The sequence below is a fragment of the Marmota flaviventris genome, chromosome 6 (assembly GCF_047511675.1).
Source record: "Marmota flaviventris isolate mMarFla1 chromosome 6, mMarFla1.hap1, whole genome shotgun sequence".
NCBI lineage: Eukaryota > Metazoa > Chordata > Mammalia > Rodentia > Sciuridae > Marmota > Marmota flaviventris.
In genome coordinates this window covers 116055201-116157896 of record NC_092503.1, presented here as the reverse complement: position 1 = coordinate 116157896, position 102696 = coordinate 116055201, and the positions used below count along the sequence as shown (strand labels likewise).

Here is a 102696-nt window from a genome sequence, read left to right as displayed (position 1 = left end):
GAGGAGGGGTCAGTTAGTAAGAGCACAGTGACATTTGTTGACCATTGCTAGCGCATGAGTGAACTCATGCCAACCCTGTTAGTAATCCATTTTACAGATGAGAAAATCGAGTGAGAGTTGGATTTTATCCAAAGTACAGATAGAGGTCACTGAAGGTCATAATAGGGAGCAGTGGCATTTTTCTGTGTTTTTTGGAAGATCACTCTGTGCCATGTGGAGGGTGGGTTAGAGGGAAGGACAAGAGGAACTAGGGACACATCAGGCAATTGCAGTAATCCGTTCAAGAGGTTAGGTGGCCTGAAATAAGGCAGTGGCAGTGGCGGTGGAGAGGGGTGGAAGATTTCAGATACTCAGCAGATTCTTTGAGGACAGTTTATGATTGGATTTGGGGGTAAGTGAGAGCCTGAAGTTAGGGGTGGCATGGGTTTCTGCCTTGGTCAACAGTCTCGGTGATAGTGTTCACTGACCTAACACAGGAAGAGGAAAAGGGGGTGAGATGCTGAGCAAATGAGTTTGGGGCTTGTTGAGTTTGAAGAGAGAAAAAAGAAAATTACTTGGACCACCTACAGAATCTCTCGGCACGTTAATTAGAATGTTCCCCTTTACTATCCACACAAATTTTGTTTTTTCCTCCTCCTCTTCTGGACATCATTTCCATACAATGGTTAGAAGTCGTTAAAGTTTGAGAAATGAGTCCCACAAAGCCCAAAGGTAAATTGTCACCCATTAAGTATGACCACATCCATTTTTTAATAGTTTTTTTTAGTTGTAGATGTACATGATACTTTTATTTTATTTACTTATCTTTTATGTAGTGCTGAGGATCAAACCCAGGGCCTCACACATGCTAGTCAAGTGCTCTACCACTGAGCTACACCCCAGCCCCAACCCTGCATCCATTTGCTGACTGGGAGAGCTTAAGTACTGTTGCTTCAAGTCCTTTGTCACCAGTGTAGACAAATTCACATGTGAAGAATACCCAAGTAAGTACCCCCATTAGGTCACCTTGTAATGTCCTGCCCGTATTAGAACATGAAGCAGTTCCTGCTCTGGGCTGGAGAACATGCTGTTGATCATCAAGATTTTGTGGCTTCCCAGCAGAACTAAGAGTTCAGTGGTGAGCTGGGCTGTGATCCAGAGGTGGGGCTGTGGATGCATTGAGGTCATGAGAGAGGGTCAAATCCCCAGGAGAACGAACCCAGGGAAAAATCACCCAAGACGTAATCCTGAGGATAACAACATTCAAGGGGAGTAACCTGCAGAGACCAAGAAAGGGTAGAAAGCAAGAGTCAGGAGAGTTAATGGTGCCAGATCTGAGAGGGCAAGTGTAGTGGTTAACTTTCTGTGTCAACTTGATTGGCCAATGAGGTATCCAGACATTTGGTCAAACTTTATTCTGGATCTGTAGGATGTTTATGGACGAGATTAACCCTTAAATTAGTAGATTGAATAAAGCAGATTTCCCTCCCCAGTGCGTGTGGGCTCCCTCCCATCAGTTGAAGGCCTGACTGGAGCAAATGACTGACCCTCTAGCACGTAAGAGGGGAGACCTTCCTGCCTGACTGCTTGAGCTGGGACCTTCGCCCTTTCCTGCCTTTGAACTCAAACAAAAACATCAGCTCTTCTTGGCTTCAAGGCTCAGGTTTTAGTACTGGAACTACACCGTCAGTTCCCCTGGGTCTCCAGCAGATCTTGTGACTTATCAGGCTGCATAACTCTATGAACTCGACTCCTTACAGTAATTCTTTCTCTGTATATCAATATCTTTCTGTGTGTGTATACTCATGTCAACACACACACACACACACACTGGTGTCTACCAATAGCTAATGCAGCACAGCAGTGTTTCAGAAGAAGGGAGTGACTCGCTGGGCCAGAGGTTGCTGTTTGGTCAAGTAAGATAGAATGTAAAAGTTGAGTGCACGGGTCTGGAGTTGTGGCTCAGCGGTAGAGCACTCGCCTAGCTAGTGTGAGGCCCTGGGTTCTATCCTCAGCACCACATAGAAATAAATAACTAAAGGTTTTTAGTTTATTTATTTATTAACTAAAAACTAAACTCCAACTAAAAAATAAATATTAAAAAAACAAAAAGTTGAATGCATACCTGCATCCCCAGCAACTCAAGAGGATGAGGCAGTAGGATCACAATTTTTGAGGGGCTAGGGATGTAAATCAGTAATAGATTGCCCCTGAATTCAATCCCCAGTGCAGCAACAAATAAATAAAAATATCATTGGATTTAGTGACCACAAAGCCATCGGAAGAGCAGTTTTAATGACATTGTAGAGGCAAAACAGCCATTCACTCTGCATTAGTGAGTGAGAAATAGAGAGATGGAGAAAAGAGTTGGAAAATATGGTAGAGGAAAGTAGGGGAATTTTTCCTTTACTGGCTCCTGTTTGTGCCTTTCACCCACCCAGGGACGCCACTTGTCATGTTGAGACTAAAACACTCAGGGTCACTCCAGGGGAACTGGGCTGCACAAAATAACCACACAAGAGACAGAAATACCTTTTTCTTTGGGGTCGCTCCTCTGTGACCTTAAGGGTCCGCAGAAAGAGAGAGCACGAGCTGACCCCTTTTATTGAGGGAAGCTATTCAAATGAGGCAAGGGGTCAGGTTTCAGGGGTCTGAGTATCTTCATGATGTCCACTGTCAGCAGGTTGATTGACACCTGGGTAGGCCACACCCAAGGGCACAGTAAGAGAAGGGGACACACACAAGGCACTTCCATGGAACATTCTATCCCAAACAGGGCAAGGGGTGATATCACAAAGGAAAAGGTGAGCGTAGCTCGACCCACGGGGCTGCAGGAAGGCACACCTGCGCGTGAAGACACATTCGCCTCAAGATCGGGGCTACAGTGTTCAGCAATTTAAGAGTAGCCGATCAGGAGAGGAAAATGGTGGTCACATGATGTGATGGCCTCCCACAAGTTTGTCCTGTGAAGTTGGAAAGGGATCTTCTGATGACTGAAGGGAAGGGGATGTGTTGGGCTGGGGGTTGGGACGAGGGGGAGAGGATGTGGGAGAGCTACTGCAGAGACAGGGGAGATCTCTCTAGGGAAACCAAAGGTTTGGGCTGCGTTGTGTGGGGACACAGCAGTGAGGGGACACCGGCTTCTCTGGCAACCGTAGGCACTGTTGTGGGGTTGCCCCTGCTAGCCCCTCAGTCTGGAGAAGACGAAGCTGGTTTGATCTAGGAACAGCATTTTGATAAAGAGATGCTGTGGTTTTAATGAGAGTTTGAAGGGGTAGAACTTGGATTCCAGACTTGTTATGGGAAATGAAGACAAGAGGAAGCTAAAAAGTAGAGAGGCTCAGGGATTAGAGGAGGAGATGGCTGCAGGGTCAAAATGCTGTGTGTGTGTGTGTGTGTGTGTGTGTGTGTGTGTGTGTGTGAATATACTTGCCCGTGTTAGCCTGCTTTCTGTTACTATAACAAATACCTGAGATAAATCAACTTACAAAGAGAAAAGTTTTGTTTTGGCTCACAGTCCTGGAGGTTGTCGTCTGTGACTGAGTGAACATACTGCTTGTAGGCCTCTGCTGGGGGAGCAGCGCATTATAGTGGGAGCACTTGGTGGAGCCAAGCCATTTACCTCGAAGTTAGGACATGTCCCCTTCAAGGACATGTTCCCAATGACCTAAAACCTTCTAGGCCTCACCTCCGAAAGGCTCCACTACCTCCCAATAGCACCCCACTAGGGACTAAGCACCACACACGGACCTTTAGGGGACATTCCAGATCCAAATTAGGACACTGCTGTTACAACTATATACATATATTTAATAAATATATTTATTAAAAGTATTATTAAGGAATATGTTCACAGGAAGGCTCCAACTACATTCTTATTATACCCCTTAATCTCCTGCCCTCCCCTTAATCTTCAGCTGCAACAGCAGGAACAAATTAATCATTCTTACAAAATACTGTTACAGAAATCTTTGGTTCCTGCTCTTTTCCTGCAACCGAATCACCCAGTCCTTCTGTTTGGCCCTCTAGCACCCATACTACTTTCTCACATTGAACTACTACCTTTCCACATGAAGCCTAGCCTCCCTCCCTCCCCCACAAAGAAGCCCGACACTTTCCCAGAATCCCTTGCAACTAGAGTTGTACACATGACAAGGATCCGTTAATTAGACACACTGAAGCTGCGAATTGGAAGCTTGTGGTGCAAAGAAACTGGGATCAGCAGAATTGTGGTTCTGTGGGGATGGTGGCTGATAAGCACAATTTCCAGAGGCTTTCATGGCTGTGGTCCCCACAGCATGGCCCAAGGTCAGGGCTCTTTGCCATGGAGCTTTGATGTGTGTGCTGAGGTGCCAGAGGCAGTGACTGCACCACACTGGTTTCTGTGAGTGATCTGAGACATTATTCCTGGTCACAGAGCTGCCAAGCCTCTTTCACTCTCTCAAAGATATCTCCTTTTAATCCTTTCAATAGATTCCTTTTCTAATTAATGTGCTCAGAATCCATTGCCGTTGCTGACATGGCTTGGCCTCAATCCTGCAAGCTAGGCTTCATCCTTCCAAATCATTTTCTTTTGCTTCGAAGGAGCAGCTTCCAGGCTGCCTTGCTTGTGTAGGTGGCAAGTGTAGTGGTTAAAAAGAATATGAGCTTCAGGTCTACATTTTACTCACTCTGTGACCTTCAGCCAGTTACCCAACCTCTCTGAACCTCAGTTACCCAACCTCTCTGAACCTCAGTTACCTCCCCTAACAGATAAGAGGTCACTATCCAGTCTGATCCATCCTGGTTATGGAATTTGGGTGGCCCCTCATGGGTCGGTGCTGAGTGATAAGGGCCAGTTGGCCCTGCTTACTGATGGTCCTATAACACTGGTCCACTTTATGCTTTGAACACAAACCTTGCTGCTCTGCCACTGCAACTGATTTTTAAAACTACACATTTCTTTCTCTTCCTCTCTCCCTGCTCCTTCCTAATCTCTCTCCCTTCCTAATCTCTTTGTTCCCTATCCTGGGCAGAATTATCTGTCCTTGAGTACATACCCACCATAGGAATGAAGTAATCCAGATTTTGGAGATGGCACCAGAAGATCTTAGAGATGACAATCCTTCAAATTACCAAGTGAATTACAACTCCAGAGAACCTGGAATGTAGGCTTTGAGTCACCTCCTTAAAAGCCCCCTGTGCCAGGAAGCAGTTACACAACGCCTGTAATCCCAGCAGCTCAGGAGGCTGAGACAGGAGGACTGTGGGTTCAAAGCCAGCCTCAAGAACAGCAAGGCGTTAAGCAACTCAGTGAGACCCTGTCTCTGAATACAATACAAAATAGGGCTGGGATGTGGCTCAGTGGCTGAGTGCCCCAGAGTTCAATCCACAATAACCCCCCCCCCCCCCCCCGCCCTGCCAAACAAAAAAGCCCCCTGTTCCTGCCGATGGGCAGAATCACAGCCTCTGGGACAGGAGTCCCCTGTGTTTTTCGTTTGCTATCAAAGGAATAAAACTTCTTTTTCCTTTTTCTTAAAACTATGTCCTCATTATTGTACAAGGACAAGGAGACAAGGACTGAGCTTCTGGTAACAGTGCCACCTCATTCCCCCGTCTACCTCTGCTGTCCCCTCCAACTCCATGGAACTTTCTTTTTTAAGTTTATGACATTTTAAAGCAAATGGTTTATCCGCTCTGCTCTTTCACCCATCTCCTCCCTTTACAAACTTTGGTGAGATCCCAGAGGCTAAAGATGCGAGAGAGGAGAGAAGGAGGGGAGTTTCTAAAAGCTCAGGGGGTGGGGAACAGGGGGTCAAACACGTCCTCTACCTCGGCCTCTGATGGAGGCCTGACTTGTGAGGAGCTTTTCAGAGCACACACATCGCATCCCAAAGTCAGCTCCTGGGTCAGAGTGTGCCAGGGCCTGGGCCTTCCTCCTCTGTTTGCAAGATCTTTCAACAGCCCCTGGTCTTTGCTCTTTCCCTCTCCATTCCATTTTCCACACCTTATTCAGAGGCCACTTTCTAAAGTATATGTGAGATCGTATCTCGGTCACCTACGTCTCTGCTTGAGTTTCCAAGCCTCAGTTCCCCCATCTGTAAAATGGGGATAATTACCTCAACCTCATGGGTTGTTGTAGAGATTAAATGAAATGGTGAACGTATAGTGCCCGGTACATCACAAGAGCTCACGGATAGCAATTGCTACTTACCATTTTTGCTATTGCCCATTCTGAAAAACAACCATGTAGTCTAGTGGGCATGAGCACAGCTGGGGGGCCAGACACACCTGGACTTGAACTCCTGATGCACCTTTACTATTCATAGAGTATTAACTAATCTATCTTTTGATTTCCTTTTCTATAAAATAAAGATAATCTTGTTCCTCCCAGGGATTTTGTGAGGGCCAGCCAATTTTAGTGTATGCATATTAGAATTAGGTCAGGCTTAAATACGGGGCCTTAAGAAAGCTGTCCCCCCAACACACCCACACACCAAGGAAGCTGGAGGGAAAGGCTACTTATTACTAGAGACTCAGGTTCTCTGTCTTTCTCCATCACCGCCCTTAGTGATTGCCTAACAGCCTAGGACAACAACTATCTGTCTTTTTCTTTTCTTTTGGCAGAGCTGGGAATTGAACCCAGGGCCTCACGCATGCAAGGCAAGCACTGTACCAACTGAGCTTTATCCCCAGCCCCCAAGTATCTGTCTTTTAAGAAGACTTCCCAGAAGTTCTACCCGACATCTTCTACATATAACTCCTTGGCTAAAACGTAGTAACGTGGTCACGCTTAGCAGCAAGGGAGGCTGGGATTGGAGCTCTCAGCTGGACAAGCCAGAATGAATAGATTCAGTGAGGAAGGGAGGCTTCTGCTAATAGATACGTGAATGAGCTTGGAAATGGGTCCCCCAGCCCAGCCAAAACTTTAGATGGTAATAGTCCTAACATATAGTTTGATTTCAATGTCATGAGAGCCCCTGAGCCAGTGCTACCTGCTCTGTATTCCTTACTCTAAGAAACCATGTGAGAAAATAAGTGTTGTTTTAAGCTGCTAAATTCTTGGGCAATTTGTTATGCATCAATAAATAGCTACTATAGTATGCAATAAATACCAGTAATAGTAATAGTACTTGTGACTTTGTGTGCAATAGAAATAATCGCTATTTTTGTATATTAAAGTTGTAAGTACTTCAAAATATTATTTCTATCATTACTCCAGGACTACAGTATTATAGCTCTACCACAAGAAAACACATGGTTATAATATGTAAAAAAAACTTTCATCTATTTACATTTGTGTGATAAAGCCATTAGGCTACTCTGAATCTAGTAATGATATCACCATCAATGGTGAAGGGGTATTTCTCAAGTTGGAAAATCCAGACATCTTTGTTGCTTTTCAGCAATTTCTATCAATAATTGTTTATTAATCAAACAAGGGAGATGTGTTTTCATTGCTGACTTAAGTTTTATAAACCAGACAGTTCAAATGAGAATGTTTTTGGGGGGGGTACCAGGGATTGAAACTCAGGGGCACTCGGCCACTGAGCCACATCCCCAGCCCTATTTTGTATTTTATTTAGAGACAGGGTCTCACTGAGTTGCTTAGTTCCTCACTTTTGCTGAGGCTGGCTTTGAACTCACAATCCTCCTACCTCAGCCTCCTGACCCACTGGGATTACAGGCATGGGCCACCATGCCTGGCTCAAATGAGAATTCTTAAAACTATATGGCTGCTTGGCCTTTTGAATCATGGACAAGCGTACAGTCCATAAATGTGGGCCAGGCAATGTTAAACATATCTTATGATTGAAGTCACTGTTACGAGGTGTTATTTAAGGTAACCATTGCTAGCACATGAAATAGAGCTACAAGTTCTGCAATAGTAGAGATTATTTCTTTAACTTTTCCCTTTAGATTTCTTTTTGTACATTCTCTATTGTGTTAGTCAGCTGTTACTGTAACAAATATCCAAGATAAATCCACTTAAGATGAGGCAAGGTTTACTGGGGTTCACAGGTTTGAGGTATCAGGCCATGATGATTGACCTTGCTTTGGGCCCAAGACAGCAGGATGATTTCTGGTAGGAGCACATGGCAGAGGAAGACTGCTCACCTGGTGACTAGGGATCAAAAGAGAAAAAATGGAACAGGCCATGGTCCCACAGTCCTCTTTGAGGGCGTGCCCCAGTGACCTGAAACCCCCCATTAGGCCCAACACTTAGATTTCTACCACTTTTTAATAGCACCAGGAGCTAGACAAAGCCTTTAACACATGTGCTTTGGGGAACATTCCAGATTCAAACTGTAGCACCTTTGTTTTGAAGTAAAGGCAGCAACAAATAGTATAGTCTGAGGAAGTATTTATATACTATTTTTCCTTGAAAAAATATTGAATATTAAAAAAAAAAAAACTGGTGTTGGATTTCTGGGTCTAGTCAAGTTGGACTTACTGTCTTGTGGGTTGTTAAGCATTCATCTAAACAGACATGGAGTAACCGAGAGAAAATCAGAAATAAAAATATGAATTAGGGGCTGGGATTGTGGCTCAGCGGTACAGCGTTCGCCTAGCACATGTGAGGCCCTGGGTCCCATCCTCAGCACCACATAAAAATAAATAAATAAAAGGTATTATGTCCAACTACAACTAAAAAATAAATATTAAAAAAATATATATGAATTAGAGGCTGGAGGCATAGCTCAGTGATAGAGCACTTGAACCTGTATATTAAAGTTGTATAAAGTTCAATCCTCTGCACACACACCCACTCGCACCTGCACATGTGCGCACGCACGCGCGCGCGCGCGCGCACACACACACACACACACACACACACACAGAGATGCACAAGGAATTAAACAGAACAGAATAGAGACATCAACAGCTACATACTACAGGAGAGAGAAATGGCTTTAGCCCGGACAAGTTACTAAGAAGAAGAACTACAAACAAACAAAAATAGGCAAACCCAACAATTTATAGGGGAAAAATTAGAATCCAGAGTTGCTATGAGGATCTAAAATGTTCAACTTTCAACAACAACAAAAATTAGAAGACAAATGGGGACTCAGGCGTGGTGGTACAGGCCTGTCATCCCAGTGGATTGGGAGGCTGAGGCAGGAGGATTGTGAGTTCAAAGCCAGCCTCAGCAATTTAGTGAGGCTCTAAGCAACTTAGTGAGGCCCTGTATCAAAATTAAAAAATTTTTTAAAAAAGCAGGCTGAGGATGAGGCTCAATGTTTGATTGCCCCTGGATTCATTCCCTGGTACCAAAATATAATAAACAAATGAACAAAAAAACATCAAAACCAGTCAACTAATTTAAAACTGAGCAAAGGGCTGGGGGAGTAGCTCAGCGGTAGAGCACGGTTTTGGCATGTGTGAGGCCATGTATTTAATAACCACTTACACACACACACACACACACACACAAAGGCAGAAAAATAAAAATGAAGAAAGGATTTGAATAGACATTTCTCCAAGGAAAATATTCTAATGGCTAATAAGCACATTTAAAAAAGTGCTCTAAATCACTAATCATTAAGGGAATGCAAATGGAAACCACACTGAGGGGCTGGGCACCTGGCTCTGTGGTAGGGCACTTGCCTAGCAAGCACAATGCCCCAGATGCTGACTCTAGCACCATAAAAAGAAAAAAAAAAATCCTACAGATGAGATGCCAGCTTCTCACCCATTAAAATGGCTATTGATAAAACAAAAGCAAGCTGAGTAGGGTGTGCACACCTGTAATCCTAGCTACCTGGGAAGTTGAGGCAGGAGGATCAGAAGTTTCAGGCCATCCTGGGAAATTTAGCAACATCCTGTTACACATACACAACACACACACACACACATACACAGTTATGGTTTGAATGTGAGGTGTCCCCCAAAGCTCACGTGTGAGACAATGCAAGAAGGTTTGGAAGAGAAATCATTATAAGGTTATAGCCTTAACCTAATCAGTGAGTTAATCCCTGATTAACTGAGTGGGGGTGGAGGCAGGTGGGTGTGGCTGGAGGAAGTGGTTCATGGGGGGCGTGGCTATGGGGTATATATTTTGTATCTGGAGAATGGAGTCTCTTTGGGTTTTCTAATCATCACGTGAGCTGATTGCTTACGCCCCACTCTGCCACCATGTTGTTCCACTTTAGCTAAGACCTGAGGAATGGAGCCAGCTGATAATGGACTGAGACCTCTGAAACTACAAGCCCTCAATTACAGTTTTCCTCTTCTAAAATTATTCTGGTCTAGTTCTTTTAGTCACAGCAGCAAAAACAAGATGACTAAAACACACACACACACACACACACACACACACACACAAAGGCTGTGCATATAGCTCAATGGTAGAATACTTGTGTAGTATGTGGGAGGCCCTGGGTTCAATCCCCAGTACTGAAAAATCAAACAAGAAAATTTAAAAAAAAAATGTTGGTGAGGACATGTAGAGAGATTGGGACTGTTGTGTGTAGAAGCAATGTAAAATGGTATAGTCACTGTGGAAAACATTATGGTAGTTTCTCAAAGAATTAACATAGCTGGTCCACGCCTGTAATCCCAGTGACTCAGGAGGCTGAGGCAGGAGGATCAAAAGTTCAAAGCCAGCCTCAGCAATTTAGTGAGGCCCTAAGCAACTCAGCGAGACCCTGTCTCTAAGTAAAATTATAAAAAGGACTGGAGATGTGGCTCAGTGGTTAAGTGCCCTGGATTCACTCTCTGGTGCAAAACAAAACAAACAAAAGGCATACATCCTCTGAATCTCTTTATATAAGTTTCCCAGAATATGCAAATTCACAGAGACAAAAAGGGCAATGGTGGTTGCCAGGGACTGAGGCTCCGCGGGGAGTTATTGTTTACTGCATACAGTTTCAGGATGGGAAGATAAAAAAATTCTGAAGATTGATGACAGCAACGATTGCACAGCTTCGGGCGTGCTTAACACCACTGAATTGTACAGTTAAAAATCATTAAAATGGTAAATTTTGGACTGGGAATATAGCTCAGTGGTAGAGTGCTTGCCTAGCATATGCAAGGCCCTGAGTTCAATCCCCAAACACACACACACACACACACACACACACGGTAAATTTTGTATGTTTTGTCACAAAAATTCCTATAACTTGCTGGGGGAGTAGTTCAGTGGTAGAGTGCGTGCTTATCATGTTCAAGAACCCTAGATCCCCAGTATGCACACACACACACACACACACACACACACACTACTATCGCTAAATGAGAAATTCATTAGAGGGACTTAGTAGCAGATTCTAGAATGCAGGAAAAACATTAGTGACCTTGAATATAGATCAATAGAAATTACTCAATACAAAGAACATAAAAGGAAAAAAATAAAATAAAACCTTGAAGAAAAACAATGCTCAGAGACCTGTAAGAAAGTATCAGGCTTACCAACTTATGTCCAATGGGAGTACCCAAAGGAGAGGAGAGAGAGAGAAAAGGGCAGTTTTGTTTTTTTAAAGGAAACAATGGTCAAAACCTTCCTAAGTGTGATGAAAACCTCAATCTATATATCCATAATGGTGAAAAACTTCAAGTAGGATTAATACAAAGAAATCCACACGTAGACACATCATAGTCTGTTAAAAGACAAAGATAAAAAAGAAAAAATTGTGGTGCTGGTGATCAAACCCAGGGCCTCGCACATGCTGGGCAAGTCCTCCCACCACTGAGCTACATCACCAGCCCTGCAGAGGGAAAGTCTTGAAAATAGCAGGAGTGAAATGACTCATCCCAAAGCACAGTACAAGCAGGATGTGCTGGACATCTCCCCAGAAACAACGGGGGCTGGAAAACAGTTGAACAACACACTTAATATGCTGAAGGAAAAATTCTATATCCGCCAAACTACTCTTCAAAAATAAAGGCAAAGACATTCCTAAATAAGGGTTGGCAGAATAGTTGCGAGATATGCTAAAGTAAGTCATTTAGACTGAAAGGAAATGACATCAGAAAATGACTCGAATCCACACACAAAAAATGAGGTGTGCTAGCAATGTTATCAGGGCAATATAAAAGACTTTGATTTTCTAATTTACCAACTACCTTAAGAACATAAATTGTAGCCAGGTGTGGTGGTGCACCTCTGTAATCCCAGGAACTCAGGAGGCTGAGGTAGGAGGATCACAAATTCAAGACCAGCCTCAGCAACTTAACAAGACCCTCAGAAATTCAGTGAGACCCTGTTTCAAAATGAACAAATAAGCTGGGTGCAGTGACTCACACCTGTAATCCCAGCAGAGGCAGGAGGATCATGAGTTCAAAGCCAGACTTAGCAATGGCGAGGCACTAAGCAACTCAGTGAAACCCTATCTCTAAATAACAAAATAGGGCTGGGGATATGGCTCAGTGGTCGGGTGTCCCTGAGTTCAATCCCTGGTACCCCCCCACCAAAAAAAAAGAAAGAAAAAGAAAAAAGGCTGGGGACGTAGCTCAGTGGTAAAGCACTCCTGGGTTCAATCTCTAGTACTGGCCCCAAAAGAGATTGAATAAATTAATAATTAGAGCACTGATATTGTGTGATATAATACATATGAAAATAAAACTCTCTGAATAATGTAACAAAACAAGAACTCTCATCTCTAGGAGGCAGCTTAACATCAGGGGCTACAATAGTCAGTTCTTGGACACAATTTTTTTTTGACACAGTTTTTGTTGTTGTCATCTCTTTTAAGATATACATACGTGAGAGGCCTGGATTGTGGCTCAGCGGTAGAGCGCTGCCTAGCACGGGCGGGACCCGAGTTCAATCCTCAGCACCATATAAAAATAAAGCCATCGGGCTGGGGATGTGGCTCAAGTGGTAGCGCGCTCGCCTGGCATGCGTGCGCCCCGGGTTCGATCCTCAGCACCACATACAAACAAAGATGTTGTGTCCGCCAAAAAACTAAAAAATAAATATTAAAATTCTCTCTCTCTAAAATAAATAAAGGCGTTGTGTCCATCTACACCTAATAAATAAATAAAGTTAAAAAAATAAAAACATATACATGAGAGTAGAGTGTATTTTGACATAAATATATGGAGTATAACTTATTCTAATTAGGAAGGGACACGATTTTTTTTTTCTTTTTTCTTTTGGTACCAGGGGATTGAACCCAGAGGTGCTTAACTACTGAGCCACATCCCCAACCCTTTTTTGTATTTTATTTAGAGACAGGGTCTCACTGAGTTGCTAAGTGCCTCACTAAGTTGTTGAGCTGACTTGGAACTCAAGATCCTCCTGCCTCAGCCTCCCAAATCGCTGGGATTACAGGTATGTGCCCTGCAACACCCGGCTAGGGACACAAGTCTTGAGCTTCTGCTGCTGTACAGTTCTCATAATCACATGTCATTAAAGGTAATAGTATCTCAGATAAAATATAAAACTTGCCTTGTTTTATAGCTCATTATACATGCTCCTTGTGTACCATTTTACCTCACATACGATGACAGTTGGCTCTGTGTCCACTGACTTGGTATCACAGATTCAACCATCCACAGATGGAAAATAGTATTTTAAAATATTGTGTCTGTATTGCATGTGTAAAGACTTTTTCTTGCCATTATTCCTTAAACAATACAGTTTAACAATTATTTACATAGTATTTGCGTTGTATTGTGTATCATAAGTAACATACAGATGACTTAAAGTATGTGCAGTAGGGGAGATGTGTGCAAATCATATGCAAATACGATGCCATTTTTTAAAATGAGGGATTTAAGCATTCTCAGATTTTGGTATCCTTGGGGTCTCTGGAGCCAATCCTCAATGGAACCAATGGACATCTATACTTATTTCTCATTAAGCCACGACAACAATTTACTTAAAAACCATATGAGGCATTGGGGTTGTAGCTCAGTGATAGAGACTTGCCTAGCATGTATGAGACAATGGGTTCAATTCTCAGTACCACATATAAATAAATAAAAAAAAAGTCTATCAACAACTAAAAAAGTATTTCAAAAATGTGAAAGTTGTATTTCAAAATATCACCTAAAGCATTAAAATAAATAATAGTAGTAATTGATAATAACCTAGGACTATGCTAAGTGCATGCATTCATTAGGTAGAAAAAAATATTCTATTTACAATAGAATGCCAACCAATAAAGGTAGAAGGAATGATGGGGGTAGAAAGCTACCCTTTAGCAGATAGCACAATAAAAATAGTTTTAGGCAAGAGGATGCTAAAACTAGGTGGTGAAGATTTGACAGAAAAACTGTATAGTTTCAAAATATATATTTTTATTTTTTTTAGTTGTTGATGGACCTTATTTTATGTATTTATTTATATGTGGTGCTGTGAATCAAACCCAGTGCCTCACATGCTAGGCAAGTAATCTACCACTGAGCTACAACCCCAGCCCTCAAAATATATTTTAATTGCAAAGAAGGAAATGGTAGCTTTAAGGTAGAGAAACTTGACAGACACCATCAGGTGTTTGACATTAACATTATATATATGTCATGCCCTTCCTGTTGGGGACACAGTGTCATTTCTAAGGTATTTTTTCCAAGAGCACAGGAGTACAATTTAATCATCAGGAAACATTAAACAAATTCAATTGAGTATTTGTTGTCAACAAAAACTTTTAAATAAAGTTTTTTTTTTCAGAGTCAAGTTTGTGAAACATTAAAAATAGAAACTGTTCAGGATTGACTGATACTAAAGACTTTGCATACAATTTGGTATATGTTTCTGGATTGGTCCCTGGATCAGAAAAAATTATTTTCTTTTTTTTTTTCATTTTTTAGTTCTCGGCGGACACAACATCTTTGTTTGTATGTGGTGCTGAGGATCGAACCCGGGCCGCACGCATGCTAGGTGAGCGCGCTACCGCTTGAGCCACATCCCCAGCCCCAGAAAAAATTATTTTCTACAAGGGAAATTATGAGACAAAACTGGTAAAATATAAATAAGATCTATAGGTTAGAGTATCAGATTAATGTTAACTTCCTCATTTTGATAACTATACTGTGGTTAAGTAAGAGAATATTATTGTTTTTATGACATAAACACTTTAGTATTTTGGGATAAAAGGCATTATGTCTGCAATTTACTTTCTTTTAAAAAAAATTTTTAGTCGTAGATGGACCTAATACATTTATTTTATTTATTTATTTTTATGCTGTGCTGAAGATCGAACCCAGTGCCTCACACATGCTAGGCAAGTGCTCTACCACTAAGCCACAACCCCAGCCCCTGAAATTTACTTTCAAATGGTTCATAAAATAATACAGAAATGAAAATATGTGTATATAAAAAGATAATAGAGAAAACTGTATATAAAGAGATGAATTTAACTTTATATATACACAAATGATAAAGTAAATGTGGCAAAATATTAGTGGTTGAGGAATCTAGGTCAAGGGTAAAATTCTTTGTATTAGTCTTGCAACTTTTCTCTAAATGTGAAATTATTTCAAAATAAAAAAGTTAATATAAGCCAGGCATGGTGCTGCACGACTGTAACCCTAGCACCTCAGGAGGCTGAGGCAGGAGGATGGCAAGTTCAAAGCCAGTCTCAGCAACTTAGTGAGACCCTGTCTCAAAATAAAAAATAGGAAGGGATGGGCTGGGGTTGTAGCTCAGAGGGAGAGCACTTGCCTTGCAAGCGTGAGGCCCTGGGTTCAATCCTCAGCACCACATTCAAAAATAAATAAGTAAACAAATAAAAATATGTGTCCATCTACAATGAAAAGAAAAGAGAAAGAAAAAAAGGGCTGAGAATTTGGCTGAGTGGTTAAGCATCTCTGAGTTCAAGTCCCAGTACAAAAAATAATAATAATAATAATAATTAAATTAATTTAATGTCTTATTTAGCTTCATTTTGTATGTTTTTTTTACAAACTCTATTTAAAATGAAATGTCAAAGAAAAGGACGAATAATATAAATCTTGTATTGTATTGTTTCACTTCTATTATTAAATGTTATAGGACATAAAAGCCCATGTGCTGTGTGCCTATAAAAATTCATGGGGAGATCGCGAAGATGGCCTTGAGACCCCTGGATCCTCCTGCCAGTGTTGGCAGCGGCTTCTCGGGGATGTTGGGCGGTGGTCACAATGGTCAGGGAGGCAGTTGAGAGTCGCCGGGGCCGCCACCCGCGTCGTCGCTGCTGTGCCGCAAACCCGCCTCTGGGCCCATGGTGTGTCCTGAGGGCTGTGGGAGAGGCAGTGCCCGGGCTGGGTCAGCTGCTGTGTGGGTCACTCCCGCCTCCTGGCTGGAGGCACCAAAGAGGAGGAGAAGGGGAGAAGGACGTCGTTGTCCTGGCCTTGGGGGAGGGGAAGGTGGGGTGCCTGAAGGGTGGCGGGGCAAAGTGCTCGTGCTAAATCGGGCGGCTCCTGACGACTGTTGCTCGCACCATACGCCGGCCAGGCCCCCAGTACCGAGTCTCTGGGAGAGGACAGGCGAGGGTGGAGGAGCCCGAGTTCCAGTCCTTGCGCCTGGCTGTTGCGCAGTTTCTTTGGCACCTTTTTGATGGACTGCTGTCTTGGAGCCTTACGTTCCCAAGTGTCCCCAGCAGGAGTGATGATCAGATATTTTTGCACGTGTCGTCTTTTAATAACGAGAATTGTTTCAAGTCGCTTATGAAGGCGGCTACCCAGTTTTAAAATTTAAATCACCTGTTGAGGGTGTACACAGTCTTATCTACAGTCATACTCATTGGACAGATTTGCATTTGCGAAATATACCAATAGCAAGCAGCCTTATTATTCCTGGTCTTTCACATAAAGGTTCTATTCTGCAGTGAGAATTGAATAGTGTGATTAAAGACTGCACTGTAATTTAAAAAAAAAAAAAAAAAAATTCATGGGAACTGAAGTATGATAACAAAACTGAATGGATATCTCACATCTGCCCAGCCTGAAAGAGCATCCTAATAAGTGTCTCCCAACAGGCATCTCTTCTTGTAGCCAATTGTGTTAGTCATCTTTTCATTGCTGTGACCAAAATACCCAATATAAATGACTTAGAGGGGGAAAAGTTTATTTTGGCTCATGGTTTCAGAGGTCTCAGTCCATGGTCAGCTGATTCCTTTGCTTTGGGTTTGAAGCGAGGAAGAACATCATGGTGGAAGGAAGCTGCTCAGCTCATGGCAGCTGGAAAATAGGGAAAAGAGAGAGAGAGAGAGAGAGAGAGAGAGAGAGAGAGAGAGAGAGAGAAGCCAAAGATAAGATATAGTCCAAGGCCATGCCCCCGGTGACCTATCTCTTCCAGTCATTCACCGCATGTCTACAGTTACCACCCAGTAGTTAATCCATCAAGTGGATTAATCCACTGATGAGGTTTCAGCTCTCATAATCCAGTGTTTTCCCCTCTGAACATTGCAGCATTGCCTAACACATATGAACTTTTTTTTGTGTGTGTGGGGGTGCATTTCTATGACTAAACCATAATACCAACTCCCTCTTTTTGTTTCCTAAATATATGCTGATGCCATCAAAGAAGAATTCTTATTTTGTGAGTTCTTTTTTAAATGAACAAGACTCTGAACATTTTGGAAATGGTAAAAGGATTTTTTGCCAAATAAAACTTTGGAAAGGAAACTTCCTACTCTGCCCAGATGGAGTTCCTGCAAGGCTTGGTGATGCATCTAGTTTTGCTACTTTAATGAGAAAGCAAACTTTTCACACAGGCTTCATTATTTGTTTTTAACACAGACATGTACTGACAACAAAGATTCTTCTAAGAAACCTGAAAAAGACATTTTGCCATAAATGTCATCAACAAGGCAGATCACTGAATCAGATATTTAAATTTTTTTCATCAAGGTACGAGAACGAAATATGAATTGTTTTTCTACCACACAGAAGTTTGCTGGCCTTCATGAAGATATAGGCCTTGAAGCACTTTTTCACACTAAGGGCAGAAATGTTACTTTAACTGAAATCAAACAAAAACAAAAGAAAAGAAAATTCACTCCTGGGACGTTATGAGAAAAGGAATTTTATTGATGTGTTGGCTTAGCTGTCAGATATTTTAACCATGTGAATGAGTCTAACCTTTCAATCCGATGTTATAAAGTCAATATTATGGATGCTACTGAAAAAGTTTTAAAAATATTCCTGGCTTACGTGGTCGATAAGGAAGAAGCTGGAGGATATGCTTTTATAACAGGGAGTTAGAATATAAAATTCTGTTTCTTTCTTTGAAAAGAGAATTCTATAAATTTCTGGAACATCTCAGAAATCTTCCAAAAGCTGTTGTCATCTTGATGGCTTCTAAGTTGAATCCCAGATATGCAATCATTTCTTTTTTTATAAACTGAATCAAAGTTGTTAAGATGTTCACCTAACTGAAGATGAGTTCTTGATCTTAGGACAACAGAAAATACAATAGAGCCACACATGGAGGTGCATGTTTGTAATCGCAGCTACTCAGGGGGATCACAAGTTCAAGGCCAATCTTGGTAACTTTCTGAGCTCCTGTCTCAGAATCAAAAATAAAAAGGGCTGGGATGTAGCTCAGAGGTAAAGTGCTACAGGTTCAATCTCCAGTACCACAAAAACAAACAAAAAATTAAGTTTAACTCCAAGACACTTGGGGAATTATTCCATGCCTTCATAAAGGATTATTCTTGTCTCCATTTAAAAAAAAATAGAGCTTTACCCATCACCACACATATAAATAATAAACCAATAAATTAAATAAAATAAAACTCTAGAGACTTTCTTTTGCAATAGTAGCTATTTCAAAATGTATAAGTGGAGATTTGCAACACTTATGACCATTGAAACAAAAAATTTAAATGAATAGAATATCAGCAACACATCCATGGCGAAGACTATCTTACAATTTAATTTCTTAAATATGATACCAAAAATCATGATCCATAAAAGAATACATTGGTCAGTTGAAGTGCAACAAAATTGAAAACTATTGCTCTGTGGAAGACAGATAAGAAACGAAGAGAAGCTACACACTGAGAGAAAAATATCTGCAAATCATTTATCCCAGAATATACAAAGAACTCTCAATATTTAACAGTGAGAAAAGAACCTGTAAAGACACACGACTAAACCAGTCAGGGTCACTTCAAGTGAATTTGGGGAATAAATAAAGGCACAGACACAGAATGTACCTTTTCTTTGGGTTTAGTGACTGCTCCTCAGCTGCAGCTCCCATAAGGGGGGCAAGGCAGGCAAGAATGAGAGTGAGGAACACGTGCTGAACCCTTTTATTGGGGAGAAGTCATTCAAATGAGGCAAGGGGTCAGGTTTGAGGGGGTTGAGTCTAGCTTCCTGATGTCTTGCTGTCAGCAGGTTGACTGACATCTAGGAAGGCCACACCCATCTCATGTGCTGTGTGGGGATCAAGGCAGAGCAAGTGAAAAGACACAACATATGTCGCCTGCCCAAACAGAGGGGCAACGTGGGTTCAGTGCACCCTGTGCGCTCAATGCTCATAGTTCACACACACAGCCCATGGCTGGCTTGCCACATCTCCACACTCTCATCGCTCAAAGCTATGGCACTGGATTCCCATGTGGCAGCTCTCGACAACAACCCAATCCAGTTTCCCCTCCTTTACTGAGGATTGAACCCAGAGGTGTGCTCTACCTCTGAGCTATATCCCCAGCCCCCTTTTTTGTTTGAGGAGGGAGTACTGAGGACTGAACTCAGGGGCACTCCAGCACTGAGTCACATCCCCAGCCCTATTTTGCATTTTATTTATAGACAGGGTCTCACTGAGTTGCTTAGCATCTCTTCATTGCTGAGGCTGGCTTTGAACTTGAGATTCTCCTGTCTCAGCCTCCAGAGCTGCTGGGATTACAGGAATCCCACGCCCAGAATCCCCAGGCCTTTTAATTTTTTATTTTGATACAGGGTTTTGCTAAGTTGATGAGGGTGGCTTCAATCTTTAAGATCCTCCTACCTCAGCCTCTGGAAGAAGCTGGGATTATAGGAGGGTGGCACCATGGTTGGCCTAAATTGTTTAAACAGACAAAGATTTGAACAGATCGTTCACCAAAGAAAATACATGGATGGCAAATAAACCCTTGAAAAGGTGTTCCACATCATTAGCCATTACAGGGTCATGAAGATTTTCTCTTGTTTTCTTCTAAAAGTTTATAGTTTTACAATTCAAGTTTATGTCTGTGTTCTGTTTTGGTTTAATTTTTGTGGAGTGTTTCAGTTTAGTTCAAGGTTTGTGTGTGTGTTCGCATTCATATGGATATTCAATTGGTGTTCCAACACCATTTGTTCAAAAGACAATTTCTCTTCACCAACATGCCTTTGAACTTTTGTCAAAAAGCAATTAGCAGTGTTTGTGTGGTCTATTTCTGGGTTTTATATTGTGTTGCACTGATTATGTCTATTATGTTACCAGTGCTACACTGCCTTGATTACTGTAGCTTTATAATAAGTTTTTTTGGTGTTGTTGTTATTTTGTTTTGGTACCAAGGAATGAACCCAGGGGCACTTAACCACTGAGCCACATCCCTAGCCTTTTTTCTTTTATATCTTGAGACAGGGTCTTGCAAAGTTGCTGAGGGTGGCTTTGAGTTTTCGATGCTCCTTCCTCAGCCTCCCAAGCCACTGGGATTACAGCTAAGTACCATCATGTCTGGCCCAGATCTTTTTAAAATTTATAGTAGAAATGTTTGTAGCCATGATTTACCCTTTTAGCACTGTGTCACATAAATTTGGGTGTGTTGTAGTTTTGTTTTCATTTGTCTCTAAGTATTTTCTAATTTCCTTTCTAATGTATTTTTTGATCCATTGAATATTTTTAAGTATGTTGTATAATTGTTCGCAAATTTGTGGAATTTCTGATTTTACTTCTGTTATTGAGTTTTGTTTTGTTTTGTGTGTGTATGTGTGTGTAGTGGTGGTTCTAGGGATTGAACCCAGGGCCTTGGGTATGTGAGGCAAGCACTGTATCAACTGAGCTATATCCCCAGCCCTGTTATTGAGTTTTTAAAATTTTTTTTAGTTGTAAATGGACACAATACCTTTATTTTATTCATTTATTTTTATGCGGTGCTGGGGATCAAACCCAGTGCTTCACATGTGCAGGTCGAGTGCTCTACCACAAACCCAGCCTCTTGTTATTGAGTTTTAACTGTATCCTATAGTGGTTAGAGAAGATAATTTTGATTCCCTGATCTCTACCTTTTTATAGCTATTGGGACATTATTTGTGGCCTAAAATATGGTTTATCCTGGAAGATATCCCATTTGCACTTCAGAAAAACATGTATGCTGCTGTTGTTTGTGTTCTTTGTCTGACTGTTAGATCTAGTTGGCTTATTTTGATGTTGAAGTTCTGTTGTATTCTGTTCTCTGTTCTATTCTCTCTCTCTCTGTGTGTGTGTATGTGTGTGTGTGTATGTGTGTGTGTGTGTGTGTGTGTGTTGCTGGGAATTGAACCTCTGGGCTCTACCACTGAACTATATCCCTAGTCCTTTTTTATTTTTATTTTTGAATTTGAGACAGGGTCTCTCTAAGTTGCTGAGGCTAGCCTTGAGTTGTGTCTCATCCTCTCCGGGAGCTGGGATTATAGGTGGATGACACCATGCCCAACTCGGTCTGTATTGAGGGTGGGGTACTGAGGTCTACATTACAGTCTATAGCTATTATTGTAGAACTGTCACCCCTATTCTCTTTGGGTTACTGTTTGATAGTATATCTTTTCTCATTCTTCCCCTTTCAATCTATTTGTGTTTTGGGGCCCAAAATGCATCTCTTATAGAAGCAGCTAGTTGGAACACATATTTTAATCCATTCTGCTAATCTTTATCTTTTGATTGGAGAGTTTAATTCATTTACATTTAAAATAATTACTGGGCTGAGGATGTGGCTCAAGCGGTAGCGCATGGCATGCGCAGGGGCTGGGTTCCATCATCAGCACCACATAAAAATAAAACAAAGATGTTGTGACCACCGAAAACTAAAAAATAAATATTAATGAATTCTCTCTCTCAAAAAAAAATTACTCATAAGGAGAGATTTTGTCATTTTTGTATATGATTTATATATTCCTCATGGCTATTTCATACTTCACTTGCTGTACTAATATATTCTTTTTTGTTTTATTATTATTATTATTATTATTTGTATTGAAACTCCTTTCTCATTTGCTTTTGTGTATATTCTTTAACTATTTTTTTGTGGTTACCATGTATATTATATTTAACATCCTAAAGTTAACACTCTAATTTGAATGTATACCAGCTTTACGTCAATAACATACAAAAGGCTTTGTTCCCACACCTTCTGGTTGTTCACGTCATAAAATTGCATTTTTGTACATTGTGTGCCCCAAAACATAAATTAATAATTCTTTCAATTGCATTAGTCTCTTAAATCATATTAAAAACAAAATGTAGAGCTTTAAATAAAAAAATAGCAGCTTGTAGGCTAATTGTTTTTTTTTAAAAGCATTCTTTTTTAAGAATCTTAATTTTATTTATTTATTTATTTTTATGTGGTGATGAGGATCAAACCCAGGGCCGCACACATGCTAGGCAAGCACTCTACCACTGAGTCACAACCCCAGCCCAATAATGATTTATCTAAGGTATTTGTCTCTTAGATCATGTAGAAAACAAAAAGTGAAGTTACAAACTATTGTTGGAATTATACTAGCTTTTATAATTGTCCGTGTATTTGTCTTTTTTGGACACTGGTGATTTAACCTAGGGACAGTCTACCACTAAGCTACATTCCCAGTCCTTTTTCTTTTGAGACAGTCTTGCTGTGTTGCCCAGGCTGGTCGTGAACTTGAAATCCTCTTGCATCAGCTCCCAGAGTAGCTGGGATTACAGGTGCGTGCCACCATGCCTGGCTTCATGTATTCATCTTTATCAAGATCTTTCTTCTTCACATGGCTTCAAGTCACTCTCTAGTGTCCTTTGATTTTACCTTGCAGGACTCCCTTGAGCATGTCTTGAAGGGCGGATTTCCTCAGCTTTTACTCCTCTGGAAAGGTCTTCATTTATCTCTTACTGTTGCCCGGCAGTTTTCCCAGCTGAAAGATTCTTGATTGACACTATTTTTTTTTTCTTTTAGCATTTTAAATGTATTGGCCCACTGCTTTCTGGCATTCAAAGGTTCTGATGAGAAATCGGTCTTACTTATTGAGGTTCCTTTGTATGAGATGTGTCACTTCTTTCTTGCTGCTTTCAAGATCCTTTTGGGGGGGAAGGGGTTGTAGCTCCGTGGTAGAGTGCTTTCTTCGAATGCAGAAGGTCCTGGATTCAGCGCTTGGCACTGAAAACAAAAAGAGACAAGCATGGGAATGTAACCTGTCTTCCTGGCTTCTGGGGAGAATGAGCAGAGGATTACTTGAGGTGTAAGTAGTGAGACCCACCCCACCTTGTCTCAAAGATATTCTCTTTTTGTCTTTTTAAAGTGTGATTGTAATGTGTCTCAGCATGCATCTTTTTGAGTTCGTGTTACTTGGGGTTTTCTTAAGTTTCTTGGATGTTTCTATTCATCAAATTAGGGAAGTTTCCAGCCACTGTTCCTTTTAATAGTCTCTCGCCCTCCTGGCACTCCTGCAGGTGCATAGCTCTGCTTAATGGTGTCCCATGGATCCCTTGGGCTCTATTCACTTTTCTTCAGTCTTTTTCTTTTTTGTTCCTAGGACTCAATAATTTCCATGGTCCTATCTTCAAGTTTATTGATTCTTCTTTCTGCTTGTTTAAATCTGTGCATGAACCCCTCTAGTAAATTTTTCATTTCAGTCACTATATTTTTAGCTCCAGAATTTCTTTCTTTCTTTTTTTTTTTTTTAAGATTTTCTATCTCATTATTGATATTTCCATTTCATTCATACATCATTTTCTTGATATTGTCAGCATCTTTCTTTAGTTCTTTTACTGTCTGTAAGGCAGTTGTTTAAAGTCTTTATCTAGAACATTGGTTATCAGATCTTTTTCAGGGACGATTTGTATTGATTTTTTTTTCCTTTGGATATTTTCCTGTTCCTTTGTTTGAATTTTTGTTGAAAATTTGACATTTGAACTCTGGAAAGCAGATCCTCCTTCTACCCCAGGGTCTGCTGTCATTTGGCAACTGTTCTTATTTGTTCTATTGTAGGCTCTCTCTGTGCTAATAATCATCCTGTGGTGTTATCAGTTTTTTTCTGAACCTTTCCCTGGGCATGCTTGGTTATGTTTAAATTTTTTCCATGTAAGCAATTGTTTGTTTTTAATTTCTTAGTCTTTATTTTTCTTATTTTTTGGTATGGGGAATCAAACTGAGGGACTCATACATGCCAGGCAAGAGTTCTACCACTGAGGTACATCCCCAACCTTTTTTATTTTATTTTGAGACAGGGTCTACAGTTGCTCAACTAGCCTTGAACTTGTGATCCTCCTGCCTCAGCCTCTGCAATAGCTGAGGATTATAGGCTTTTACTACCACTCCTATAGAATTCTGTAGTCTTTTTAAGTAGCTGGGGGTGCTTAACCACTGAGCTAAATCCCCAGTCCTTTTTTTATATTTTGTTAGAGACAGGGTCTTGCTGAGTTACTAAGTGCCTTGCTAAGTTGCTGAGGCTGACTTTGAACTCGTGATCCTCCTCCCTCAGCCTCTTGAGCTGCTGGTATTACAGGCATGTACCACCACACCCAGCTAGAATTCCCTAGCCTTTAACGTTTCGTTCCCACACTAGGCAAACTAGCCTTTTAAGTTCCCTGGAGGTCACTTCAGGCTGAGCGGAAGAGGCTTGGAACAAACAATAGCTGCTCCCCTCCTTGTCTGTCCCTTTGTTATCAGAAGTAGCAATCAGTGATGTTGGAAATATCAAGGTGCTTCAAGAAATCCTGTTCTCAAAAGCCATTTATCAAGGCAAACTGCTGCAGAAGGGTGCGTTACAAAAAAATCTGGCAAGCAAGCACACTGGGTGGGAAATCTGCCCACGTTTTTATCCCTAATACGGCACTGCCCCTTGCTTTGAAAGGAGGAGTTTGGGGTTACAATCTGCATAAGTAATTTAAAATAGGGGAGGGCATAAGGGAGAGCTGTAGTTACATTGATCAACTACCACTCTATAGGCATTATGATGGGAAGGCTGAGGACCAGGGGAGATAATGTTGGGGGGCTCAAAATGGCGACCACTTGGTTTTGTAAATTAAAAATAGCTCCACTTACTTACACACTATGAAATTTAGGTTCTAGATGACAGCAAACACATTTTTGTTACATATTAGGAAACTCAAAAAACTAAAGGTTTAACTTTTAAAAAAAATTTTACTTTATTTTACATTTTATTCTGTAAGAATACGAACCCGAGACCTACCCTCAACAGCTTTTAAGTGTTATACAGCAAATCTTAAGAGCGTATTCATCTTGCTCGACTGAAACTTCATCCCCATTGATTAGTGACTCCCTCTTGCCCTCTCTCCCCTGCCCTGTTCACCATTCCAGTCTTTGAGTCAGTGAACTTCACTTTTTTACATATCTCATGTAAGAGAAATTATACAATATTTTTCTTTCTGTGACTGACTTATTTCATTTAGCGTAATGTCCTGAAGATTCATTCGTGTTGTCACATACAGCATAGGTTTCTTATTTTTCAAAATTGTATAGTATTCCTTGAGTGTATTTACCATATTTTTTTTAAAAAAATTTATTCAAATATGACAGCAGAATGCATTATAATTCTTATTATACATATAGAGCACAATTTTTCATCTCTCTGGTTGTATACAAAGTATGTTCACACCAATTTGTGTCTTCATACCTGTACTTTGGATATTCATGTCCATCACTTTCCACCATCATTTCTAACCCCATGCCCCTCCCTTCCCCTCCAACCCCTCTGCCCTATCTAGAGTTCCTCTATTCCTCCCATGGTCCCTCTTCGTATCCCACTATGAATCAGCCTCCTTATATCAGAGAAAACATTTGGCATAAAAATATGGAATGCTTCATGAATTTGCATGTCATCGTTGTGCAGGGGCCATGATAATCTTCTCTGTATTGGTCCAATTTTAGTATATGTGCTGCCAAAGCGAGCACTAAAGGTTTAACTTTTGACAGAAAAGAGAACATTGATCTCACAATGATCAGAGTACAGATGCTCTATATGTGGAGGATGGGTCCTTTTGGGCTACCCTGGGTCCTGCAAGCTGTTTGCAAGCTGCGCAGGAACATGTGCACAGCCGTCTGCCACTTGGCTGAGTGGTGGGGGATGGGTGGTTGCTAAAGGGCCTACCCCTAGTTGTTGCAAGCCCTTGGTGGACTCCAGACTCCCATAATAGTTCCATCAGTAAGATCCTGGCAGTTCAATCGTTGTCCAGGTGGGGAGCTTCTACTGGGCTATCTTCCCAGAATCCTCTCCTCTGTTTTGATAGCTTTGCTAAGTATTTGCATTACTTTTATGGAGGATTATGTTTTCAGAGGTCCTAACTCTGCCATTCCCCAAATTGTTTTTGCTTTATTTGTTTCTTTTGCAATACTGAGGATGCAACCCAGGGCCAGTGCGCTAAGACTGAGGTGCATCCCCAGCCCCACCTCCCCACTTTTTAAACAATTTGAGGCAGGGCCTAGTTAAGTTGTCCAGGCTGGCCTTGAATTTGGATCGTCCTGCCTTAGCCTCTTTAGTAACCAGGATTACAGGCACGTGCCACAATGCCCGGCTCCTAGATAGTGTTTTTAGTTGTAGTTGAACACAATACCTCTATTTTATTAATTTGTATTTATGTGGTGCTGAGGATCGAACCCAGCGACTCCCACATGCTAGGCCATCGCTCTACCACTGAGCCACAATCTTATCCCCTCCTGAATAGTTTTTAAGAGATTGTTCGGGAAATAATAATGTACATACTTAACTTTCCATATTGCATTTGGAATTAATAATTTTCACTTTCAGTGGAATGTAGCAACCTGACCACTTGGTGCATTTGCCTTTCCCCATCTCAGTTATGAGTTATGGTTGTCTTGTATATTATATTTGTATATTACTGAAAACCCCCTCGGACAATGTTTTGTTTTGCTTTCAACTCTCATGTGTGTTTTTAAGAACTTAAAAGAAAAATTCATTATATCTATACTTAGGTATATATATATATATATTTACTGTTTGTTCACTTTTCTTTCATTTGTGACATTTCTAGTTTTCTCTGTTATTGTTGCTTTTCAGCCTGGATAACTTTCTTTAGTCTTTATTTCACAAAATGTGTGCAAATGATGAATTCTCCTAGTTTTCCTTCCTCGGAGGATGTCTTTAGTTTTTCTCTCATTTCTGAAGGATATTTCCCCTGGATATAGAATTCCAGATTCAGTGTTCTTTTCTTTCGTGACTTTAAATTTTTGTTCCACTATCTTTTTGGCCTCCATGGTTTCTGATGTGAAATCCACAGTTCCTCCAAATGTTCTTTCTATATGTGATGCAGAGCTTTTCACTGGCTATTTCTCAGAATTTTTTCCCTTTAATTTTCAGCAGTTTGATTTTCATGCATTGGGGGTAGGTTTCTTTGTGTTTGCCATTTGGGGATCGGTGAGCTTCTTGAGTCTATACATTTATGTCTTTTGTTATTTTGGGGGATGTTTTCAGCCATTATTTTATCAGGTTTTTTGTTGTTGTTGTTGTTTGTTTGTTTGGTTTACCTACACCAAATATTCATTTTTTCTTTCTCCCTGTCTTGTGGGACTCTGATGACACGAGTGTTAGATCTTTTGGTATTGTTCCCTGGGTTTCTGAGGTTCTATTTTTTTTTTCTCATATTTTTCTGTTTTTCAGGTGGTGTAATGTAAATTTGACAAGTTTCACCTAACCTTGTGTCTGTACTGGGTCATAAAGTTTGGTGTAAGGCTGTTCCATACATAGAAAAGGAGAGAACTGTAGCCCATCCTTCCTATCCTGAGGTGTAAAGCACCTAACCAAACCCAAGAGTATGTTGTGGTAACTAAGCAACAGAATTTCAGCCAATCACAGGATGAAGGCTACCAACATGCCTGTAAGAGAAATTTGAAACTTTACCAGTTGTGTAACTTTGTAATATCATTTTCTGTTTTTCATGTTGGTGGAAGCATTCTGAACCATCTTATGTCTGGAATACTCCCTCTTCGAGAAACTTTTATTGCTTACTTAAAACTTTGTTAAATGTAACTAATTTCAGTTTTTTTCAACAATACTTTTTTTAATTTTTAAAATGTTTTTTTTTTTAAATTTTTGATAGACCTTTATTTACTTATTTATATGTAGTGTTGAGAATCAAACCCAGTGCCTCACACATGCCAGACAAGTGCACTACCACTGAGCCACAACCCCAGCCCCAATTTTTTTGGGTTGTGCTGGGGATTGAACCCAGGGCCTTGTAGATGTGAGGTAAGCACTCTACCAACTAAGCCATGTCCCCAGCCCTCAACAATACTCTTCATTGATCTATCTTCAAGTTTTGTGACTCTCCCTCTATTATTTCTATCCTTCTATTGAGCCTATTTAGTGAAAATTTTGTTTCTTTTACACGGTCTTCTAATGATAGAATTCTCATTTGGTCTTTTTTTAATATCTTCTATTTATCTGCTGAGACTTACTATCTTTCTATTCATTTAAAAAATCTTCACTCCTACACTTTAGATTGGGGTTAAAGTAGCTGTTCTTTTTAAAAATGAACACATAGGAATGTAAATTAATACAGCTACTATGAAAAAATAGTATGAAGGTCCCTCAAAAAACTTAATAGAACTACCACATGATCCAGCTACATACTAACACATTAATTATACAAATTAATTAACTGACATTTCAATCTAGACATATATTGTGCATTTGACCACATCCACCCTTTTTAAAAATTTTCTACATAATAGAGAAGACATGTGATCATTATCTTTCTGTGGCTAATTTTGGGGGGAGGTTATCGGGTATTGAATTCAGAAGCACTTGACCACTGAGTGCATCCCCAACACTATTTTGTATTTTATTTAGAGACAGGGTCTCATTGAGTTGTTTAGAGCCTCACTAAGTTGCTAATGCTGGCTTTGAACTCACAATTCTCCTGCCTCAGCCTCCCAAGCTGCTGGGATTTCAGGTGTGCACTACCAGGCCCAGGTGTGGCTAATTTTACTTAACATACCCTCTAGTACTATCCATTTTTCTGCAAATGACACCATTTCTTTCTTTCTTTTCCTCCCTCACTCCCTTCTTCCCTTCAAAAAAAAAAGTCTCTTTTTAAAGTTGTCGATGGACCTTAATTTTATTTACTTATTTATATGCAGTGCTGAGAATTGAACCCAGTGCCTTACCATGCTAGGCAAGTGCTCTAACACTGAGCCACAACCTCATGTCTCCTCCTTTCTTTCTTGTACTGGGGATTGAACCTGGGGGCATTCTATTACTGAGCCACATTCTCAGCCCTCATTATTTTCTCTCTCTTTTTTTAAAAAAAATTTTATTTGTTCTATTTAATTGTACATGATATTCATTGTACACAAATTGAATGCAACATTTCAATTCTCTGGTTGTACATGGTGTAGAGACACACCATTTGTGCAATCATACATCTTTGGGGTAAGGATGTCCATCTCATTCCACCATTCTTTCCTATCCTCATGACCTCTCCCCACCCTCCCCTTTGTCCAATTCAAAGTTTCTCCATTTTTCTCATGGCCCCCTGCTCATCATAGATCAGCATCCATTAATCAGAGAAAAGATTTGGCCTTTAGTTTTTTGGGATTGGCTTACTTCACTTAGTATGATATTCTCCAGCTACAACCACTTACCTGCAAATGCCATAATTTTATTCTCTTTTAATGCTGAGTAATATTCCATTGTATATGTACTACAATTTCTTTATCCATTCATCTATTTTTAATAATATATTATGCTTACATCTTTTTAAATACCTTCATTTTATTTATTTTTTATGTGGTGCTGAGGATCGACCCAGGACCTCACACTTGCTAGGTGAGTGCTCTACTGCTGAGCCACAACTCCAACTTCCATTCATCTATTTTTTTTTTAAGAGAGAGAGAGAATTTTTTAATATTTATTTTTTAGTTTTCGGTGGACACAACATCTTTATTTTATTTTTATGTGGTGCTGAGGATCGAACCCAGCGCCCTGCACATGCCAGGTGAGCGCGCAACCGCTTGAGCCACATCCCCAGCCCTCCATTCATCTATTGATGGGCACCTAGATTGGTTCCACAGTTTAGCTATTGTGAATTCAGTTGCGATAAGCATTGGTGTGGCTATGTTACTATAGTATGCTGAATTATTTTTTATCTTGAGTAAGGAAGGGTCTTGCTAAGTTGCTGAAGCTGTGCTTGCACTTGTGATCCTCCTTCCTGGACTTCCCAAATCGCTGGGATTACAGGCCGTGTACACTTTGCCTGGAGGCTGCTGCTGCTGCTACTCCTCCTCCTCCTCCCCCTCTTTTTTTTTTTGTGTGTGTGGTGCTGAGGATTGAAGCCATGGCCTTGTGCATGTGAGGCAAGCACTCTACCCAACTGAGCTATGTCCCCAGCCCTGGGTCATCCTCCTTTTTGGCTGAATAATACTCCATTGTTTATATGTACCGTATTTCCTTTATCTATTATCTCTTGATGGGCACCTGGCTGATTCTAAATCTTAGTTATTGTGACTAGTGCTGCAACAATCATGAGCATGCAATTATCTCTTTTGTATGCTGACTTCATTTCCTTCAGATAAATACCCAGGTATTGGTGTAGCTGGATCACATGGTACTTCTATTTTTAATTTTTTTGAGGAAAACTTCATCCTATGTTATCATAGAAGCTGTATTAATTTACATTATTATGAATGTTGTATAAGGATTCTTTTTTCTCCACATCCTCACCAGTATTTATTTATTTTTTATTTTAATTTTTTTGATAATAGCCATCTGACTGAGGTGAGAAAGAATATCAATGTAACTTTGATTTACATTTCTCTGATGGCTGATGATATTGAGCATTTCTCATATATTTATTGACCATCTATGTTTCTTTCTTCCTTTCTTTTTCTTTTCTTTTCTTTTTTTTTTTTTTGAGAAATAATTGTCATATAATTTGCCCATTTTTTCTTTTCTTTTCTTTTTTGGTGGTGGTGGGGCTACCAAGGATTGAACCAAGGGATGCTTAACCACTGAGCCACAACCCTAGTCCTTTTAATTTTTTTATTTTGAGACAGAGCCTCACTAAGTTGCTGAATCTAGCTTTGAACATGTGATCCTCCTGCCTCAGCCTCCTGAGTTGCTGGGATTACAGGCGTGAGTCACCACAGCCAGATCATTTGCCCATTTTTGATTGAATGACTTATTCTTTTTTTTTTTTTTTGAGTTCTTTATGTATTCTGGATATCAATCCTCTGTCAGATGAATAGATTGCAAAGATTTTCTCCCATTCTGTGGGTTGTCTCTTCACCCTGTTGATTGTTTCCTTTGGTGTAGACAGACTTTTTAATTTCATGTAATCCATTTGCCAATTCTAGCTTTTGTTTCCTATTCAGGAAATTGTTGCCTGTGCCAACGTCTTGGAGTGTTTCCCCCCAACTAGTTTGAAAGTGTCAAGTCTTAAGTAGGTCTTTGATCCACTTTGAGTTGATGTTTGCACAGGACGTGAGGAATCTAGTTTCAGTCTTCTCCATGTAGATTTCCAGTTTGCCCAGCACCATTTGTGGAAGATGTGTCTTTTCTCCAGTGTACGTTTTTTGTACCTTTGTTGAGAATCAGTGGGCTGTAAACCCTGTGAATTTCTTTCTTTTTTTAAATTTTTATTTTTAGTTTATTTTTTATTATTTATTTTTATGTGGTGCTGAGAATTGAACCCAGTACCTCACACATGCTAGGCAAGCGCTCTACCATGGAGCTATGACCCCACCCAGCCCCCTGTGAATTTATTTCTATTCTTTTGGTCTATGTGTCTCTTTTTATGCCAATGCCATGCTACTTTTGTTGTGATGGCTCTGTAGTACGTTTTGAAATCTGGTATTGTGATGCCCCTAGCATTTTATTTTTTGCTCAGGATTGATTTGGCTATTCAGGGTCTTTTGTTTTTCATAAGAATTTATAATCCCTGTCCCCCAGTTCTGTGAAGAAAGTCATTGGTATTTTGATAGGGACTGCACCAAATCTGTGCATTTCTTTGGGTAGTAGGGCCATTTTAGCAATATTATACTCCCAATCCATGAACATGGGAGGTCTTTCCACCTTATTTTTCATTTTCTTTCTTCAGTGGTTTGTAATTTTCGTTGTAGAGGTCCTGATAACCCCACTAATTAGGTTATTCTTAGGGGTGGTTGTTGTTGTTGAGGCTATTGTGAATGGAATTGCTTCTCTGTTATTAGTTTATAGCAGATCTGATGCTCATATGTTGATTTTGCATGCTGATGCTTTATTGTTTTCTAGTTCTATGTTCAAAGGAACGACTTTTCATCTCTTCTGTAATTGTTTTTAGGGTTTTCTACATATAGAATCATATAAGTAAACAGGGATAATTTGACTTCCTCCTTTCCTATTTGAATTCCTTTTATTTGTTTCTTTTGCCTAATTGCTCTGGCTAAAATTCCTATTATTATTATTATTGGTACCAGGCTATGAATCCAATGATGCTTAACCACTGAGCCACATCATCAGCTCTTTTCATTTTTTATTTATTTTTTTGTTGTGCTGGGGATGGAACCCAGAGTCTTATGCATGCAAAGCAAGCACTTTACCAACTGAGCCATATCCCCAGCCCCTTAATTTTTGAGACAGGGTCTTGCTAAGTTGCTTAGGACCTTGATAAGTTACTGAGACTGGCTTTGAACTTGTGATCCTCCTGTCTCAGGCTCCCAAGCTGCTGGGATTACAGGCATGCACCACTGCACAAGGCTCTATTACTATATTTAATAAGAATAGTAGGTATGGTCACCCTTGTCTTGTTTCTGATCTTAGAGGAAATGCTTTCAGTTTTTTCCTATTCACTATGATGTTGGCTATGGGTTTGCCATATGTTCATATGTAGCCTTTATTATGTTGAGGTATGATCCTTCTATATTTAATTTATTCAGGTTTTTTTTTGAGGGCCTGACAAATTGAATTATATCCCAGCCCTTTTAATTTTATTTCGACGTGGGGTCTCACTAAGTTGCTCGAACTACCCTCAAACTTGAGATCCTACTGTGTCCGCCTCCTTCCTGAGTAGCTGGGATTATAGATGTGCACACCATCCCTGGTTTTATTCAGGGTTTTTATCTTGAAGGGATGTTGGATTTTATCAAAGGTTTTCTTTCTTTATCTTTCAAGATGATCATGTGATTTTTCCCTTGATTCTATTTATGTGCTATATTACATTTATTGATTTGTGTATGCTGAATCATCCTTGCCTCCCTTGAATTAAACCAACCTGATTATGGTGTGTTATTTTTTTTAATGTGCTGTTGAATTCAATTTGCAAGTACTTTATTGAGGATTTTTGCATCTATGTTCTTCTGGAATATTGGCCTATGGTATTCTTTTTTTGTTGAGTCCTTATCTGGTTTGGTAAGGACTAATATTGTCTTCCTAAAATGAGTTTGAAAGGGCTACTTCCCATTCTATTTTTTTTTTTTTGGAATAATTTGAGGGTTTTGTTTATTTGTTGTTTTGTTTTGGCACTGGGGATTCAACTCAGAGGCACTGAGCACTGAGTCATATCCTCAGCCCTATTTTGTATTTTATTTAGAGACAGGGTCTCACTGAGTTGCTTAACGCCTCTTTTTGCTGAGGCTGGCTTTGAACTCGTGATCCTCCTGCCTCAGCCTCCTGAGCTGCTGGGATGACAGGTGTGCACTATTGTGCCTGGCTTAGTTTGAGGTCTTTTGATGTTAGTTTTTTAAATATCTGGTAAAGTTCAGCATAAGTTCATCAACTCCTGTGCTTTTCTTTGTTGGGAGAGTTTTTATTTCTTCTTCAGTCTCATCACCTGTTATTGATCTATTTTGGTTTTTAAAAAATATCTTGTTGGCTCAATTTAGATTAGTCATATCCATCCAGAAATTCATCTATTACTTCTCTAGATTTTCTATAGTTGCTCTTTTAATTGTTATAAAATGTATAAAATTTACCATTTTAAACTTTTTCCCCACTGGGTACTGGGGATCAAACCCAGGACTTTGCACATAGTGGGCAAAAGCTACACTCCAGCATAGTTTTAAATATACAGTTTAATGGTATGAATTATATTCACTTTGTTGTACAAAATATACACATCTTCAGCTGCCTTTCAGTACAGGATGAGAGAGAAACAGAATGGGGAACATTGGGAAATTCATCCTTGATTTGGTGATTTTTCAACTTCTGATTTCCTTCCCCATATTCTTTCTGCCATTTACTTTTTAGAATCCTCAGATATTCCTTTCATTCTGTTTGAGGTTTTAAATTACATTCAGTGGGAGAAACAGGAGAGGATGTGCCTTCTTCATTTTGACAGGAATTGGAAACTTCTATAGAAGTTTCTTTTTATTTTTGGGTATTACATATATTTTTGGAAATAAGTTATTTGTCATATGTGACAAGTATTTGTTATATATGAATGCTTTTCTCTGTGGTTTGCTGTTTCAATTTCTTAACAATGCCTTTTGATGAGTAGAAGACTTTTATTTTATCAAAACCCATTTTATCATTTTTTTCCCTTCTGATTTACACTCTCTAAGACCCATGTAAAAACAAAAACATAAAACAAACAAACAAACAAACAAACTTTGTCCTAGGCCTGCAAAGATACTTTCCTATGTTTTCTTTTATAAACTTTATTATTTTGAGTTTTTTTTTTTTTTTTGTGTGTGTGTGTGTGTGTGATGCTAGGGATCAAACTCAGGGCTTTATGCATGCTTGGCAAGTTCTTTACCACTGAGATACATGCCCAGTCCCATTTTGGATTTTATGTTTTGGTCTATGATCCATCTTGATTTAATTTTGCATATGGAATAAGGTAAGAATAAAGGATCATGTTTCCCTATATGTTCATCTGGTTGTTCCAACACTATTTGGTTATAGTCATATATATTAAAAAATAAAGTGTCACTTACCTTGCCTATATTTTGATTGCATTCAATGCTATACAACCACATTCAAATAAATTACTAAATTTGTTAGGTATGTTAACTTTTTCAGTACAATTTTTCATTTCCTTTGTAATCCCTTTTACCTTATGCCCTTTGGATTAGTATTTTGAAGATGGGTCCATAGCAAGATTACCAGAGACATCCTTGCCATTAAATAGGTATTAAGAATTTTAGAGTGAGATGCAAAGACATTCAGCTTTAGAACCACGGAGACCTGTGTTAAACGATCGCTTGTTTCCTATTTCCTAGCTCTATGACCTTGGGTACATCATTCATTTTCCAAACTCAGATTCAATAAATGTCTATTACACAGGCCACTGTGTTAACCCTTGAGGATTTATTATAGAAGGACATAACCTTTCCCGTGCAGTTTACAACAGAGTGGGAAAGGCAGAGGAGTCAACACTCTACTATATAACACTGTGATAAGTGCTTTGATGATGGAAGACAGAGCGCTATGGAAGCTGAAAGGTGGTGCTCCTGAAGTAGACTTGGGTCAGGAAAAGTTTCCAGAAATTAGGACACTAAGCTGAAACCTGAGGGATAAGTGGACATTAGCCTGTATCTGGATCACTACTTTAGGGGAAAAGTAGTGATCCAGACAGGGAAATGGACTCATAAGAAACATGACCTATTGAGACACTGAGAAAAGATCAGGATGGGACCAGGATGGAACAAAAAGACCAAAAGTACAACGTACAACTAACTGCAGACCCTTCTATTAAACCAGAGGTTCTTATAGGCCGTCTTCAGGATATCAGCTTCATCTTAATAAAAGTGGGGAGTCGTTGACAAGATTTAATCACTGTCATACATATTTGTGTATATGCATGTGTGTACAACTTTAGTTTTGTGGAGATTGCATTAAGAGGATCACAACTGGCATCAGACATGATGAACTGGAGTTTACTGTAAAAATTCTGCTGAGAGTGAACACATGAATTGTGGTGATAGAGGAGAGGGCAGATAAATGTGGGAGACAATTAGGAGGTAAACTCAATTAAATGTATTGTAGGCTCTAGGGAATGAGCAAGAGGGAGACTTTCTCAGATTTGTGGTTGAATGAACAGGATCGTAATGCCATTCACTGGGGGAAAAAAGCGGACATATGGGAAAAGAACATACGGTGAAATTTAAATTTACAAGATTTAGGATGATTGAGGTGACTGGGAATGTCCAACAGACTTTGGGTTACGTTAGTCTAAATGTGGGAAAAGTGGTTTTGGGATGAGAGCCATCTGTGTCCACATAGTAAGATGCTATAGACAGCATTCCTTCACTCCTCCTCCACCCCCACTTCGGTGCTGGGGATCAGACCAGGGCCTCACGAATGCTATGCAAGTACCCAAGTGGCCTACACCCCAGCCCACTGCCCTTCCTTCAACATCTGTTGAATGTGTCTCATACTCTGTTGGGGACACAGCAGAGAACAGGAACACTGGGTTCTTGCCCTCAACCACTCTACAGCTTCTGACTTTGCTCTTAATCTGTGAAGATGATAATGAGATTAGGGGAGATTAAGAAACGTGCAGGCCCCTCGGACACTCTTATTCTCTCATTGGTTTCTCTCCAGGCCCTCCCCAGGCTGTTCTCCTGCGCAGGCGCCCTGCACCCAGGCTGGGGGCGGGGCGGGGCGGGGCGGGCCAGAACCCGAGCGGCCTTTCGCAAGGCCAAGAAGGGGCCTGTTGGGGGGGCGGGGCCGGTTGTCCCGTGACGTCATTAAGCTGCGCGGCTCGCAGGGCGGGACCCGAGCGCGACCGCGCGGCCGGCGGACCAGGGCTGGCTTGTGGGGAAACGAAACTGAGGGAGGAGGTGGAGGCTCTGGCTGTGGCAGGTCCAGGCCCGGCGGCGGCGGCGGCGGCGATACGTCGGCCTGATCCCCGCTCTCCGCTCCCTGGCAGCTCGCCCTCTCCCCTCTGCGTGAGTGCGGACGCGCGGCCCGGGGGGAGCGAGCGGGCGGGCGCGCGGGCTCAGCATCCTTCTCCCTCCACTGCCGCCTCGGCCCCCACCCGCGGTTGTGACTCTCAGCCTTCTGGCCGCTTCTCTCTCCTCCCCCTTCCCCTCCTCCCCAGCAACCTCCTGGAGCCCGAGCTGCCACTGACACAAGTCTCTGCGCACATATTTACACACTCAACGTTATCTTCAAATGGAAGGACTGGCCTGGGGAGACGGGAGCTCAGCTCTTCCTCTGTGAATAGGGGTGGCAGTGCGAGACCGAGGCCCAGGGAGACAAGACCACAGGGGGGATTTGAAGCCCTAAGGTGGGGGAGGCCGCAGGTAGAAGCAAGTCTCCTGCATCCAGTTGGAAGTTCCTGACCAGAGCACATTTTTCAAGTGTAGGTCACTTGAACTGGGCACTGGTTAGATATGTGGCCTTCTCCTTTTGGGCCTCAGTCTTTAACAGTGGAAAACGAAAGGGTTGGATTAGGTGACTTGGAAGGCCCAAATCTAAGGTGGTGTGATTTGAGGAGTACCATCAGCCTCTGCCACCTTTCACACAGTTTCCTCTCTTTCCTGCACCTACCCCAACACAGCACACCCAGTTTCCCGTGCTTCCGAGTCTTTTTACCTTTGCTGCAGCTAGTAGCAGGCCCTGTGATGGGCTTTCCTGTAGCTCACCTTGTGGGCCTTTGTAGAAGGCTGAAAGAGTGGTTTAAAATGAAACGTGTCACAGCCTGGGCTTGCTTTCTGTTTGCTCGGGCTGCTGTTCTTGTTTCCCCAGGCTAGGCTCTTTCTATGCCAGTTAAAAGGCTGCCTCCTTAGGAAAGATGTGATTATGCATTGGGTTGATTGGCTTATCCTTGAGCTGAAGAGAAGGGAAACATATTATCCAGGGTTTAGTGAGGTTGCTGGGTGAAGTTGCTGGGTTCAGTGGCATTTGTGGCATTTCATTGCTTTCTTGCTGTGGTCACTGTGACCCATGCTGTAAGTCCAGTCTTGTACCCCTGCAGCTTCCCTTTCCCAAAGATTGCAGCCCCACTGGTCATCTACCCGGTTTGTTTCTGTTTTGAGTTCTTTCTCATTTCCAAGTTCAACCAGTTAATTGTTTGTAACCCAGACTGTATCCGCTACTTTTCCTTAAGATATCGGGGTTTCACAAGCACTTCATTCAATCCCATTTTCCCCCTCATGCTTACCTCTCATGTACCCATGGGCATGGAAAATGGTGACATGGAGCTTGCTTCTTTCCATACTTTTTTTTTGTGGAGATGGGTTCCTATTTTTAAAGTTACAATTTTTGTATCTCACTCCAATGATATAGCTACCTCCAGTCTCATTATCTTTCCCACTCTTGTGTTTCCTCCATTGTAAGACAATCATTGTTCCCACTCCTTACTTTGGTTAAAATTTTTCCCAGTTTTTGCTGGGCACGTTGGCGCACGCTTGTAATCCCAGCAGCTTGGGAGGCTGAGACAGGAGGATCAAGAGTTTGAAGACAGCCTCAGCAACAGTGAGGCACCAAGCAATTAAAGTGAAACCTTGTCTCTAAATAAAATACAAAATAGGGCTGGGGATTGGCTTAGTGGTTGAGTGCCTCTGAGTTCAATCCCTGGTACCAAATAAATAAATAAATAAATAATAATAAAATAATAAAAAAATTTCCTAGTTCTTTCATTTTTTTTTAAACATTATGAAATAAACCAAAACCCAGTATTTGTATCATGCTATATAATCATAATTATTTTGGTGAAATAATAATTATTATGAAATAATCATTCTGGGATGGTCCCTTCATCTTGGAATTTTGGTTAATATTTAGTTATAATTCATTTCCAGTGTACATAGCCAATGTTGTATCAGAAGTATAGAATAACAATTGCCCAAGGCCTTTTCCCCCCTGTGTCTTATGGAGTTTATTCATTTCTTTTTGGTATCTGACACCAGTGGTCCAGGGACCTATGCATCTGTGAGCACCACATTTTTCAGTAAAACTAATAGCTATTATTGAAAACCAGAGCTTGGCTAGCATCCTTCCTAGACTGCATTCTGAGGAAGAAGCTATTCAAGTGCTGGCACTGAAGGATATTTGAAGTTGCCAAATCTCATCTCATTGATGATTTATACTTTGGAATCCTTGCTCTGATCCCACTGGCTCTAAGCCAAGGGCAGCTGACTGTCTGTATTTATGGTTGCAGTAACAATGAAGAGAACTCTCCCAGAATGCAATGCCCCCATCAAGAAACAGAAAAAAAGAGTTGCAGAGCTTGCCCTGAACCTCAGCTCTACATCAGATGATGAACCTCCCTCCTCTGTCAATCATGCAGCAAAAGGTATGCTTGCCTGTATGGTCTGAGGCCACTGGCCATCTGGTTATTTGAATCTCTGGTGCTTGGATTCAGCAGAATATAGTCCAACATCCTTTGGGGAAAAATAAGCAAATTCTACAGAAAGATGTTGGCCATGGAGACTTTTCCATTCTGCCATTCTTCTACTAAAAGAAGTTAAACTTGTTTTAAATTAAAAATTGGATTTTTTTCCCCCAGAAGTTCCTTAGTTTTGATGCTGGTCCTTCAGTAGGTGGCACTCTTTTGCTACTTTAAACCAGTTAGAAGTGGTGAGCAGATCCTGGGGTTCTTGTAGAGGAGGAGGGCTCTTTGGTGCCGTCGTCTGGTCTAATTCTCAGGCTTTTGCACATAGTTCTCAATTCCTTCAGCAGTTGCAGGCAGAGGCACCCAGTGATAGTGGAACATCAGCGTATTTGACATTAAGCTCAAAGGATTTCACAGGTCTGGTTGAAATTATCATTTTTTTTTTTTTTTTTGCCTGCTTTTAAGGGTTGTAGACATTAACAGTTTCCACGGATGCTATCTGAGAAATTATAAAGTGTCTAGGAGTTTGCTTCAAATACCAGGCAATTAGAAGCAGCTAATTCACATTAATTTTGACTTGCCAGCTGTATTTGTTTTTTAAGACTGCTGTGACAAAGCATCACACACTAGGGTTGCTTAAAGAAACAAATTTATATTTTTCCCACATTTCTGGAAACTAGACATCAAATCAAACTAGGTGTCAACAGGGCCACAAGATCCCTTGGAAGGGTCTTGGGAAGACTCTTTTTCCATCTTGTTTTTGATGGTCGTTGGCAACCCTTGGTGTTTCTTAGCTTGGGTTGGACAGCTTAATTCCAGTCTCTGCCTTTACCTTCCTTCTGTATCTGTGTATAAATTTCCCTCCTCCTCCTTCCTTTTTTTTTTTTTTTTTTAAGGTACTAGGGATTGAACTCAAGGACACTCTTATCACTGAGCTATCTCCCCAACCCTTTTTTATTTTTTTGAGACAGGGTGTAAGTTGCTGATTCTGGCCTCAAACTTTGACATAAAGCTCAAAGGATTTCACAGGTCTGGTTGAAATTATCATTTTCCTTTGCCTGCTTTTCAGGGTTGTAGACATTAACAGTGTCCACAGATGCTGTCTGAGAAATCATAAAGTGTCTAGGAATTTGCTTCAAATACCAGGTGTCCTGCCTTAGTCTCCTGGGTAGAGGGGAATATAGGTGTATGCTGTGCAGGCAAATTTCCCTCTTCTTCTTCTTCTCCTTCTCCTTTTCCTCCTCCTCCTTCTTCTTCTTCTTTTTTTTTTTTAATTTCCCTCTTCTTATAAATCAGTTATTGGATTAGGACCCACCCTCATCTAGAATTATTTCATCTTAACTTATTGCATCTGCAGAGGCCCTGTTTCCAAATAAGTCACATTCACAGGCTCCAGGTGACACAATTTTGGGGAAGGATACTCTGTTCAACCCAGTACACCAGCAGGCTTGCGTTTTTTATCCTTTGTTGGATCACTGACAAACTGGAATGAAACTTGGTAACAGACTGATGACTGAGAGGGTGGGAAATAGTTTATTCACAAGTGGTAAGCTCATTGAAGGGCAGTTACTTATCAGCTGTTACTGGGGAGCTAGTTCAGAGAAAGGCTTGACAGGTGGTACTGCTCATGGAACATTTGGTGCAGCTATGGTTCAGGTTGGACAAGAGACTCTTACAGGCCTTGAGTGTGGAGGTGCGTGTGCCTGTCCGAGGTTTTATTCACAGTGGAGCTGGATATTGTAGTGCATGTCTACTACATGGCTAGTTTCAGAGGCTGAGGCAGAAGGATCACTTGAGCTTGTGATCTCAAAACCTATTTTAAAAAAAGAGGTAATGGTGGATTCCAAGCTGGGTGAGAAAATCTGTATGTAATTTGGGGCTCCTAAGTGGGAAGACAAAAGCATATTGAGGACATTATTTTTAGGAACTATTAAGGAAAGGGGATTTTGCTTCCTATCTGGGATTTGAGCAGTTTGGTGAAGATAGGGCTCTGTGGAATTGGGAGAGAGCCCACAAGGGAAAAAGGGATAGCATGTCTGGGGAATAAGTGATATTCAGGTAGTGTAGGTGTCTAGTTCTAAGTGACTCTTGGGAGACATTTGCTCTCAAGTAACATCCTTGAAGTAAGGAAAGAACTTTCAGGTAAAGTAAGGTGAGTATGTAATGTTAAAAATCCTTTAAGGCAACTTGTCTACAAGTCTGATTTAAATTTTAAGCCTGTAAGAAATGTGACTGTGAATTAAGAACTGCCCCGCCCCCCCACGCCCCAGCCCCACCGTACACGTACATATTCCCTTTAATTTTATCAAATAGCTTTAACCTTTTCTGGAATTAGCATCATGTGACTCAGTCAGGATTGCCTATTGCTTTTATGTGTTCAGAATGGAAATTCAGAGGTGGCCAGTTCATTGTATGTATCTGACCAAAGGCCACTTGGTCTTTTTCATTTGCAGAAAGAGAGACAGGAGGCAGAGGCAGATTTCCCCAGGTTAACTTTCATTAAGTAAGAGGAGCTCCACATTGACACAAAAACTTAGGACTAGGAAGGGAGGGAAAAAGGAGGTACTGGAGAATGAATTTAATCAAATTATTGTATGTAAGAATCTGTCACAATGAATCCCACTATTCTGCACCAACAAGATGTGTGTGTGTGTGTGTGTGTGTGTGTTTAGCACTAGAGTTAGCAAAATTGCTGTCTCTATGCCCTTTTCTGCCATGCCTGGCATAAAGTGAATGCTAAGTAAATATTTACTGAATATAATTGATAAAAGGTAAAAAGACTGGTTATTTTAAGCTTTTTCAAGAAGCTTAAAATTCTTCACATCTTTGATTTTGCCTATCTCTCCTCCAGTTTGCAGATCATTTCTCTAAGCGCTTTGCATTTATGTCATCTGTGTTCTATATCAGCTCCTTCTAGGAGTCCTTGGGGAGTGTGCTGTCTCACCAGAAATTACCTATATGCTGAGATGCAGGTGTGGCTTTTCTATTCAAGTCATTGATTAAAGCAGGGGCATTTCCATTTCCTCTATCCAATTCTGCCTGCACACACTATTCAAATAGATGATCAAAAAATGTTCCTTAGGGAGGACAATTAGAAAAACAAAAAACTAGTATTTACTATTTCTGTCCATCTGGGCCTTGTTTTTTCTTCCTTTGCTAGATCAATGTGATCATTAATCATTAATGATGAGTAGGTCTATTAGTTTAATCAGTGTGTTTGTTTTTCATTATTCACAAGTTAGTTGTGTTACCAACTCAGGAACTTGACATTTGGCTAGTGTAAAGAAAAAGAAGGTTGATGTTGTCATGGGCACGGTGGCATAGAGTTCTTTTGAGTATTCTAAGAGGAGTTTGAAGGCATTTTCAAGTGTAAATAAATTGGAAATTTGCAGTCAAATAACCTTTGAAGTAAGGGGAGGCCAATGAGGCCATTGTGTTCTTTTTGTTTGTTTCTCACAAACTGGAGAAACTGTGGTCTTGAGCCCAAGAAAATTTCCTTCTGTCCTTAGCTGTGCATCTAGTGTGGGCTCCTAGTTCTTGTTTTTTTTTAAAAAAATAATTTTAGAGACAGCATCTCACTAAGTTGCTGAAGGTCTTGCTAAGTTGTTGAGGCTGGCTTTGAATTCTCAATCCTTCTGCCTCAGCCTCCCAAGCTGCTGGGCTCCCAGCGGGCTCCTGGTTCTCTTGCAGCAAGTTCTTATGGAAGTTGCAAATCTCCTTCACCAACACCACATTAAAAGTACCTTCCCCTCTGCCAGGTTTAATTCTTTCCTAAATAGGCTGTTTGCCCTGAGACACCATTGCTTTCCTGTCAGACCAGATTCATGACCTTAATCAAAAACTTCCTTTATTGGTATCTGTTTAAATTGCTCTAACGAGTTACCATTTATTTGGAATGAAGGAGAAATTGAGTCTTTAAACAGTAATGACGTAGGTATTCTTCAGCAATTGTTAGGCAGGGTGTTTATTAAAATTCATAATTTATTCTTCTATATCTGTATGCTGCTCACCTTGGCCACTAGTGGTTGGAGCTACATTGTCATTTTTAATTGTGGCATGTTTGCCCTACTCCTCTATCACCATGTGAACAATTGTGCCAACATCTGGGAAACCTCTGGTTCCTCTGTAAAGTGAACATTTCTTCTCTAAAATGACTTAATAATGATTTCTATCAGGTAGAGAAGAAATCTTAAATGAAAACGCTAAATAATGTTTTGGGCTCTGGTAGGTTTTAGAAAGGGAACTCCTAGGGAGGTAAATGGAAATGTCACCCAGCTTTGGCAAGTTCTTAATGAAACTAATGATTTTAATAGACTGACCTTATTATTCCTTTTAATTTATGTCCTCATTACAAAATTGTCAGCTCAGTGCTGCTAAATTCTTTCCAATCTTGGGAAGGCAAGCCTCTTGAATTCCTACTCCAGCTATGACAGTTGTTTCCTTTTCATCTGAAGAGAGTGGTCCCAAAAGCCCAGGGGTAAAAATAAATAGTGACTCTGGCAGTCTGTGGAAATTAGGGCTAATCTACAGACTTTCTCTTAAATCATGTCAACCTACTAACTGGATTTGTTGTTGTCACTTGTTTTGGTTTGCGGTACTGTAGATTGAACCCAGGGCCAACGTACGTGTTAGGTATACGCTCACCCACTGAGCTACATCCCCAGCCCTAAATGCTGGTTTTTATATGTCACGTGAATAAAAGAGAAATAAGGTTTATTTTCTTTTCCAGCACACTTCTTGATCTCACAGGGAATTACCTAGTAGGGGATGTTTTAGCTGTCTTCATCCTCACTCTGAGAACCTGGAAAGGACAGTGTACAATAACTAGCACCTTGGGAGGGGGAATGGTGTAGAAAGATCTTGTGCCAGAGTCTGATGCTGGAATTTTCCAACCAGAGTCACCACTGATTTGCCTAGTGAGCCTGTCATTCAAATTTGGTTCTGTTTTTTTTTTTTGCTCAAAGATTTATGAAGATAAAAGAAAATGAGATCTCTTTCAGAGATTCAAAAGTGGCAGAAATCTTGCGTACCCAGGGATGGAATTAAAACCGTTCCATTGTTCATTGTTGGCTCCTCAAGCAAATTTTAACAGCCTGGTGACTTCCTTGAGCTAGACCAAGGCATGCTGTCCATAGAGAAGGATACCAAGTTTTTCAGCCTTTTCATAGTTAGGTGTATGAATATCTATATAGTTGGTGAAACGATAAGAACTGATTTAACATTGTAGCTTCTGATGAGTCAGGACCTTGGATCCCTGGGCTGCCCCAAAGCAACTTCAGGGCTGTACTCAGGGAGCTGTCCACATTGCTGGTACCATCTCTTTCTGTACTAAGCAGTGCAGGTTGAAGCCATAGAAGCAACTGAGAGAATTGAATCTGAACCTTTGGAAGCACAGTTCTTTAGCATGTGGGCACATTTTGCAGACTGCATCTCTCTCCTCACATGGGAGATAATGGATGACTGGAATAGGGATTGGCTTGAGCCTCCCCACCCCCACCCCACTGTCTGCTGCTCTCTGAAGATTTCTCTTGAGGGAAACTAATCTTTTCCTATAACTTGGAATAGTAATTCTTTGTAGGTTTATTTTTTTCCCTAATTTTTAAACTAACACACACACATATATATATATATTTAATATTTATATTTTTGGTTGTAACTGGACACAATATCTTTATTTTATTTATTTATTTTTATGTGGTGCTGAGGATCGAACCCAGGGCCTCCCATGTGCTAGGCAAGCACTCTACCGCTGAGCCACAATCCCAGCCCCAAACTAACATATTCTTGTTTCTCACAAATGCAGAAAAGTGCAAAACAGAAAATAAAAATCACCTCACCTCTCAGTTTCCATGGTTACTCATTGTTAATTTTCTGGGTCTTTCCTTCTGAGTGGCACTCTCTGACATATGCTACATTGGTCCATGTAAGCAAGACAGCTCCTTATTAAGAGAATTGGATCTAACTTAACAGGAAGGGGCAGATTTTGTGCCTCTTACGTAGGAACATTCTCAACCCAAATTCCAACTTGCTAACTGATTAGAAGCCAGAAGTTTGGTTTTGGATTTATTCTGATTCCCTTTCCCACATTCACCTGCCTTTTCTTTCTTTTGCAAAATGTTGTATTCTTTTTTTTTTTTTTTTTTTTTTTTGGTGGGAAGTACTGGGGATTAAACCCAGGGGTGCTTAATCACCGGGCTTCATCTCTAGACCATAAAATGTTGTATTCTTTAAAAAAATGCATATTTATATTAGCTATTTGATTTTTTAGGTTGTCTGATAGTTGTTACTTTTGCATAGTACTCTGTTGTGTATAGCATGGACATTTTATAGAATAGGTCTTAAACCAAAGTAATTGTTGGTGTATTAAACAGTATCAGTATTCTGAGCTCTGACATATTTCAGCCTTCTGGGACCTAAATCATTGCTCAAGAAGGGCTCTGTTTGCTGGTAGGATATAGATCCTCCATCCTCATTCTTAAACTTTTGAAGCCTGAACATTTGCACTAGTACAATGTACAATAAAATATCTTAAGGAATCATACACTCTGTAGGTCCTCAGGAAGGGTGACACCTGGCTGATAAGCCTTTAAATCCACTATGATAGACTTCTTATTAATTTCTATCAAATGAAAAGCCTCAGTCCAGATGTTGGGGTTATAAAGTTGATTTTGACAAAATTCCTGCTCTCTAGGAGTGACCCTGTTCAGTGGGGGTGGCATGTGGCAAATGATAACTGTCTCTAAGACAACATGTTGAGTGCTTTGATGATGGTGGGAGTATCAGTGTCACTGGGGCATAGTAGAAGGGAAAATCATTTAGGCTTGGGGCCCTGGGGAAGGCTTGTCATCCCTCAGCAAGTTTGTGTTCTAGCTGGGAAATAAATGGATCAGTACAAGTAGGCTTTAGAATCATGAAGTATTGATTAGGTGAGGAATACCTGAATAGTGACTATTTCAGTTCTATACAGAATTGTTTTAACCAATTAAAAAAACAGTTGTTTTACATGGCTTCCCTCTGCACCGTCCCTCAGAATCTTCCACAAGCAGCCAAGCTTTGAATCAGAATCTTCTCTCAGCAACTTCCCTTCTCCCTCAAAGGAATTGTGCCTCATTGCTCAGTTTTTTCATATTCATTTTAAATTTTAATAGGTAATATATTCACATGGTTCATAATTCAAAAATATAAAAATATACCCAGTATAAACTCTTAGTGATATGATTGTAAATCAAATTTATTTTCTTTGCTTTCACTTGTTCTAAGTAATAATTTTTTTTTTATTCTGTCTCCATGCCCTAACCCCTGCATGTGTGCATAATCACACTTTTATTGGTATTGTATCTCTTTCCTTCCAAAGCTCAATTATAATACAATTACAAGAAATATAAATATATAGTTGTATTTTCCCTCTGTATTACGCAAAAGTTCAGGAGGCCGTACTTGTGCATGTGGCTTTGCTCTTCTGTTATTTCTATAGCAGTGTGTCTTGGTGATCTGTTTCCATGCATCAGCAGGTGTTCTCAGGCTTTCTTGTTTCTTGGCACTCTTAGTGTTGCACTTTTGTTTTTACCATGTCCCTAGGTCAAAATAAATACCTGTGAGGCATGGTGGCAAATGCCTGTAATCCTAGCAGCTCTGGAGGCTGAGGGAGGAGGATTGTGAGTTCAAGGCCAACCTCAGGAACCTAGCAAGGCACTTAGTAACTCAGGGAGACCCTTCCTCTAAATAAAATATGAAAAAGGACTGGGGATGTGCTTCAGTGGTTAAGTGCCCTGGATTCAATCTCTGGTACAAAAACAAAAACAAAAACAAACAAAAAAACAGCCTAACAATTCAGGTTATTAAATATTTATTGAACTCTAAGTAACAAGCCTTTATCTTATATTATATTTTGTTACTTGGGGATTGAACCCCAGGGTGTGCTACCACTGAGCTACATCCCAAACCCTTTTTATTTTTCACTTTGAGCCAGGATCTCCTTAGGTTGCTTAGGGCCTCAACTAAGTTGCTGAGGATGGCCTCAAATTTGTGATGCTCCTGCCTCAGCCTCTGGAGTTGATGGAATTCCAGGCATATGGCACCAAGCTTGGCTAGTAAAAAGACTTTATATTCTAACAACAATAAAAACACTTGAAATTCACATAAATTGAAAAATATTTTCATTTTATCTTTAAATAACCACAATTACTTATTAATGAGATATAGGCATTGTACGACTTCTCTATCCCTGGATTCTGGTTGAATGTCACCACTTTCATTTCCTGTTCTGCGTTATCCCCTGGTTTGTAATTTATATCATTTTCAGTGGTGGGTTATATAGAAATTGTTGACCAAACTTTTAAGAAATAGTCTATTTCCAAATTCAGGCAGATTTGAGAGACTCCTTGAATAAAATTACATTGGGTTAATAGATTCATAGGTCTGCATAAGGGAGGGAAAGAGATAGTGGAGTTATTGTCCATATGGAGGTAGCTCAGCACTTCTTATAGCTGCAAAGGTGCTCCTTCCTTGAGGTTCTTTAACAAAGTTGTTGATGGTGAAGATGATGGTTTGGCTCCCTCAGGCTGCTGGCTCCCTCCTGGAGCTGTGCCTCTGCTACTCTCTACCTAAGTTGGTGGTTCCACCAGAGCTTCTTTTCCTGTTTTTCTTTCCTTTCTCTTTTTCCTTTCTTCCTTTCCTCTTTTTCCCCTCACTTGTTGCTTCTGTTCTTGTTCTTCCCTGATTTCTCTCCCTGTGAGCCAGCTTTTCTCCAGAGCTGCAGTGTGGGCACCCCCTTTTTGATATATATATATCTCATGTATATGTGTGTGTATATATATATATGTATTTATTATCTGTAGGCAGACACAATACCTTTATTTTATTTATTTTTGTGTGGTGCTGAGGATGGAACCCAGTGCCTTACATGTGCTAGGTAAGCACTCTGCCACTGAGCAACAACCGCAGCTCGTGAACCCTCTCTCCTACCAATAAGTTTGAAGGACTGTGCAAGCAAGGAGAACTAGCAAGAAGATTAAACAATTAGAAACTGGTAGTCTGCTGATGAAATCTTTGTAAATGGAACCAGGCATCAGTCTTTGTAGAAATTGATGTTTAAATAAACAGTAGCAGTAGAAATAAAGTATCTTCAGCCAATATACTTTGTATTTGACAGTATGCTTTCACATGTTTTTTCATTTAATCTTTAAACAACCAGTGAGTTAGATGTTACCATCCCAGTTTTATAGTGGGGGAAATTTAAAGGGTGGGGAACTATTATTTTTGAGCTCCTATTGTGTCAAGTACCCTAGAAACTTTCAGTGACTTTCCCATGATTATAGAACTAGTGAGAGGTAGAAAACACATTGTCATTAAATGAACCTCCTGTATGCAGTGCATGTATGGAATACTTCTTGAATGAATGAAGTTTGGACTTGTAGAGGCTATTTTGTGACATAAACTTACCTCAACATTTCTCTTTTTCTTTTCCAGCATCTTCTACAAGCCTAAGTGAGTCTGACAGTGAGACAGAGGGGAAGCCGCGTAGCTCTGACTGTTTTGATGACGCATTCAAAGCAGACTCTCTGGTGGAGGGAACATCTTCTCGTTACTCCATGTATAACAGTGTCTCCCAGAAGCTTATGGTATGTCACTGCTTGGGTTGAATTTCTAAAGCTGCCCCAACAGAGTGAGAGAAGGGCAGTTTGTATTTGTATGACAAAAAGAAAAGCTAGGGCATGGATTTTTTTCCTCTCTTTTCCAGCTACTGAAATTTGACAAGAGTGTGGCCTCCTTTTCTATAGAAGTATCTGTCACATTGGGATAATCTATGGAAAGTGACTGCATAGGCCTATTTCCTCCTATTCTATCCAGAACTGGTTCACCTTTTGGTATCCTTACTAATGAATTCTTACTATAAGCATGTGTGAATATACTTGCCTAAAAATGATGTGTGTCAGTGGATAAAGACTTCATGCTAGGAATTTTTGTTCTATCGAGTAATCTCAGAAGAAATGACTAAACTCTTTTTTAGTCCCAAAATAAATGGGAGTAGTATGGTGTTTTTTTCCAAAGAAGGCCCAATTCCTTTTCCCAATTTTTATACCCATTGATATATCACAAGAAGAAAGGTGAATAGGGAGAGTGCTTACTTTCCTCACCAAAATTTAGTATATATGTTTAAAGGTTATAGAGTTCAAGTTTCCCATCTGACTAACTTCAGGAATATCACAGTTGACTCCTCCATTTCCTGTTGGATTCCCTTAAGAATGAGAAATGCCCCTGCCGAAGTCATAGGTCAGGATATTCGTTTGGGGACCTTAAGCTTTGGGAGAGGGAAGATTAGGGAGACTTGTGACAGCCAGCTCTCTGAGGGGCGGGGGCGGGGAAGATTTGTGTCTACTGTAGGGATTCCATCCAGGTCTTGAGCAGGTGCTTTCAACAAGAATGTAGATCTCCAGGGGGAATTTCTCTGGACCAGAGTTCTTTTATCAGGTAAGGGATTTGAGATTTGGGTTTTTTATCTTTGGGATGTGTTCCTAGACCGAGGAACTGTAGAGTATAGGGTAAACTTACAGACAGTTGTGACGTTTGAAAAAGCATTTCTGTCCCAGGACCTTCCATACCAGAATTTCACCTGAAGTGAGTTTAATCTCTTGATTAAATGGGCTCCTACAAGAGCTCATTATTCTTGCAGAGTAAGACTGTTTGACTGGCTAAGGGTCAGGCAGAAGTTACTGCTCAGAGCTGTCCCATTTTAAATTATGTTCTCTTTATCAACTCTACTCTGGATCTTTTCACTTAATCAGACAAATTAGCTGGAAGGATAAGTTGTGCAAATGTCCAGTGAGATTCATTATATACTCTTAGTGCTTTTAATTATAGCTATGTGGTCCCTTCTCATTTATCCAACTTCTAGTTGCCACAGACCTTTACCTTCAGAATAGACAGTCACTGGACCCATGGTTACTGCAGTTATTTATTTATGCTTCTTTTCTTCATTAGGCTAGAAGGCAGAATTTAGGCCTTAATCATCTGTATTTCTCAGGGCTTAACACAGTATCTGGCATATGATAGGGGCTAAATAAATGTCTGTTGTATTGAATTAATTGTGCTCTCTTTTCTTTTTCAGGCCAAAATGGGCTTCAAGGAAGGTGAAGGATTGGGAAAATACAGCCAAGGTCGGAAGGACATTGTTGAGGCTTCTAATCAGAAAGGTCGAAGAGGCTTGGGTCTGACCCTGAGGGGCTTTGATCAGGAGCTGAATGTGGACTGGCGAGATGAACCAGAGGTAACTAGTGAGGGAAGGAGGAAACCTTGTGGTTTTGGATGTGTGGCTTTGTGAGACCATATTAACAAACAGAAATCTATAGTGGCAGTGTAAGCAGGGTGGTTAGAGGGGGTTAGTTTCTTACATGGGAGGGACTGGGGATGTCCAGAATGGAAAGTAGAAGACTGGGCAAGGATATTGATTTGTGTCTCGTTGTTTTTTAGGACTTCTAAGACCAGTAGGTAAAGATGCTGGAAGGCAGTGTTTGGCTTCATAAAAACCTTTAGTGAATAGGTACAGCTCACCACTAGTGGAATAAGAAAGGCTGTGGACACCCTCTGTTGAAGGGATTCAAGTGGGCCAAATGAGCCTGTACTGTCCATTGTGTGACTGACTGGATTAGGTGTCCTCTAAGATCCTTCTATCTCTACAAGTTAACAGGTGTTTGTTGGTGCCATATTGCTTTTCTACTGTGAGCTTAATCTGTTGTCTTAAGTACCAGTTTGTTGTGAGACAAAAAGAGACTCTTATTATCTCTTTTCATGGTACAGATAACGTTGAGATTTTTTTATTTTCATTTATTGATGTCCTATTTTATTCCACGAAGGATTTGAAGTAAGTTTAACAAAATTACCTAAAAACATGATGAGATATCACCATTAAAGAGATGAGATTAGAGAAAACAGAATACAAATGTCTATCATTTCTACATAGTTGGTGTGATTGAGCTTTAGATGGGGCTCTGAACTAGCTGGATATTGCTATATCGTTTTGTCTCCCTGATTTTTTTTTTTTTTTTTTTTTTTACATTTTAATTTTTAGTTGTAGTTGGCCATAATACCTTTATTTTATTTATTTACATGTAGTGCTGAGGATTGAACCCAGGGCCCCCACATGTACTAGGCAAGCGCTCTACCACTGAGCCACAACCCCAACCCTGTCTCTCTGATTTTTGTCCCCAGTTCAGGAAAGGATGTGAACCTGCTCATGATGAAAGCCTAATAAAGCTTCAGAGTGAAATTTTGACAAGCCAGGAACTAATAGGTTCTGGGGTGGTCTTTCTATGTTTCCTTGTAGTTATGATGCTGTGTAGCAGAATAGCAGAGGAGACAGTGCAGAATAGGTGGGAGGCGAGAATTCTACCACTGAATCACCAGTGCCTCCTTGAAAAAGTGCCTCCTTGAAAAAGACTATGATGGGTAGGTTACTAGATAGAGGCTTTTGCATGAGAAATACCTAGTGCTTTCCAAGTTTTTATTTGTGTGTAAACAAGTACACAGTTTTGATCCTTTCAGTGGCACAGAATTTAAGTGAACTTTGTTAAACTAGAAATCTGAAATTTGCTTGTAAGATCTCTGTTTTTAATTGAAATAAGCTATTGAAATTCCTTTTTGGGGTGAGACTTTCCCAGTTCTCATTTGCCATTATTCAGTTTTTGTCTTAGAAAACATGCCTGATAAATAAGTCAGAGTTTGGCTCAACCATCAGTTGCTATCCACTTCTTTTTTTTTTTTTAAAGAGAGAGAGAATTTTAATATTTATTTTTTAGTTTTCGGCGGACACTACATCTTTGTTTGTATGTGGTGCTGAGGATCGAACCTGAGCTGCACGCATGCCAAGCGAGCGTGCTACCTCTTGAGCCACATCCCCAGCCCGCTATCCACTTCTTTAAGACAGATGAATTTGGGGGGCCTGAGGAAATGTCCAGACCTGGGATCACTATAAGGAGAATGCTCAGTGGCTACTACAGTCCAGGAGTGTAAACTCAAGGTTTGAGCCATTGGATAAAGTCCACTTTTCAGGTAACCTTAATGTATAGACTTTCATGGAGAGATTGAGTCTGCATTTGCTTGATAAAGGAGCATCCAAAATATATATGAACTTTTTTCCCTAAAGTTTATAATTTAAATTTATGCCTAAAGGTGATGGATTTGATCAGGAGGAGAAACCATGTTACACTGCCAGATTCATGGACAAAAGGTTTCAGTAATTTTTCTTTTTTTTTTTTTTTTCATTTCATAATGCATTTTTTAATATTTATTTTTTAGTTATAGGTGGACACAATATATTTATTTCTGGCGAGTGCTTTACCTCTGAGCCACAACCTCAGCCCTTCATAATGTATTTTATTTTTTTAATTTTTTATTGTTGGCTGTTCAAAACATTACATAGTTCTTGATATATCATATTTCACAATTTGATTCAAGTGGGTTATGAGCTCCCATTTTTACCCCATATACAGATTGCAGAATCACATCAGTTACACATCCATTGATTTACATATTGCCATACTAGTGTCTGTTGTATTCTGCTGCCTTTCCTATCCTCTACTATCCCCCCTCCCCTCCCCTCCCCTCTTCTCTCTCTGCCCCCTCTACTGACATTCGTTTGTCCCCCTTGTATTATTTTTCCCCTTCCCCTCACTTCCTCTTGTATGTACTTTTGTATAACTCTGAGGGTCTCCTTCCATTTCCATGCATTTTCCCTTCTCTCTCCCTTTCCCTCCCACCTCTCATCCCTGTTTAATGTTAATCTTCTTCTCATGCTCTTCGACCCTACTCTGTTCTTAGTTACTCTCCTTATATCAAAGAAGACATTTGGCATTTGTTTTTTTAGGGATTGGCTAGCTTCACTTAGCATAATCTGCTCTAATGCCATCCATTTCCCTGTAAATTCTATGATTTTGTCATTTTTTAATGCAGAGTAATACTCCATTGTGTATAAATGCCACATTTTTTTTATCCATTCATCCATTGAAGGGCATCTAGGTTGGTTCCACAGTCTAGCTATTGTGAATTGTGCTGCTATGAACATCGATGTAGCAGTGTCCCTGTAGCATGCTCTTTTTAGGTCTTTAGGGAATAGACCGAGAAGGGGAATAGCTGGGTCAAATGGTGGCTCCATTCCCAGCTTTCCAAGAAATCTCCATACTGCTTTCCAAATTGGCTGCACCAATTTGCAGTCCCACCAGCAATGTACAAGTGTACCCTTTTCCCCACATCCTCGCCAGCACTTGTTGTTGTTTGACTTCATAATGGCTGCCAATCTAACTGGAGTGAGATGGTATCTTAGGGTGGTTTTGATTTGCATTTCTCTGACTGCTAGAGATGGTGAGCATTTTTTCATGTACTTGTTGATTGATTGTATGTCCTCCTCTGAGAAGTGTCTGTTCAGGTCCTTGGCCCATTTGTTGATTGGGTTGTTTGTTCTCTTGTTGTCTAATTTTTTGAGTTCTTTGTATACTCTGGATATTAGGGCTCTATCTGAAGTGTGAGGAGTAAAGATTTGTTCCCAGGATGTAGGCTCTCTATTTACCTCTCTTATTGTATCTTTTGCTGAGAAAAAACTTTTTAGTTTGAGTAAGTCCCATTTGTTGATTCTAGTTATTAACTTTTGTGCTATGGGTGTCCTATTGAGGAATTTGGAGCCCGACCCCACAGTATGTAGATCGTAGCCAACTTTTTCTTCTATCAGACGGCGTGTCTCTGATTTGATATCAAGCTCCTTGATCTATTTTGAATTAACTTTTGTGCATGGCGAGAGAAAGGGATTCAGTTTCATTTTGTTGCATATGGATTTCCAGTTTTCCCAGCACCATTTGTTGAAGATGCTATCCTTCCTCCATTGCATGCTTTTAGCACCTTTATCAAATATAAGGTAGTTGTAGTTTTGTGGATTGGTTTCTGTGTCCTCTATTCTGTACCATTGGTCCACCCGCCTGTTTTGGTACCAGTACCATGCTGTTTTTGTTACTATTGCTCTGTAGTATAGTTTGAAGTCTGGTATCGCTATACCGCCTGATTCACACTTCCTGCTTAGCATTGTTTTTGCTATTCTGGGTCTTTTATTTTTCCATATGAATTTCATGATTGCTTTCTCTATTTCTACAAGAAATGCCGTTGGGATTTTGATTGGCATTGCATTAAACCTATAGAGAACTTTTGGTAATATCGCCATTTTGATGATGTTAGTTCTGCCTATCCATGAACAGGGTATATTTTTCCATCTTCTAAGATCTTCTTCTATTTCTCTCTTTAGGGTTCTGTAGTTTTCATTGTATAAGTCTTTCACCTCTTTTGTTAGGTTGATTCCCAAGTATTTTATTTTTTTTGAAGATATTGTGAATGGAGTGGTTGTCCTCATTTCCATTTCAGAGGATTTGTCGCTGATATACAGGAATGCCTTTTAAATGAATTCAGCAAAGTGGCAGGATATAAAATCAACACGCATAATTTTTCTTTTCTACTTTTTCTGTTAATGGCAGTTTGCTTGCCCTCAAGACCTTGCATTGTGATACAATTTTATGGCTTTCAGAGCATGTAATATTACCTTTAATCACATTGCTTCAATTTGCAATGGTGAATCTCTTTTCCACACTTGCTTGGGAGGCAATCTGTGAAGCTGCCATGCAGGTTAGCCACCTGGTTAGGTTTTATAATCCATGTTTCTCGAGTCCAGTGGTACTTAGTTTTGGATGCACAGTAGAATCATCTGGGGACTTTTAAAAACATATATCCAGTCCCCATCTCAGATCAACAGAATCATATAGTCTGAAGCTAGGGCCTGTACATCAGAAATTTTATTGAAAAGCCTTGCAGGAGATCCTAATGTACAGTTAGAGTGAGAACCACTGTCTTTGGCTGTTAGGGAAAGTCATTGAAAATTAAGAGGAAGCAGCCATCAGAGATGCCAGCTTCTGCTGTATTGGAATCATTGAGAGAGGAATAAATAACCAATTTCTGGGTATAATAAGCAGTTTTGGGGTTATTTTGTGAATAACACTGTGAAAGCATCAGGAGGTGAGACCACTGTCTTCTTGATGAAATTAACTCCATAAATATGTATATGTGTGTGTGTGTGTGTGTGTGTATAAATAAGTAAAGGCTGAGGCCTTTTCATAAATGTTTGTGTATGTGTATGTGTGTGTATGAAGGCTGAGGCAGGAGGATGACAAGTTCGAGAATAGTCTCAGCAATTTAGTGAGATCCTGTCTCAAAAAAAAAAAAAATGGATTATGGATGTGACTGAGTGGTTAAATGCTCCTGGGTTCAATCCTCAGTACAAAAAAAAAATGTATCTATGTCTATATATCACATATGTTACAAACACCTGTTGACTTCTCTGTCCTCACCACTTTAATTTTAAACCTCTTTGGTCAAGGGCCTGTCTTATTTAAGTCTGTATTCTGAGGAATACATAGTAGGTACTCATCAAATAATATTGGAACAAATTAAAGAAACCTTGAAGATTTGGGAAGTTTCTAGAGATTCAAAACAGAACCAGAGATGGCCTTCAGAAGTTGAACTTCAAAATTTTGGTTTTCCCTTCTCATGTCTGACCACTGCATTTGGCTTCAGCAACTTGGAGCCTTCTCAGTCTGAGTCCCTCTGGATTGTTTTGGGGAAGTCCTGGAGACTTGGGGTGGAGCCCCAAGGATTTGTCTTACCCGACTTATTTGCCTCTCTTTTGTTCATAGCCCAGTGCCTGTGAGCAGGTGTCATGGTTCCCAGAGTGCACCACTGAAATTCCTGATACTCAAGAAATGAGTGATTGGATGGTTGTGGGAAAGGTAGGATGTCAGTAAAATGTACCCTAATATCTTAGCCTCTCCTAACTTTTCTCCTTCTTGAGTCCTGTTATATGGATACTTATAGTTTTAAGAAAAATTTGACCATTATGGAAGGAATAAAACTGTTAAGAGGGTTTATCGAGGGCTTTATAAATCTGCACCTTGGAGATGTAGCAGACAGATTTTTTTTTTTTTTTTTTCTCCTAGTCATTGAACTTAACAGGCAGACAAAATGAGTAACCTCTATCTCTTCCTTACGGATGCCTTATGGAGTGATTTATTGTGTATTTGTATATTCTGGTCACTGCTGGGCACCATCCAGGTAAATGAAAAGATATTGTCCCTATCTTCAGAAAGTAATCATGGAATTGGTACAGGAGGAATTTGTTTAATCCTGTTCTAGAAAATCTTAAGAATAAAGTTGGCTACCAAATCAGTGTGATTAGAGAGTAGTTCTTTAAGTGTGGAGGCCCCTGGGGATCTCTGAGACCCTTTCAGGGAGTTCACAAGGTCAAAATTATCTTCGTAATGATTTGAAAAGTTATTTGCCCCTTTACTCTCATAGATTCACAGGTGATCAGTGGAATTTTTCAGAAACTTTGACATGTGATGTTACAATTTATTGGTGAAAAAAATGATCAAAATACAAAATCAAGGAAGAGAACTTAGCCTTCTTCTAGTAAGCCAGATGTTGAAGAGATTTACAAAACTGAAAAATAGAACTATCCTCCTTGCTAAATTTTTTTGAAATATGGTTATTTTTCATAAAATAATTTCTGTTAACATAGTTTTCTTTTACATTGAATTAAGAAGCATCAAAAATCTTAGTTTTAATTTCTATTACTAAACATTGATATCTGCCTAATTCATATAAACAAAACTCTTTGGAATCCTCAATGAATTTTTTGTTTGTTTGTTTTGGTACTGGGGATTGAACTCAGGGGCACTCAACTACTGAGCCACATCCCCAGCCCTATTTTGTATTTTATTTAGAGACAGGGTCTCTCTGAGTTGCTTTGCGCCTCGCTTTTGCTGAGGCTGGCCTTGAACTTGGGGTCCTCCTTCCTCAGCCTCCCAAGCCACTGGGATTACAGGCGTGTGCCACCGTGCCCAGCTTGGAGTCCTCAATTATTTTTTAAAAATGATTTTGGGATGCTGGGGATTGAACCCAGGACCTTGCACATGCTAGTAAGCACTGTATCCCTGAACTCCATCTGTAGCCCTGAGCCTTTATTTTCTCTAATGCTACTGGGCCAGGGGCCTGGGATCAAGCAGTTGTACTCATCTGAGAGCGAGAGGCTTCCTGGTTGAAGGACAGGCCTCTGTCACTTGGGGCACTCCCCATCCTTTTACCTATGTGCTCCAGGGACAGGCAGCTTGCCTGTCTCCTTCCTGTTTGCTTTTCCTGGCCTCAGCATTCGTGAGTCTGGTGTCCATATGGTGCTCCACTCAGAGCTCCCAGGGGACTGCTTCATCTCACAGCCATCTGGAGGACAGCCAGAGGGATTTAGGATTGTGTCATTCTCACTCCTCAGGGATTGATATTTCTTGGCAGGGACTCAAGCCCCTTCTTGCTCTGCTCACTTGGAACCCTAATTTCTCCATTCACCCATCCCTCCCCCCCTCAGTCACACTTGGTCATTATTTATTGTTTCTTCTCCCTGTAGAGAAAGATGATTATTGAAGACGAAACAGAGTTTTGTGGAGAAGAGCTGCTTCACAGTATGTTGCAGTGTAAGGTAAGACTTGTGGCTAGAGCCAAACATGAAAACCTTCTGTGAAGTGATTGGCCAGACTTGTCCAGTTTTCTTTTTGGTCATTTGTAGGGGGATTGAATTTAAGATTTTTCCCATAGATCAGATACGTAGCCTGGTATATATCTCCAAAATGTCTTTTTTTTTTTTTTTTTTCCTAGTGACTATCTTGCTGTCTCTGTGGTCAGTAGTTAGGAAAGAATTCACTTGACCTTAATGGATCAGTTCATTGTAATCCTGAGGAGGCCTGGTATAGCAAAAAGCTTGGGATCATTTTTAGCATCAAATAAACCTGGATTCAAACTTAATTGTACAACTCTTTTGCTTTGTGATATTGGGCCAGTTGCCTCAGCATCTTTTTTATTTCCTCATCTATAAACTGGGTAGAAAATACCTCTGTGGGTGCTTATGAGAGCTGGAGTTATGAAAACAGTGGATGTGAAGCACCCAGCTCAATGCTGGCCTCCTCTGGATGGTTTTTTTGTCCTGATTGGGAATCAGGAAGCACATGTCTGGGGCAGAATGAGGCAGGGAAACTCTAGGGAGGAAATGGGTTGAAGAGGGACAGAGGCTACACAGAGCTTGTTTTTTGGCAGACATAAAGTTGGGAATATCCCCATGAGGTGACTGAGCTGCAAGTGAAGTAAGGATGTCAGTTTCCAGAGAGGAGACTGCAGAGGGGAACTAAAAGGGAGAAGGGATCTCTAGTTTTGAGGGTTTTTGCCCTCAAAAAACCCTGCTCTTGGTTTGTTTCCCTTCTAAGTGGCCTCTAGTCACGTGAGCCTGAATATCAGCTCTTTTGGATTTGCCATGGGGATTAGCAGTACCAAGAGGTGGTTCTACGTGTAGCCACACATACTATTTAACATGTGTCAGATGCCAGCTTCAATTTGTTTTTTTGCCCTTTACAGGTGAGGTAGTTGAGGGGTCAGAATAATTGAGCAACTTGTTTAGGGTCACACAATTCGTCATTTCAGAGCTAAGATACAATGGCAGCCTATCTCCTGGAAGGCCTGAGTCAGGCACCACCACTGTCCTGTCCCAGAGGGGCCAGGATGACACTTACCTGGAGGTTTTGATTCTCTTTGGGCAGAGTGTGTTTGATGTCCTGGATGGGGAGGAGATGCGGCGAGCTCGGACCCGGGCCAATCCCTACGAGATGATCCGAGGAGTCTTCTTCCTTAACAGGTTTGCTGACCTTTCCCCTACCTCCCCTGACAGGCCCTGCTCCACCTTTCATTTGAACCTCGGTTTTTCATACATTTGGAACTGAGTTGCACTTTTCTATCTTGCTTTGTTGCAGGGCAGCGATGAAGATGGCTAACATGGATTTTGTGTTTGATCACATGTTTACAAATCCCCGGGACTCTTATGGGGTGAGAATTCATGGTGCTGGGTGGACTTAAGCTTCAGTAACTCAAAAATTGCCATTTGTTCAGTGTTAGGAGAGTATTCCTGCTGTGTAATACAGTCATGTTTTGCTTTGAGCTCTCCAGATACAGTCCCATAGTGCTTCTATGGTCCCAGGAGTGCCCCAGTATACCAGAAGGCTCTTAAGATCTGTTCTAGCACCAAGCTATGTAACAGGGTCACTTTCTGCCTCTCTGAACAAGCCCTTTTCAAGAAGTGGTAGAGGGCTGGGGTTGTGACTCAATGGCAAAGCGCTTGCCTTGTACATGTGAGGCACTGGGTTTGAGCTTCAGCACCACATAAAAAATAAATAAACAAAATAAAGATATTGTGTCCATGTATAACTAAAAAAATTTAAAAAAAAGAAGTGGTAGAGCAAAATGATTTTCTCCTCTGCTCCATGTCGTTTCTATGTATGTTGACATTCTATAATGATAGAGAAACAAAAAAGGAAACCTCATTCTAGAATTCTCTTCAGAGTTTCAAAGCATTTTCCCTCAGTCCTAGAAAGTTAGTTTTCTTTGACAGTGATAGGGCCAGGAGCCAGCTGCCCCCAAACCTGTTTCTGCTTCACTTACCCACGTTCTGCTAGACCCCCTTATTACCCATGGGCTAAAGAAACTTATTTCAAGTTCCTTAATGTTTCAGCTCTACCTGCCTAACTACTTCCATCATGCTGTCAAAACTGGCATGCAGACCCCTCTAGCCTTTACTCATTTTTTCTCCCAGGGCTCCCTCCCCATTTTCCAGGACCAGCAGGCAGCACAAATGGGCTCTTGGAATTAGCATCTTGAGAAAATTAGGTTGATATAATGTTGATTTAATTTTCTGAGCTCCCAATGATTTCCTTTAAACCCCTGCCTGGCAGAGGAACTCTGTTAAGCTGATGGGAAGTCACAGTGTCATTTTGGGCTTTTAAATGTAAACGCCTCCAGCAGCTGGTATCTGGTTATTGTCTTTTACTGTCATGAAAATGAAGTAGGCACCAGGATTGTACCATTCAGGTCGAGGGTGGAGATGGTAGTTATATAAGAAAGGGCAGCCTGTTTGTAACGCTTTAGGCAGCTTCTTGACCCGAATTGATTGTTAGGGGCCATGGAGAATTGCCCTTTCAGAGATGTTTCTCTACACTCTACTATAGAAAGTGATTTTTTTCCTGAGCCCCTAGTATTTTCTTCTCTCTTTTCATCTCTGTTTTTCCCTGAGGACCCAGTGACAGCCAAGCCCAGCAGGCTTGGTTGTTTTTCAGGCAGCCAGAGACACCAGACCAGTCCCCAGCAGAGGTGGGAGTGGCAGGAGGCCCAGCACACACCCAGGCTTGCTAGGGGCTTGCTTTGTGGCTCTTGAATTAGGCAATTACAGACTAAGAATCAGAGAACTTGACAGGGGAGTGTGGAGAGGGTGGGAGGCGGGGGCAGGAATCTGGGTTTTTAAATAAGTCTCTGGTGCTACAGGTTATGGTAAAGGGAGCAAAGGGACTAGAGGAGAAAAAAAAATTGTAAATAAGAATTGGAAGAGGGGCTGGGGCTGTAGCTCATTGGTAGAGCGCTCGCCTAGCATGCAAGAGCAACGGGTTCAATCCTCAGCACCACATAAAACAAAATAATGTGCCCGCCTAAAACTAAAGATACATAAATAAATAAATGTTAAAAAAAAAAAAAGAATTGGAAGACACAAGGGAAAGAAGGGAATTTAGATCCTTGGTTGGAGTACATGGAAGCATGTTACAATCTACTGTATTATGTGAGGGATTCTTGTGCCAGGAGATGTTGCTGAGGTAAAACAAAACAAAACAAAACAAAAAACATTGTGAAGTGTGACAGAAGACAAAAACTGAATGTGGATCTTTACATTTCATTCCTGTCTTAGAGGAAATTAGAGTGCTGCACTTGGCATAGAAAAGAAAAAGGATAAGAGTTTTGACTCCAAAGAAGTTGATCCAGTTGAGTATAGTGTCATCTTTTATTTGTTGAATATTTTACAGTTTGAGAAAAGTCTTTGCAGTGATTTATTTAACCTACAACAGTCTTGGGAAATGCCCACATTAATCCTGATTTATAGTTGAGGAAGGTTTAAATTGTGTTTAAACCTTGAATTTAAAGGTTTAAATTGTGTGCTTGCTCCGACTGCACAGCCAATAAGTAGAGCTGAGACCCCCAGCTGTCCTTTCTATGCACAGACTCCTGGCCATGGTTGCGAGGGCCACTCATTTTGAAATCATAGAGTGAGGTCTTGTTTAGGACACCTTGTAAGAGTTGAGATGCTCTTATTGAGTCATTGCCCTTCTTGTCCCCAATCTTTGGCTCAGTAGTTCACCCAGAGAGGCCAGAGCCTGGGCTGAGGCACAGCCAGTGGTGAGGAACATTGTTTTCCATCTTTGCAGTGTGGGCAGGGCTTGAACTTATGACCTCTGCTTCATCAGCACTGTGTCGAATGAAGGTGCTACAGAATGTTCTTGGTAAATGCCATTAATTCTTTTTTTGAGTGTGCAAATGAATATAATCCAAAAATATGAATAATTAATGGCTCAGGAACAAAGAACACTGGGGAGGAGTAGTGAGGAATAGGGGAAAGGACTGATATGTCCCAGCATGCCCAAGGGGGCTTGTCACAGGATGACGAAGTTTATTTTTAGCTGAAGTCATTTCTCCAGAGACTTTTCCACTGTTTTGATAAAGCAAGGCCCTTGTCTTCTGGAAGTGACTGGATTCCGATCTTTATCTGGCAGTTGCAGAACTCTGGACAAGTGCTTGGCTCTGCCCAGTCTGTGGAAAAGGAAGGCTGAGGGCTCGAGGCCCCTTAAAAGCCAACCATAGCCCTCTCGGTCACCCATTCCAGAACTCACCCTCATGTCACCAGTGCAGATAGTCCATCTTCTGCTGAGAGGGTAGAATTCACCAACTAGGGCTCAAAGGTTGATGAGAGCATCCATGGCATTTGTGTAAAAAGAGAAATATAAACAACACAGTGTGGAGCAGTGGTGGATCCGGCATCAATTTGAGGTTAAGAGAGAAAGATACTTGAAGGGCCAAAAATGTAATCAAATAAAAATTCAAATGATGATTGTGGTTTAGTCAGGCGTGTGGTAGAGGGTGCTTTGGGCTGCGTGGAAGCTGCCATTGCTGTGCCAACTGTCTTACCTTGCCAGCTTCCCATGGTGCTGTGCTTTTGGGTCCCCCACCTAGAACTGGGCAAAGGCAGGAGAAGAAAGGGAGTACAAAGCAGCAGACAAGTGTGATGTGGTGTCTTGTGTTGGATTGTGGAACAGAAAGAGGATGCTAGTGAACTCTGAATAAACTTTGGAGTTTACTTTTTTTAAATGTATTTTTAGTTGTTGATAGACCTTTATTTTATTCATTTATTTATACGTGGTGCTGAGAATCGAACCCAGCTCCTCATACATGTGAGGCAAGCACTCAACTACTGAGCCACAATCCCAACCCTAGTTTTTTTCCTTTGTGATGCTGGGGTGGAACCCAGGGCTTCAGATTTGAGAGACAATTGAACTATCATTGAACTAAATCCCTAGCCCTGAAGTTTATTTATTTTTTATTGTTTGGGGTACTGGGCATCGAACTCAGGGGTACTTGACCACTCAGCCACATCCCCAGCCCTATTTTGTATTTTATTTAGAGATAGGGTCTCACTGAGTTGCTTGGCATCTTGCTGTTGCTGAGGCTGGCTTTGAACCTGCGATCCTCCTGCCTCAGCCTCTGGGGCTACTGGGATTATAGGCATGCACCACTATGCCTGGCTTGGAGTTTATTTTTAATAGTAACATAGCAATGAGAGTTTCCTAGTTTTGACATATTTGTCATGGTTATGTATTAACGAAACTGGCAACTGGGTGAAATACAGGAACTCTGCACTAACTGGGCAGAATATTTCTATTCAGTAGAAATCATGAATGGCAGGGTATGGTTTGGATAAGCCCTGAGAAATAAAAATGCCATTCAGATATGTACAGAGATGTTTTTTTAGAATGTTTTATTATTGAACTAGCCCTAGTGTATGAAAGGCATTTGGGGTATTTTGGGAGTGGGCTGGGTCACTCCAGGTGGTGATAATCACAGAGGATCCACATCCTGGATGTTGTGGCCCTGGGGGAGGCTCTGGATTATACTTGCTAAAAGACTTATTTTATTCCCCTGTGTCCTTTTTCCTGTTCCTCAGTGAGCCATCTTTTTTCCCTTTCTCCCTGTGTTTTACTTCCCTTTGCAGAAGCCACTGGTGAAGGATCGGGAAGCTGAGCTTCTGTACTTTGCTGACGTCTGTGCAGGCCCAGGCGGCTTCTCAGAGTATGTGCTGTGGAGGAAGAAGTGGCATGCAAAGGGCTTTGGGATGACTCTGAAGGGCCCTAACGACTTCAAGCTGGAGGACTTCTACTCGGCCTCCAGTGAGCTCTTCGAGCCCTACTATGGTAGGGACACTGAGCAGGGAGGGTGAGAGGAGGTCTGAGGGGAAGCCCACATGCAGTGCTTCAGACCAGAAGCAGTTGTTATCTACACACAGTGTGTTCTTTCCTAGATCTCTTGGCCTGGGGTTCACAGTCCTTGTAATGAGGGTCTTGGTGCCCTTCGAACTGTCCCCAGCCTGCAAAACACAGGTTAAGCACTGTGCTAGGTAAACTCTCATCAAAGCCATATTAATTCCTCCTTGCAAGAGCACTGTTCTCTTGTGATGACAGGAAATAATGAAACTGCCTAAGACTGAAAACTGGCAGGGTTATTAACAAATACAAACTGCACACCCATCTTTGGCCCTGTGTTCCAGGTGTGGAGTGCGCAGCTCAGCAGCCCCACAGCAGTCCTTTATAAAAAGTTAGTATTGGTTTTGGGGCATGGATGCTTTAACTACAAGTTGGGGTATTGAAGAGGAAGGGCCTCTGTTTCATATGATGACTCTTGGCTGGACAGCTACTTTTGCACTCTGGTTAATTATAGCAGAGACTAGGTCTTCCTCCTGGTCCATCATTGTAAGGCAACTTTGCAGGATAGGCCCTGGGTCTCAAGACTCACCTGGTACCTGTGCTCACTGTCCCAGAGAGCTCATATCCCAGCTTGTAGAATGTCCCAGGGCAGATGAACTCATTGTGACTCTTGTGTCCTGCCAGGTGAGGGTGGGATTGATGGAGATGGAGATATCACCCGCCCAGAGAACATCAGTGCTTTTCGGAATTTTGTCCTGGATAACACAGATCGCAAGGGTGTGCACTTTCTGATGGCTGATGGGGTAGGTGGCCTTCTCTTCATAGAGTGATCCATTAAAGGTTTGTTAATTTAGAGACAGTTTGACGATTGTTGTTGTTTTGTTTGGTCCTTAAGCTGCTGCCAGAGATGGTAAGTGGTAGCTCGTTATCCAGATATGAGGGGTGTGCATTTTTATTTCTTCTGTATATATTGTCCATGATTTTGTGAAGATTGTTAATGTGGATATGTATACTTGGAGAAAGGTGGAACATCCCATCTCATTTTGTTTAGAAACCTTGATTGGCTGTGAGACCTGGTAAGAAAAAAATCAACTGAATGGGAAGCATGCTGCCATCCTTTGTCACCTTGGTGTTGCTCCTGGTGGAGGCTTCCTATATGTGGCCACTCCTGAGCCTCTCATAAGCTGATACCCGCTATCCTATCCTAAGACCATGGAGCTTCTTATTAGGACTCACAGAGCATTCCGTTTCCCATCTTGTGGTTAACCAGTGACTAGACATATAACTAAAGGCAGCCACTCAGAAGAATCCATGGAAGCTCTGTCAGTGGCTAGGCTAAAGTGAATATTCAAGGGGCTTTGTCAGTGAACATCTGCCTGATGGTGAGAGCATACCTTTCTTCAGCAGAAGTCTCACCCAGTGACCCAACACCAGATGTAGTTCTTTCTGGAGTGAGCCATCACTTACTCTGAGGAAGGATAGACACAGTGGAGGTTGTTCCAAAACATGGCTAGAGTTGATAAGAAGCTCTATAGCTCTTGGGGTGCCTCTCGAGCAGTACCTCTGCAGGAGGTGAGGTGGGAAATGAAGGAGGGAAGGCAGGGTGTCAGTAAGAGATCTGAAGATGCCTTGGCTCTCCAAAACATCATGCATAGCAGGGAATAGTGGATAGATGGGACTTGGGCTAGTAGGGTGGGGGGCATTTGTGGGGTCTGATAGTGCTCATGAGGCAACCATTGTGGTGTGATAACTGGAATTTTTTTTTAATTGACCCTATAAATAGGCCTGCCCCACCCCCTTTTGGTGGTGGTGCTAGGGATCAAACCCAGGGCCTTGCACTTGCTAGGTGAGCACCGTACCACTGAAGGATACCCCCAGCCCAACAGGAATGCATTTTGAGAAGCATCTATAAGACTAGATGACATTGCTAAACATTTTTTATTCTGATTCATTTAGCTGTTACTTTTGTAGGACTGAGCCAGGGACACAACATCTGGTTGGAGCCAGCTTAATGGAGGCCAGCCTCTTTTTTGTTTTTTCTAATTGTAAAAAAACAGCTAAAATAAAATATGTCATTTAACCATTTTTTTTAAGTCTACAGTTCAGTAGTATTAAGTATTTTCATACTGTTGTGCAACAGATATCCAGAACATTTTCATTTTGCAAAACCGAAACTCTGTACCCATTAAACAACTATCTTTTCCCCTCTCTCCCCATCCCTTGGCCTTTGTTACTTATAAGTGGGCTTGGGGTCTTGGCTCCCTACTCTGGAATCTCACAAGGAACTTTTTCTTTTTGAGAAAGTTTCCTTAGCCAGAGAGTGCTAGCTGGAGGGAAGAAGCTCCATGGTTTTAGGATAGCAGGTATTGTCAGCAAGTCCTTGGGGGGGGGGGGGGAGAGAGAGAGAGAGAGAGAGAAAGAAAAAGAGAGAAAGAGTATCACTGTGACTAAGAATTATGCTAACCTTTATTCTTTTACTAGACCAGGGTCTGTTCAATGGTCGGTACAGTAGCTCAATGAGCCCAAGCAGAGTATTCTGGTGATATTTACTCCCTGGATCTTATTAGGACTCACAGGGCATTCCGTTTCCCATCTTGTGGTTAACCATGACTAGCTAGTATTTTGCCTCTGTTCTGCCTTACTCTTCCCTGGATTCCCATGTGGGTTTAGAAATTTTCCATTTCCTTGGGAAAACAGACTTGGTCCTGTCCTTTGGGAGTGATAGGGCAGGAAAGTGATACTGGTTCAGTAGTCAGGCCTGGGTCCCAGTACTCGGTGCCCTTGCCAGAAGAATTTAAATGCCGAGCTGTATCTTTATCAGTCAGATGGTGAAGATCAGTGAAAACACAGTCTCTGTGAAGATGAGGTAGGATGATGTTCTCAGTACTGGTTGTCTCTTCCCACCCTGATCCCTGTGCTTTCATTTCAGGGTTTCTCAGTGGAGGGGCAAGAGAACCTGCAGGAGATCCTCAGCAAGCAACTGCTGCTGTGTCAGTTCCTCATGGCGCTATCTGTTGTCCGGACAGGTGACTTATTCAGCTGTCTCCTCACCCCAGCACTCACTAAAGCATATACAGGGTTTGGTTGGGAAGTTTAAAAAAAGAAAAAACATAACAGAAAACTTTTTTATCAGGTGACAGGTAGCTAAATGATGAATTTAGGGAAGAAAAGACAATAGAATTCTCAAAGTCCCCTCTAATACTGACTTTTCCATAAATTGCCTCTGACTTTTAGTGGTCCCAGGTACTTAGTCATCTGAGTCATTTCTTAGTCATCTTGATTGCCTGTAGCTACCTCACCTATCTCCTCAGAGAGACACATTGACTGCCACTGGTGTGTTCTTTCTGTTTTAGGAGGCCACTTCATTTGCAAAACCTTTGACCTCTTCACACCATTCAGTGTGGGACTCATTTACCTGCTCTACTGCTGCTTTGAACGAGTGTGTCTCTTCAAACCCATTACCAGCCGTCCTGCCAACTCAGAGCGGTGAGCCTTCTTCTGACTTGGCTAAAAGTCAGAACAGCAAATGCTGGTGCATCTCTCTGGCAGGACCCCTCAAGCTATGTTAAAACTTTGACTTTAGAGAAATGACTAGCACTATGAGGAGCCAGGATTCTTAGACCCAAGGGGTCCTGAGCTGTGCTAGTTCAGCCTCTGCCTCCTTCTCCACAATTATTCTCCATGTGTATTTGAGAACTTCTTGGCTTGGTCTATGAGAGGGGACCAATACTAGGGACACTTGAAAAGGGATGTAAGCTGGGAAGAGGCAAGAGGCTGCCAACCGCAGGCTCTGCTGGCATCTCAGGTGGGACATAGTGCCCCCACATGAGGGAAAGCAAACACAGCCAGTCACAATAATGAGGTAACTTGTTGAAAATACACATTTCTAGGCCCTGTCCTTGGAGAGTCTCATTCATTAGGTCTGTAATTTGGCAGACTCTAGAGGTGATTGCCATGCATCCTGTCTGCTGCAGGGCAGTTGGGAATACCACCATAGAGATGGAAATACAGCCTTATACAAAAGGGAAGGATCTGAGGTGAACATTGGCACACAGAGTCTGTGCTGTTCTTTGATCATAGACTTAAGGTTGAACAGGGAAGCTGTTTAACTTTGTGACTCTCTGAGAGTTTTAGGGGAAAGGAATGTGTGGGAGGAAGCCCTTGCTCAGTGAAGTGACAGAGTGTCTTCTGCCAGGTATGTTGTGTGCAAGGGCCTGAAAGTGGGCATAGATGAAGTGCGGGATTACCTCTTCTCGGTGAATATTAAACTCAACCAGCTGCGGAACACTGATTCTGACGTCAACCTTGTGGTCCCTTTGACGGTGATCAAGGGAGACCATGAATTTACTGACTACATGATCCGGTCTAATGAGAGGTAAGCCAGCGGTTGTTTTTGCTACTAGCACTGGGGTCTTAATTAACACCAGAGAATGAAGGGCTGATGACGTGCCCTTGGTAGCTCCTTGTATCTGGGTCTGCTCTGCTGGGTACCGTAGGATTTTGATTACCTTGAGGATCCTTGTTCTCTTCCCAAGTCATGTCCCAAGGGTGGTGGGTGGGTACATGTCTGGTGTAGGCCTGCCTGCCGGAGCCTGCGCCTGGTAGAGAACCTAGCAGAAAGCAGCCTTTTTTATTAGTAAAAGACCATCATGTTGTTGCATTGAGAAGTTCCCTGCGTGGAGGCAGGAGCTGGGTGGAAAGCAGGTGTACAGAATGCTTTGGAAATGCCAGACTTTGTCCAGTTCATGAGTTCCATATGTGTGTGGTCTGAATTTTTTTTTTAAACCTCCTTTAATTATCCTTAATTCTCCCTGCTTTCTGTCAGAGGTAATAATTTAAGATTGTGATAGTTGGCTCAGTTCTCTGAGTGGACAGGCCTTATAAAAAACTTTTTTGAGGTAGGTTGGAGGATTATATAATAGCAGCGATTCAGTAGAAAGTGCTCTCCTGGGGGACTAACAGGTGTTGGAAAGGTCTTATATAAGTGTCAGATCCCACGTCTCCCAGAGAAGATAGGTATAGATGGCCCTGGAGAGTCATAGAGGGAAGGAAGTCTTTATCCTGCTCTTTGTTATTTCTTGAGCATCACCCTGTATTTTAACTCTCCACAGTCCCACATAAGCCCTTTCATTTTGGTAGTAATGCTAGGCACCACAGTAGAGTAGACACTCAACTTTAGGATGTGATAGATGAGGAAACAGACCCAGGAAGTCAGGGAAGTAGCGTTCTGTAATACTCTGGGGCTCTGTAACACTTTTTTTTCCCCCTAAATCATGTTGCCATCTGCTTCTAATAGTGTTTAAGGAACCCTGTAACCAACCACTTTTCTTTTTTTTAATTTGAGATATAATTTTATAATTGAAATGCAGATTTTAAGTGGACACTTCTATCAATTTTGAAAGATGCACACATGTAGTCTACATCCCTATTAAGATAATATTTCTGTTGCCTTCTGAGTTGAATCCAAACTCACATCTCTTCTGATTTTTATCACCATAGGTTAGTTTTGTCTGTTCTACAACTTTGAATAAATTGAATCATAGAATATTCACTTGTGTCTGTTTTTTTTTTCCTCATCTTAATGTTTTTGAGATACATTCACATGTTAATTTCTTTTTTATTGCTGAGTAATATTCTAATATGTGGATATACATAATTCATTCTTCTGTAGTTGGTTTACTTGAGATATTTCCAGTTGGGGGCCATTATGAATGTAGCTCTACAAACATTCTTATACAAGGCTTTTGAGGGACAAATGTTTTCATTTCTCTTGGATAAATGCCCAAGAGTAGAAATTCTGAGATTACAGGGTAGATTTTTAAATGCCATGTAGTTTTCTAATATGGCTGTACTGATTTATGCTCCTTCCAGCAATGTCTGAAGTTCTGTTTGTTCTGCAACCTTGTCAGTATTTGGTATTGTCAGCCTTTTTTATTTTAACCATTCTAGTGGGTGTTGTGTTATGTCATTGTGGTTTAATGTATGTTTCTGAGATGAATGAGGTTGAGTTCTTTTTCATGTGCCTTTTATGTGTATGTGCTGAGGATGGAACATAGGGCCCTAAGCATTCTAGGCAAGCACTGTGAGCTATACCCTAGCCCCTCTTTTCAACATTTTTAAAAATGGATGTCTTTAAGTTGTAGGATTAATTATGTATTTTGGGTACAGGTACTGTGTCAAATATGTGTGTGGTAAATATATTGCTTGCCCCCTTTTTGGTACCTGAGGTTGAACCCAGGGGCTCTACCCTGAGCCACACCCCATCTTATTTTATTTTTTTGACATCATCTTGCTGAATTGCCCAGTCTAGCCTCACACTTATTCCTCCTGCCTCAGCTCCCTTGTGCCTTTGTTCCTGGCTAGTTTGCCTATTAATTGTCTCTCTCTCTCTCTCTCTTTTTTCTTTGTGCTAGGGATTGAACCCAGAGTTGCTTTACCACTGAGCCATATCCCTAGCCCTTTTTATTTTTTATTTTGAGACAGTGTCTTGCTAAGTTACCCAGGCTGGCCTTGAATTTGCAATCCTCCTGCCTCATCCTCCCCAATTCCTGGAATTATAGGCAGGTACCACACTGTGCCTGGATACTTATTCATTTTCTGAATGTTATGTTTTTAAAAGCAGATATTTAATTCTTTTTTAGTTTTCTGAGTATTTTTTTTATTGTGGAAAATATATATAACATAAAATGAAATTAAAATTGTGGTGCAGCCATCACCACTATACATTTCTAGAATATTTTCATCATCTTAAACAGCAGCTCTGTATCCATTAAATAAAAACCCCTATTTTTCCCTTCTTCCAGCCCCTGGTAACCACTATTACACTTCCTGTGTTTGCGAAGTTGCCTATTCTAGGTATCTCATTTAATAGATTCATACAATATTTATCCTTTTGTTTCTGATTTATTTTATTTTGCATAATGTTTTCAAGATTCATCATGTTGCAGAATTCACCATGTGGCAGAATTTTACTCCTTTTTATATGATATACATTTTCTCTATCTATTCTTCTGTTGATAGACATTGGGGCTGTTACCACCTTTTAGCTGCTATGCATAATAGCACTATTCATTTATTTATATGCTGTGCTGAGAATCGAACCCAGTGCCTCACACATGCTAGGCAAGGCGCTCTACCACTGAGCACAACTGCAGCCCCATATTTTGCATAGTAGCACTATGCCAGTATCTATTTGAGTTGCTGCTTTCAGTTCTTTTGAGATTCACCTGTAAGTGGAATTGCCCCCCTCTCTTTGGTGGATCATAAGGTGTTTGTTTGTTTGTTTGTTTTGAGGAACTGTCATACTCTTTTCTACGATGGCTACACCAATTTACATTTCCATTAGCAGTTTATGAAGGCTACAATTTCTTCATACCCTTACCAGTACTGTTATTTTCCATTTTTCTGATAATAGACTTCTTAATATATGTGCAGTGGTATCTAAGTGGTTGATTTGCATTTTCCTAATAACTAGTGTTGTTTGAGTGTTTTTTTCATGTGTTATGGACCATTTGAATATCTTTTTTAGAGAAATGTCTATTCACACCTTTCCCATTTTTAAAATTGGGTTTTTATTGTTCTTTATATATTCTGGATATTAATCTTTTATCAGACTTTATTTGAAAATATTATCTCCCATTCTGTGGTTTATTTGTTCACTCTACTGCTTGTTTTTTGATACACAGAAGTTTTTAATACTAATGCTGCTCAGGTTGCCTATTTTTTTCTTTAATTACTATATACAGGAAATCATTGCTAAATTCAATGTTATGAAGCTTTTTGCCTCTGTTTTCTTGTCAGAGTTTTATAGTTTTAGCCCATTATAAATAAAGGTCTTTAGGCCATTTTTTATGTAGCATTAGATAAGTGTCCAGCTTCCTTCTTTTGAATGTGGATATCCAGTTTCCCCAGCACCATTTCTTGAAAACACTGTCCTTTCCCTATTTAATGGTCTTGTCAAAAATCTTTTAACTATATGTGTGAGAATTTATTTCTAGACCCTGTTCCAAGCATCTATCTTTATTCCAATATTATAATGTTTTAATGAGCTTTGTAGTAGTTTTAAAATCAGGACATGTGTATCCTCCAAATTTGCTTGTCATTTTCAAGATTTTTTTAGCTGCTTAGTGTCCCTTGAAATTATATATGATCTCCCCCCCCCCCCCAGCTTTTTTTTTTTTTTTTTTTTTAATGGTGCTGGGGACCAAACTCAGGGCCTCAAGTGTATGCTGGCTGGCAAGTGCTCTACCACTGCTACATTATCAGCACCTCCCCACCCTTTTTTGAGACGGAGTCTTCTTATGTTACTCAGGTTGGTTTCCCAACCCCTTGGCTCAAGAGGTCCTCTTCCTTCAGCTTCCTGAAGAGCTGGGATTGTAGGCAGGTGTCGTTACTCCTGGTTCTATATGAATTTTAGGATGGGATATTCTCTTTCTGCAAAAACTGCCATTAGGATTTTAATAGGAATTGCATTGAATCTGTAGGTTATTTTTGGGTAGTATTGCCATCTTAATGGTAATACGTCTTCCAATCCATTAACATGGGATGTTTCCAATTATTTATGTCTTTAATTTCTTTTGGCAGTGTTTTGTTGTTTTCAGTGAACAGGTCTTTACATCCTTAATTTATTCCTAAGTATTTTATTCTTTTTGATACTATTATATGTTGAATTGTTTTCTTAATTACCTTTTGGGATTATTCATTGTTAATATGTAGAAGTGACTGATTTTTGTGTGTTGATGTTGTATCTTGAAAGTTCCCTGAAATCACTTATTACTTATAACAGCTGTATGTGTATATGTGTGTAATCTTTAGAGTTTTCTATTTTAAGATCTTGTCATCTGTGAAGTAAGATAATTTTACTTCTTGTTTTCTAACGCAGATATCTAAAAGTTTAAAATCTTGAAGATGAAATATAATTTACCAATTTTTCTTTTGGTAATGATTTGTTTTCTCTCTAAAAATGTCTGCCTTCACAAGACATGAAAATAATATCCTATTTTCATGCAGACTTTTTTCTTTTATCCTTTATGTTTGTGGTATATCTAAAATTAATTTTTGTGTATTATATGATACAGGGGTCAAGTGTCTTTTTTTTTTTTCTTATAGATATACAGTTGTCCACTAATTGTTGAAAATACTTACTTTTTCCCATTTTTTAAAAATATTTTTTCCCTTGGTTGTTGATAGATCTTTATTTTGTTTATTTATATGGGGTGCTGAGAATCTAACCCATTGCCTCACACATGCAAGGCAAGTGCATTACTGCTGAGCCACAGTCCCAGCCCTCCCATTAATTTTAAAAAAAATTCTTATCTTCTTATAAATTTTATTCTTTTCATAAATTATTTGTATACATGTGACTTCAGGTCTCTCTGTTCCTTTCCATTAATTTATCCTTTTGTTAGTACCATACACATCTTGACAAAAGAAATCTCACAAATAGTATGTTTCCCAGCTTTGTTCTTTTTTTTTTCCCCCAAGATTATTTTGGCTATGTGTTTACATATAAGTTTTAGAATCAGCTTTTTAATTTATTCAAAAAGCCTTAGCAGTCTTTTTTAGTTTTCAATATAGAGGTTTTTACAAAATCTTTTGTTGTTTATTCCCAAGGATATTATTTTAAATGACTTTTTAAAAATTTTATCTTCCAATCATTTATTTATTTATTTAGAGAGAATTTTAATATTTATTTTTCAGTTTTTTTCGGCAGACACAACATCTTTGTATGTGGTGCTGAGGATCAAACCAGGGCCGCACGCATGCCAGGCGAGCGCACTACCGCTTGAGCCACATCCCCAGCCCCTCATCTTCCAATTATTGATGCTAGTTTTTTTGTACATTAACTGCATCCTGTGAGAATCTACTTAATAGTGCTAGATATAGTTCTTAAGATATTTTTATTTACAAAATAATGTCTTCAGCCGGGCATGGTGGCGCACGTTTGTAATCCCAGTGGCTCAGGAGGCTGAGGAAGGAGGATTGTGAGTTCAAAGCCAGCCTCGGCAATGGTGAAGTGCTTAGCAACTCGTGAGACCCTGTCTCTAAATAAAATTCAAAATAGGGCTGGGGATGTGGCTCAGCGGTTGAGAGTGCCCCTGAGTTCAATCCCTAGTACTAAAAAAAAAAAAAAAAAAAAAAGATATTTTTTTCTCCTTTCCAATTTGTATGCTTTTTATTTTTTTTCTTGTCTTATCTCACTAACGAGTTCCTCCAGTGTGATAAAGAATGGAAGTGGTAAGAGCACATTTTTCCTTGCTTTGGTCCAGAAAGTGTTTAACATCGTTCTGTATGATGTTAGCTGTATGTTTGTATAGATTCTGATGATTATCAACAGACTGAACCTAATTAATCAGTGAACTTGAGGACAGACAGGTCAACAGAAACCCAAACTGAAACACAAAGAAAAAAGTAAGGAGGAAAAAAAGAAAAAAAAAAAAGGTCGTCATTAGGTTGACAAATTTTTCTTCTATTTCTAGTTTGCTGAGAGTTTTTCACCATGGGTGAATGTTTAATTTTGCCAAATACTTGTTCTTTATTTGAAGAAATTATTACAGGATATTTCTTATTTGTTCTGGTAATACATTTAATTACATTGAGTGACTTCAAAATGGTTAAAAAAGTCTTGCATTTTGGGATAAACTCTAGTTGATAGTGATGTATTACTACTTTTATATATTTCTATATTTGATATATTAATATTTTATTCATGAGAGAAAAATCCCTAATTCTGTATTCTTTTAAGTCCTTGCTTGTTTTTAGTGTCAGGGTTTTGTTAAGTCTTTTTTCCTCCCCCCACATTTTTTTATTGGTGCAGTATAGTTGTAAATAATGATGGGATTTGTTGTTACATATTCGTACATGCACACAGTATGACAATATAATTTGGCCTATGTCACTCCCCAGCACTTCCCCCCTCTATGTTAGTTTCTTAACATGACTTTAGAAATGATTCCTCTTTTTGTATTTTCTGGAATAATTTATGTAACATTGGTTATTTCTTTTTTTAAAAAAAAATCTATTGATAAGATTAACCTGTGGAGCTATTTGAGTTTGCTTTATGGGAAATTTCAAAACTCATTCTTTAATAGATATATGTTTTTTCAGATTCTTTGGGTTTTTTTAAGGGTTGTTTTTCCAATAAATTTGTTTTTAAATTTATTGTTCACTTCATTCAAGGTGTTGAATTTATTGGCATAGTTATTTATAATGTCACTTTATCCTTCAGTGTCTGTGGAACTCAGGGGTGCTTTACAATTGAGCTACATCCCTAGCCCTTTTTATTTTTTATTTTGAGACAAGGTCTCATTAAATTGCTGAGGCTGGCTTGGAACTTGTGATCCACTTGCCTCCACCTGCTGAGTAGCTTGTTTTATAGGCTTGTGCCCCTACCCCTGGCTACTCCCTGAAGTTTTGTCAGTGTTTACTTCAGTTGTTTAGGAGCTTTGTTATTAGGCACATGCATGGTGAAGATTGTCTTGTCCTCTTGATTAGTTGAATTTTTGTCATTATAAAGTATTTATCCTTAGTAATACTCTTTGAGTCATCTTTGCTATTAATGTAGCTTCATAAGCCTTTATAGCTTAGTGCTTGCATGGTGTTTTTCTGTCCTTCTGTTTTCTGTCTTTGTTTTCATGATTAAATGTATTTCTTGGGAAAAGCATATGTTTGGGTCTTACCTTTTTGTCCAGTCTGACCTGTATAAAAATCTCTGCCTTTTAATTGGAATAGTTAAACTTTTACATTGAGTGTAATTATTGATATGTTTGAGTTTAAATCCCCCATCTTGGTTGTTTGGTTTCTTTTTACCCTATTTGCTCTTGTTCCTCTGTTCTTTTCTTCTTTCCTTTTTGGGGAGAATAATTTAGTATTTTTAGTACTCCTTTTTATTTCTTTGATTTTTTTATATGCCTTTTTGTGTTATGTGTTAGTTGTTGCTCTAGAGATTATAATATGCATTTTTAATTTATCATAGCCTCCCTTCCAAAAATATTCTGCTGCAGTGTAAGAACTTTATAATAGTATATATGCAATTACTGTCCTGCCACCTTTGTGTTCTTGTTTTTATATAAACTCAATTTTATATCATTAGTTTTACTTTAAATAATTTGTGCTTTAAAGATATATGCACATACACATATTATTTCTTTTAATGTTCTTGGTATTTACTGACATATTTAGCCTCTCTGGTATTCTTCATGCCTTCTTGGAGAACCAGATTTATATTTCAAATAATTATCTTTGAGCCTATTTTTGTAGTTCAAGCCTGCTATAGACTAATTCTTTCAGCTTTTGTCTATTTAAAAATGTATTTTTTCCCTTTCATTTTGAAGGATATTTGCATTGGATATGGAATTTGAAGTTGATCATTTTTTTTTTTCTTTCAGCACTTTAAACATATTATTCCATTTTTTGTCCTCTGTGTTTCTGATGAGAAGTCAGCCATTATTCTCTGCATGTCATGTGTCTGTTTTCCTGTGGCTGCTTTCAAGAGTTTCCCTTTTTTAGCAGGTTGGCCCTGCTACATCCTTCTGTGATTTTCTTTGTATTTATTTGGAATTGAGTGACCTTGGATCTGTGGATTGATTTCATTCCATATGGAAATTTCTTGGTCATTATCTTGTCAGTATTTTTTTTATCCTTCTTTTTCCTCTGCTTCTGGGATTCCAGTTATATTTATGTTAATCAGAGTGTTATTGCCCTTAGACCTCAGATGGCCTGTTTTGTTTTTTTTTCTTCCAACTTTTTTCTTTGGGTTTCAGTTTGGTTTCTGTTGACCTATCTGTCCTCAAGTTCACTGATTAATTAGGTTTAGTCTTCTGATAACCATCAAAATAATTGTTCTTTTTTTCATTTTTCAAAAATTTATTTGCCTTTGGGCTGGGGTTGTGGCTCAGTGTTAGAATGCTTGCCTAGCATATGTGAGGCACTGGCTTCGATTTGCAGCACCACATAAAAATGAATAAATAAAATAATGGTATTGTGTCCATCAACGACTAAAAATTTTTTTAAAAATTTATTTGCCTTTCCAATATATAGTTTCTATATCTTTGCTAAAATTCTCCATCCTCTCTATTAATGTTGTCTACCCTTCCACTAGATCTTTTAGTATGTTTATTAGTTAAAGATCCTTCCTGACAGTTCCAACATTCAGGCCACCCCTGGGTCTTGTTCTGTTGAACTGTTTTCCCTCTTATCAGTGGGTCACACTTCTTGCTTCATCATTTACCTGATGATTATTTATTAAATACCAGATATTGGCTGGGTATGGTGATGCATGCCTATAATCTCAGTGACTTCGGAGGTTGAGGAAGGAAGATCTTGAGTTCGAGGCCAGCCTCCGCAAGTTAGTGAGATCCTCAGCAACTTAGTGAGACCCTGTCTGAAAATAAAAAATGAAAAAAAAAAAAAAACTGGATGCAGCTCCGTGGTAAAGTGCTCCTGAGTTCAATCTCTAGTACAAGTAAATACCAGGTATTATGGGTTAGGAACAGTGGAGACTAAAGTAAAAAGGGTCACTGTCCGTGTAGATGGATTGTCAGTGTGGTCTGTAATTTAACTGGGTCTGGGCTTTGTTGTTGCTTTATTTAGAATAAGTTCACCACTACTTTCAAATTCTTCAAGGGTAGCATGAGGACCTTCCTTTTAGCAGGACTTGGGACCTAAGTGTCTGGAGGATTTGACTAGTTCTGCTCTGCTCTCAGCTTCAGTGGGCCCATGTGACTGCACCTAGTGTGGGGGGTGGTTCTCTCAACTCTCTGATCCCTTTACAAAAACAGATGGCCACTGCTTTGGCTCAACTTCTCTGTGCATATGTCACTTGGCTGTCTTCTGGTGATCCTTCTGACATCAATTTTTTTCCCCTCTCCTAGTCACTGTAGTCTGCAGATCAAAGCTCTGGCCAAAATCCATGCCTTCGTTCAAGACACGTGAGTGTTGCACACTTTTTAGAATTTACCTATTTCAAGGGAAGATTTTGCTTTGCTCCTCCCCCCATGCTGTTTGTTTATTTAATTTTAATAATAATTTAAAAACATATTTGTATCTCATATTCTGCCCTGGTCTCTAAAGGATGCCAGAGAAGCATAAGGTGTGAATTTTGTTCTCCCAGACTCAATGTGTGTTAGTATAAGGAAGTTAACCACACTGCCCCAGAGGCTGTGGAGAGCACGGCACAGAACACACAGTGTTTGGGTATAAGTGCAGAGAGTGAGACCACAAGGAGAGCGAGGGCTGGGCAGGGAAAACCTCTGGTGGAAGTAAATGTGGGTTAATTCAACTTTGTGGGATGTCAGCATAGTGACATTTGCCAGGATAGCATTCATGTGGCCTGTGTCAGGAGGGGAACCAGAATGTGCTGATAGGTGTTTGGAAGAAGGGTGTGTGGGGAACCCTGGCATCCAGGTGGTCATGAGGACAGTCTCCTTCCTTCCCTGGTGGTAGGAAGGGGAAGTGGTCCCATTCTGGGAACCTGAGCTCCTGTCTTCAGGAGGAGAGTGAGGTGAACGCACCCTGGACTAATGGAGTGTCCTCACTCGTGTACACCTCCCTCCTGGCAGTTTAGAGGTGCACAAGGGCTGCACTGCTGTGCCAAGGTTTTAATCACTTGCTGGCTTTGTTTCCCTAGGACCCTGAGTGAGCCTCGACAGGCAGAGATCCGAAAAGATTGCCTCCGACTCTGGGGGGTAAGCTTCTCCCCCAGCCCATTGTCACTTGGGGCGGGGACACTATAGAGGACAATGGGAACGTCACCTTTAGGGCCTCCCTTAACTGGAAAGTGTCTTCTACCCTCAGCATTCCATGGCTGGCCATCTTGGCAGTGCTGGAAGTTGTTTACTAGGCCCTTTAACTTTAATTTGTCCCTACAGCTGGGACAGAGGAATGGGGTGCTGGTTGTGGTGGTACATGCCTGCAATCCCTGCGGCTCAGGAGTTTGAGGCAGGAGGATCGTGAGTTCAAAACCAGACACAGCAATTTAGTGAGGCTCTAAGCAACTTAGTGAGACCCTGTCTCAAAAAATGGAAAAATAAGACTGGCGCCATGGTGCATGCCTGTAATCCCAGCAGCTCGGGAGGCTGAGGCAGGACGATTGTGAGTTCAAAGCCAACCTCAGCAACAACGAGGCACTAAGCAACTCAGTGAGACCCTGTCTCTAAATAACAAAAAGGGGCTGGGAATGTGCCCCAGTTGAGTAAGCCCTGCTGGGTTCAATCCCCGGTACAAAAAAAAAATGTGTGTGTGTGTATACACACACACACACACACACACACAGGCTGGGCATATGGTTCAGTGGTTAAATACCCCTGGGTTCAATCCCTGGTACCCCTCCCCACCTCACCCCCCCCCAAAAGAAAAGAAAAATAAAGGATGGCACAGTGGGTAGACAGGTTTCATTTTGTGCCGGTAGCCCTGTGTAGCAACACTGACCAACAGAGCCCCAGAGAAGAGGAAGTGGCTTTCGGGTTGTGCCACTACAGGTCTGAAGGAGAGCAGTGATTCTCCGCTTTGCCTCTTGCCCACTCTTTCCTTACACCAGGTTTCCTTCCCCCCCAACCGCTCTGTACCTGCCGCTGGCCTGTGCAGTCACACACGGCCTTGGTCAACATGACAACTTGAAAAATCAAAGCCTTTTGCTTTCTCACTTCAGATCCCTGACCAGGCTAGAGTTGCTCCATCTTCCTCAGACCCGAAATCTAAGTTCTTCGAGCTAATCCAGGTAAATCTGGTTTCTGTGATAGAAATAAAAAGCTGGAGGCCTTACTCTAGGTGTGGAAGGTGTCACCAAGGCCTCCTCCCTGGCCTCCAGAAGGCCTATGCAAGCACCACTTCTGGGCCTGAGGGACTGGACTGAACCTGATGGTGCAGAGCCTTTGGTGTAGGGTGTGGAGTTCCCCAGGAACATAGCAGGACAGCAAATTTCCAGTCTTGAGATGTGCTTGTACCCGGCATTCCTGCCGCCCAAAAGGTGATGCTGCCTGTCATGTCCTGGCAAGTCCAAGGTCCTGTGGCCTTTGCCTATAGAGGAGACATCCCCTAGGTGGGATGACCTTAGGCAGGGGAGCTGGGCAGAAAGCCAAGGTAGCTGCCAGAGAAGCCCACAGGGCTGGCCTCACTCCGGCTTGCCTAACCTGGTTCTGGTGAGCTGATTCTCAGTGTTCTTCTCTCTGGTTTTCCTACCACCCAACCTCTGGCTTTTCCTGCAGACCTCATTTAAATCTGGCCCAGATTGTGGGCCATTGTGCTGGTTTTATGGGGGTCACAAACGGGAGAGTGAGTTCAAGATGGCCCCAGAAGAATTATGTGTACATTTTTCTGAATGGGGTAGAGGGATGACTTCACTGCTCTCAAACCAACTGTGGAGAGTCCTTGCTTTGTGTTATTGAAGGGATGGCTTTTATATTCTGGTGACATTTCCTTATAGCTCTGGTAAATCGATCTGTACTTGGGGACTTGGTGTTCTTTCCTTTCCCAGCGTCTTCTAATAGGTCCTAAAGGAACACTCCAGGCAGATGGAAATAGATCCCATTTAGTGCATGGTTAGGTAGAGAAGAAGGAGCAGGGGAGCATTTTTCTGAGAGCAAGTGCTTCCTGTCCCTTGCCTCTCCTAGCTTGCTCTAGCCCGTATGGGCACCAGTACTGTCCGTGCCTTCTCCAGCCCAGCACTGTTTTCTTGGTCTACGGCTACAGGGCACTGAGATCGACATCTTCAGCTACAAGCCCACGCTGCTTACCTCCAAAACCCTGGAGAAAATCCGCCCTGTGCTCGACTACCGCTGCATGGTGTCTGGCAGCCAGCAGAAGTTCCTCCTCGGCCTGGGGGTAAGTCTGCAGCTGGCTTCCTACCAGCTTGGGGTGGCAGCAATGCCCTCTGTCTGTGGGAGTGTGGACAGCTGCCAGCTACACTTGGTGCATGTTCTCTTGGCACCAAGGAGGTGTGGCTTTGGTCCTAGAAAAAGTATTTCTTAAAACTTTATTTCCTTTCTTCTTCTGAGTTCACCAAGTGTGGTTCATTGATTTTTGTCAGTTTTTTATTTGTTTCTTCGGCTCTGCCTTGCTAAAGGGCACAGTGCTGTTTCTCTTGGGATCAGGGTTTTCCATGCTGGCAGCATGGGCTGCAGGTTTGAGCCCATGTAGCTGGTCCTTTGCAGTAGCACCCCATTCCATGCCATTTCCTATTTTGCAAAGATATCCCTTTCCTTCCCTGGGCCCTCTGAGGCGGTATGAGGGGAAGGAAAGCCTTAGTGAGTTTTGCACCTGACTTAACTGGCTGAAGTCTGTGCTTTTTCTTTCAGTTCTGTCTTCCATGTAATTTGTGGAATTATATTTCATATGATCCACTCATTCTTTTGTGTTCTCTCACATTTTGTCTTTTTCTCCTTTTACTTTCTCTCCTTTTCCTCTCCCCGGACCCTTGCATCAACATGCATCCAGCTGTATTTTTCTTGAGAGTCACTAATCATGGACTAAGGTCATTTGAAGGTGCCCTGAGCCCACCCATTCCCAACCAGCAGGACTAAGTCCTATCTCCACCTGTCTTCCGTGGAGGCACCGGAGAACAAATATAATAATAAACTTCATCTCTACTAGACATTTTCTGACATTTTCCCACCCCATCGGCTTGTAGCTGGCAAGTAAAAGCCCTTTTGAGAACTAAATCTCTCATTCCTCATCTCCACACCTACCCTTGCTCTCTACCTATAGAAGTCCCAGATCTACACGTGGGATGGCCGCCAGTCAGACCGCTGGGTCAAGCTGGACCTGAAGACAGAGCTACCCCGGGATACTCTGCTTTCTGTTGAAATTGTGCATGAGCTCAAAGGAGAGGTCAGATATGATTCTGCTCATGTGTTGGCCCAGTGGCTTGGGGACTAGAACACCAGAGCCTGGCTCTTTGCCTTGGTTTAATTCAGTTACCTTGTGTGGTGATTGACAGGGACCAAGGCTGGGGAAAGGTTTGGTAATTATTCCTTCTCTGGGAGCAGTTGCCCTAGACCATGAGAGGTTCAGGTAGGAATAGTCCCCGCATGTCAGAGAGACCTGGATCATCATTGTGTGCCCAGGGCCCTGATGAGCCTTCTGGGTGTTTTGTTTTTAACAGCTAATTTAGCTCTTGACCAGAAATCCCTTGGGAAAGAAGAGACCTGTCATTTCCTGGGAGCTTTGAGTAGCACCACCATAGGGATGACATTCAGAACCATTAATGGGAACAGTGGGCAAAGGATGAGAAGCTGGCCCTGGACTGTGTTTAAAGTCCTCCCTCCCCCAGCATAGGTGGAAGGCCCAACCATGTCACAGTGGGCAGAGTGGGCAGTGTACTTGTCCTTCTAGGGGAAGGCCCAGCGGAAGATTAGTGCCATCCACATCCTTGATGTCCTTGTGCTGAACGGCAGTGATGTTCGGGAACAGCACTTCAATCAGCGGTCTGACCTGGGCCCCAGGGTAGGGAGGGTGAGGGTGGGCCTGGGAAGCTCTCTGGGCAGCAGCCTCCTGAGGCTTGGCCCCTCACCCTGGCCTCTGCTTATGGACGTCCTGAGAATTTCCCTCTCCCGCTCACTGGCTGTCCCAAGGGCAGGGTAAGAAATTGGTCTTGGCACTTCAGAGTCTGGGCCTTGGTTGTCATTAATACTAGTACACTCTTGCCACAGCTGCTCAGATTAGGATGATGTTTGTGTTAAGGTTGAGCAAGAGGGTGACCTTATGAGAAGAGGGAGGGTCCCCTCTGAAAAACACGTCTAGTGCTTGGGTGGTCATGTTTAGGCTTGTTTCCTTGGTGTGGGGTGACAGGGTAGACATACAATAAAGATGACATTTGAAGTTCTAGTGGAGATGACTGAACACAGCTGAAGGCTCACTTGAGGAAAGCCGGCCAGGATGTAGTGAAATTAGAGGTCAGAATCCAGGCGGGGAGGGTAGGAGTGAGGACGGCAGTGGAAAGGGCAGGGTGGGCTTCTGGGGTACACTGATGCTTCCTATTGGCAGTTTGTATAGATTGGTGCTGTGACGTCACCCAGGGGCAGGGGTGTTGGCAGGGGTGGTCTGACTTGTCTCTGAGTGACTGTTTGGATTGTAGAATCCAGCTTGCTGAGAAATTTGTGAAGGCAGTTTCCAAGCCCAGTCGGCCTGACATGAACCCCATCAGGTAAGCAAGTGCTCCCGTCCTGTCTAATCCTTCTCGATTGCTTCTTCTGGTCACTGCCTGCTTCTCCATCCATTGAGGGACAGGAGGGCTCAGTGGAGAGGGCCAGGCCAAGTTGGTGCTAGAGATAAAACTTACCTTGATGAGTGATTTGTTGGGGAGTGCTGGGTAGGTGGCTGTCAGCCCAGAGTGTTCCTTGTCCTGCCTGGCAGTGAGCCAACCTCCACAGGTAGATTCATTCTAGGGGTTAAGGTATCTCACTTAAGACACACTTGCTTCTGGAAGCGCTAACGCTGGAGGGTCATGAATATTCTTTCAGGTAAGAAATGGATACTAAGACAATGGGAATTTTGAATATGAAGAGGATGGCTTGAGGAAGCAGGCCAGAGTTAGCTGTCAGGGGCAGAGGAGGAAAAGAATAATCAGGGAGAAGATAAAGAAAGACTTCCCCAGGTCTGAGGTTACTACCTGTAGGGCACTGCTGAGCCCTGCTCCACGGGGCTCCATGTCACTAGAGCCTGAGGTATCTATACCAAAACCAGTTTTATTCATATGAATGTGAATTTAGTTATTTAAGTCCAGTTTTAAGAATGCCTTTTGTAGATATCTGTGCTTCAAAGGGTTTGCTTGAAGTCTGGTGGCTGGGTCTCTGGGTACCTTACACAGTAGCAGTTCGAAGGCATGTGATTCCTGGCCTCTGGAATGCTGGAAGAGAACTTTGCCCCTCCTATCCTCCAGTGCCATAGCTGCACCCCCAGTTGCCTGGGGCAGACCTGAGGAGTTGCTTGGCAGCTTTGAATCCTAGGGTGCCCCGGGCGGGGTATCCTCATTCATGGTGAACTGAGTGGTTGCAGGGAGGGCCAAGGCAGAAGGCTAGGGCAGGCACAGCCTGCTGCTTTCTGGATGAGTATGTCCCCAGGAAGCCTCATCCTCTCCCCACCCCTCTACCTGCAGAGTGAAGGAGGTATACAGGCTGGAGGAGATGGAGAAGATTTTCCTCAGGTGAGTGACTCAACCCAGTGCAGTTTGGGATTTAAGTCAAGTTGAGGATTCCTTTTTTTTTGTAGAGACAGGTTGTGGGTAGGGTACAGAGGTAGTGATGCTCCCACCCCCTCCTCAGGGCCTCTGTGTGGCTCTGCTGCAGCCTATAACCCTCCCCCCCCCCCAGCTGACTCAGCACCCTGTCAGGAGGGGAGCAGGGCAGACATGTGTCAGGCAGAAATATGGGCTCATTGATGCTGTAATAGTTACGATTGTTCCTGTGAGGGGCAGAGCAGCAAGCTGCTGGGAACACTATAAATCCCAGCTCCTAGTGTGAGAGAGACTGAGCCTGGAGGGGACCAAGGGGGCATAAACGCTTCCTCATATTCTTCACGGTGTGTGGGGTGCATGGCGCTTGCAGATCTGATTCTCAGTATGGGAGTGAGGCTGGCTCTCAGTGCTCTCTGGGAGGCGGTTACTGTTAACTGTCTAGTGGCCACAGTGATGACATGGGTGGAGGGCTGAAGACTCCGGCACCCACAGTCTCAGATCTCAGTCTTATTGCTATCACCATGGAGGTACCCACCCCTCAGTAGTGGTGGCCTGGCAGGGTCATTTGTCACTCCCGTGTTTCTGTTGCTTGAGATCTAAACCTAGCACTACCAATATCACTGTGTGCTTGGAGCAGTTCTTTTAAGGCGCCGTGCCTCAGTTTCTTTTTAGGTGGAAGCAGCATAGAATGCAATGAATGACTGATGTTAGCCAGAGACTAACGGTATGGCTTTCTGTCTCACACACTCGCATCTGTTTGTACACTTATTTGGAATCAGGTTAGAAATGAAGATCATCAAGGGATCCAGTGGCACTCCAAAGCTCAGCTACACAGGGCGAGACGACAGGCACTTTGTGCCCACAGGCCTGTACATCGTCAGGACTGTGAATGGTGGGTGATGGCTCCCTGCCTCCACGCCACCTCCTTTCCACACTCTACCTGAGCCGGAGCTAGCTGACAGTGGGGTGGGGGCAGCCAGGCTGGCGTTTCCCTGAAGTGTATGTTAGAGGGCTGTGTGTCCACAGCCTTTTCTGTTCTTCAGTGGGCCTGGGGGGGTGGGTTGGGCGTGGGAAGAGGGCTAGCTTGTAATGCACACATGGCAAGTTTGGGCTCTGTGCATTTGTGCACTGTAGGGCGATGGTGGGTTGACAGGACACGTGTGTGTTTGTTGAGAAATAATCAGTAATCCTCCTGGAGCCCTCTAGGCTGCTGGTGGAGGTGGCATACTTAAGTTGTTCCCTGCCTGTTCTTGGAGGAAGGGAGGTGGGAAGGACAAACAAGAGGGAAGGAAGACACACCCCTGCCATGCCAGACCCACCCCTGCAATGCCAGACCCACCCCTGCAATGCCAGACCCACCCCTGCAATGCCAGACCCACCCCTGTGGGTACTGTGTCCTTTCTGAGCTCCTTCCCCTCTTTTTCCTGTAGAGCCATGGACTATGGCATGCAGCAAAAACTTCAAGAGGAAATTCTTCTACAACAAGAAAACCAGGAACTCCACCTATGATCTTCCTGCAGATGCCATCGCCCCATTTCAGTGAGTAACCCCCTTTTGAGCTGCCTTCCCTAGCAGCTCCAAGTCCTCCTGCCAGGTGCCAGCCCTCCCAGGGCACACCCTGAGGCCTGAGACTGATCACTGCCACACAAGGGCTCCTGTGAGCCTGGGCCAGGTTCTTTCCCTGGGAACACCCAAGTGTGGCCGAGCCGGGCGGTGAGCTCAGTGAGCAGCAGTACCTGGACCTGCCATGATGGTGAGGTCCAAGGTCCTAGCTGTCCCTTATTAGGACCCAGCATCCATCTGCCAGATTGCTGGTCATAGGTTTTGACAGCAGCCCTGTTGCCTAAAACTAGCCACTAACACTTGTTTCTGTCTCCTCACTAACACTGTTCCATTAGAGAAGCACAGACAGACAATCCAGGAATATCAGTAGTTACAGTTCAGTTGGATGCGGTAAGCAGCAGCTGTCTGTTGGAAGAGTTGGTTCTGGGCAGCACAGAAGGAGCTGGTGCCTACTGGGTACCTTTAGGTTACCAGAGAGAAGACCCTCAACTGAGAGGGTCAATGTCACTGTTGCCAGGGGTGGGCTGGTGGGCTCTTGGTCCTGGGCCACCCAGGTATAGCCCTCTAACCTCTCCCCTCTCCTCCTTGCAGCATCTGCTACTATGGCCGACTCTTCTGGGAGTGGGGGGATGGCATCCGTGTGCATGACTCCCAGAAGCCCCAGGACCCAGACAAGCTGTCCAAGGAGGACGTCCTTTCCTTCATCCAGATGCACAGCGCCTGAGGGCCTTGGGGTGTTCCACCCCTGCTGAATGCCCTGTCATTCCCCACAACGGGGCACTCTGCACTTGGGGCTCCCAGCACTGGTTCCTTCTGCCTCTTGAAAGGGGACTGGGGGGAGCTAAGCCTGGCCTTGGGAGCAAATAGCCGCCTCTCTCTGAGGAGCTCAGTCAGGGCCTTCAGAGGACACATGTTCCTTCTGGGACACCATCTGCCTGGGAATTGTTTCCCCTACCAGGACTCAGCCTGAAGGAAGCTGCTCCTGAGGCAGGTTTGTGGTCAGTGCCCAGGGCACGTGGGGCTGGTGGAGGACGCGTTAGAGAGTAGCAGGCTTTGGGTTCTGCCGTTCTCTCCAGAGTCCTGTAGACTCATTTTTCTGAGTTCCATGCACTGCCTCTGAGGGTGGCCAGGCCCCTGCTTTGCCCAACTTTTATTGGGCCAATCCTGGGTGGGTGATGCCCACTGTCACGAGCTGGCCAGGAGCAGCTGTTGTACAAATCAAAGTTTTGTTTCTTTGAACTTGCTCTGTTTTGATGCCAAGTTGGAAGACTTTTTCATCTCTTCCCCACACCCATCCTGGCATTCTTCCCAGCCTAGACCTCTGATAGTCCCGGCAGGCCGGGAAGGAAGAAAGTGGGTCCGACGTCACTGACACCATATTGAGATGCAGGCTGTGCTGTCTTTGGGACTGGTGTGACTGCCTCCTGGGGTTAGAGAGGCTTCCTGGGCCACTCGTTTTGATCCAAATGTTGGGCAGCTCAGAGGGCTGGAAGTAGCCTTGAAAACCTGCCTTTGCCTCTACCCCAGTAGCAGTGGCCCCACCAGTAACAGGTACCTCTAGGGTCAGTACAGCACCAGCCCTCTGGCAGTTGCATACTGCCTGTGCCCTAGCCACCCTAGGGTCTTGGCAGAGTTCTGAGCTGGAGGTAGCCACCCTTTCCTTTGTTTTTCCTCTCCATCTGGAGGTACAGTCTGCTTTTGTCTGTCTCTCTGTGGTCACTCCATTTCCTCTATCTTGGCAGAGGGAGGAGGGGAAGCTGGGCAGCAGCTTTGGGTGGGGGAGGGCATCTGTGGTTGTTTTTTAATGGGAAATACCTCTCAGAGATGTTCATGCAGGCTCCCTAGGGCCCCATCCCAGTGCCAGGCTGGTTTCCATGGAGATAGGGCACTGAGGCTCCCGGCAGGTTGGAATTGACTCCACCATGGGGGTCCTTCAGCCAGCATCCAGCCTCCCACCCCCCAGGCTGGCGGCAGCACCACTGAGATGCTGTATTTCCACCCAATTCTGGGTATATCAGTGTGTCTTGCAGAATCTTGGATCATTAAAGATAAACATATTTTTAATGCCTGTGTGGCTCTGTGCTGGGGCTGTTGCTATTTGTCCTTAGTGCTTTGTGCTCTGGGACTGGCTTGGATGAGGCAGCCTGGGCCAGAGGTGAAGGGAGAGGAAGCTCTACTCAAAGAAGAGAGGAGAAAAGAAGGTTTGTTTATTCTGAGCCTGTCCAAGCTCCTGGGCCCCGCAGGGCGCGCAGGACTGCTGCTAGAGAAGGGAGCCCAGGAACCCAGGGAAATCACGCAGCTGCTGATAGAAGTAGGGACAGAGGACTGAATGAACCCACAACCCAAGGAGGGCAGCAAGGCACCTTCCCCCTCTTACAGAAATCACATAGCTCACTCTGTGGTGGCACTGTGACAATCCAGGATCAGTCTGTGACTAAAATAATAGAGGCGTCAGACCAATTAGTGTCACTAGACCAAGGATTGAGAGGGAGAGAGAAATAGACTCACTGACCCTGGCCAGCCTTCCTCCCCAGGTGGCCAGGCTCCCCTCCACCCCAGTGGGGGCTGCACTCCTGCTTTAGGGTAGAGGGTATGCAGAAACTGATGGCATCCCACTCCTTTGTCACATGGATACTGGATCCCCCTAATGCCTATACTTTCCTGGGCTCCTTTACCCTAATCTGGGGGTCCCACTGTGACACAGGGAGTTCACCTTAGTGCTCCCAGCCTGTCTCCCTCTGCTGGCCGCAGCACCCACCCTCTTTCTTCCTGGCCTCACTGTGGGAGTGGAGTTAGGGGTATGGTTGACCCCCACCACCTCTTACTGCCACTGTCACCATGAATCTTGTCTTTATCATGGCTCTTGCTGCACACTTGCTCTCTGAGCCTCCCAGTCCTGCCTGCCTCCTGAGGATGGATTAACTTCGCATTCCTCCACATTCCTCCGGGACCTCCCACCACTTCAAGTCCAAATCACCCTTCACTGCACAGGCTGCATTTTTCTGCCATAATTGGAGGTGCTGGCACTGGCTGGAGGGCAGGTAATGTTTGATAGTGGGCAGCAGGTGGCACAATGTCTGCCCACCTTCCCAACTACCCCTTTACCTCTCCCTTCTGAATTCTACACCATGAACTTTTGAATGTCTCTCCTTCCTTGATTCCTGAGTGACTCTCCTGCTGCCCCTCAGCTACAGTCGGACCGTGACATTTACTCAGCAGACAGGAGCAGCCTGATGTTCTTTATTGCCTCTCTCTTGACTCGGGGGTGGGGGTGGGGGGGCAGCAGGCGGGGGTGGGGGGAGGATACGTCAGGAGGCCTTACTCCAAGGCCTAGGTGGGGGAAGCACCCCGGCACTGTAGTCCTCTTGAGACTTGAAGGGCCTGCTTGGTCCCAATTAAGGAGCCGAGGGGAAGCCTGCAGTGGCTGCGGGGCATTGCAGACTCACGTGGTCCAGTGGGCATAGACCAGGGCCAGGAGGATGAAGATGGCCACCGAGAGCAGCATGTTCTTCCGGTTCTCTTGCCGAAGCAATTTTAGTTCCTTCTCTGGGAGATAAAGGGGTAGTTGGTATGGGACAGGGAATGGAGGCCGTAAGTGTTCTTTCTCCCTTTCCAAAATGGATACACACACCACTGAAGTTGTGTCCCTCCTGTCTCTTACGCTTAAACATGACCTGTCCTTGATCTGCCCAGATCTTCATAACATTTTAGGTACAGATTTTGGCCTAAAAGTCCTAATAACAAGGCTGCTCAACCAGGTTTAGGATGGGATGTGAGGGGTCACCAAAGAAGCCACACCTGAGAGCCAAGCTAGGATACAGTGTAACATCAGGTGAGTCCTCACCTCTCAGTGGGCTCTACAGTGCTCGTCCTTCCAGGAGTCTCATCCAGCCAACCAGAAACTCAGTGGAGTTGGACAGTATCTTGAGCCAGATACTGGAGTGGCCAGGCAGGGCCACATTTGTTTCTTGAGATCCTGCCTTTTGCTGGGGGCCCAGCTCAGCAGAATCTAGGGTTGCTGACAGGAGGCAGCCATCCTCCATTCTAGAGGAAGCCAGTCCTGCTGTTCTGTAGCCACACCCGTGGTTACACCCATATGGGTCCCTCCAAGTGACATGCAGGTGGTTGGTACACCATGAAGGCTAAACTAAGTGGCGATGCTGAGGTGAAAACTGCTGTGAAAACTGCTAAGCTGGAGGGGAACTGAGGCCCCACCCATCATGTGCAAGGGAGGGACTCACAGGGGGCTCTGGGTGGGCTAGACTGAGCCCAGGGTACCCCAGCCCAACTGTGTCGGGTCAGATTGTTCTTTCTGTATTGTTCCCTGGCCAGGCCTGGTCCCCCAGGGGAGAACCAAGAGGGGACAAACTGAAGAACCTGCTACAGATCTTTTTCCTCCAACTCTCAGGAAGCTGAGGCTATCAGCCAGCCACACTCCAGCTGCTTGCCCCGCCTGTACTCTACCTGGCCCTGCCCCCAGTGCCCAGAAGGTGGCAGTATTGCTCTACCCACAGGAGCCCTTCCTGCACTCAAGTTTGTGTGTGTGTGTGTGGGGGGGGGGGTGTGGGGGTGTGGGGGGGTATCTGTCAGCCCTACTCCAAATGCAGGATGTTCCTGGCCAGGAGGGGAGTTGTGGTGGCTGGCAGTAGGGGAGGGGAGGGAGGGGACCTGGCTACAGCCACACCCCTTCATCCCAGAGGGAAGACAGAGCCCTAGGTCATCCTTCTTCCCTTGTAACAAAGAATAGACCAGCTCTCCTCCCACAAGGCAGGTTCCTTCAGCCTCCTGGGGCTGGCTCCCTCTCAAAGGACCACCTTGTGCCCAGCCACCTAGTTAGGTTCCCTGGGCTGCCTGGCCCCTCCAAACTCTGGGTCCTGGAGGTCAAGGTGGGCATCTGAAGGGAACTCTCTTACCGTAGTTGGAGGCTCTGCTCATTAGGCTGTTTTTCTCCTTCTCCAGAGACTTCCTGTGGGGAAGGAATTTCATGGCTCAAGCCCTTTTCCTCTAGCCACCTGGGGGCAGCCAGCAAACAGGACAGTGTGAACAAAGGGGACCAGTGCCCAGGTCTCAGGAGTTGACCTCAGAAGCTAAGGACCCAAACCCTCTGCCTTAAGCTTAGTTCACTTTGGGGACTCAGGACAGACACAAGGGCGGGGAGGGGAGGGGGTGGCTGGTCAGGAACGTTACCTGTCCTCTGGGCTCAGCTCTGCCCTGTGGAGCCTGCAGTCCACAGCCTCCAGGTCTCTCCGACACTGGGACAACTTTTCCTCCAGCCCATCAATCTGAAACATAAGGCAAATGGAGAGAGGTTGCAGAGCTCTGCAGCTATAATGCCCTGGGATCAGGCAAGTCTCAAATCCACCCTGTCCCAGGCCATGTTCACTTCCACTGGGCAGGGCACCCAGGCACCGATGCCCCAGAGTGTCTTTGCTGTCCTCCACCACTGCATGCTTCAGCTCTGGGCTCCAGCCCGAGTCCCCCTGAAAACAGGGCAATGGGTGCTACGAGGGTCTCATAGCTGTCCTCACCCACTGGACTAAGCACGGGTTGTGGGGAGAGAGGAGCAGCCCCGTGGTCAGCTCTATCTCCCCATCTAAGGCCCAGAGAGCAGGAGCCAGAGCCCGGCAAGGGCAGGCCTGCAACACAAGGCTCGAGGTTCCAGGTGCTCCTCGGGCAGGTGGTTCAGTACCCGGGGCCACAACACAGAGGTTTTCCTCATCGACAGGCTTGTCTTCAGATCTTAGTCCAAGCTGTAAGAACAGACATTTCCTACAGGAATCAATAAAAATTAGCAGGGGGAAAAAAAAGTTACTCAAAACCACTTCTATTTCTGACTTGGTTTTCGTGCAAAAACAGTGCCCATCATCGAGGTAGCTGTAACTTGTGTGGCAAAACAGCTAAGCTCCTGAAAGGCCAGTTGCCAAAGATATCCTTTTCCATTTGTTTTGATTATGGTTCCAGAGGTGTGTTCTTGGGAAAATATTTGAGTTGTGGAAAAAATGTTCCGTGAACTACCAGCAGGTTGTGCAAGCCTGGGCTCAGGATCACGCACTGACAGCAAGCCCCTGCCCCCATCCATCTCTTGACTCCAGTCTTTTGCTCAGTCTCATCGGCTGCCTTTCTAGGTCTGGGCCTGCTCTGCTTCCACGCCAGCCCTGCTAGCGAGAGCCTAGATTTTGGTGGCTTGGTTTCTGGGGCTGTGTCCTGCAGAGCAGCTGGCTGCACAGTGCTTAGAGTCCCACCGTATTCCATTTCCCATCTCTGACTTTGCTCATTCTCACCACATCCCCAGGAAGGATAGCAAGCACGACCTCTATTTCACAAATGGGAGAACCTGGCTCCCCAAAGGAAATGACTTTTCTGAGGAGTCGGAGTGGGGCCTCCCTTCTTATCAGTCTCAGCCAGCTCTGTGCACCATTCCTTTTTGGAGTTGCCTCCTGCAAGAAAGAATCCTGCCTCCCAGGTAGCTTCTCAGAGCCCTTGAGTCTCAGGCAGGCATTCGGGGACTGGGTGTCAGGACATCTGAGTTGAAATCTGTGGACCTCTGTGCCCTCCCTGGCCAGCACCCTTCTCAGACACTTTCCCTATCTTGAGGCCTGGTCCAAATGATGCACCACCCACTATCTTCCCTGTAGCCCCCAGCACTGCCAACTTCAGCCCAGTTAAGCAGGGCCCTGTGGGAGGGAGCAACTGCAGAACCTCGAGTTAACTGCCTGGCTAATTGTGCTGTTTCTCAGCTAATGGGCACCCAAAGGGAGGACTGTCCTGGGAACAACCCCAGCTAGGAGACGGGGCCAGAGGCCTTCCTAGAGCCGCACAGCAGGGAAAGGAACAAGGCTTGGGAGTCAGGCTCAAAGAGCAACAGCTGATGTCAATGCTTCAGGCCACCAAGCAGTTCACCCCGACACAGGGCCCAGGTTCAGGGGACAACCACATGTGCACATAACCCCCTCACTATGAAGCTTTGCAGACTGCCCAGGCAGTCTCAGTTCCAGGTTAGAGCCCTTCCTGTGCCCTCTTTAGCCAGGACCTGGTTTGTAAGTCGTTATAGGGAAGGGGCAGATTGGGACTTTCCATCCCTAAACACCTCTGGAAGGCTACCAGGTGCCCAAACAAGTGCTAATTGTCCCAGAACAAGGCTAGGAATTCATGCTAGGCAAAATCTTAAAATTGAGGTTGGCAAACCCTAAGTAGCCAAGCCAATCTGTCATTATGCTCTGGACAGGGCCTGAGAAGCTGGCAGTTGGGGGCCTTTATCTGAACAAGCCCAATTTATTTGCAGTTCCACTGAATATCTCCACTTTCATTTGCCACTTTTTAATGAGGCTTAAGCGGGCAAACACAAATCAAGGTTTAGGGACTCAAGTTCTAACCTCCCTCTATGAATATTTATGTCCTGCTGACAGCTCTCTCTGATTTCCTTCTAAATAGTGAGATCCCCTTCTTCACAACCCAGCTGCCTGATGTGGGCTGAGGGAGGCAAGGCTGACTGTCAGAGACTCTTCAGCAGGCCACAGGCACATCCTTAGAAGGTGACCCTGCTGGGTCTCCATCTCTGGGCCTGGCTCAGAAAGCTGGCAACCAACCCCGCTGCAGCACTGTGGAACAGAAGCCAGCTCTCAGCAGCCGTAATAATGGGGAAAGAGACTCTGGGGGACCTGGCTGCATAGGGGGCAGGATGAGGGCATCAGGATATTTTTGGTTGTGACCACAATCGGGAATGGTGGCTACAGACTGACCAAGAAAGAAGGGTCCAAAAGGTGGGAGAGGACTGTCACCTCTCAACTACACACCTGTGAATCATGCACGTCACAGACTACAGGCAACACAGAACATGATGGCCAGGACTCCAAACAAGGGGGTTAGAACCAGAGAAAGGACAAGAATGTCAGGGGTATTCTAGAAGTGTAAAGGTCAGAGCTGGGCAGCAGTTGGGAGCCCAAGTGCCCAGAAGCTTGGAATCATGGTTCCAAGTTAAGTGTACTAGTAGGACTCATGGCTGTGACCAGTGTTTTGGCAGTCATTAATTTCTGTGTGACTGGTGAGTTCCCTAGTTCCGTAGTTTGGTTGACTCGTAAAAATAAGATCATCATACTTCGCATCCCAGAGTGTGAGGACAACGTGATGCAGCGCGGTGTCACAGCACAGCCTTGCACGGAGGGCTGCAGTACATGTTTGCTCTTAGCAGAGAGTGGTTTTCACCAGATCTTTGGGGAATAAAAACCAAGTTAACCGGTGGCAAGAGTAAGAGAAGGAGTGAAGTGCAGCATGAGGAGAGGACTCCTCCTGGGTTGCTGGCAGCAGCAGAGGCAGGGAGGCCCTCTGGCTCAGATCTGACTACTTCTCAGAGTCTACCAAGGGCTTCACAGCAAGAAACCTAGAGGGTGTACCATGGGGACAGCAGCACCTCCACTGGCCAGCCCCCAGCACGCTGGGAATCTCTGTGTTCTGCCTGGGGATGGAGTTGGGCTGGGCTCTGGAGCTAGGGCAGCTGTCCAGGCAGAACATACTCAGCAGAGGGCTGAGCATCGGAGGACCCAGGAAATGGCAGGAGAAGCCTGGCAGCCAGACTTGGGGTTCACTCACATCATGGCTCTAGGGACCTAGCAGTCAGCTAAACAGCAGACATGTGAGCCCAGAAACCATAGTAAGAAGATATATTAGACAAACTCCAGTGGGAAGGGAAGGTTACATGGTGAAGGCCATGAAGCCCCCAGGACTCCTGCCTGGCAGGCTGGACAGTGGCAGGAAGATCTGTGCCTGGGACTTGCCTGGAGCTCGAAGGGGCAGCAGTGGAGATCATGACTGTCACCGACAAAATGGAAACAGTGAAGGCGGGCACCTCACTCACAGTGAGGACAATAACACTAAGAAGCATCTGGGTTACGTTTACACTCAGAAAACCAAGGTCAGTTATTACAAAGGGGGGCGGGGCACCATGTCCAAGTCCTGCACCAAGCCAGCAGGTAGAGCAGAGCTGTAGTCTGCAGGTTGGCACAGGGACCCCAGGAAATCAAGGCGGTGGCAAGAGTTCCTTCTAAGTTAGCAAACGGTGCCCCTTGGCACCTCATGGACTAAGGACTTGGCAGGTCCTGTGCAAGCCGTTTGGTGGCAGTGAGACAGGTGGGTGGGCACGTGCAGAGTGTCCTGACAGGAGCGCTGTTCTTGACCTAGAGACCAGCAGTGGCTAACTCCTGCCTGCAGGACCTGCTGGAGAGTCAGCCAAGGGGGGAAGCATGGGGAGAAGGAAGAGAAAGGGAGGGAAAGAGGTAGACAGCAGGAGTGGGGTGGGGTGGAGAAGCACCCTTAAGGAGGAGGAAGCAGAAGTTTCTGGGGAGGGCCCTGTGGCTGGGGACTCAGTAAGTCTGCACTTCAACAGAAAAGCTCCAGGAGAGGCGGGCGCAGCAGGGTGAGCATGGCTGCCTTTCCACACCCAAGCATGGATTTGACTCAGGAATTGAAACCTGGGGCTCAGTGTGAGGCCGAGGAGCCTCCACAGAGGAGGGAGGCTCCCTGCAGAAGAGCCCCTCTGCTGGTGGGGGCTGCAGTGGCCTGAGGGGTGCTGCGGACAGGGCCCCAGCCAAGCTGGGCCTTCACTCCTACAGGCAGGTGCCAGGGGAAGATTTCCTCCCTCCAGTCACCAGGGAAAAGGGCTTCCTGCAGCCTCCCCGAGAGCCCTGCCTGCGCAGCCTGGGCCATTTGCTCCGTGCCTCAGCTGGCAGTGCAGCAGCCCCAGGCCAGGAAAATACAATCCCCTCTGCTGCACAGACTTGGGGAATATCACCTCACTCCCAGAGCTCTAGGAAGTCTCCCTGGGGTCCTATACACCATAAAACCACTGTGTTAAGAGAAACTGTAAAATTCCTCTGAAATCCCCATGAGGCATCTTTTCAGGAGTGTGGAGCCTCCAGGAATCAAAGCCCAAATGAGGCCTCTTTGGAGGTAGGGACCTTGCTCTGCTGCACAGATAACTGCCTGAGCACACCGGTCAGGTCAGGCCCTGCGGGGCGCCAGCTCCAGGTACTGCTGCAGGGAGGGGTTACCTGCAGCTTTTATTCTGCCCACAAGCAGGAGTCAGCACAAGTCCCAGGCTGTCATTTGCCCCATTTTCCTACTGAGGGTGGGCGGGGCTCTGAATGGTGTTCCCACAGAGCATTTAGATGGCCCTCTGCCAAACCCCTAATGAACCACTGTCCAAGGAAAAGGCAGAGGCACTCTCGGGGCTCAACTTTGGGCCATACAACTCATTGTGCTTTCTGTCTTAGAAAGTGGCTTCCGGTTTTGTTGAGTCTTGTTCCTGAGATCTCTGACCAGTGGGTGACACTGGATGCTGGGATCAGGTCTGCCTCCAGGCTCAGGCAGTGGCCATGGGCATACCCTGCATCTGCCTGGCCAGGTCTTGGCAGACAGTGAGATCTTCTAATAAGGGGCCTGGTGCCAGACACCTGAGCCAAGCTCAGGTCAAGCAGTCTCACATGTTTGGATGATACAGCATGAGTCACAGTGGTTTCTGGAAACCAAGAGTCCATGCAAAACTAACCCTCCACCACAACAGGAGCCACGATGCTTCTGTAGCATGTCCCAGACGCCACCTGCTGCTCCAGGCGCCTGCTCGTATTAAGTCACATTTGGCTTAAGGCAGAACGAGGGGTAAAGTCTTCGTATCTGCAATGCAGAGATGATGGGAATGAAGTAACTTGTGGGGGGGTCCCATAGGCAGTAAATGGGGAAGCAAAATGGCCCAAGTCTGTGCCCTTAACCATCACCCCATAACTAGAAAGCAGAGAAATACGGACTCTGGGCAACTCCTAGTGCCAGGCAATCTGTGGGCAGCTACATGGATGTTATCCCATGTTTGTGTTCACCCTGCAAGGAAGAGGCTGCGCCCACTGTACAAGGAACAAGCTCCCAGCACAGACCAGCAGCAATTCACCATGTATCTGGGAAGTGGAAGGACTGGGGTCTGAATTTGGGTTTCTCTGTTCTCAAGCTGGGGCTCTTCAAGCCGTCTCTCCAACATCTCATGGAAACATCCAAAGCAAAGGGTTCTGGGAATGGTCACTCCATGCCTCAGCTGAAGGCCATCTGAGCATGCTGACCTGGCTTCAGCAGCTCCTCCACCCTGAACAACCTTGGGCAGGGCCTTGCTTGGTCTCAGTCCACACAAAGGACGCGCTGTGAGGGAAGGGCCTCACTGGAATCCAGGTGCTTTGCGATACAGGGGCCAGGACCCCCTCATGTGCTGTGCTGACTCCCCACTTCACAGACACCCCAGGCATCTGCCCTCAAATCACCCAACTGTCCATTCAAGCCCTAAAACCCACACAAAAGATCCAGTTTCAAGAAGGAGGAGTTGGGCTAACTGGGCACAAGCCTTCCACCCCCAGGGCACCGAAGCCTTCCCCTCCTGAAGCCACAGCCTGGAGAAGGCATCAGCTGTTTCACCTCCAGCCTGGCAGCCGAGGGACTGAGTTTCTAGAAATCCACCTCTTCCCACGTCAGGAGGCTCCAGGATGTTTATTATGATGAGTAAAGGAGCCAGAGGACCTGCCCAGATGGTCCCTGGCAGGAGCCCCGGGGCTTTCCATCCAGGGCCTCTAGGCCACACAGCCCAGTCATATGAGGGTCACAGGCCTCAATTTTCCAGGTGACCAGCCATAAACCCCAAAGAGCCAACTCCCCCAGCACACTTAAGGGATGCTTTTCTGTGAAGGAGGCTCGCAGGGCTCTTTGAGGACAGAAAACAAACCCATGGCTTCCCAGTCAAGAGGCCCCAGAAGCAGCTTCTCTCCCAGGTGAGCAGGTGAAGGCAGCAAGCTGCCCCAGATTTTAATCAAGGATCCATTTTCAGGAAGAAGAGGGTGAGCCAAAGGGCTTGCCGCTTCTCTGGACACTCACGCGACCCCAGGGCACGAAGGCGAGGGGCCCTGCTGCCGTCCACCAGAGCTCTGAGGCTGGGGTGCTGAGATGGAGGCTGAGCGGCCTTGGAAAGGAGCCTCGGGTCAGTCCTAGCCTCAAGCCTTCAGCTGTCCCTGAGCCAAAATGGTGTTTGGGGTTTGTTTTCTCTTCTCTCCCCCAATATATATTTTTGATAAATTAGCAAAAGCTTCTTCATCACTGAAGGCTCAAAGCACTTTTCAAGAGCTGGCATCCGCCCCGCGCCTTATGAATTCATTAATTAAGATGCTGGCAAACAGCCACTCCACACATGCTGACATCCAGCCGCGTTAGGTAATGAGGTTTTAGTCTCCTGACCCCCGTCAAGTGGAGCGGAGCCAGACGCAGGCTGCTGAGAGAAATCACCTGCCCAATGGCGACCTGTCGCTTTTGCCTGGCAGCAGGTGAGGCTCATTTAGTGGTCAGTGGGCCCTGAACATTCTTGGCATGCTGCAAGAGCCTCTCCCCCAGCTACTGGCTGGTGGCTCCCCAGGAAGGTGGCTCTAACTGCGGGCTCTGTGGCGGCCTCCTAACCTCTGCCCACTGAACCACTCTGCTAAGCCCAGATGTCAGGGTGGCAGGTTCAAGTGCCTCCTCCTATCACTCAAACCAATTCAGCAAATATTTACTGATGGTCCACTAAGCTGCTTCTATAACACTGCCTTGTGCTCTGCTGTCCCAGAACAGCTGAGACCATCTTCACTGACACTGCTTCTGCCCCTGCCTGCCCTCATGGAGCTTACAGCAGGAGAGAGCATCAAACAAATCATCACAGTGTCAAACTTCTTTCCTCCTGGTAGAAAGTTAAAGGCTCCACTAACTTTTATTTCTTACAGAAGATACTGTTAGTTGGCCAGTCCAGCAGGGACTCCCAACCCCACTCCTTTGCTCATCTCTACTACAGAAGTTGGAAAAGTGCAACAGATACTTTCCCAGCCTCACTGTCATTGGGACTGGTCATGATGATATATTCCAGAAATCATTTGGGAGAATCCTAGGAGAGCTTATATTTTGCCAATAAAAGGGACAAATAGTGTTGCTATTCCTTTCTCCTTCCTGACTTAAAGTTGAACATGACTGGAGCCGTGGCAGCTATTTTATGACCATGAAGAAATAGCTAAGGGAATGAAGAAATACTACCTCTGACATAACTGAGCTTTTGAACCAATGTCAGTAGCCACCTATCCACATATTTCTATGGGGGAAAAAAAAACAGTAGACTCCTATTTGCTTAAGTTATTAAGGTCAATTTTCTGTAATTTGTAGCCAAAAGTCTTCCAGATTTCTGTAATAGGGATCAGATCCAATCAAATGATCCCCTTTAAAATGTTAGCCAAGACATCATACATCTGTTAAGATCAATTGTTCAATGAAACTAGGTTGAACAGTCTGGCTGCAAAAGAAAAGAAAAGTACGATGACCAAGTAATAGCTCATTACTATCAGAGACTGAAAAACATAAATAAGTTTGACATCAGCCAAAATCTTCCTGTAAGTTTAGACTGATAAGAAACCTTTCTCTCCTCCCACACATTAAAATCAGTACCAGGCTGGCAATTTCTCATTTGAACTATAATTTTCTCGTTATTCAGAATAAACTCTCAGAAGCTAAAACTCACAGCCAGTTCCCCACCCCCAACTCTGAGATCTCACAAAGTGGCAAATGAGTCAGATAAAAAGACCTCACAAGGAACCACGAGTGACGGAGGCTAGAAGGTGCCTTGGTTGTCCTAGGAGGTGACTGCCCAGTACAGCTGGCCTGCGCCCGCCCTGAGGGTGAAGCTGCCTGCTTGGTAATTGCTTCATTACAACAAGTGGCGACTGTTTGCAGGTGCTGAGATCACTCACTTGTGGGGGTTTTATTGCACTCGTCAGATTAACAAACATTTTTGATTAAATCACCACTTCATTGGCTCCAAGCACAGGACTTTTAATAAGAGGACAATATCTACTGCTACTGAGCATCGATGCACATTCAATGCTCAGACCCGCTGGGGGCAACCGAGGAGCAAGGATGGGAGGCGGCCAGATGCTGGGCTTTTTCCAAGGCACAGAGTTACAATTTTCAAACTCTTGACTATCCAAGCAAAAAGTGACTGAGATACCAGTATGACAAATACCTGCATATTTATGTAGATCTTGATCTATCTATCTATCTATCTATATATATATATATGCCTATTTTGAAATATCTATATAAATTGTGTGTATATTGAGACACAGAGGGTAACAAAAAGAAGAATGAATCTGCCTCAGTAAAAGGCCCTAGAATAAATGACCTGTCAATACTCAAAACTCAAAAGCCAAACCAGACATCATGATCTTTATTTGGACATAATTAATTTATAACTCCTGGTGAAATGCAAATCTTTTGTTATAGATGAGGAAACTAAACCCCAAACAGGGGTTGACCCAGCCACGGTAAAAGGACGCAAAAGAACTGCAAAGGGTGAGAATAAGAAAGAGCTGCTATTTATCAATTACCCACCCTGTGCCAGGCACATGCCAAGCACTTTACACATATTGTCTCATTTAATCCTCAAATCACACCATGAGGTGAGGTGCCGACTACAGTGCAGCCTGTCTGCTAAAACACACTATCTCCTCCTTTCACAGTAATGGAGCTATAGCTGGGCACATGGCCCCCTGGCTGGTGAGCACATTTCTAAGCCTCCATTACAGACAGGTAAGGCCACAAATCTTGGTTCCTGCCAATGGAAAATGCAGAGTTCAGGCCCAGGATCCTTAAGACAGTGGGTGCTTCTTCTACTTTCTCTTTCCCTGGCAGTGGAAACATCAATGGAGTGTGCCCTGGTTTCATTGATAAGATGATAACAAGACTCAGAGAGATGGCAGACCACCACCTTCTTTAGACTGTGGGTGGACAAATGATGCTGAGAGCCAAAGACTGTCTACTTCCTGTTTTTGTTGGAGGGAAAAAAGTTTTACTGGCATAATGCTATACTTGCTCACTTACAAATAGCCTGTGGCTGCTTTTGTGTTATGACAGGTACTACTTCTTATTTGTAGTAGTTATTTTCTATAAAATACCACCAAGGGCTGGGATGGGCTCAGTGGTGGAGCACTTGTCTAGCATGTATGAAGGTCTGGGTTCAACTTCAAGTACTGTCCAAACAACAACAACAAAAGTAAGTCAAGCACGGTGATACATGCCTATAATCCCAGCTCAGGGGGGCCAAGGCAGGAGGATGGCAACTTTGAAGCCAGCGGTAGTGCACTTGCCTGGCATGTGTGAGGCACTGGGTACGATTCTCAGCACCACATATAAATAAATAAAAATAATAAAGGTCTTTCAACAACTAAAAATAAAAAATAAATTAAAAAGGATGGGGATGTAACTCAGTGGTAGAGTGCTCCTGGGTTCAATCCCCAGCACTGCAAAACTATATATTTAAAAATTAAATTAAATTGAATTAGCAAATACTGAACCAGGTTCCTGCAAGCCTCTGGCCACAATGTTTTTATCAACTGATTCACACAAAACTTGACTTATATGTTTCTGTTTAAATACATCGCATTCAATATATAGTTGATTCATTAACATTGTACTCATGACCAACAGCACCTTACAATGCAGAGTTACAACACATTTGAAAAAAAAGTTTATCTAACAAGCCCATTTTGCACCAGAAGGCACACACAACCTTCAAACACCAGGCAGCACTCTAGCATTGGGGGTCATCTGAAACAGCTAAAATCACCAATAAAAAGCACAAAAATACAAAAAACACAACACTAAATACACCAAGAGAAAGGACATTTGTGTGTAGTACAGTAATGCAAACAAAGGCAGAATGTTCTTTTTTTTTTTTTTTTTTTTTTACCTTAACTGGAAATGTGGATCTCTCAGGAGACTCAAACATTTTTTTCCTCTTTTATTTGCTTGTGAATGATGCAAAAGAGTATTGATTTGAGGGCTACGAATACATTTAGTCAGTAGGCAAATATGCAAATATGCAATCTGTGAATAATAAGGATCAACTGTAGTGACCCCAGAGACCATATAGTCTGCAAAGCCTAAATATTTTCTGTCTGATACTTTCCAGACCAGGTCTGCTGACCCCTGCTCCAGCCTGTTAGAGAAAATGACAGACTTTCTTGTTCCTGAAGCCACTAAGTTTTGGGATTTCTCTTGCATTCTCTATGAATCCTCACTACATGCCTGTGAGAGTGTACAGATGAAGTTCCAGGTGAAACCTGTTACAGCAGCCTGTTGCACTTTCTCAAAGACCACTCGTGCTTGATTCTTGGCTCCATCACCTCTACATCCGGGTTCCACCTGAAACTTCATCTGCACGACTCTCACAGGGGCGAAAGCAGCACACAGTAGGTGCTCTAGGCATTAGCTGGTTTTCTTCCCACATGCGGTCAATCCATTTTGAAGACTCTGGATAACGTCACCACTTCTAGAATTCTCTTGACAAACTCCCAAATACTCTCCAAGCTCCAGGCTTTGGTACTCTGGCGGAAAGTTCTCCCACCTCAGGCGATATTTAAGCCATTAATAATACACTGACAGCTCTTGTTTGGGTCCTAGCCCTTGGGGATTCCCCTCAACTACAGGCCTTCCCGCCTGTGGCGTCAACTGTCCCTTTGGGTTCCTCTTCACTTACACGTCTTCCTCGGGTCCTCCTTAATCCCATGTCCTTCCCCTTTAAGTCCCCTCGTTTCTGTCCCCACCTACTCTGGGGTCCCTTCACTTCCAGATCTCTTGCCCTCTGGAGGTCCCCGTCCCCGTCCCCGGGCCTTCCTAAGGTGCCCGCGGCGTGCCCCCTTACCTCTGGGTCCCCTCACCTCCAGACTGCGTCGGGCCCTCTCATCCCTCTCCCAAACCTGCGCTGCCCTCGCTTCCTCCCTTTGGCCCACTCTAACCTTGCCACCAGACCGACCCATTCCCCTGCAGCCAGGAGAAGGCAACTAACGATGTTGCCCCAACCCTCACTTCTCCCCTCACCTCGAGAGCGACGCCCAGATTCTCCCGCTTCTTTTTAGTCATGTTGCTTGCAGGGATCCCCCACTCATCACTGGACACGCCCGCTCGGGTGCACCGCGCATGCGTACGTCCGCGTGCTTCTCTTTCATTGGTCACCGGGGAAGCGGGAGGTGGGGCTACTGCGGTCGCCATCTTGTTGAGGGGCGCGTCACCCTTGGCGCAGCCATGTTTTTGAGGGGCAGCGTCCCGTTTGAAACTTCAATTTAGGGATAGGGAGCTGATAAGGCCTAGGGAGGGGCAGTGGCCGGTCACTGGGTGAAAGCCGCTTTACATCACTGAGAGCTTTTTAAATTTTTTTTCTTTGGTATTAGAGATTGAACCAGGGGCGCTTTACCTCCTGGTACATAAGC

At 43.1% G+C, this 102696-nt stretch overlaps 2 protein-coding genes and 1 non-coding gene across 3 annotated transcripts; 1 reads left to right on the top strand and 2 right to left on the bottom strand.

Moving 5' to 3' along the window:
- Window positions 1-25830: 25830 nt before the first annotated feature.
- LOC114099437 (U6 spliceosomal RNA) lies at window positions 25831-25937 on the bottom strand. Its single transcript, XR_003583898.1, has one exon. It is a non-coding gene; the product is annotated as a U6 spliceosomal RNA (small nuclear RNA).
- A 10771-nt stretch (window positions 25938-36708) lies between these two features.
- Cmtr1 (cap methyltransferase 1) lies at window positions 36709-87460 on the top strand. Its single transcript, XM_027943515.2, has 24 exons — window positions 36709-36869; window positions 39086-39220; window positions 48728-48879; window positions 50367-50525; window positions 55981-56073; window positions 57741-57812; window positions 58921-59015; window positions 59131-59203; window positions 63459-63657; window positions 64351-64469; window positions 66596-66692; window positions 67020-67152; window positions 67862-68041; window positions 77538-77594; window positions 78293-78350; window positions 79313-79381; window positions 80353-80484; window positions 81367-81489; window positions 81994-82085; window positions 82736-82804; window positions 83756-83803; window positions 84613-84725; window positions 85264-85372; window positions 85988-87460. The coding sequence occupies exons 2-24, from the start codon at window positions 39091-39093 to the stop codon at window positions 86118-86120; spliced, it is 2505 nt and encodes an 834-aa protein (XP_027799316.1). The 5' UTR covers window positions 36709-36869; window positions 39086-39090; the 3' UTR covers window positions 86121-87460.
- Window positions 87461-88614: 1154 nt separating this feature from the next.
- Ccdc167 (coiled-coil domain containing 167) lies at window positions 88615-102393 on the bottom strand. Its single transcript, XM_027943516.3, has 4 exons — window positions 102308-102393; window positions 90584-90678; window positions 90310-90362; window positions 88615-88942 (listed from the first exon to the last, which is right to left on the bottom strand). Exons 1-4 carry the CDS (start codon window positions 102347-102349, stop codon window positions 88839-88841), a joined length of 294 nt encoding a protein of 97 aa, XP_027799317.1. The 5' UTR covers window positions 102350-102393; the 3' UTR covers window positions 88615-88838.
- Between the last annotated feature and the right edge of the window lie 303 nt (window positions 102394-102696).

Bases quoted from the DNA above. Each gene is read 5' to 3' on its own strand.
- Ccdc167 (XM_027943516.3), bottom strand. From the start codon at position 102,349: ATGACTAAAAAGAAGCGGGAGAATCTGGGCGTCGCTCTCGAG. The intron at 90,679-102,307 runs GTGAGGGGAGAA...CTTATGTTTCAG, and splicing joins ATCTGGGCGTCGCTCTCGAG to ATTGATGGGCTGGAGGAAAA. The intron at 88,943-90,309 runs GTAAGAGAGTTC...TTTATCTCCCAG, and splicing joins GAGCAGAGCCTCCAACTACG to AGAAGGAACTAAAATTGCTT.
- Cmtr1 (XM_027943515.2), top strand. From the start codon at position 39,091: ATGAAGAGAACTCTCCCAGAATGCAATGCCCCCATCAAGAAACAGAAA. The intron at 39,221-48,727 runs GTATGCTTGCCT...TTTCTTTTCCAG, and splicing joins TGTCAATCATGCAGCAAAAG to CATCTTCTACAAGCCTAAGT. The intron at 82,805-83,755 runs GTAAGCAAGTGC...CTCTACCTGCAG, and splicing joins CCTGACATGAACCCCATCAG to AGTGAAGGAGGTATACAGGC.